Genomic DNA, 144,179 nt, shown 5'->3' with positions numbered 1-144,179 from the left:
AGGGGGTATCCCTGTCTTGTTCCAGTTTTAAAGGGAATATTTTCAGTTTTTCTCCATTAAGAATGATGTTGACCATGGGCTTAGCATAAATAGCCTGTTGAGGGAGGTTCCTACTATCCCTATTTTTTCTAGTCTTTTGGGCACGAAGGGATGTTGTATTTTGTTGAATGCTTTCTCTGCGTCAATTGAAATAATCATGATTCTTAACCTTAAGTCTATTGATGTGATGATTTACATTTATTGATTTCTGGATATTGAACCAATCTTGCATTCCCAGGATGAACTCCATGTGATCATGGTGCACTATCTTCTGAATATGTTTTTGTATGTGATTTACCAGGATTTTGTTAAGGATTTTTGTGTCTAGATTCATCAGAGATATCGGTCTAAAATAAAATACTTGGGAATCAATCTAACCAAAAGAGGTGAAAGATCTCTACAATGAAAACTACAGAACATTAAAGAAAGAAATTGAAGAAGACCTTAAAAGATGAAAAGATCTCCCATGTTCTTGGATAGACAGAATTAATATTATCAAAATGGCCATTCTTCCAAAAGTCCTATACAGATTTAACACAATTCCAATTAAAATCCTAATGATGTTTCTCATAGAAACAGAAAAAGCAATCATGAAATTCATCTGGAAGAACAAAAGACCCAGAATAGCCAAAGCAATCCTGGACAGGAAGAGTGATGCAGGAGGTATCACAATACCAGACCTTAAACTCTACTCTAGAGCAATAGTAACAAAAATGGCATGGTATTCACACTAAAATAAACAGGTAGACCAATGGTACAGGATAGAAGACATGGAGACATATCCACATAAGTACAGTTATCTCATACTAGACAAAGATGCCAAAAACAAACAATGGAGAAAAGATAGCCTCTTCAACAAATGGTGCTGGCAAAACTGGAAATTCATATGCAGTAAAATGAAATTAAACCCCTATCTATCATCCTGTGCAAAACTCAACTCAAAATGGATCAAGGGTCTAGGAATTAGGCCTGAGACTCTGCACCAACTAGAAGAAAAAGTAGGCCTGAATCTCCATCATGCTGGCTTAGGACCAGACTTCCTTAACAAGACCCCCATAGCACAATGAATAAATGCAAGAATCAAATAATGGGATAGACTCAAACTAAAAAGCTTTTTCTCACCAAAGGAAACAATCAATAATGTGATAAGAGAGCCTACAGAGTGGGAGAAAATCTTTTCCACACACACTTCAGACAGAGCACTAATCTCCAAAGTTTATAAAGAACTTAAAAAACTTTACATCCAAAATACAAAGAACCAATCAATAAATGGGCTAAGGAACTAGGCAGACATTTCACAGAAGAAGAGATACAGGTGATCAACAAATATATGAAAAGTGCTCATCATCCCTAGTAATTAGAGAAATGTAAATTAAAACCACCCTAAGATTTCATCTAACTCCAATTAGAATGATTATTATTGAGAACACAAGCAATAATAAGTGTTGGTGTGGATGTGGGGAAAAAGGCACATTCATACATTGCAGTAGAGTTGCAAATTGGTGCAGCTACTCTGGAAAGCAGTATGGAGATTCCTCAGAAAACTTGGAATGGACCCACCATTTGACCCAGCTATCCCACTCCTGGGTTTATACCCAAAGGACTTAAAATCAGCATACTACAGTGATGCAGCCACATCAATGTTTATAGCAGCTCAATTCACAATAGCTAGATTATGGAACCAACCTAGATGCCCTTCAATTGTTCAATGGATAAAGAAACTATAGTATATATACACAATGGAATATTAGCCATAAAAAAGAATATAATTATGGCATTTGTTGATAAATGGATGAAGTTGGAAAAGATCATGCTAAGTGAAATAGGTCAATCCCAAAAAACCAAAGGTCGAATATTTTCTCTGATAAGTGGATGATGATATAAAACATGGGAGTTGCAGGGGGAAGAGAAGAATGAAGGAAATTTGGATGGTGTAGAGGAAAATGGGGTGGGAGGGGTGGGAGATGGAAAGATTGTAGAATGAAACAGACAGTATTACCCTATGTATATTTATGATTACATGAAAGGTGTGAATCTACGTTGTGTAGAAATGAAAAGCTTGTATACAATGAACCAAAATGCAGTCTGTAAAAATAAAAAAAATTTTAATTAAAAAAAAACATACTTAAACATTACCTGTGGTTTATCTGAAATTCAAATTTAATGGGGTGCTCTCTGTATTTGATTTGGTCAACAGCTATTTACCAACTAGAAGAGAAGCATTTCAATATTTTAGCAGCACATACAACCATCCTGTGTGCACCACCGGAATGTCGCCCTGTCTCCATTCTGGTCTGCTTTGCCCAGAAGGATTGGCTATTTATAAGTTGAACAGGACCTTGTGTGTCTCTTTAATCTTAGTACCTCTAGTAACAAGTATTTTAAAGCTGGAAATTTGGAATTTTACTGACGCAAAGGACCACAGGGAAAGGCAAATGGACTGAGGGCATCAGTAAATTGGTCGCAGGATCAGAACCAGCCCCCTGGTGGTCATGGCTGGTTGTGCCTCCGCATTTGGACCTCTCTCTTAAGGTTGAAGATTCAAGAAATTGTCATTTCTCTAGAGTTGGAGGATGCACACGGAGAGAACTCGGGAAAACTGGCTCGAACACCCTGTTCTGTGAGACATTGCTTCAGCGACATGGACAGTGGTCTCTAAAGTCCTTCACCACCAGAATAGAGCGGCTAATGGGTCTTTCAGGGATGTTGAATGGGGCGATTGTAGAAACACAATTCGAACGTGGTACCACACTGCCTTCTATTGGCTAGAAAAAGAGCTGCAACCTCCTGGGCGCCCGCCATCCATTGGCTTCCCCAGGTCCAGGAAACGATGCATTTGTACCCAAAAAAGATGAATTTTACTATTTGTAATTCTACTTCATAAAACTCATCGTTGAAATAAAACGATAAAAAAGGGACATCAGAAAAAAAGAGAAACAAATATGTGTACATATATATGTCCAAGAACCAATAAGCACCCCCCCCCACATACACACACAAAAGAAATTCTTAATGAAAGATTAAGGAATCGTTTCCACTGAGGTGGTCAAAATTGTCAGTTAGGATATATGTTCACTGTAGTGCTCAGTGGGCTGCCCTGCGAGGAGTCGCAGTGTGGTAGATCCGCAGGTGCAGACACTCTGCCCACGTGAACCTGCCGGGTGTCGCCTGGCCGAGGCAGGCAGCAGGTAGGCCGCTGGGTTTGCCCTGCAACCTGGATCTCCGCTAGGGCTGCCTACGACTAATGCACCCTACGACCTCTTGGGGCTCTTTCCTGGGCGGTTGGGCGCAGAACACACCTGCCGGGGAAGGCAAGGAGGCATGACAGCACCCCCAGCTGTCAGTCTGCCATCCTATCCAGCCATTGGTCCACTTGTCAGCATGTGCTTGGCAGTCATTGGCTTAATCTGTTGCCCGCAAATTTTAGCTGCTCAGCAATTGGCCCGATCATCCTTAGCCCGGGAAATTCAACTACTTAAGCCAAGCTCCTCCACCATGCTCTCTCACACTGTTAGTCTGCCTAATAAAATCTCTTGTGTGAGTTTGCGTCTGGAGTGGTTTGTCTGGGTGCCTTTTCACTTTTCATTCACTGTCTATGCCCTTACCAAGTTGCCAGTTGGACTTCAAAAATTCTCTGCTTCCCTTCTCAGTAGGAGGTAGAATGGGATGGGAAGTCCTGTCACAGCTGGAGTTCTGTCAGCACAGACCAGATCACTGCACTCCCAGGGTGTGGCTGCTGCAGAGTTTTGTTTTGTTTTGTTTTGTTTTGTTTTGTTTTCCTCTAAGGAGCCAGGGATTCGAACCGTGTCCCTTGCACATACTAGGTGAGCACTCTCCAAAATGAGCTATTTCTTCAGCTCATTTTGCAGAGTTCTAAGAGTGGAGCTCCTGAAGGTGGGGCTTAGGTCTAATCAGGTCTCAGGGGTGGTGACTGCTCTGGAGAAACTGTATCAACACGTGGGGCTCAGCACTTACCCTATCTCTGCTGGGAGTCTGGATTCCAGGAGTCACCACTCAGTGGGACAGGGAAGCCAATCCTTCACATCCTCTGCTACCCATGGACACAGCCTTTCCAGGCTTCTTGGGTTTGGTCCTTGAGCTTAGACACCTACTTATTCAAATTCCTGACCTGGTTCTGCAAGCCATCAGACTCAAAGGGGAAAGTGAGTCAGGCTCCCCTTCACCTTTCCAGCTTGAATTCCCCTGGGTAAAATATCCTCTGTGCTCCAAAGCAAGGGGTGGGGGGCAGTTGTCTAATAGAAAAGCTAAAACAGACACACGGACAGAGAGGGCACCAACTGATAACAGTGAGGAGCTTGTAGACAGGGGAAGAGATAAGGAAAGGAGAAAATTCCAGAGACCATAAAAAGAACAGGCCAAAACTCCCCCAATGAATTCCCAGCTCTGGGGCCCCTTCTCTTCAGAAAAGTCTATCTCTGTTACCTTTAGCAATAAACCTGCTTTTTGTTTGCTACCTGTGTGTCCTGTTCTTCAATTCTGTGCTGAACAGAGACAACAGACCCAGCACCCCCGATAGTAACATAGCGGCATTTGCTCAGATCTCCCAGCTCCTGCAGCAGATGCTGCAGCGTGGCCACCTCAAGATGGCTCCCGCCTCAGCTCTTCAGCACCAGTTGGTAAATACCATGTAAGGTACAACCTCTGGATCAGCTGAGGGCAGGCTGCTTTTCTGATCTCAGAATTTTTCTTACTAAATCTGCTGTGCTTCTCTGCATTCTCCCTCCCTCTGTACCAGCACTCTGAACCAGCACTGCAAACTGCTTGGCTCCAATGTAGTTTTTTTTTAATTATTTATTTATTTTGTACAGACTGCATTTTGATTCCTTGCACACAAATGGGGTACATCATTTCGTTTCTATGGTTGTGCACAATGTAGATTCATACCATTCATGTAACCATACATGTACATAGGGTAATGATGTCTGTCCCATTCCACCATTTTTCATACCCCTCCTCCCTCTCATTTCCCTCTACATAATCTTGTATCCGAATTTCTGAGTCTCTAAGATACTTTGACAGTCCAATACTGTTTTAGTGAAATCACTCTTTCACCAACCTCTCAAAGCAGTATTTCTGCTGCTTGAATCCCAGTTCAGACTTCCCCTGACCCCCTCTTGAATTCCCCTTGAATTCCTCTGCACTGTTCATTTTTAAAGGCCTTTTTTGTTTGTTTCATTTTGAGTGGTTTGTATTGTTTTGCAATTGTTAGCACAAAAAGACTGGTGTGGACACAAACTTCACAGATCATCTCTTCATTCAGGAACAAAGTCTCCTGCAGGACTGGATGAAGGGTGGGAACGGGGTGACACTGCTGGACCCACTCTCCTGGTGGAAAATGGACTACTGAATAAAGGAGGAGACTGGGTTTATATAGGTTATACTGTGGGGTGACTTAAGTAATGAGCATGTCTGCTTGAGCACTCAGGAATTTGGGGTCCGTCTTACTGAGTGAAATGGGAGGGTGTCTGGGGTCAGCAGTTTGAGCACTTAGGAAACGGCTTTGTGAACATTTGAAAATTCATTTTTACTGGGCAGTATTCTTACTTGGAGAAGAACAGAGGGTCTGGGGTCAGTGTTCAGAGCTTATCTCTTTCCCTTTGGGGTCCCATTGTACAGTCACTGGGAAAGGATTTATCTGGGGAAGGACCAATGCTTTGGATTCCTTTCTATGGGATTGTTCTGTAATCGGGAAGGAATGCACTGGGAAAGGAACAATGCTATTAATGTAAGGCTTTCTTTTTCACTCCCTTTTCTCGGGCCTCACTATTTTGGGGTTTTTCATTTTCCATATCCAACAGCAATAACTAATGTTTATCTGAGTATTTTTCCTCTCATGATTTGTAGTTCTAATCTCTTGAAGCTCAAGTGGTATAAATATGTACATGTGTGGACATATAGTTAATCTTTCCAAATATGTAGAAAAATTATATCTTTCAATATTCATTGTCTGCTGTGTCTAATCTCTGTAAGTTTTGAGTCAATTTCAATTATTTTTTTCCTCATCACTTAAATTTCCTATTTTTTGAATGCTTCATAATTTTTTATTGGATCTCAGATATGGTAAATTTTATCTTGCTCGGCACTAGGTATTTTTGTTTTCTGTAAATATGTTTGAGCTTTGTTATGGGATGCAGATATGTTGAAGTAACTTGATCCCCATGACTTGGCATTTTAAGATTTAGATTTTGCTTTAGTTTTTTGTTCTATGACCACTGTGACAAATTACAGCAAATTCAGTGGCTTAAAATAACACAAATTATTGTACACTTCTTTGGTTCCTAACTCCAAAATGGGTCTCTCTGGGTTAAAATTAAAGCCTTTCTTTCCTGGAGGTTCTAGGAGAGAATCCATTTCCTTAATTTCTAGCTCCCAGGGGCTACCTACATGGCTTGGTTCATTATCCTCTTTTTTCAACTTCAAAGCCAGCAAATAGGTCAAGATCTTTTCAAATCGCATCACTCAGAGCTTCTTCCATTTATAGTTGGGTCCTACTGAATAATCCAAGGCAAACTCCCCATTTCAAGCTAACCTTAATTCCATCTGTAATCTTAGTTACACTTTGGCATATAAGCGAACATAATCATAGATTCTGGGAATGAACACAAAGATATCTTTGGAGGGTCATTTTTATGCCTACTATCAGCATTCAGTCTTGAGAGAAATGTTCCCTACTACTAATGGAAAATTCTTGTTGGGTACTCCATGTCCTCAACTTAGGTAGTTCACTAGGCTGTAAATTCATAACTTAGAAATTTCCAGTCATAACTCAGAAATATTCTCAGGGTAGTAAGCTGAGGCAATCAATTAAAGGGTCTACCTCATTTGTTTTCCATATTTCAGAGGTCATCCTTCTTCATTGCTTGGTATTTAGTATCTATGGTAGTTTGAATGTATCTCCCAAAAAAGTATGTCACAAAATTAAATTCCATTATTGTAAAATTAAGAGGTGATTAGGCCATGAAGATTCTGCCTCATTAATGGATTAATACTGTTACTGTGGGAGTGGATTTATTATCATAGGAGTGAATTCCTTATAAAAGATTGAGTTCCACCCTCCACATGGGATGACATAGCACAAAGGCCCTAGTCAGATACTAGCCCCTTGTTCTTGACTTCCTAGTCTCCAGAACTGTAATAAATAAATGTTTTACACGTGTATGTGTACATATATATATAGTGTGCATGTGTACCTGGAATTGAATCTAGAGGTACTTAACTAGAGCCATGTATGCAGCCCTTTTTAAAATTTTTGAAACAGTTCTCACTGAGCTGCTCAGGACCTCGCTCAGTTAGAGATTGCTGGCCTTGAATTTGTGTTCTTCCTGCCTCAGCCTCCAGTGTTGCTGGGTTTGCAGGTATGCATCACCATGCCTGGCTTCTTTGCAAATTTCTGAATCTTCAGTATTCTATTTTTGCTGCACAAATAGACTAAGACAATGTCTGAAAACTATTGGTTCATATAATGTGTCTGAAATGTTGTTTTTGGTGGCAGGGTAAATCTAGTTCATGTTATTCCATCTTGCCTAGAAGTCTTCCTAGTAATTTTTGATTGGCTGTCAATCATGGTAGCTCTTTACCATGTTGAGAGGTGGATATTTTTGATTCTGACAGGTATCCTTGAGTTTTGTTCTGGTATTCAGTTTGCTTCTTCAAAAACATTTTGGGAAACTCTTTAGTTATAATACTCTACCTTACTTCAGTACTTGCAAAATGTTTTGGAACCATGTGCTTCAGTTGAGTCTCCTTGCTTTAGTTAGTCTTTATGACCTTAGCATCATACATCTTTAAGATTTTACTCTGCTTCTTGTAAGCTTTTGTGATGTCTCTTTGCACTTCCCATATAGTAAATGTCCTTTGGGGGAAAACTGGCTGCACATCTGAAGTCCCTCAAGTTTCCAACTCAGCCCTCTATTATCTCATACTGCTAGTAGCTTTATTACCTTATCAGATATCCTCTGGCTAGGCAAAGGTCATACACAGTCCAGACCCATAATCAGCAAGTGGTTCTAGAGGATAAAATGACTATTGATCTCAGTTCACCTTGGACAGTTCTACCTTTTCTCCTGAACTTTTAGTTCATCTAGTTGTAGTTGCTACCACAGTTCTCTGCTGTATCTGAAAATAAGATCCTACCCCTCAGAATCCTCTGAGCCCCGACTAGCTCTTGATCTGGTGGATCTCTGGATTGTCAATTCCTTTTATTTCATCTATAGATACTCTTAACTGTAAATTACTCTCCCAATCTATAGAATGCAACTCTGCTAATTGGAAGGAAACACCACCTTCAGGTAATCACAAACATTTACAAACATTTGTGTATTTAAAATGGTCTTAGCCTGTCCAGATTCCCTTTCTCTTATTTTCTAAGGCCCTATTAAGGACAACACCCATAACACTATTCAGTTCTAACCCCCAACTTGTAATTGTGACCCAGAACTACAATTTTGTAATTGATAACAGAAATCCCTGAAAACAAGAAGATAGAGCTATAGGGTCACAGTTCTCAGTTATCAAGGGAATGGAAGTCACAATTTCCTCCCTTAAGATCCAGGTACACAAGTCTGCAATAATCTTGACTCCTTCAGGTACCCAAAATCTTTACTTGATCTTCTCATAAACTGTCACTATTAAGGACTTTGGAAGCAGTAGTGAAGGGAAATTAGATCCCAAGTAGTTGAGAAGTATGTGAAAACCTACTTGGAGTCTTAAAATACATAGCATATTACCTTATGCCTTCTGATTTCTGACAAAAGGAAACACTCAAGACTCTTTCAGAATATGAATGAGTGTATGAAAAGTGCTAACTGGACAGAAAACATGAAGTTCATCTTCAGTCAATTTAAGTGCCCTGGAGCCAGGGGATGTTAGGCAAAGGCAGGTGGCACTCCATAACTGCGTATGTGCTGCTGGATGATTACCACAGAGGCCAGAGGGAAAGGGGAAGAGAGATTCAGGATGTCCCTGAACCATCTCTGTCATTGGTCCTTGTCACTGCAGGAGAGCCAGGGTGGGTTTAGAAAGGAGAAAGCAAAAGGCCACAAGTCAAGTAGACCAGAAAAAGATGCTTTAGAAAGCACATGCCAATTCAAGTTTGGCCTTGATGGAATCATTGTTTCATTTTTTTCAGTGACTAAGCCACATGTTTAGAACATTCTTCCAGAGGCGGTGTCCATATCTCATCTACCACTAATCTGCAGGCATTGTCTGGCTTACTAGAGGTTTGTGGTTAACTATTTTGCTCCATTCCTATTATCACCATTTTTCTTACATGTTCTTCTGTTATATCTCCATTACCTCATTAACTCCCTTGTTAAACTGTGGTCACTCCCACATTGTCATCCGCTTCTCACCCTTAAGAAAGTTCAACTCAGTTGAATCTTTAGAGGACTAAATACAAGGGAGCATGGCTGTTTTAGGAAAAGAAGTCCAGAAGCCAGCTATATGAAAACCCTGTGAAATAAAGTGACAAAATCCAAGAATGAACACATTACACTCATGGCCCATGAACAAGACCATCTTAAGGACATCTGATCTGCTGTCAGAATGAAGTATATAATCTATTTTCATACAAAGAAGTATATAATTTGACAGAGAAGGCAAGCTAGGGAGAATCCAGGATAATGTTCTTTAACCCTAAATGTCTATTAGAATCACCTGAGGGAACTTAAAAAATATGTATGGACCACACATCAGAGATTTCCATTTAATTGGGGTGAAGGTAGTACACTGGGCATTAATGTTTACAGAATCTCCAGAGGTGATTTAAATGTGCAGCTGGGAATGACAACCATTGGTCTAAGATCTCAGCTAATCTCACAGCATAATAGCTAAATGTGCAAAGTTCAGAAAAAACACTGAAAATAAAGTCACTGACTTGGTTTACATACGCATAATTAACGATGGCATAGCCTAGAACAAAAAGAGGAGGAAATATGGCGGACAGAAGGACATCACTAGTGTACCTGCAGCCATGAATTCTTCCCTTTATCCAAATGTGTCTGTCTGGCAATTTACATTCTTCAGATTCTGAGATTATCAAGGCAGACAGATCTTGACACTACAGTCAGCAATCAATAAGTAACTCCAATATTATTGTTGTATAATACTTTTATTAAAGTTTTAATGAAAAAACCCCACATTTCTGTATGAGTTACATCATATAATTTTCAGGCATTTCAGAGTCCAGTGACAAATTACATGGAGAAAAGCTTTAAAATCCATACTTGTATTCCACTCCTTTGTGAAATATTGAAAAGCAGCCTCCGTATCTTAGCATTAAAGGTTACAAAAAAGCACCACTTAAAGAACCTCACATATTTTATTCCCTTCAAATCATAGTCTTTATCCCCCCTTTATGGCAGACACAGAGCTACACTCCTTCCAAATGCTTTAGTGTAATACCAATCAACATTCTCCAATTCATTAAAATTCAAACAAGTCTCATATATAAGACCCAGTGCAGGGCTTAGGACTAATCAACAATGAGCTTTGGCTGTCCTAAAACCACAAGGTGGGTAAGGTGCTCTGTAAAGGGGAATAGAAAACAAGTAAGATGATCAATGTCTAACAATACAGGTATCCCTTGACCATCTAACCTGAAACCTATAAAATCCAGAGTTTGGTATTTCACATCAATCTTACTGAAAAAGTACTGTGCTACATATAATTCAAGTAAATACCAACTAATGTAGAAGCCAATAAAAATTTATTTTTAAATGAAGTTTATTCACTCCAAAGCACAAGTAAGAAAAACAAATCACACAAGGCCCAAATGAGAATCCTGGAGGGATTCCATGGCTCATAATTGGATTATACAAGTAACAGACTTGAGGTTTTTTTTTTTTTTTTTCTTCCTTCCTTCTGTTATAATTTTTTAAAAGATTTGGCTTTTTACTCCAAAAATGTAGTTTCATTGCAGAAATCAGTCTTTCAATCTCCAGTTGTGATTGGCACTTAAGGAAAGACAAATGCCTATACCCATAAAGTTTTGAAAGACCCTTACTCCTACCAGGTCCTTCATCCCATGGGTAACTGGAGTCAGCAGCTCCTGGTAGAAGACAGTAAGAACTTGGCTTTAAGGATGAGTCAGAATAATATGTGAACAAATTACAGTTCTGCTTATAAGCCCATGCCCCAAATTGCTAGAATGTGAGGATATAGAAATCTCTGAGAATAGAATATATTTCAAACACACAAACATAGACTATTGCATATCATTTTAAATTGAGGTCAAAATTTTGAAAGCCCTATTTCCCCAATAAAAGCAGGGAATTCTATCATTAGTGTCTCTCCTTCGTTTACACCCCAAATTACTATAAACCCAGTCTTGAGATATTACTTCTTTCCAAACTCCTCTTCACTTTAGCAGCATGCATAGAACACTAACACTTTTCAAAAGTTTTATCTGAAATTCATTAGATTTACAAGGACTAAAAATAACTGGAAAAAATGTGTGGGCCTGGCTTGTCGGATCCTCTCAGAAACATCTCTTGGATGACTGTTTTAGTTAATCATACAAGCATGTGTTAAAAAAAAAAGTCAGCACTATTGAGGGTACGTATGCCCTGCAGGGGTGTTGCCTACTGTGGTTAAATCTCATTCAAGTCTGAGCTTAACGCAACCTACTAACTCTGGTGTGGAAGTTTTCCATACCATGAGATGACTAACCTATGTATTTTATGTAACATTTAACTTTAGACTCTGGTAGAGTCTGTCTGACAAAAGAAGTTAAAGCAACAAACAGGAACAAGAAACAAAGGGAAGATGTTCCACATAATAGTAAGTTTTGTACAATGAGATCCAAGGATGTATCACCAGGTTGTGTCTGATTTAAATTTTTTATAAAAATTATTTTCAGTTACTTAATTCTTTATTTTCCTGATCTTACTCCTCAACTCACTCTTCTTTCTTCTCCCCACAATCACAAAACCATATTGCTGTGGTTTAAGGGTCAGTCCACCTTTAAGGGCTATTTTCTTATCCTGCCTACTTTGACTCAGCAAAATTCCTAGAGGCCAAAAAAAAAAAAAAAAAAAAGTTAAAAATTTATTTTTGCCTTTACTCATTTTCAAGCTCTAACATTCTGTTCTAAAGAAAATAATCTATCCCTTTAACTAACCATTATAAAAGGGGAGTGAGTTGTACTTTAGGCTACCTTTCTTCCCTGTCCAGAACAGTTTCTTGGTGATAGACCAAAACAGGGTATCTCAGGGCCATTTATTAGCAGGATAGAAAAGGGACAGTGTTGAAGTAGTCATTACCCAATTCCCCCTACCCATTCCCTTCCATACCCACGGATAGGCACCCATTTCACATCTGGTTGAACGATAAGAATTTGGGAAATAAATCTGTACATTTCCAGATTTTAATCTGAAGATCACCAGCAACAAAACCTACTATCATTAGAGCCAGACCCAACTGACAAGAAGCCTCTGGCCTGAGACACATTGAAGAGATTTCTTTTTCTGTTCCACTTTACTGATACACCTATGTGGAGTAAAAAGTTTAATACATTAACACAGATAATTGCATTTTAATACTGTTGACAAGAAATGAATATGACAAATCCTCCATGTAACAACCAGGATTTGAATCCTTCTAGGTGGCCCAATTATTTAATGGGTGTAGAATAAAAACAAAATTCCAGCACAACTGAAGACTATATAGATCCTGAGAGTTGGTTAAAATAGGATTTGGCCTGGATTTTTAAAATGGCACACCACTGACAAAATGGTTTGGACCATAAAAGGTTCTCCACAAAAGCCTTTTGTTGCAGAAGGTGGCTTTGAAAGGCAAAAGCAGTACCTACTCTCAGCAATTAACTACCACAGCACTTAGTAGTTTGCATTCCCTCAAAAACAACAAGCCCACACCTTACTGCCTCATATCTGGGATCAAAGAGGTCTATATTCCCAAAGAGAACTGCATGGTCAACTTTGCATGGAAAAAACAGAGGTAGCTAAACTGACCTATAGGTGCCCTTTCAGTGTGGCTGGGCTCATCTGAGCAATCAAGGAGTCTCTCAACCATCAAGTATGGCCTCCTTCAAGGTTGAAAGTTTGACTTGCATTTATCTGTAAAATGGAAGAGCCAAGATACTTGGAAAAAAATGTTTTATCTCTGAACCCCAAGGGTGAATTGAATACTTTTCAGTCCATAAATGGAAATCAGTGACCCTACTTCATTACTGAACACATTTAAAAAGAAGAGGCAAAAATTTAAAAGAAAAAAATTATTACGACTTAGTACAAAGAGCCGTCCAGGAATACTTTCTTACTTCTTGGCCTTATACATCTTAAGAGTTAAGGGAATCTATTATGTGTATCAATGAGTCTGTATGAGCTTGTATCAAGAGCAGTACTTGGTGTAAAGTTGAACATGGGTCTGGCCATATTAATATAAGAGTGCAGTCTTCTCTGGACTAGAGAAGAAAATCTTAAGGACCATTTATTAAAAGTCTGAAGTTCTTCAATATAGTCTCTTTAAGACCAATGAAAGGGCATATTTTTAATTAAAGAAAAATGCAGGCACCTAAAAATCTTTCAAGGATGAAAGTCCTGGAAGTGTTCCCTGGTCCATGTCTATCTTGCAGAGCTGTCTGCTCTGAGAAAGCATAGCTGGAAGCAAGGTCAGGCCAAATGGGAAAACTTATGGAAATGCATCATACAGCCAAAGCTGTAGTAGCAAATTAAAAAATAGATCTTCTGCATTATGCCTTTTTTAGAAGGTTGAACCATATTTTCTTCAGTAGAAATTTAAAACAAGTGGTAACAAAATGGCTTAGACCTCTGATGGGCTAAAAAGGAGATCTTCTGACAGCCCTCATCAATAAGGTGGGTCAGGTCCCACACAACTTTTCAAAGGCGTCACTTACTGAGTGAATTTTATATTAAGAGGGGTCAGGTATGGGATCTGGAGGAGGCTAGTAAAGGAAGAATGTGAAATGAGAGAACAAAGCCTTCTTGTGAGGCATCTGTTACATAAAAAAAAAAAAAACACAGACTGTGCCACACACTGTGAAAATGCAGAGACCCCATGCAAGAGAAGCTGCCCCTGCAAGGCAGAAGCTGTAAGTAGGGCAGCAGTCTACCCCAAGTCCATTTCTTGGACACCCAAGGTAACAGTGATAGAATATTCACCCAACAAGGATCCTAAGTTTGCTCTTCTTACATTTTAGGAAAAAACCTCCCCGTATAGTTATTCCTGAAGCTTCCCCAAACATGTCTTGGCAAATACCCACAGACAGAAAGAATATATCTAGCTGGGGCTAGGAGGCTTCCAGTAACCTTCGTCTCACATATATACGTTTTCTTCTTAAAATAAATTCCATGAACTCATAAAGCTCTCATCTGCAATCAAATGCAAAAGCAGAGCATCCTATTCAGAGGCTCTGAAACACACATATTGGCCTCAAAGCAAATCAGCCTTCCAGTCTCAGGTAAGACTGTTTCAGTTCAAAAGCAAGGGAGAAGCTTCTCCTGAATCCATGGAGGCAAGACAGGATGCCTTCAGATGGGCTTGTATAGCAGCGTAGTGACATACTTCTTCTTGTAGCGATGGGTTGCGCTAAGGACCATCACACTGTCCTGCAAGGGAAAGAAACACATGAAGTTAATTTCTTAGTTCTGGTGGGAGGCAGCTGTTCCCAGCCAATAGTCCTACACAGCCATTCACTGTTAACAGAGATAATTTGATGTAAACCAACCAAAGAGGTTGGTTTTAGAGTCAGGTCAACTTCAGTTCCAAACTGGACTTCTATTGTTACTGTGGCCTTGGGTAATCAACTTAAGGCCTCTAAGTCTTTTTTTCCCTCATCATACAGAGAATAACACCCTCCCCTAATGTGGTTTAGATGATTACAGAATATCTGACACAGTACCTGACACATGAAAGGTGCTGAAGAAACTACTAACTTCCTATCTCACTTCCTTCCTCATTTCAAATTCTAATACTGAGCTTAAAACTAGCAAAAAAGGAAATATCCTGGCATTTGTTTCTGGAAGGAAATATTAAATGCAATGAGAAGGAAAATAATCCTTCTAAACTACCATTTCTAAGCTCTAAAGAAGATCTAATATCCAGTTAATGTCAGAGTTGAACTAAAAAAAAAATCCTGATATAGAGGAAACTAAGGAATCCTCCTCTCTCATTGAAAAGAAGTAGACAAAATCCTCCTTAGAAAGATATTCAAGAAGAGTAAGAAGTATCATTTCCCAGAATATGTTACAGAATGTGGATATACCATAGGATGAGATGGCAGGCTTGTGACTTCAATTGACAGTCAACAAGCAGTTACAGGAGACAAAATTCAATCAGAAGCCAAAGACCCCAAGTCAATCCAATTTAGAAACCTTTCCCCCCATACTGTATTATTCATAATGAATGCATCTCAGGTTAACAATTTGACCAGAGTATGTTGACACATAGCCTAAATATGACAGAAGGCAGGTAAAAATTCAACTTCAGTTGGGCATGGTGGTGTATGCCTGTAATACTAGTTACTCAGGAGGCTAAGGCAAGTTCGAGGTCAGCCTAGGCAACTTAGCAAGATCCTGTCTCAAAATTAAATAAAAATGCTGGGGTGGAGCTCAGGGGTAGAGTGCCTGCCTAGCATGCACAGGCCCTGGATTTGATCCCCAGTAAAACACACCAGCACACACAATCCCAGGAAAAATTTTGTAGAAATGAGAAGCAGGTCAAAAAAATCCCTATTTGGTAAACCTGGCATGATAATGCAGAGGATATAACATGGAATTAGAATAAGGAGACTGAACCTCAGTCCTGTCTGTTAATTACTGGCAATTTGGCCTTCTCTGAGCTTCAGTTTATCTATAAAACTGGGGTAAAAAATAATACCTAACAAGGTAATTATAAAAGTGAAATTCAACAATATATTTTTAAAATTTTCTATATTACCATATAATCTATTACAGTTGGCTCTACCACTGATTTCCCTAATCTAGCTACACACATCTAAGAAATAAAAGCAGTTTGCCAGGCATGCTGGTGCATGGCGATAATCACAGTGACTTGGGAGCCTGAGGCAGGAGGACCACAAGTTCAAAGACAGCCTCAGTAATTTAGTGAGACCCTGTCTCAAAATAAAAATAACACAAAAAGGGTTGGGGATGTGACTGGATCTCGATGCTCTTGTTTGAAATATTTGGAGTTGAAGCCACTGAATCTGTATGCTTGCAAACTTTCCCAGGTCATTCTGATGACAATCAGCTTAGTTTGACAGTCACAGAGCTATCTATATAACTTTATTCTAACAGCCTAACCCCAGACATGACAAGATAGAACAGAACAGAAATTTTCATCCCAGACTCTAAAATAGCAGAGAAAGCAAGGAGGACTCTAGAGCTAGAGGGGACAGGGCAAGTCTGGTCACATTTTTCCTTAACCTACTGCACAGGAGAGAAGCAAGCATTTGGGTATATACAATAGTGGTACCTAAAAGTAGCTCCACATTTGAAATGGGAGAAAGAAGTCTTACTATCACATTCAAGCATTCTTTGAACTAGAAGCTAAACCTGACTTTCTGTGAATGATGTCTTACTGCTATGAACTCAAATATAATATATATATTATATATAATATATAAAACTGGGGTAAAAAATAATACCTAACGAGGTAATTATAAAAGTGAAATTCAACAATATATATTAATATATATTAAATATATACTATATTTAAGTATTATTACTTACTTATATTTATATATTTATATATATTTATATATTATATATATAAATATATATATAATTATATAATTATATATTATATATATTATATATAATATATAATTATACATATTATATATAAAATATATGTACATATATTAAATATTATCATATTAATATATCAATATTTAATATATTAAATAATATTATATTGATATATTAATATATTTAATATTATATTAAAATATATGTACAATATATATTAAATATATAATATTTAAGTATTATTACTTACTTATATTTATATATTTATATATATAATATATATAATTATACATATTATATATATAAAATATATGTACATATATATATAAAATATATGTAAGTAGTTCTAGCCAGACAAAAAGAAACTGGGGAAAAAAACCAAAAAAGACCGTTCAATCACTGGACAAGTCAGCTAGCCAGAACACAGACACAGAGACTAAAATTAAAAACAAATGACCCACTGTCTAAAATGTAAGTTCTTCTTAACCATTACTGTCACCTTCAGCTAAAATGAAGTAGCTGAGCAAGTAAACACTGCACAACATGTTACCCCTAACCTTTCACACAGCTGAGATGTGAGGAACCAAGGACATCACTTACCTTAATAGATAATGCATAGAGATGGTTCAGCATAACATGGTTGGGCTCTGGAAGTAAGGCTGGATCACACTAAGAGACACAAAAAATAAATAAAAAGAATATCATTAGTTGTATGGACAAACCATCAGCTTACTCTTTCTCAGAGCTTTCTGGAACTGTTAAGAACACCTTATTGTTGTCTCCTTTCAATAGTGTATCCACTCCAGTATGTATCAATAATACATTCTTACTACAGAAAATTTGGAAAATTCTTGGTTCAGGGTAGAAACCCTAAGCATCAAGATCTGCTAATCTTAATAGAGCTACAACAAAAATCTTGCCTACAACAACTATGGAAGATTTGCATTAAATGGCAAAAATAATCTTAGTGAGAATCAATGAGAATGAATACAGAAATCAATTATATGCAAACAAAAATTGTAACTCTTTTGTATATCCCTAAATGATAAGTATTTCTTATCTCATGTTGGAATAGAAATCTCAGAAATTGGTTCTAGAATACACTGTGGCCCTGATTTTTTTCAGGAACAGAGACAACTATAAGTTTTGATTTTAGTTTCTGAAGAAGCTAACAACCCAGCCTTGGTAAAAGGAATCTATGGTGCTATTCCTATGTATATGATTTATAATCTCAATATATATTTATAGTAATCCCAACCTCTAGGATTACTGAATTTTGGCCCAATTAATCCTACAGTTCCCCAGATCCTCCAGCAATATTCTCAGGATACTTACAGAAATATTAGTGTCCTTGTTAAGAATAACTTGGAGTAGGTGAGGAGGAAGGATGGGTGGGGATTTGAATCTCTCTTCAGATCGAAATACATACATTTCTTGACCATAAGGCCCAGGGGGTGAGCTGGAAAGATCTAAAAGGTATTTCCACAAATATGAGGAAACGTACAAAAATTAGAACAATGCATAGAAAAATACATGGCCACTAATATTAAATATAGAAGTCATTGGGTCTACAAGTGTCAAGTAGCACAAGGAAAAAGTTGCCTAACATGGCAACAAGATTCCATGAAGAGGAGAGGGGTCATAGCCTTGAGCTCAGGAAGGAGCAACCCTATTTATCAGCTTTACAACCTTGGAAAATGCCTTTACCATAGTCAGTTTCCTCTTCCACAAAAATAAAAAGAATTCTTGCCCTATTTCCAATGTTACTGAGGAAACTAAAGAGATAATGGATGTGAAGAGGCCTTGTAAACTTTCAAACAATTTAAAAAAATCAGATTTCCTTTTTCCCCCCACCCAAGTAACAGATAACAAGGTTACAAATTCTAAGATTACTGATACTACAATGACTGCAGTAATAAGAACAAGAGGTATGTAACAGTCATTAGGGAAATGCAAATCAAAACCATAGTAAGATGCCATTTCATACTCACTAGGATGGCTATAATCAAAATGACAAACTATTGAGTACTGGCAAAGATGGAGAAGTTGGAACTTTCAAACAACAGTATTCCCATTGCCAGTGGGAATCTACAATAGCATAGTCACATTGGAAAACAGTTTGGTAGCTCTTCAAAGAGTTAAACAGAAAGTTACCACGTGACCCACCAATTACATTCCCAGGTATATATCCAAGATAAAATATGTGCCCACATGAAAACTTGTATGTTAATGAAACAGAAACAATATAAATGTCTATCAATATAAATGTGTATCAATAACAAATTAACAAAATGGTATGTCCATACCATGATATATTATTGCATCATAAATAGATACATGTTTCAATATGGATGAACCCTGAAAACATTAATCTAAGTGAAAGAGTCACACAAAAAACACCAAAAATAAGTAAATCCATAAAGACAAAAAGTAGACTTGTAGACTTGTAGTATGAGAGAGAAAGGAATGGAAAGTGACTGCAAATGGGTATAGGGTTTCTTCAGGGGATGATAAAAATGCTCTGGAATTAGTGGTAATGTAACACAACTCTGAATATACTAAAACTTATGAAACCGTACAATTTAAAAGAATGAATTTTATGGTATGTAAATTATACTTCAAAAAATTGAAAAAAATAATGCATCCCAGAAGGAAAAATTTTAAAATAAAGAAAACTGATTTTGTTTAAAGATTTTTTAAAAATGTTTTATAGTCTCCAGTGGAAGATTATAATAGTTCATTTAAAGAACTGATTTCAGTTAAACATATATGAAGCAAAAGCAAAATTAATAAATACAGTGATATTATACAATATCTTAAAAACTTTCCAAAGCGCATCCAGTTATTATGTCATGTGATCCACAAAACACTGCTGGGAAGTACACAGAATAGATTTTTAATTTCCTAATCAACATCATCATCATCCAAAAAAAAAAAAAATACAAATTGGTTAAGTAACTGGCTACACTAAACAGTGCAAATTAAAACCTAATAAAAATGTATTCTAAGGATTACCTCAATGGATTGGGAAATTAGGTGAAAGAGGGAAGTGAGAAATATCAAAAGTATGCTGGTCTTCTCTCTGTATACTTATGATTGACTATTATTTATTGGTTGCTTTGCCAGAATCACGTAAAGCAAAAATGTAGTTACCAGTGGCCTCATAATTTAATTTGGTATTTTTAAACCCTTTTAAATCACTGCCCACCAGTCAAGAAGAATGTCTAGTTTAACTTTGAGAGTTTATATAATGAAAACATTATTATCCAAAATTCCCTAAATAATTATTATACTATGCAGTTTTAGAAACTACATGTCACCCTATGCCCTGAGATTTTAATATGTTCTACTTCAGGACTTGTGATTGCTGAGAATCACTGAGTTAAGTTTTACAGTTAAGGAATACAGAACCAAAAGAATTGAGGGCCTTGTCCACAATGGTAAAACTACTTAGAAGCAGAGGCAGGCTTTGAACTCAAAGAGAGAATAATACTCAGTGTAAATACAGCACACAGTTCCTTAGATAAGCATAGCTCTTACTGTAAAGTAGCAAAAAAGTAATTATGAATGTGGTTTGGAGAATATTTGCATTACTGACATAGTAAATTAAGTAGAGATGAAGGTCTTAGAAAAAAATAATATTAAAGGAAACAAAAAGGGCTGGGAATATAGTTCAGCTGGTAGAGTGGCCTTGCAAGCACAAGGCCCTGGGTTCAATCCTCAGCACTGCAAGGAAAAAAGAAAAGAAAAGAAAAGAAAAAGAAACAAAAGTATATAGAGATCTTTTCCCCTACCAGGGATTTTTTTTAAATAAAAAATTTACAAAATTTTGATTATATGCAAAAGAATTGCATGCTATTGTGTGTGTGGTTTTTGTTTTTTAAGCTACTTTTCCCCAAGGACTACTATACTTGAAAGGTCTCATAAAACTACAGAACTGCCAACTGATTTATCAAACTGGCAGATTAAGCTGAGGCAGCTTAATAAGACAAACAAGGCACATCTAGTCTCTGCTGGGTGATGCCACCAAAAGTCAATGGAAAACTTGAAATATTACTAGAAAGAATTTTCAAACAATAGGCTATAGCCCACTAATGGGTTATAAAAAATACAATAGCAGCCATGTGCTGTGGCACAGGCCTGTAATCCCAGTGACCCAAAAGGCTGAGGCAGGAGGATCTCAAGTTCAAGGCCAGTCACAGCAATTTAGTGAGATCATGTTTCAAAATAAAAGGGGTTGTGATTGTGGCTCAATTGGTAGAGGGTCTCTGAGTTCAATTTTCAGTACCAAAATAAATAAATAAATAAATATTTTTTAAAAAACAGAAAAGAATACATCACAGGGAATAAAGGCAAACATTATACCACATATTACACTTCTGTATATCTGTGTATGTGTATTGGGTTGCAATGCAAAATAAATGCCTTACTGTAGATCCTGGGTTAAAAAGTTAAAGTACACTAGACTGAGATTATTTTGGTATAAAGAAGGGGCTCTAAATGTTTATATAAGAAATATGTGCACATAGATACATGTGCACATATATACAGAATTCAGAAGATTCTTGAGAAGAAACGGAAATAAAAAACAAAATTAAAAGATCACTTTCAAGAAGGAAAGTTAAAAAACACTTTTGCATTACAAGAAAGACAAGGCAAAAGAGAGCAAATATTATAAAATTACCTCGACAAGATGTCTCAGAGCTTTCCATAGAATCTAGTTTTAAAGCATCAAACACCTCAAAATCAGATTTCTTGACATGGATCAAATTGTTAATCGTGCCAAGCTGACTGGTAACCACAGGCTGAAACAATAAGCAGAAAAATATTCTTGAATTCCCTTTTCAAATCCCTCTCTTCCACCCAACCTCCTCTCTGCATCTACTAAAGGTTAAAAAGGATCACACTCAGCATCTCCATCTTTTATCGAGAGGAATCCTTTAGTGTAAGGGAACTGCTACCATCAATTCAGAGAGCAATGATAGTTAAAATAAGGCTGCTAAGGCATGGTGACCTTTGGAGATCAAAACCTTACCTCTGATGGATCATGAACCCACTGTCCATCTACAAAAAACTTGTATTGATGCTCTCCCTCAGGGAGATCCAAGATGGCAACAAAGTCATTATGGCTGTAGAAGAAAACAGAAGGTCAGGCAAGTTCCTTTAAGAAGACAGAATGTAGAAAACCAAGTGGTAATTACAGTATTATGCCAATGACTTCCCATATCCCTAAGCCACTATGTCCCTTATGTAAAAAATAATGTATAAATCCAATCTCTTTATCTATATCATTTTGGACATATATTTGCCAACCCTTCCAACAACTTTGGTTCTTAAACCAATGCCTAGAAAAAAATAGTCAATGATTTCCCAAAATGGTTCATCTTGGTATAACTATTTTGCTCTAGCAGAACAGATCCTTCACAAGTATAAGTACCTTAACAGATTTGGGATATAGGAGTCCTTACGGTACTTTCCATATTTTGGTGAGCCATTACTGGAAAAAATGACCAATCTGGTTATAAGGGTCATTCTAATAATCAGTTAATTCATTATTGCTCTGAAAGTACCACATAACACTACCACCTCGAACTTTACAGTGCATTTTGCTTTAGTGCAGAAGTCAGAGTAACAGATTCTGTCAGTTACAGGCTTCCCCCAAGCATAGAAAAGACCTGTGTAACACCACCCTAAAGAATACACCCACAAAGCTATTATAAATTCCCTTGAGGTAATGATATTCTAAGTAGTAAAGCATCTGACTCATGATGAGGTTAAAAAACAATGCCATAGATACTAAGTGGTCACAGAAAAGGACATATTCCAAAGAAAGCATCTAGTGGGTGGAGATGGGAAGTCTAGCCTGTTCACTCTTATTAGAAAGGATATCGGGTTGGTCACTATTCCTGGACCCCTCAGCTTCAACCAAGACACTTATCTTCACCTCTTAATCAGTGGAATCTTGGTGCTCCAGTTGTTGAAAGATCCAGAAATGAAGACCTCCTTGCCTCCTTCAGACCAGCGGATAACAGTAGGCCGGGCCTGCTGGGTGGGCTTTATGGAGTCGTCCAAATCCTGCTGCCATGATACAAACTCTTTGTCCCCAGGGAGCTGTAAGAAGGAGTACGTCATCCCTAGAATAAATTGTGACCCAAGAATTCTTAAAAAGATCATCCTCCTTCTTAGGGTAAAGAGGGGTGCTAGACTTCAGCTAAGGAAATAAGCCTTAAATTAGAATAAATCAGATTTTTAACAAGCCATAGAAAAAGAACTCACCTTGAACCAAAAATGGTCAAATGGCTTATGCTCAAGTACTACATAAATCATAGTCTAACTTTTGAGTTTGCATATATTACTTACCCTTTCAGAGCCTCAAGATTGCTCTAAAAAAAAAAAAAAAAAAAGAAAAGAAAAAGAAAACCCTATTCCCTACTGCCAGTTTAATTCATAAGCAGGCAATTATAACATACTTTTGAGTACCTTTTAAGAGAGAAAAAAATGAAAACAAAAGATGTCTATATTTTTAAAAATTAAGTCAGGTATATATTTTTCACAAGTAACTATAAACAGCTCTCAATTATCAGCTGTAAAGAAAGTTACAGATCCCAAACTTCATAAAAAATTTATAAACTCTATTTTAGCTAATAGGTTACACAAAAAAGGGACATTAAAAATTTAATACTGAAGGTCTGGGGAAGTAGCTCAGTGCCAGAGCACTTGCCTAGCCTATGCAAGGCCTGGGTTCAAGCCCCAGAACCACAGATTAATCAGTTAATTAATTAAAATAAAAAAAACAGATCATTGATTTTATAAAATGGAGAAATAGTGGGCTGAGAATGTAGTTTAGTGGCAGAGCACTTGGCCTAGCTAGTGAGAGGCAGTTTGTGTTCTAGTGAATAAAAAAGTGGTCACAAAATCTTACTTGCTCACCTATGCCAGGTTTATTCTATTTAAGGTATAGGAATGCAAACTTTGGCACCTCAAACAGCGAAAGACAAAAACACAGTTTCCTTTAACAAAAACAATTATATAATCAAATAAGGTTTGCAGGATTCTGAAAAATATTAACTCCTTAGTTTTTTGTTGTTGTTGTTTGTTTTTTTTCCTCGTTACCATCCCTTTAGACCAGTAGTTGGCAAACTGCAGCCAGTTTGTTTTTATAAAGTTTTTACTGAAAAATAGCTATACTCATTTGTATGCCTATTATCTACAGTTGTTTTCATGCCACTGTGGAAGCAGTTGTGAAAGACTGTATTATCAACATAGTCTAAAATATTTACCATGTGGTCCTTTACAGAAAATGTTTCCTAAGCCTTGCCTTAAACTGGCTTAAACTGGTAACAGGTAAAAAGGACTATACAGTGTTAAGTAAAGATATTACCAAACAAAATAATGTGCATTAAAAAAAAATGACTAGCTCATTTACTTGGAATTTTTTTGTGTGTGGTGGTGATAGGGAATGAAAAAGTCTACTTTCCATACTGTCTCTCACTATTCCTAAAAACTACAGTCTGAGAAAACAGGCACATAATCTAAAATAAAATCCAAGGTCTGGGGATGTAGCTCGGTGGGAGAGCACTTGCTTAGAATGCGTGAGGGCTTGGGTTCCAGCCCCAGAAGCGCAGATTAATTACTTAATTAACTAAAAGAAAGAAAAAAATCTGAAAAAAGAAAACTGAAGAGGCTTTTACAATATTACAAGGAATTAGCATAAGAGAAAACCTAGTAACCATATTCTAAAAGCAATGCATTCTGTCTGACTGGCTGCATTAGACAGGAATTTTTGCATATGCCTAAGAATAACCTAAGATTCTGATTCAGACATAGGATCTGGGAATCTATTTTTAAAATCATCCCAGATAAGACTGTGATTATGTTAAAATGGAGAAAAGAATCTCATCTTTTGAGGTACATCATAATTTGTTATAACATCTGGAATTTGCTTCAAAATAATTGGTGAAGGAATAGTAGATTAGGGTATGGATGATATGCATTTATTTATGCTTTGACCAATCTCTAAACTTGGTGAGAGGTACACAGAGTTCATTATACTGTTCTCCCTACTTTGTAAATGATTCAAATTTTCCATAAAGTATTTAAACAAATCTCAGGTGATTCCAATACATAAATAAGACTGAGAACCATTGAATTAGTCTGCTGAAAAAGGATGGCATCCAATGTAGGCCCCACTGCTACTGTTTCTATCAATTATTTTACAACTTAGGATTTTTCATTTAGAATCTGAAAGCCACAAACTACTAATGCTCCAACATTTGGAGCAAAGCCCTTTCACTTATGACATGACATTTCTGTGGTATGAATGAATGCAGCTGACTAGAAAAAAGGTTGATTACTTTAAGTAAAACAGCAGAACCACTGGTAAATGAGGCAAAACAACAATTAAAATTATTTTAGGAGGTTTTAGTAAAATACAGAGGGAAGAAAAGGGTAGGTCGAAAACCCTTAGATTTGAATGGGACCTTAAGAATTATATGAACCATTTTCTTGTTTTCCAAATGGCAAGATTGGAGTGAGGGAAAGAATGATCCAGAATAGGCCCCAATTCACACAGAACAATTTGGCTTTAATTCAGGACACCAACGACTTCAGTCACGGTTTGACAAATACAATGTACTTAAATCCTGAGTCACTGATGTAAGAAAAGGGTAAAAATATGAGGTCGATCACCTTGGGAAAGCTTTAAAGAAGTAAATACAGATGGCGGGGTAGACAGACCATATAAAGAGGAAGAAGTTCTGAAGTGGGAGAGAAAAGAAAGGAAAGGAATGGAGAAAAAGCCCCATGAAATGCCCCTTTCAACCACTCTTACTTCTCCCTCTATGATGATGTTCTTAATTGGGATCCAAAATAAATAAATAAATAAACCATAGCATCCAAATTTCATGTACTACTGCTGTGGCAAATAAAACTAATTTCTCTCTAAAGCCTCAAACATATCCCCCAATTGCCTCAATCCCTCCATTTTTCTATTTCACCCCTGAACAGCCTACCAGAAAGAATTAAATGTATTTATGCTGACACTTCTAAGTGATTAGAAACATTAGGATGGTAATCACATTGCTGTCAGCTCCATCTGTCTTTTCTGTTAGCGGGGAACACAATTGACCTCTTCCTGTAACTCCTTCAATTGAAAGCAAGGTTTTCAGGGAAGCAATGAATTGTTGCTTTTAGGCTAAGGAAACATTTTGAAGGACTACTGCGGAGTGGAGCTAACTGGGAATCACTGGCTCTCCCACTTGAGAAGCTAGCCTGAAAGCACAGCCTGTGTCACCACAACTACAAAGTATAGGACGAAAACTGAACAGTCAAGTTAATGATGCCCTTTATTGATCTCCAAGACTAGGCACAAGTATTCTAGTAAACAAGTGGTGGCTGCTCACAGCCATGCCAAAAGGGAAAAGGACCCAAAGTGCAGAGTTCCTAAAAGAGCAAAAAGGATCCAAACAAACAGAAAATTCCAGGAAAAAAATTCACTTAGCCATTTCAAGGAAAATGTAAGCAACTGAGCTAGGGCCAGCGGCTCAAACAACCTGCCCTCTCAGGTTTTCCACCAGAGCTTACAACCTATAAATTGTTAGAAGAACCAAGGATGGTGAAGGCGGGGAAGGTGTCTATGGTCCCTGCCCTAAAAATGTGGCTCAAGGCTTGGTCAAAACACCAAGAAAACAAGAACTCCACGTCTGCCCTATATCGAGGCGGCACCACAAGAAGAATTTACGATGGAACACCTCCCTCCCCGGAATATCCCTTTAATTAAAAAAAAAAAAAAAAATTCCCGTAACCCAGTTTAGTGTGATGAAAGGAGCCAAGGAAAGGAGGAGGAGCCCGGAAGCCAAGCAGCAGCTGCACCGCCACGGTTGGGGGCGAGCAGACGAGTACCTTGGAGTCGGGCAGGCTGAAGACGCCGGGGTCGTCGGTGCTGCCCACCATGATCTTGTGCTCCTTGCCCGGGGCATGGCCGCCGCCGCCCTCCGCGCGTGCAGCCTTGGCGCCGTGACGCTCCCCGGACACCCGGTCGCTGGTGGTGTTTCCCATGGCTGCAGCTCCAGTCGGGGGCCACCTGGCGCGGAGAGCTACACCCGGCGGGGAACACCCCCGCGGCCGCGTCAGGGGCACCCCGCCCCGCCTCTGCGCCTGGGGACCCAGGAAGGGAATCCCCGCCGCAGGAAACCGGGCCCGTGGTCCCCCCACCTCCCGGCCTACCGGGACTCCCGCAAGCCCCCGGGTCTCCCGCCGCCCCCACTCTGGAAACCCGCCCTCGGGACTCCCCCGCATACCGCGCCCACTCCCGCACCCCGATCACCTCCAGCGATGCGCTCCCTCTTCCCAGGACCACGGGCGGGTTGGCCGTCCTGCGGGCAAGGCCACCAATAAAGTTATTGAAATTGAAGCCGCACCCCGAGCCAGGGATCTGGGTTTCCTCCTAAAATGGCTACAAGGCCCGTGGCGCGGGGCCGCCCCTGCGCGTTCCTGCTGCCAGCTCCCGGCTCCCGGCCCGCCCGCCTGCCCGCCCGCCTGCCCGCCCGCCTCTCTAGCAGCCACCGCCGCCACCGCCTCGATGGTGGGCGCGCGCAGCCTCCAGCGCCACGCGGGGGCGTCGAGCAGGGACCGCCCTGCCGGGACACCACGCCCGAAGCGCCGGAGCAGCGGCCCCGCTCTGCGTGGAGAGGGGACAGCTCCGAGGACGCGCGGGGCTCGATGCCGCAGAACTGGTGCAGCTTTCTCTACAGCCGCCTCCTGCGGCCTCTGGTGTGCGGAGAAACATTTTATGAGCCGCGTCTCTCTGAGCTGTGACCGGGAGAGGTGGGTTCCTACAAGGAATAATAACATGGACTTTGTCTCCAGGCAGAGGGAAGTAGAAGTCAAGGTTAGAGGCTGAAACTGTGCAGAGCCACAGGAAGGACTAGTCAGCCCGAATTGGGGTCCTGGAGAATAATTCAAGATGGAGTGTCTAATAGTAGATAGACCCTGACAAATTAGTGGATTGTTAGAAGGAGAATGCTCTTATGAGCTAAGAAATAGCATTTTTGCAGTGATTAACCCAGAAGAAACAAACTCCAAGAGAAAGGGCAATAACAAAAACATTAGAAGGCACACAAAATGTATAAAAAGGTCACAGACAATTCTAGAGTTGGGAGGAGTCCAAGATTTTATAATAACGGGACTTATCGTTCCCTATGAGAAACCTGTATTACTCAATAGGTTATATATACAGACCAGCAGCATTCATGTATCACCTGGGAGCTTGTTAGAATCTAAACAGGATCCGAGGTCCCATCCTCATGTACAGAACCAGAATCTGCATTTTAACAAGAGTATTTTAAAGTGCGAGAATCACTGCTTTGACAACTGATAACAGCATAGATACAGATTTGATCCCTTTTCATATTCTCACACACCGTGTACAGAGTAAGCTTTCAGTAAACATTTGCTGAGTGAAGAGTACAGGAATACTGCTCACTACATTTCTAACAAGATATGCCACTTAGGCGTAGTGATGGGGAAGGCAGCCAAAGCTGGGGAACTCCAAGTCACACAGGCCATGGTTTCTGAGTGAGTGGCACTGTTTGTTGTAAAGTCCATTCTTGTATTAGGAAGTTGAAAAATCTACTTAACATACACTGTGCCCCCATTCTTTGTTTCTTTATGAACTCATCTACTTGCTATTGATCGAAAACAGTTTAAGGGAAGAGGTGCAATCTTACCACAACTGCTTGCTCACCCCTCCAAATTCTTCACTGCCTGAGTACCTCCTTTTGGTTATGCTTACTTTTTCCTTCTCACCTCCAATTCCTTTGTCTTTCCCCTGGGACTGACTGGAGATTGAACTCAGGGCTTATGTGCATGTGAGGTAAGCACTCTACCAACTGAGCTATATCCTGAGCCCTGCTTCTGGTCTCTTAGAGGAAGAAAAGCAGCAACGTGATTAGCTGAGGAGACAAGTATTTGAAGTTTGAACGGGTAGGAGGTGTGAAATAATCAACTAGAATAGTAGGATAGAGAATTGACTAGAAAACCTAAGTGTGAATGGCAGATTGTACTGAAGGTCTAGGTATGTGTGGTGGTTATGAATTTAAGACAAGCCAATCAACCATAGTGGTATTTTTGTCTCACCATATTTAGCTGTTTGGGTACAGGCATATACCAAAGGTAAAGTTTATCCAAGCAGGTATGGAGAAGGGCAACAAAGGAGTTGAGAGTGCATAGCAGGGTGGGATTATAATGCTGGGCGGTGGATTTTAAACCTGTTGGGCTGGGAAATGAAGAGCAGATTGATGGAGGGCCCAGGGGAGTCAAAGAACTGTTTGGCCGATGGCATTAAGTACCAGAGGGAATGAGCTTAGTAGGTAAGAGATGGTTTGGAAAGTAGGACTTTTGATACTGAGATTTCAGTGATGTTGCAGTTATTAGCACTGTCTTAAATATGACCACAGGTGTAGGTAGGTGAGGTGAGATGGATCATAAAATCATTGGAATAAAGTTACAGAACTGAAAAATGAGATGACAGAGAGCGTTAAAGACCCACTTCAACATTCATTTCCTCTTCCTTTTCAATAACCTTGGTATGTTGCCTTTCTATATAAAGACAAATTTCTTAGCTTCCCTGAAAGCTAGATATGTGATTACATTCTTCTAGTGAGATCTAAGTGGAAATTTTATATGGAACTTCTGTTAAATCTCCTTAAAAGAAAGGGTATGCCCTTACATTTCTCCTCCCTTCTATGTGGCTGTTCATAGAATGGCTGAAAATTCAGCAGTCACCTTGGACCATGAGATAGCTGAGAATAGTACAGCAGAAAAAGGAACTATGGAGCTGCTATATATCAGGTCTGTCTACCTCTGGACTTTTTTATATGAGAGGGAAATAAGCTTCAGTCTCGTTTACATCATTGCTTAGGGCTTTTCTATTATATATAGCCAAACCTAATCCTAACTAATATGTTGGATTGATAAAAGTTATTACCTAGATACTAAAGTCAACTGCAGAAGTAGTTATGTTTACAAAAAAAGGCATGAAGCTTGATACTAAAATATTTACAGAATGAAGGGGAGTAAATGGGTCTGAAAATAACTACAATGAGGAGAGATGGTTGCCAGTACTTCAAAGGAACAGGAGGATTTGAGAAAGTAAAGAGAAACAGCAATGAGGAACTCTAGGCAGCATAAGGAATGAAGAAGACATATACCCCACTTTGTTTTTTATGTTGATCCTGACTTTTTAAAAGAACTATTTGATTGAGTAAATAAGTTATAGACAGACACTGTGTTTCAAACCACAACAGAATATTACTGACTCAGATCAGTGATCTATTCCAGAATATCTTCTGAAAGAACATGTTTGCCCCACAGACATTTCAAAATGTTAAGCACCCCGATCTCCTTAATATTTTCACAAAGTGTTGTTCACTATTTAAGTCTTTAAAAACTCGATCATATTTTTATCTCCCATGTTACATGTATTCATTCAATTAATTAATCTATGGACACTTCACTACACTAGGCACCAAGAACACATAAATTGATTGAAAATTATCTGCCTCCCAAGAATTTACTAATTCAAAGAGGAATCATGTGAGAGAACTGTTACCAAGTAGTTTGATAAGGATATTCAACAGGTGTGGTAAAAGCAGAAAGGAGCCCAATATTGCTTATTGGGGTTCAGGGAAGAGAAAACAGATTAATTCAATCTTGAGGATGATGGAGGTATTATTTAGCTGGAGAATTTATTGAAAGTACAACAAAAGAATATACAGAAGCATGGAAAATCATGCACTTTGGGAACTTCCAAGTAGGCAGTCTAGAGAATATTTATTACTGCATTAATATTAGCCATAGTAACAAGGCACGCCAAGTATTAAGTAACATTACCTTAGTAATGTATATAGTTGCCCTTAATATAAATGTCATTTGTGGGGACTGCTGGCTTCATGTTCTCAGATACAAGAAAACTTACCTAAGTGAATTGAAGAAATTGTCTTTTGACTTTGTATCACCATTTCTCAGTCAATACAATTATAGTCAGCAAAGGATGCAAAATTTGCTGTGGTAAGTTAGATGATGTTTTATTAGATCAACTTAATTTGAAACTAATCAGGTAAACACATAGTAATATAAATGAATGGTATAGTTAATGTTCTTCCTCTAAGAAAATTCCACTAGACTGTAGCTCTGGGTCAAATACTGAATCAAATAAATACATTTCTTTTTTTAAAGTAATTTTTAATTTTGAAATAGTTTTTGATTTAAGAAAGGTTGCAAAAATATTTCAGAGTTCTTGGATATACCACACCTAGTTTTCCTTATTGTTGACACATTATTATGGTACATTTGTCACAGCTCATAAGCCAACATTGACACATTATTAATCAAAATGCCTACTTTATTTATATTCACCTAGTTTTTAAATGGATCCTCTCTTTATTCCATAATACCCATTACATTTAGATGACAGATCTCCTTAGGCTCCTCTATACTGTGACAATTGCTAAAAATTTCCTTGTTTTTGATGACCTTGAAAGTTGTTTTTTTTTATATTTTATTTTATTTTTTAAATTTATTTTTATTGTAAACAAATGGGATACATGTTGTTTCTGTTTGTACGTGGAGTAACAGCATACCATTTGCATAATCATACATTTACATAGGGTAATGATGTTTGATTCATTCTGTTATTTTTTCCTCCCCCCACCCTTCCTACCCCTCTTTTCCCTCTATACAGTCCTCCTTCCTCCATTCTTGCCCCCGTCCCACCCCCCATTATGTTTTATCATCCGCTTATCAGTGAGATCATTCATCTTTTGGATTTTTGAGATTGGCTTATCTCACTTAGCATGATATTCTCCAGTTTCATCCATTTGCCTGCAAATGCCATAATTTTATTATTCTTTATAGCTGAGTAATAGTTCATTGTATATGTATACCACAGTTTCTTTATCCATTCATCAATTGAAGGACACCTAGGTTGGTTCCACAGTCTGGCTATTGTGAATTGAGCAGCTGTGAACATTGATGTGGCTGTATCTCTGTAGTATGCTGATTTTTAAGTCCTTTGGGTATAGGCCGAGGAGTGGGATAGCTGGGTCAAATGGTAGGGATGACCTTGAAAGTTTTGAGGTGGTAAGGCAGTTTGAGAATATTCCTCAACTTGAGATTGTTGATACTTTTCTCATGGTTAAACCGGGTTATGGTTTAGGGGAGGAATACCACAAAAGTAAAGTGACCTTCTTGTCATATCATTTCAAGGGTACATATTATCAGTATGACTTATCACTGTTGATGTTAATCTTGATAACCTAGCTGAAGTGGTATTTGTCAAATTTTTCCACTGTAGTCACTTCTTCCCCCTTTCCATACTGTAATTTTTGGAAAGAAGTCAATCTATGCAGCCCATTTAAGAAGTAGAAAATTGTGCTCCATCTCCTTGAGAAGAAAGTATCTATATAAATTCAGAATTCTTTGTATGGAAGAGTTGTCTGTTCCATATCATTTATTAATTTATTCATTTATTTATTTAATCATTTATTTATATCACTATGGACTCATGTATTTTGATGTCTTATGTTTAATACTAGGTTATTTATTTTATTGTTTGTTTTATTGTTCAAATTTTCCACTATATGATGGCTCCTGTGTCCCTCTGACATATGCTTATTCAGTTTCTGTTTTGAGCACTTTCTTACTCTCTTGGCATTACAAGAATGCATTTTTCTTTGGTAACCAGATTTAATATAATGGGAAAAAATTTACATAAATATATATACATGTATATGATCTTAATATGTAAGGAGAATATTAGTACATATGCATCAATAACTAAGGCTTTGCATCTTGAGTTGTTTTGAGTGTAATATCCTGTTCACATCTTGCATTCAGCTTGGTTGAGAAATTGAGCAATGATTTCTTTTTTGGTAGCCTTGCATATTAGAAATCAAATCAATTTAAAAATAAACACTTTAAAGAGGAAACTGGGGTATTATTAGTAATATTTAGGAATTATTAGAGGATTATTAATTTAATACACTTACATTCTAAAAGAGAGGCAAGTTTATATTATAAAAGGAGAAAATTTAAGAAGAGACCTTCAATTTACTTTTGAACAAGAGTAATCTGCAGATCAAAAAATACTAGTTCTACTTTAATAGATGACAAATCCCCTGTATCATAAAGATTAGAGAAGGAAAAAGACCTAAGAAATAATACCAACTTTCAGTACTCTAGTTCTCGAAAAGGTGAAATGATAGGCAGCTGTCCAAATAATTATGTGATTAAGAAGTTTTAGCTCTCACATTTCTAATTCTCTTATGTGCATTTGTATTAGTTGGATGTCCTTTTACTTGTTCAAATTTATCCTGTAGTTAAGAAATTGGCAGCAATCCAAACTTACAAACATATTGCACAACAGCTATTAATGAACATACACTTGACTGGTACTTTCAGTACCTTTCCCTATGGAGTTCATTGTGCTTGACAGGTGACAATTTCTCATGAACAAGAACAGAGCAAAACTTCAACAGATGAGAAAAAAGAATCAGCAGTAGCACTGGATGTAAACCCAAGTTCCTGCTTTCAATTTATTTGCTCTGTTTTCGAGAACTACACTGTATGACATAAGAAAAAGAGGTATTGGAGAAATACTCCTACATTTTAGACATAACTTCTTTGAATTCTTATTACTTAGATTCTACTTGAAGGAATGGGAGAAAATTAGAACTACAAAACACATTTGTAGTTCACATTACAATAGTTGGAAGCTACTTATTTCCTAAAGTAAAAATCTGATTAGATTCAATCTGGGAACTAAGAGATCAAAAAAGAAAGAACAGTTACTTTAAAAAAATCCCAATTTTCTCAAACAAGTAGAACCCATGGGTTGATGCTAAATTATTAAAACAACCTATGAGCCTAGAAAGTTGAAAGTAATTTCTTTATTAAGAAAATAAAGACATGTTGCTTAGGGAGAGGAGCAAAAATGACTATCAGGTACATTAGTAAATAGTAAGTAAAACAAAATGTCTTATCATAGAAAACTGTTTTAAGATCATTATTTCTCTTATCTCTCAGAAAACATATTTAGTTATAATATTAAAAACAAACAAAAATTGAGCTTTTAATAGAAAATCAAATTCTATCAGAAGAATTACATGGAATCAGCCATTTTTTAGAGATGTTGATTTAGGGTCCCCACCATAATATTTGATAATCAACATGCCACATGTCTCCTAAGGATGTAATATAAAAATGACTAAAGGAGTCCCTGAACTCACAGTTTAGGACTTATTGGAAGGAAAAAGTGGCAGATTACAAGAGTAAGGGAGGATGAATCAACACAAATGAAAACCCAGGATTTCATTGTAGAAAAAAGCAGAAAAAGGATCAATGCTTCTGAAAGAGAAATAAATGTAATCTGGGAAATATGAAGCTGAGAGTTTTTCCATCTTGTTAGGTTTGGAAGCCATCTCTAGATTGAGCTTCCCAGTGAAAGCCAGGGCATTGACGATGGGACATCTAAAAATAAGCCATAAACACTGCAAAGAAAATAACAGCTAGCATAAACCTGCCTATTGTCTTTGTTGAAGCTATGGAATTACTCTTTTCAATTACTCTTGTCTTCATTGGCTTCCTGATACGATCATCTGTGGTTAAGATGGTTTTTCGAGCCCCATCCCACTTTCCAGGGCCCTGCAGACGAAACTGGACTGGAGTGCAGGGTCCCAAAAATAACTGTAATGCTAGCTTGGGGTCAGTGAAGGCCAGAGACAGTAGATTAGGCCTGACTCCCACCAAATCAGCAATCTCTTCCATGCTATCAATGTAGTCTCCCTGAATGGTATGGCGTTGGCTCTCCACATACCTAAAAGTAGAGAAGATAGAAGCCATGGCCCATCAACAAGGCAATCAATTAGATGATCAATCAATCAGTGATTTCTGAGTGCTGTATTGATTTTATATTGGACTATGAGCTGTAATAAATAGTGAAAAAAAGATATTTATCACCATCCTTAAAGATCTTACAAATCTACTAGTAAGAGATAAGATAGGCATACATGTAACAGGACACAGGGTTTTACTAAATATTGTGGGTTTGACTGCTAAATAGAAATGTAAAAAAAGGGCACTTAAAAGAGGGTTATAATAGGCCCTTGAAGGATTGAAAGAAATAGATAAGATGAGAACAAAGAAAAGTATTAAAAATCAGGAAACAGCAGCAAAGTGAAAGAATAAAGCAGGAATGGGGCAAAGAATATTTGTGGTCATTGCCTAAATTAGCAGAAAACAAGAATGAACAGCATTCCAGATTCAGAAGACTCTGATGAGAAAGAGGAAACTCACCACAAAAATGCTCAAACATGGGATCTCAATTATTTTATGAGGGCAGTGGTGGTAGGGTGGTGGGTGTCCACAGATCAGGGCTTCCCAGGGAAAATGTTAACTTGGAATCCTGAAAGGATGAGGGAGGGTGACTTATCCTACAAAATGAAGTGGCCCTCCAGGTGGAACCAGATGGAATGGTTATACCAAATGCAAATTTGGAGAGCTAAAAAAGACTTTTTAGTGGGAAAATGTGGTTAACAGTAAAATATGTGGAAGAAGTGTGAGACTTTCACTTGCTACTTTCTATAATGAAAAGAAAGAACAACAGAACACAAAGGAAATAAGAGGAAAGTCAAATTAAGCTGATTGAGGGATCCAAAAACGAGGACAGGAAAAAATTATTAGAAAATAAATTTTAGGTAGAATTCTTGAGATGGAATTCGAAGGAAGTGATAGATGGAAGTATTACTTTATCAAAATGATGCTGGAGTTTTGAAGAGATGAAATAGGAAAGAATTTGAGACTTTCCTTTCTGGAGATGATATTAACTCAGGTGTTTGTGTGTGCATTTATTTGTCGTATAGTTGTAGGTCAAGAGCTGGAGTTTTCATGAAAGTTTCACAAAAGGATTCACTAGTTCCAGCCTTGCAGGATTGTTAGGAGGATTAAATAAGCTCCATATACATGAAATGTTGAATGTAACTGTCAACCCTTAATAAAGTTCAAATTATATCCTTGGGGACTGCTTATAGTCAGAAGGTGGTAGGACAAGAATAAGTCAAAGGAAAGAGAGCAGAAAAGTCCAAATAAAAAAGTGTAGTGCCAGAAAAGAAGGTAAAGAAAGCACTCCAAGGGAAAACATTTAAAAATGCCAAGCTCAGTAGTGAAAGATTGGAACCTGGTCATGGATGACCTTCAAGGGAACAATGTCAGGAGTAAGGAGGCGAGTTTAAAATACAGGGACTTGGGGGAGCAAAGGGAGAGGCCTGAGAGCATAGGATGTAGAAACTTTAGATGTTTTGGCAATAAAAGAGGGGAAGAAAATAGGAGAGCACCTGGTAAGGATAAGAAGATTAAATAAAAAATAACTTTCTCTTCTTCTAAGATAGGGGAGTTATGCTAGTAGAGTCAGTTGCAGAAAACCACCGTTTGGGGGCCTTCACCAATTTCCACTTTGTCCGAATAAAAACAACCCTGGGATTGAGCTCAAGTTCAGACTTCTGAATCATTGTGTTCACCAAAGCACTAAGCAGCCAGCTGATGTTATTACCTTACCAAACCACATGGACTTTTCATGCTCCAAGCCACTGTAACCTGCATGTACTATTCACCTGATGATAGCCAGCAAAGCAGAAACTTCAGATTTGTAAATCTACTTAACAGATTTGAAATTATCATTTATTCAACATACTCTTCCTTCCTTTGGCAGCTCTATTACTACTTCAAGTAATTCCTCCCAAAATAACATACATAATTTTTTTCTCCATGAGTTTTTTTTCCTACCTAACTTTTCTTTTAAGTCCTAAACATAGTCTTTATACCCTTTTCTTGAGTTTTCTCTCCTTTCTCATCCACATTGAAACTATTTGGTACTATTCCCCATTCTGAAAGTATTTTGTACTATTTCCCCATTCTGTTATCACAAACTATTGTTCCGTTTTTAATCAGAATTCTCAAATTAACAAGAGAAATCTGAAATGTAGTAAAATATTGTTCATATTAAGAAATAAGTAGAAAAAGTTACCATACATCATCCTGGGAGAATTTCTTACCTTTTTGCCATTTCCTCTTGAGTTTTATTTATATCTGCCATCATTTCACTTTGTGAGGGCAATTTCTTTAACCCTAAAGAAAAACAATGATCCTATTAACAATTACTGTGTTATGGGGAATTCAAAGAAATATAGGATGATTTTCTGTACTCAAAGGGATTACAGTTTGCTTGAATACTTGATCCTGCCACCATCAAAATATAATAAGTGGAGTATACCTAATTGGAAAAACAGAAATCTGAAATGTTCCAAACCCCAATACTCTTTGAACACTGACAAGATGCTACAAGTAGAAAATTCAGCACATGACCTCATGTGATAGCTCACAGTCAAAAAACAGGCACACTAAAACTATTATATAAAATTACCTTATGGGTATGTTATGTAAGGTACATATGAAAAATAAATGAATTTCATTTTTAGACTTGGTTTCCATCTCCAAGATAGGCCATTATGTACATGCAAATATTTCAAACTCTGAAAATACATGAAGTTCAAAACACCTCTGGTCCTAAGCATTTTGGATAAAGAATATTCAACTGTATCAATATGTGTAGCTTACTCTTTTCTGCTTTGTCTTAACATGTTTACTGTACTCTGCCTTCCAACAAATATCTGCCTCCTCCCTAACATAGTCTTTGAATTGGTAAATGAAATATCGACACATGGAAATGACAAATGGTCTTAAAAGCACATGAAAAATGAGATACAAGGTCAAAAGGCAAGTTGGAATCCCAGCAACCTGCAATCCCAGCACTTGGGAGGCTGAAGTTGGAGGATAATTTGAGTCCAGGGGTTCAATCAACCTAAGCAATGTAATAAAACCCCATCTCAAAATAGGGAGGGGACTGGAGAAATGCACCTACACAGGTATCTTAATAACAAAGGTATTTTATTTATACAATGGAGAATAAAGGAAGTAAACATAAACTCTGAATCACATTTTATGCTAAACTCCTATGGAAGATAAGCCTCAACTTCTAATCTCTTTTATTAGATAAGAGTTTGTGTGTGGGGGGGGTAAGGCCAAGGGTAACTCATAATACCCAATCTTGACAAATAAATTGAAGCATTAGTGTACAAACAGTTCCTGTACTAGGATCTAACCCCAAGGACGTGGCTAGACAAAGGCAGAATCACATTTAAGCCCATATAAGTAACTCTAGCTCAAACAATTAGTCTAACTCTAGCTCAAACAATTAGTCTTTTGCCCAGATACACAGCCTTATGACCAGATATGTAGGCACTATGCCATGTAGAAAATTTAAGCCACAATCCTAAAGTGTTACTCTATAAAATTCTGGAATGTAGAATTTTAGAATGGGAATATGTCTTATCAGTCCGATCCTTCTTTCTACAATACAATATCAAGTGATCATCTCATTCCTCCTTAAAAGTCTCTGGTCTTGGAGATCTCACTACCTTCTAAGGAGATGATATAATTGACCACTGTAGTTGCTGGAACATTATTTTTTGTACTCACCCCCAAATCTACTTCTGTTCTACTTGCATCATTGGAACTAGCTCTTCCTTCTGGAGCCATAGAATTGAATTTTAACACCTGACATGTCTTAAAATATGTGAAAAACACCTGTCATAACTACTTTAAGTCTTCTCATTTATCAGGCTAACCAGCACAGGTTCCTTATGTAACAGGTTTCATGTTCTCTGCCATTCTAGTTGCCCTTCTCTGGGCACACTCCAGTAACTATCCTGATATGCTCCTCCTGAAACACAGAAGTCAGAAATTCAGTACTCAGAGTTTACTGTGTTTTTTGATGTGTTTTCTCATTTTAGCTACAGAAATTATTACTTATAAATTAATAAGGAAGCATGGGAATGTTTCCTTTGAAATTAATCACAGGTCTTTTAGGATGCTCAAGAAGTACATTTTAAGAGCTTATTTCCAATTACATCTTATAGGGTATTCATAGAGGTGATATCAAGAAAGTTCTTGGCTGCCATGCAAGAAGTTTGCATTGAATGTAGGTTATAGAGAACCACTGAAGGATTTTAACTGGGAGAGAACTCAAATCAGATTTGCAACTTAGAATACATGTTAGAGGGAGTAAATACATGCAAGTAAATCTTGCATTTATTAGCTTGAAACTTATGGAGGAGGAGGGGGTGGAGATCTATTTCTTGGTGGTGAAAGGCAGTCAGTTCATAAACAACAATAACAAAAATCTGTTAAGATTTGATGGACAAAGATATTTACAACATTCTGTGATGCAATTGTCTTTGAATTCATTAATTTTCAGTATTACCCTTGTTTAGACACATATTGTATCATATTTCTTATCTCCCTCCAAATCTTGCTCCCCCTTTTGTATTCTTAGTTTACATTAATGGCCACAGCACCTAGGCAGATTCTTTTCTCTCTTATCCCCAACATGTATTCTGCCACCAAATCCTTTTAAAGGTACCTATGAAGTTTCATTCAAGTTTGTCTCCTCCTATTCATTTAGATTGTCATTACCTTGGTTTAAAGGCTTTATGAGGTCTTACTTGGACTGACCTTCCCATTTTACTCCCTCTAACATGTATTCTAAATTGCAAATCTGATTTGAGTTCTCCTCTCCCAGTTAAAATCCTTCAGTGGTTCTCTATAGTGTACATTTAAAAAAAAACTTCTTGCATGGCAGCCACGAACTTTCTTGATATCATCTCTATGAATACCCCTGGCTTCATTTTCCTTAATTCCTATAACATTATTTCCCAACATTCTCAATTACTTATAATACCCAGAACTCATTTTACTGTCATTCTCCCCTAACTTTACATAAATATTGGTGATTTTCCCACTCATATGTCAATATTTCCTTTTTCTTTTAGTATATAGCCATGGGAGAATTGGGTACTTGTTGCCCATTGTTCCCACAATAGCTCCTCTACATTGTTACTAAACCATCTGCTTAGGATGGAATGAATGAACACATTAAATGTTTCTTTCTTGTCTGTCTTCCTTCCATGACTCTGAGTTCCATGAAAATAGGTATTTTCTGTTTTTCTGTTTTTTTAGCACCTAGGAGATCATACATACTAAGAGATCAGTAAATGTTTGCTGAACAATGTTGTTAAAGAACAGTGAGGAATTAAAGTTTATTTTCCCAAGGTCCCAGGATAATGTGGGAATGAGGAGAGCCTAAATTAAGCTCTATGGTAAAGAACCTTTCAAAGTCTACTCTCAGGAGTAAGGCATGTTGTATTTGTGTAATCCTGACTTTCTGAAATCCTGACTTGCCCTGCACATTTTGGTATAATGTTACAAGAGAAAAGAGACATGGCTGCCATACTGGCCTTCCAGACCAGTTCAGCCTTTTAACATGACGAGAAATTGGCCAAGGCACTTGATAAGCTGAAATCTTCTAAAGTTTCTACTACAGAATTCAGAACTTCATTTGCTTGAAGGCCATACTGTATTCATTTGAAGTGACATTTATTAGATATCTCCTATGTGCTAGGTATTGGTCTAGCCTTGGAATAGAAAGGTAAATAAACATGATTATTTAAAGAGCTTTCAATATACTATAAAGGAGGGAGGACATATGCATAGGTTTGTCCTGTATAAACAGAAAGTAAAGGGAGGGCATACTAAGAAGAGAACATCAGAAACAAAAGCTCTGGGTACAAGGATATCTGCTATATTGTTGCTTAGTGCATAAGTCATCCAGTGCTTCTAAAAAACTTGAGGTGTGGTAAAGACTAGTGAAAGACGAACCTGAAAAAGTAGGTTATACCAATCTGTGGTGGAACCTAAATGTCACCCTATGACATTACACCTTCTGGTAATACAAAGAATTGGTATAACTTGATATGGTTTTCAAGAAGGAAAGAAAGTTGCTAAATGAAAGAATGCTTGTGAGACCAGAAAACAGGCAAAGAACAAAGAAACTTGATTTCATTCATGGCAAGAATGTGGGATCAATGTTCTAGAAAAGAGTGGAATATTTTCCTTGACAAGAGGGCAATAATACCAAGGAATGAAGGAAGAAGGAAAATGGGACTTGGTAGAAGGAAGACAGACCAAAGAAGAGGACAGACTGAGCTGGGCAGGCTTGAAAGATTAGGAAAAACTAGGTCAAAGATGAACTAGTGAAGATAAAATTCAGGGATGAGAAAGAAGAGTTTGGTAGGTAGACAGGTAAGCCATGGCTAGAATAAAAAACTCAGGGTTCCTGTTGGAAGTTTGGTAAAGTCATAGGGATTCTTCTGAAGATTTCTTTTTTGCAAAAGCTGGAAGAATGTGTGCTAGGCTTCTGCTATCATAAGAAGCTGAAATTTTTGTACATTTCCCTTCAGATCACCTACTCTCATACCCATAATGCAGATTCTTCCAAATATTCATGTTTCCAATTCCTCTTAGCAAGTTACTTGGGCCTCGAATATAAGAGTCCCATTTGCTTCAAGCATACTAAGATGCTCTGGCCTATGTTAATGAAACCGTCTCCCTTACTTAATTGATCTAATTAAAATATCCATTTATTATGACTAGAATTAAGCCAACCATGGGTTACTTGCATTTGGTGGTCCAGTGCTCTTAAATAGAACATGACCGACTGCATAGACTGTAAGGAATTAAGAAATGGCAGACATTTGGAAAGATGTTTTTTACCTATTAACTATATACTACTATATTTTTCCCCCTGCCATCATGAAGATCTCACTAGTAAACAGTAAGCTATAATTTCAATGAAAATACTGAATAGTTTTAATTAAATACTAGTAATGATAGCAAATTTTATTATAATAATTATAGGATCAAAGAATTTCTTCTTTAGAAAGAAACTTCGAAGTCATCTGGCTTCTCTCTATTCTGAGGCTTAACTCTCCTCCATTCACCCTTGTTCAAATGGCTATCTAGCCATGTGACATTCTTTTGCTATTATGTTTGGATTTCTCACAATTTCAGAGGCAGTCCAAGAAAAGGTCTTGTTGACCTAGGCATTAAACCAAAAACCCTGCTCCTACTAGAAGAAAAAGTAGGCCCAACTCTATCATGTCAGCTCAGGAACCGACATTCTCCATAAGACTACTAAAGCAGAAGAAGTAAAATCAATCAATAAATGGGATGATATCAAAGTAAAAAGCTTCTTCACAGCAAAGGAAACAATCAAAAGAACTTTCAGAATGGTAGAAAATCTTTACCATCTACACCTCAGAGCATTAATCTCCGGGATATACAAAGAACTCAAAAAACTTAATACCAAAAATCCCAAATAATTCAATCAATGAATGGGCAAAGGAACCGAACAGGCACCTCACAGAAGAAAAGCAAATGGTGAAAAAAATATGAAAAATGCTCAACATCTCTAGTAATGAGAGAAATGCAAATTAAGACTATACTGAGAGTTCATCTCAGAAGTATATCAAGAATACAAGCAACAGTAAATGTTGGCAAGGATGTAGAGGAAAATGTATACTCATGCATTGCTGGTGGACTGCAAACTGGTGCAACCATTCTGGAAAGCAGTATGGAGATTCCTCAGAAAACTTGGAATGGAACCACCATTTGACCCAGTTAGCCCACTCTTAGGTTTATACACAAAGGACTTAAAATCAGCATACTACAGTGACACAGCCACATCAATGTTTATAGCACTCAATTCATGATAGCAAAGCTATGGAACCAACCTAGGTGCCCTTCAACAGATGAATAGATAAAGAAAATGTGGTATATATGCACAATGGAATATTGCTCAGCCATAAAGAAGAATGAAATTATGGCATTTGCCCGTAAATAGATGGAACTGGAGAATATCATGCTAAGTGAAATAAACCAGGACTAGGGTTGTGGCTCAGTGGTAGAGCGCTTGCCTAGCATGTGTGAGGTCCTGGGTTCAATCCTCAACACCACATTTTAAAAAATGAATAATATAATGGTATTATGTCCATCTACACCAAAACAAAATTTTTTTAAAGAAATTAGCCAGTCCCAAGAAATAAAAAGCCAAAGTACTCTCTGATATGTGGATGTTAACTCATAACAGGGGAGGGTAGGGAGGAAAAGTATGGAAGTTCACTGGATTAGACAAAGGGGAATGAAGGGAAAGGAGGAGGGATGAGAATGGGAAAGTCAGTAGAATGAATTAGACATAACATTCCTATGCTTATATATGAATACAAGACCAGTATAACTCTACATCATGTTCAACCACAGAGTGGGATCCAAATTGAAATGGGTTGCACTCCATGTATGTATAATATGTCAAAATACACCTTACTGTCCTGTATATCTAAAAATAACAAATTAAAAAAAACCTTTATATGGACAAAAAAAGAAAAGGTCTTGTCTTTTTTATTTTTTAATGTTAAGCTGATATTATGCAACCCTCAAGATTTTACTCCTTGGTTCTAGTTTGACTCTCTGCCCTAGTAAGTAGGTCTAATTCTTGTCCCATGGGTTATCCCTTCAAATATTTGGAGGGAACTCTCAGATCTCCCCCAGATCTTAACTTCTTTAGCTTAAACTTCTCCAGCAAATTCATCTGTATGTCAAATGATATGTTTTCACATTCCTTAAATCATTCTTATCTCTCCTTATTCAATGAATTCCAGTTTCACTTTTATAGTGTTTTCAGGTGATAGTCTGACCAGTTTAGAGAACAATTATGTGTTCTGGGACATAATAATTTTTTTGTTGATGCTAGATTCAATCATGCCTTTTAGAAGCCTTATCCTCTGCTGACTCATATTGAACCTCCCAAACCTCAAAGTTTTTTTCTAGTACTCCTAGTCAAAACTGAAAGAAGAGATGTAAAGGGGGTGTAAGGATTTGAAAGTTGAATATTCTACATTCTGGACTAGTCTCCTACCAGGTGTTAACTTGCTGTCTGAAATTAAGTCACACCATTTCTATATTTGACATTCTCTATAATGAAAAATGACATTCTTTTACTTCACAAATATATGCCAGTTGTCTAAAATTTAGATGAGTGGAATCATCTGGGGAACAATTTTGTCAAAAATCTTATGCCTGCCCCACCCAGATGTACTGAATAAGCATCACCAGGGATGAGATCAAAGCATCTCTTAAGTTAGGAAAATATCCCAGGTTATTCTAATATATGTTTATAGTTATAAATTACTACTTTAGAGTCACTTAAAAATAAATGTTCTAGTACTAACTTTATGCCCGATATTATGCAGCCCTCAAGATTTCAGTCATACATACTGCTATTTAAAAGCAAGTACATAAACACAATTAAACATCATCAAGTAATTAAGTAGTCAATTTGTATTGTCACTTACCTTTAAATACTTGAGTGGCCCAGCGTCCTTGGAGCTCTGCAATGGGCATAATGGCTCCTAAGGGTTGAATCAAACCTATGATAGCAAGAGTTGGCTTTTCTAGGTTAGGGGGGAAGACCTTTTTATATAGGGATATCTTGTTTTTGACCACTTGGACAGAATCTTCAAGAAAAGGAAAGGCAAAGCTATAGCCTGTGGCAAAGATAACGGCATCAATGTCATCCTCTCTGGAGCCATCCTCAAATATGGCAGCTGTCTCTGTGAATTCCTTCACATTTCCTTTCACCTTCACCAAGCCAGAAATTATGCGATTTGGCAGTTCATCATTTACTGTTGGATGCTGGCTCAGAGCTCTACGAGTGCCGATAAAGATGAAGAGGAGAAATGAGAGTGACCAAGAGAGAGGGAAAGAAGGGGAAAGAGAGAAATAAATCATGTAAGTAAAGTTTTGCTTTGATGGAAGTGGTTAAACAATATGTCAATGGTTTCCCCTCAGTCTACCCATGAAATTTGGAAAAGTTCTACTTTATACCAGTTTTACTTTACATCAGCTTTTCAGAGCAAAAGCTGAACCCTAGAAGTCACTGAAAAGGGAAGGTACTGGAGAAGTGAAGGAATAAGAGTTTTATTTGAGGAGTGCATATGTGGTTTCTTAAGTAATAGTAACACTCTGTGGTATCATAAGATATAGGCCAATAGTTTCTGTCCACATATCATAAAGTCTGGCAGAACTTGACTGTTACTATTCTGTTCAGTTCCATTTCTAATTCCAAAGGCCCAAGAGGTAGACTTAGACTTTCATTTTCCAAACTGTGTAATAAATTACATCCATATAGCAATTTAGAATTTAAATTACATTTCCATGCATTAACTTGACAGTCACACAAACTCTATGAAGGAGATAGGATAGGTGTCATTATCTAGGTTGTATAGATGTGGAAACCGAAGTCAAGAGAAGTGAAGTAACTTGACTAATGTTATACAGCCTGGTATTTTAAAATTTCTATTAAAATAGCTTTCTATAAACTCTGTTGGGATACTTCAGACCTGTTAAGTAGTGTTTTCTAGAGACAGCATGGAATAAGGATATCAAAATAAGTAGGTCAGGTTTCCAGTATCTTGGGTCTTTAAAAAAAAAGTCTTAATTCAGTTTTAAAACAGTCTTAATTTCTGAATTTTAAGTCAGTAGGCTCTGAGAGTCCTCATCCCATTATCTTCCTGGCCTAGCCTCAGGAATATTATGTTTCACAACTATACCTGATTTGTTGAATTTAATTTGCTTTGATTCTAACCTTTAGGAAGATTCTTTTCTGCATTCCAACCTCATGATTTCATCTTTCTCTCTAAACTTATTCCCTTTCACTAGCAGTACCTCCATTCACATAGTTGGCCAAGTCACAAAACTACCTCATATCTGCTCACCAAGTCTATACTTTTATCCCTTAAAAAGAAAGATTACCCAGAATAGTTTTATTTACTCCCTATTTCCCCGGAACTATTACAGTTGTCTTTAGGGCTCCCTTCCTATCTGCCTTCTATACTATTTGCCTTAGAATAAAAAGGCAAATAAACATGATTTTAGGATCCTCAATTTAGAAAAGAAAACAAAAAGCTAGAAAGAATATTATTGGGTCAGGTGCAGTGGTCATTCTAAAATACTTTTATTACAGATTTATTATTATGTCACTCACTTGCTTAAATTCTAGGCAAGTGCTCCGGCACTGAGCTAAATCCCCAACCCCCCAAACTTTGTATTTAGCAGAGCACACAAAAAGTTTCTTACCTGATAGACCTAGAGATATATTCAACTACTCTTCTACCTTTGCCATATAGTCTAGATATATCAGACTATGTGCAGGTCTCAGGGTATAATGTGCCTTTTGCTATTCTAAGATATTATAATTAGAATGCTACATGCTGACACTATTTGCCTACCTCTTATTATTCCATAATACCTCAATTTGTTTTGCAACTACAAAAGATATTCATGCTTAAATAACTAAATGAAAAAGTTGTTGGGAAACACAGCATCCAAGTATCATCTCACTAATTAATTTCAAATTGCTAAGGAAATTTAGCAAGGCCCTAAGCAACTTAGCGAGACCCTATCTCAAAAAATAAAAAGGGCTGGAGTTGTAACTCAGTGGTAAAGTGACTCTGGGTTCAATCCCTAGTACCCAAAGAAAAAACCGAAAAGAATATTATTGGGACATCTGTGGAAATTTGAATATGCCAACATTTTAGATAATGTATTTTATCAATGTTAAATTTTACCAAATGTGATAATTGTATTATGGCATATAGGGGAGTGCCCTTTTTCTTCAGTATATATTAATGATTTTGACTTACTTTAAAAAAAATGTACTTAAGTATGTACGTATGCTACATATTGTTTGGATCTACATAGCTTCTACAAGGGAAAAGAGAAAAAGCAAATATAGCCATATTTGATAGGTGAATCTAGATAAAAGATATGTGGATATTCAATGTATTTATTATTGAACTGCTTTTCTGTAGATCTGAACATTTTCAAAAATAAGAAGTCAGACAGAAAAAAATCATTTAAAGTCAGTATATAGAAATGCTTTCACAATGTTCCTCCTGGTTGTATGAGAACCTCATTCTTTATACTCTGCATCCTATGCATTTCTTTGTCATATCCTGTTGTCTGTCTTCTCATTTATACATTTAAGGTAAGATCCATTCTGAAATCTTCCATTTGTTACTCATGTTTTCCTTGGGCAAATTACTTAGTTTCTCTAAGTTTCAATCTTTTTAATCTGTAAAATGGACATAAAAAAGGTACAGACCCCCAAGGCCATTTGTGAGGGTTAAATGAGATAATACATATAACTCATCACTGTGCTTGCCTTTAAAAAGTCTTCAAAAAAGGCAAGATATTATTTGTATTATCATGTCTTTTCTCTCTGTATTTCATGCCCAATATAAAGTCTTGCTCACAACAGGTGCCCCATATTTGTTGACTGACTGAATGATGCACTGCCCTGTGCTACCTTTTTGTTGTTGTTGGGCACAATATAAAAAGAACTGATACCTGACAGAAGAAGAAAAATGGTTAATGCCAATGAGAATGAGTGACAGAAATCCGTTAGACCAGCAGATCTTGGTCTTCTGTGGTTGATAAGGTATAAACTAAATTTTAGATTCTCTGGTTTTCTTAATGTATGGGTAGAGATAGCTCTGTTAGCCTGTGTGAACAATCCTTGTTCTTTTATCTTAGCCATTACCAACTCCATTCCCATCCTGAGAACATACCTGTGTTTAGGCTTCAGGCCAAACATTTCATGATCAAATCTTTGATTCATATTTTTTTCCAAAAATGTATTTGTTAATGTTTGGCCACATATCTTTGATATAAGATGTTTAAGTCGAGAAAAGTGTACCACATCAAAAGGATATCCATGGTCCCCTACACGATTCAGGATCCAAGCCCCTCTTCTGGTGCTGAGGAATACCTGAGGCATGGGAAATATTGTTTACTTTTATCATACTGGCTCACAATCTGAAAGCACTCCCACTTCATTGAAGATTAAGTTCAAACTCACTAGTGTGGCATTTTAGTTCTGTACAATCTTTTTAAAAACTTTCCTGTCGTTTTCCTTTCCAAACACTGTCCAAGAATATGTCTCGCCATGATCCACCACTATGTTTCTGTTTAAAGCTAATGTGCTTGAAAAGTTCTCCTCTTTTAAATTCTCCTCAGCCCATTCATTTTTAAGATCCAGATCAAGTTGGCTTCCTCCATGAGAATACCACTGACCTTTCAGGCTGATAATTCTCTCTCCATCCTCTGAACTTCACTAGCACTTACCACCTGGACTCATTAAAAATCATGGAATAGGCCAGGCTCTGTGGTGCATGCCTATAATCCCAGCAGCTCCAGAGGCTTAGGCTGGAGGATCACAAGTTCAAAATCAGGCTCAGCAACTTAGCGAGGCCCTAAGCAACTCAGTGAGACCCTGTCACTAAATAAATATAAAAAGGGCTGGGGAAGTGGCTCAGTGGGTAAGTGCCCTGTGTTCAATCCCCAATAACCACCCCCCTAAAAAAAAATCATGGAATGGTAAAACTGAAAACTGGAGATATTTAATCCAAAACTCCCAGTCTTTTTGTCATTGACATTGCTTGCATTAATAAGAACTGTTATTTATCATTTATATTATATGAAACTTTGATGCTCTTAATCTGTCTCTCTAATTTTCTCCACAGTGGGAGGAATAGCCTGAACATCTTTTAGTCTCCCTAGCACATCATCATTACTTTTATTTACTGAGACTTGTGACCTGTAATTCTCTGTACTAAGTCCTTTGTATTCTTTTTTCTTTTTTGAGGTGCTGGGGATGAAACCCAGGGCTGAATGCGTACTTGGCAAAGGTATTACCCCTGAACTACATCCTTAGTCCCTTTTTATAATTTTTATTTTACTTTGATATAGGGTTTCTCTAAGTTGTTCAGGCTGGCTTCAAATTTGCAACCCGCCTGCCTTAGCCTCCTGAGTAGCTGAAATTACAGCTGCCTAACCGTTTTACATTGTTACACAACAATCCCTTAAGGAAGCCAGTATTATCCTCATTTTATGGATGAGGTGCATGGAGAAGATGAAAAATTTGCCTGAGATCATATAGCTATTAAGAGGCAAACTGAATTTTCAACCCATGTCTGACTGATGCTAAATCCTGAACTTAAGAAATGTTCTATTATTTTTCTAATTTTTTTAGATGTTGATAGACCTTTATTTTATTCATTTATTTATATGTGGTGCTGAGAATTGAACCCAGTGCCTCATACATGCTAGGCAAGCGTTCTACCACTGAGCCACAACCTCAGACCCCTGCATTAATTATTGAATGGGAAAAAATTAAGATTGCTAGTAGAACTACAGGAAATTGTTCAGTACTTCTTTGTTCTTTCTTGGCTGGAAGTACATGTTTGGAACTTATTAAGGTTGATATTCAATTACCTGGCAGAAGTATCAGGACATTTTCAACTTTACACAACCCTGTGGAGGAGGTGGTTTCTGGAGTGGTAAGGTAGATAAGTACATTGTTTCATAGTCTTTTGTCTAAGCTCTCATGTAAAAAGATGCCTGTCTACAAAGGTATAATTCTTTACTTTACACATATATCCTCACAGAGAATAACTTCTAAGCACTATCATATTTAAGTGCTTTTACATGTCACAGTTGAAAGACCCTGCATGGTCTTAGGATTCAAATGATTTAGGGTAAGGCTAATGCCTATAGCCTTAATTAAAAGGTTCCCTATTTATTAAATAGTTACAATAATACATATATCACAAGACTGTTGTGATAATTTTTATAAAAACTGTGGCATACAGTAAACACTGAATAAATGCTTAATGGCTGTCATACTTATTTCAGCTTTCCATCAACACCTTGTTTTAAGCCTCCTGAGTAGCTGAAATTACAGGTATGAGACATTGCCTAACCATTTTACATTGTTAACACAACAATCCCTTGAGAAAGCCACAATTATCCTCATTTTATGGATGAAGGGCATGGAGAAGGTGAAAAATTTATAAATTTTACCTTAAAAATTATACCTTATAAAGATGATATTTATAAATTTGGATTTATAAGAAAAACATAAGGAAAATTGTTAAATCAATATAATCTTGTATGAAATTAACCTGATGAGAAAGGGGTGCTTTCACAAAATCATTATACCAGAAGGATCATACCAAAACTTCCTTATGCACTGAAATTTACAAATCCACTTAAAATTTTTGATTTGCAAATAACTTCTCTTTAATACAATTTAATATGTAAAGCAAAAAGCTAGAACTCAGCACTTAAATTTCTTGAGCTTGCATTACTGTTGTGATGGCATTGCCCCGGCTATGCAGATGTAATTTTGCTATGTGTCTTCCCAGGGCTTTCTCATCAACAAGGCTGCCTTATCTCCACACTCTGAATATTTTGTTCCTGGGAAATTTTAATTTCACAGTGCAGGTAAGGTCCAGCTCCCTTAGAAATGACTACTCCACAAGCCAAGATATGAAAGAAGACTCCTGTATGGATTCCCACTACCTACACTGTACATCCTTCTACTATATCAACCTCATGTCTTTTTTATTCTTTATTGTTCATATAATAATTTCCTAATAAATGTTTGTGGAATTAATTCATGGAATAACATATGCTATCACTTATATATTGATAGATGAAAATAGTACTGAGAAGTTATTGGAACCTAATTGCTGGGTAAGGGACATTTAACAAAATTTCATCATTAAGCTTCTGTTTTAAAAAATAATATGAAGCATATTTATAGAGAAGTACAGCATAATTAAAATTACTGAAGAACAAGTAGGCATTTACCTATTTCTAATAAAGTTATAATTCAATGAAGACAACAAAATATAATAATGACATGCCTTTTTCTAGGAGTTTATAGTGAAGACACTTTCTTCAAAGCTCTATTATCTATGGTACAGAAACCAAACCAAAACAAACAAACCAAGGAGATAGAAGTTGCTTTGGAGTGAATGTCATTCTGTGCTAACTAACTGTATGCAAAGCCTGGCACAAGCTGTTCACATATGCTACTATGCTGACATCCATATTGTTTTTGGAAAGATTAGATTGCTTCTTTTTTTCTATTTGAGAGGCAAAAAGGAAATTCACCCACCATCCTGTTAATTAAAAGTTTTTAATAACCAAAATGTGCCTTCCTTTATATGAGAACATGGCATTTCTTCTGGCCAATGGACAATCCACACACTCTCAATATTGCATTTGCCCAACCTCTTCCAGCAAATACCTGGTCTTCAACAAAGCCAGGGAGAGGCTAACTAGGATTCTTTTAAAAAAATTTTTTTTTTGTAGTTGTAGATGGACAGTGTGACTTTGTTTTATTTGTTTATTTTTATGTGGTGCTAAGGATGGAACCCAGTGCCTCACACATGCCGGGCCAGCGCTTTGTCACCGAGCTTCACCCCCAGCCCTAACTGGGATTCTGAGTGCAGCCTGAAGCAGTGAACTTATTCCTTAGTATGAAGCCAACTGAATAATGCAACTCTAACCAGTAACCATGCCCCTCCATTAGCATCAATCATGATGCCAATCGAGGCAATGAAACCAAGCCCCATATTTGCCACTGGTACTGATGGGCAATGTGTAGCCATCCATACTCTGTTGGGTCTACCTCCTTGATAAGACTAAAGATAGAATGAAGCAAAGTAAATCATTGACTCAAACCTGCTTGGCTGTGTGGCTAATCTCTACAGCCAGATCTCCTCCAGAATTCCCAATGCCAATTATAATGACTCTTTTTCCAGCCAATGCCTCTGGGTTTTTATAGTCTCGACTATGGAAGTACTGTCCTTTGAACTTCTCAATTCCTGCAAGAGAACAGAAAATAATTTTTGGATGATAGTTTATATGATGTATATCATTTGTAAAATCATTCTTTTGTAGAATTTAAAGTTGAAGCACATATTCTCCACATGGTCTCCCTTTATTCAGCTATTCTTCTCTTTCTGAATACTTTTGCTTATTTTTTTCTTCCATAGCCTCAGAATAGTAACTTGTGATTCCTTTATTGTAAGTAGTTTGTATTTTGGATTTGTAGACTCACAAATCCAAACTGCCTCAGAAAACTGCCATTATCTTGTCTTTTCATTCCCTTAAATACATACTCCCATTTCAATTAGAGTATATATGTTTCTGTATACTCTAAGATATACATAAAGTGCATTTTTTAAAAAAAGAAAGTTCAGGCCCCAAACTGAAACTAAATTATTCAAGCTTTCACTTAACCTTAGAAACTCAATATTTGTTTGTTTCCTCAATTACTGAAAATTCCACATCTGAACCAATGCTGAGTAAGAGTTCCACAGTCTTCCTTTCTGATCCTTAAGAAGACCAAAGTCATTGTGAAACTAAATACAATCATGTGCCACTTGTCAGAAATACATACATTCTGAAAAATTTGCTGTAAGTTGGTTTCATTATTGTGAAAACATCACAGAAGTACTTACATAAGCATAGATTGTTTAGACCAGTCACTCAATGTGGCCTCCTGATGCATTCAAGACCCACAATAAACATTAGACATGTGAGGCTAGTTGGTGTAATATGCCAGACTGTTTTACAGTAAACGTTTCTATAAGTAGAAGGAGTATACTCTAAACTAAATGTAGTACAGTAACTACATAAACCAGTAACATTGTTGTTTATTATTATGTACCACATACATAATTGTGTGAGCTATAATTTTATACAACTGACAGCGCAGATGAGTTTGTACATCAGCATCACCATGATATTATAATGGCTATGATACTACTCAGCCAATAGGAATTTTTCAGTCCCCATTATAATCTTATGGGATCACCATTCTGTATGTATTCCAGCCTTGACTGAAATGGCATTATGTGGTGGCATGATTGTTCACAGATCTCTAAACTCTAAAATTACCATTGCCCAAATGGCGATAATACAAATTATCCCATTTTCAAGGGAACATGCACAATTAGGGTAAGACTTATTTCACCCCAAGGTAAAAATCACTCAGACCACAACCTTCTATTCCTCAGGGTCAAAGGCATGGCTTAAGGGTCAACCTCCTTCCTGGTAGGTCACTCACCTGGAAAGCTTTCCAGGGGTAAGTGAGCATTAGTGTGATGGCCAGTGCAAACCATGACTCCATCAAAGACATTAACCTCCTTTTTTCCTTCACACTCAGTGACCACCTCCCATTGGCCTGAAGTAGGGAAATCAGGCCTCTTCTTCACACTGCACACAGTGGTCTGAAAGAAAAGTGACATACACAGAGGATTGTAACCATAGCCAGTACAGTGTATTGTCTTCCCTGACATGACTTTTCCTGCAAAATGTTACACAAAAGGTTGATACCACAGGTACCATCACATCATTAGGGTCCTTGCAAGAATATTTGATTTTCATACTCCATAAAGCACAGTTTTGTTTGAGGCTGTGGTCCAAATGAGAAGACTTCTATAAGGCAGATAATGTAAAATGGAATTGATGGACTTATGTACTCTCCTGTGCTTCTAGACAAGTAGGATTTGCTAGGATTTTTAGTCTCTGCCTTAAGGCATTGTACCACCCGAATAAATCCTGGATTTCTCCTGTACTTCTGTGACATTCTGTGCACTAACCACCTATTCCTCCACTAACCCCAGACATCCCCAAACTCTCTGATGTCTTCTGACACCCAAGTCCTGTTCTCTTTGGCTAATCTCAAACATGTGACTATGAGTCTCCCTTTCATATTAGAGCAGGAAAATATCTCAGTGGTTCTTATTTTTGTAAAGGAATCTCTCTTTGCCTTCTACATATGCCCACTTTATAAGTAACTATAAAGAAAGAGGCTGTGAGATAAGGAAATCAGTGGTACAATTTTTAGTTTTTCAAAAATAAGCAATAAATATGGGTTACTCTGCCAGCCTAAGGGAACATCAGGAATGCATTCCAATGTGCTTCTAGGGCCTTGGCTATAATGTCTTGGTTGACTAATAGAGACACTGTCTAAGCTTTAACCATTTAAGTTAAGTACTATTTATAGTTCCTGTCATGTGTTTTTACACAAGCTGGTGCTTCTACTTGGATCATCCTTTTATTCCTTCTTCATTTGGTAAACTCCTTTCTACTCAAGACTCAGCTTGGACATTATCTTCTCTAAAAATCTTTCCTGGAACTTGATTCCGCTTCCCTGATGGATTAAACATCCCTCTTCTGAGCTGCAATGTATAGATCTCTATGGTACTTATCACTTGGTTTATTACTTATATGTATAATAATAATTTTCTTCATTTTTCTGTGTCTTTAAACACAGTTAAGTTACTTATGGTTTTTTTGTCTTTGCATCATCACTGCTTAGTACAGTAACAAACTCGTTCAAGAACTGTCACTTAAACAAGTCAGAGATGCACCACTGGTCTGTAAATGACTAGCTTTGGAAATTGTCACCAGGTATTACCATTTTATTATTGTTGCTAAACAGAAAAAGGTGGAAGGTTTGGGCTTTAAGCCAGGTGATATATCTGTTTATGTCCATGATTATAAATTATGGGAAAATCACAGCAGAATTTAGAGAAGGAAGGAACCAAAAGTCATACAGTACAATCATCTTCTTTTACAAAAAAAGAAAATTATGATAAATTCAAGTTGAGAAACTAACTTGTCTCAGGTTACAAGTTAATTAGTGGTAAGAACAAGGGCCAGAATTCAGGGTTTTGTTTCCTAATTCAATGTTCTACTCTCTCCACCAGATTTAAGTTCTTTGCTTCCTCAATAACTTCACAGTCACTAAGTACTTCACCAGGTTGTTTTGGTGATCACGTAAAATAATATATTGGAAAGTGCCTCAGAAAGTATAAAAGAATAAATAAATAGTGGAAAAGTTGTGGAACCAGAAAGTTTTAAAGCTTTAAAGTTCCCATACCTATTCATTCCCCTCAGCTCCTTTATTATAAGCAGAGAGTGTGAAATGAAGACAATGCAAATACTGGTGGCGGGTATCGTTCTGTATCTGCAGCCAAAATATATGAGAGACTTTCCCAGGGGTATTTTAGAGAGAGAACAAAGAGTGGAGTCTATGTATACGCTTGAGCATATCAAGCTAATATTTACACATAAGCTCTGGTTAATAAAGCCACATTATTCACTTACTTGATGAAGACCTTCAAACACAAAGACACCCACAAAACTGCCTACCTTGAACTGGATATACTTTAAAAGGTTGAAGTTTTTGGCATACATCCTGAAATACTCAAGGACCTGGGAATTGTGCATGAAGTTAGGATAATGATCTGGGATGGGGTAGTCACTGAAGCACATCATCTCCTTAGAAGTATTGATGATCACTGATTTGTAAATACTGGCTCTCCCGTCTTCAGGATTTTCCTGCAGTAAATTAGAAGCATTCATGGCAACTTGAGAATTTCATGATTTACAAATAGCCAGTGAACAGTTGAAAAATTTCCTGAAATACATGCCAATTCAAACAAATGACACACATACATGACCTCCACACATCTCCCAGTACTTGTGCCTCTGTGTAGTTCCTTTCCCTTGAATCTCAGTATCTTTATGACTTGCTTTTGACCAACAGTATATAGTTGAAATGGCACTGAATGACTTTCAGTACTAAGTCATAAGTAGTCTTGCAGCTTCCACCTGGGTGTCTTAGAAGGCTCACTTTGGTGGAAGCCAGCAGCCACGTAAGAAGTTAGCTTTTCAGTATGGAGATTCCTCAGAAAGCTTGGAATGGAACCACCATTTGACCCAGGTATCCCGCTCCTTGGCCTATACCCAAAGGACTTAAAATCAGCATACTACAGAGATACAGCCACATCAATGTTCATTGCTGCTCAATTCACCATAGCCAGATTGTGGAACCAACCTAGATGTCCTTCAACTGATGAATGGATAAAGAAACTGTGGTATATATATACAATGGAATATTACTCCACCATAAAGAATGATAAAATTATGGCATTTGCAGGCAAATGGATGAAATTGGAGAATATCATGTTAAGTGAGATAAGCCAATCTCAAAAAACTAAAGGACGAATGATCTCGCTGATAAGCGGATGAGGACATATAATGGGGGGTGGGAGGGGTTAGCGTTAGGTTAGGGTTAGGTTTAGGGTTAGGGTTAAGGAGGGTGGTAAGAATGGAGGAAGGAAGGACTGTATAGAGGGAAAAGAGGGGGGAGGGGTGGGGGGAAGGGAAAAAAATAACAGAATGAATCAAACAACATTACCCTATGTAGATTTATGATTACACAAATGGTATGCCTTGACTCCATGTACAAATACAGACAACATGTATCCCATTTGTTTACAATAAAATAAAATAAAATAAAATAAAAAGAAGTTAGCTTTTATAGCTGTGACCCAAATATCTGACAAGGAGAAAGAATTCTTTTGACTCATGGATTCAGAGGTTTCAGCTCCACTGCTTTTGGCTTCAGGCAAGGCAGAACATCATGGTGGAAGGGTATGGCAGAGGAAAGCTTCTCAGTTCATGGTAGCCAGAAGGCAGCAGTTGACGGAAGAGGCCCAGGACAAGATATAGTCCCCAAGGGTAACCCCCCCTGAACCCGTGATCTGCTTTTCCAACCATGTCCCACCTGCCTACAGTATCTACCACTGCTTAGTAATCCATTCAGCTGTCAATGAATTAATCCATTGATGATGTCAGAGCCCTAATGAACGAATCACTTTCCAAAAGACCCACCTCTGGACAATGCTGCATTGGATACCAAGACTTGAACATCTGGGCTTTTTGGGGATATTCTAAATCTTTACTATAAAAACTCCAACTACCTTGAGACCACAATACTGTTAGGAAGCCCAACTTAGGCACATGGAAGAAAATATCTAGGGTAGAGAAATATTCAAATAGCACCCAGAAATTCTAGCTGTCCCACCTAAAGTTCTAAACATATGAACATAGTAGTCACATCAAATTCAGTCTTAGCACTCATCAGATGGCAATCACAAGAAATTCCAAGTGAGAACTTCCCAGTTGAATGAATAAGTCTCAAGAATTTTCATATATATTGAGACATTGCTCTCAAGAAAATGTACTAAGTCTCTTTCCAGTATAAGTTGTTATTTACCCATTTTTACTATTGCTGGGTAACAGTCATTTAAATGAGTAAAAATGGGTTAGATCAAAACATACTAGGAAGAGTATAAGTTAGTACAATGTTTTCTGAGTAATGTTGCAATGTATATAAAAGTCCTTGAAATTTACATAGCCTTTTAAAGAAATATTCAGACTTGCAAACAAAAATTATTGTTAAAGGATGTTAGTGTCAGCATTATTCATAAAATAAAAAGGAAACAAGTTAAATGCTTAAGAAAAAATAACTGAAATTTGAGAACCACTGCTTTAGATCTTTGCTACCCAAAGTATGGTCTGTGGACCAGCACAAAGGGGACCACTTTGGACATTGTTAGAAATGCAGAATTTTAGGCCCCTCCCTAGACTTACTGAATCAGAACTAATATATTAACAAAATCCTCAACTGATTCAGATGCACATGAAAACTGAGAAGCACTGCTTCAGATGCATTAATCCCTAATTCAGTGTCTTCTTTTCTGCAACAAACTTTTTGCTTCCTCAAAAATTGCCAATTAATTACTTCATGGGGTTAAGGTGGTAATCCAATAAAATAATGCAATATTGTCACTGAAATGTCACAAACCACAGGTTTTCAAATCTATTATATTTAAATTTTTTTGATTATAGAAAATCACCTTAAACCAATTTGGACCCTCTCCTTCCTTTTTATTACAGAAATGAATAAATATTAGGAGAGTGGGTATTACAAAACATTAAATATCCACAAAACAGAGTGTTGGACTTGTCCACATTCAGGTTTATTTTCCTCCCAATTCTTATTAAAGAATTATCTAGTCTAGGAATCCAAAGTTGACCATACTTATTTGTCTGCCCCATAATCATTTCTTTTTGACTTCTAATAAGGTTTTCAGGAGTCTTCTTTCAAGTCTTTTCTTGTTTATCTTACCTATTTCAAACAAAGTATTCATTTAAGGTGTGGTTGTGACTATATTTCTGCCCTAATTAAAATTTTAGCGGTTCACATTTCCTATAATTACCTAGCAGAGAGCTTTACTGGGACTCCAGATCAACACAACCAGAATTTCATGAATAGGCTGACATTATTTTTTGTTAATGTTCCCCCAGAGATTAATTCTTCAATATGTAGCAAAAGTGGACAACTATACCCTTGTGTTTTTCAATCCATTTATTGTCTTATTCTCTTTTTTGTCATTTTTTTGAGAAAGGAGGAGTTATGAAATTTATGAGTTTTTAAAAAAACATATTTCATTAATGGGTGCTTATTAGTTAATTTTCTGATTAAACAGTAACAGTAATATTTTATATTATACTGTGCCCACATGGCATCTATTTGTCTATCTGTCTATACTTTAAAACTTTACTATGTATAGTAGTTATCTGATCATCAGCATAAATATCACTAAGGCTTGTCAGAAATGGAGAATTTTGGTATACCCCAAATTAATTCATGAGAATCTCTAGTAATTCATGTGTACATTAAAGTTTGAAAAGCACAGTTTAGCATGTTTTAATAATTTTTAGATATGCAGTTTGACTTAAAAAACCAAAGATTATTTTGTAGCATGGAGTACTTATCAAATCCTTAGCATTTTGAAAGAAATTTATTAACTTTTCAAGTAATTGCATTCATAAGGTAACATCAAAGTAAACTGATACATCAAAGTAAACTGTAATATATCATATTACAACCTACTTTCTACCATCAATCTTACTTAATGTTAATGAAGAGATCAAGAATTGATTGAAATTAATGTCTTGAGAGCTCATATGATTATTATTAGAAAGTTTTCAGCTGTACAAGGAGGAGACAATACTAGTTTGGTAGGTAGACATGATCGGAAAATAGAAATGGTAGTGTCTGAGAAAACAATTGTTTGGCAGATAGAAAAATGAAATAGGAATCAAGTTAGGAAAAGTACAAGTGGTACTACCTGAGAAGAAAATAAAAATATCCTGGATCCCAGGAACCTGTCACAAAAAGAGAAAACAGAAGCCCTGAATTCCCAGTGTTCTTATTGGACACTGAGCACTGGAGGTGGAATTTCAAAGTGCTTAGACCAATTCTACATATAAAACCTCTAACAAATTTAAAAAAAAGTTTTGGGAGATGAAAGGACAACTAGACTCCAAATAATGAGCACGAGACTGATAGAGAAGTATGTCTCAGGAAAAAGTTCTCAAGGTAACCACCAGCAGCATGCAAAATATGTTCAGTTCATTAAAGGATGTTTATAATACCTTAGTCTCCACAGCTATGTAACTGTGAGAAATGTGAAAAGGAGGGTCTATAGTGCCATAAACATTCTTAGCAGCCACTCAGGACAGTTTCCTTCTCAGGAATCCACTTATTAAACATAAATATATTGGGTAGGAAATATATGCCAGGCATCATTCTTGGTTCTAGAATATAATAGTCAACCATATAGGTATGTCTGTGATAAGAAAAGTCAGAGAAGTCAGAGTATTATGATGAAAATTTATTTTTTTCATGGAAGCAGTTCATAAGGTGTTGAAATTTTGCCCAAAGGATAATAAAAAGGAAATCCCCATGCTGTCTATTCAGCAGATTATAACTTCAAATCCCTTTAGAGTTTAAAAACCACAAAACTGATAATCAGGCAGGATAATGGTTACCCTCCCAACCTCATCCCTGCCTCAATCGATTTTGCTGCTGTTCAGTAATTGCCAAACCTGGCTAGGATGCTTAAGGAGACTCAAAATGTGGGGGTCCCACTCTAGGCCTGAATAATTACTGACATGTAGCCATATGTGGAGCTGGCACTTTTATAAGAGATTGATGTAATTATTCATTCACTTACTCCCTATGATCACTGTACAAAGGGGTATTACTATTATCCCTTCCTAAAGATTAAAAAAAAAGTGGGCAGAGAGGTTTAATGATTTGCCCAAGGCCATACTTCTTGTAAATGACAGTCTTTGAATCTAAAACAGTGCCCTTAACCTCTACACTAGGATGTGACTGGGTTTCAAGAATTTTCTATTACTGAAAACAAATTAACAGGGTTTTCAGCCCACATCTAAGACTGATTATGATAAAGGTATAGGGATTTGCTAAGGGGATTCATTTTAGATCTGAATAAGACTATAGTCAGAATTAGTTCCCAAAACAGAGCCAAGATACAATACATCTGTTCAACTAAGAAATGTCATAAGGCCACTTTTAAGTAGCTGGCCAATAGAGTGTTAGTTTTTATGATGTGCAATATACCTGTGGCACCTCAATTCCATTCACTGGTTCAGAAAATGAGTTTAAAAGTAAACCAATTTAGAGATCAATGAAGGTGACTGATACTTTTTGACACTAAATAAGCATATCATTTAAATTGATGATATTTTCAATGGTTATTAACAAGTTGCAGAGTTGGATGTGCATATTAAAACAATTTAACTTTAAAACTGAGTATATGTAAGGACAAGAAAACCCATTTGCAGGTACCCTCTGCCCTCTTCTGGAAGACAAAGGACTTTGAACTTCTCAAAGCAAGAAGTTTACAGCAAACAATACTATCGAGTTTTATACTTTATTCAAGGACTAGAATGTCAGAAAAATACCTGGACTTTTTTAATAGAAAAAGTAATGTTGAATATTGGGGGGGGGGTATTCCTGGAAGGAGTTGTTATCAGGTAATTCTAGCTCATTTACCTTTAAGACATATCAGAAGTAACCACTCTACATTTTCTAATCCCTGTGTGCTTTCTAAAGTTTGTTCTATTACTCAACCTCCCTGCCTTACCACATTGTTTCCCTCTTCTGAAAAACAGCAAAACTAACAAAATGGAAATGTTGTCTGTGGTTTTTATAGACAGTAGAAAAGGGAAAAAAAGGTATATCTACAATGCATTTTGCAGCCAACAAAGGGAAAGAGAAACCCTCATAAAATGTGGGGTGGGGGACGTTAAGAAGTCAACAGGCAGAATTCTATCGGGTTTAGTCATTTTCAAGCTCTCATTACCTAACACGAGATAAAATGTTGCGTGCACCCAGCTACAGGGAGGTCTTCAAGTATTAAGGGACAAGGAGATTTACCTGATACCTCCAAAGCCCCCCAATGTCATCAGTCCTTTCAAAGCAAACAGGTTCCAAGTCTTCATCCAGGCAGCACTTAACAGAAGAAAGCCCACAGACTCCACTCCCAATCACAGCAATTCTTTTCTTGGTCATCGTCTCCAGAGATCTTCACTTGGCTATGGCAATGTCACTTGTCCTAAAGAAAGAATGACAAGAGACAGAAAGCACAAATCTGTCAACAGTTTTTAAGGAAGACAGTTGCCATGACACTCAAATAAATGCTGTAACAAGAGGTAACCGAATCTGGTTCCCCTCTTCAGAAGGAATCTCCTGCAAAGGATAGGACAGCCCTGTTGCCTGCAAGACCCAGGGCTGAGAAGCTCCGTAGTGTTATCTTACTCTGTTTCCAGAAGCACCTGGCTGATCCTTCAGCTGCGATCTGGAAGTTACTCTGATTTTCTGCTGTAATAAAAGAAATATAAACTACGGAAGTAAAAACAGCAGCAACAGCCGATGGGAAGGCACTGTTCTGCCCCACCTCCTTTCAGCCAACACCCCGCTCACTCATTGGCAGCGATTCTCCCTCTCTGAACTGGAAGAAAACGTGGAGTGAATCTGCTTTGGGCAGAAAACAAAAACAAAAACAAAAAAATCATCTACAAAACAAAAAAAGCATCTGTAGTTTTCATCTGCTGTTATAGGCAGTGCCTTTTTACTCCCTCTGGAGACAGAATGGTCCTCTAATCTCTTTTGCTCCCCTACTGTGGGCATCCACTTTTAACTTCCTGCTTTTCCCTTAAAGTGACAAACTCCTACTAAAACAAAACTGTCAACAACTCCCAAGCAAGCTTGATAGAAATGCCAACATACAGAACATCCTCCTTGCAGGGGATCTGTTCAAACAGGTGATCCTACCCCCTTCTCTCCCTCCTCCCCACCTCATGGACTGGATCTTCAGATCTACACTACTGGTAGAATTTACTTTAAAATCCCCATGCATGTTTTAAACTACTTTTAGATGAACTATAGCTGGCTTCATCTCAACTACTTTTAAATATGGTTAAAAATAGATCTTTGGCTTGAAGAATTATTTTACTCCATCAGGAAGATGTTGTCTTAGACCAATATATGGTCTGAATTATATAAAATATAGGAAGCACACAATGGGGAACACATAGTCTCCACATCACCTAATGGGATAATGAAAGAAAAGAGGATCAAAGGTGGAGTTCTGTGTTTGTGTATAAATATGTATGATATATGTAATAAAAAGGAAGGTTTTCACTTTGGTTGGGATACAAGGGATTGAACCCAGGGCACTTAACTACTGAGCCACAACCCATTATTTTTCATTTTGAGACAGGGTCTCCTTAAGTTTCTTAGGGCCTCACTACTTTTCTGAAGCTGGCTTTGAACTTGTGATCCTCCTGCTTCAACATCCTGAGCCACTGGGGTTACAGGTGAGTGCCACAGCACTGGGCAGAATGTTTTTACTTTGTGATGTGGTTCTGTCAAAACATTTATTCATCAAAATATACTAATCTTTCAATGGACACATCAAGATGACCTAGTCAAGTAGTTTTATTTTAAAAGAGCTGCTATTTAATTTTGCTCTGAATTCTCTTCTCACTTTGCTCCTGCAACACTTCCACTAAAACCTTTATTTAACTAGTGTCTGTCCTCACAGATTACCACCAAAAAGAGTCAAAAAGAGTGCCTTTTGTCACCAAGGACCTGCTGTGACTGGTCTGCCTGATTGTCCTCCACGAGGAGGGCTGGGTGCGGGGGTGGGGGTGGGGGTGGGGGGGTGGGGGGGTGGGGGGGGTGGGGGAGGGGTGGGGGGTATCAGTCGGCCCTACCTTTCCTGGTCTGGCCTTGTTGGGGAGTGCTCCCTTCCTTGTCGCTGGTCGAGAAGAGCAAGGGGGCTAAAGACCCTGACAGTTACCTAAATGTATCTCTTTGAGATTTCAGAAGAATTAGTTTCCCATTCCATCCCTCCCAAGACCTATGGTAGTGAAAGGGCCAAGGGATACTTAAGAACAGGACATCCCATCTACAACCATCCAGTTTCTATTAAACTATGGTTTGTCAGGTGTTGGAGAACACAGATGGTATTCTTTCTGTTAATGAATCACTGGACCACAAGGAGCTACATCTGAATCTGAGAGAGACAACTGCATGTCACCCAGACATACAATTCAAATTGGGAGCAGTAGCCAGATGGGCTTGGGGTTGTCGTCCTTGGGGTAGGAATGAGCACATCAAGAGCAGAATTAACACTGAATTTTAGTGGCTAGACAAGAAGCAGACACTACTAGATACTCAGTAAAATGTTTTCTCCTCCTCTTACAATATCATATATCCCTTTGGAATGGGGCTGCCCAAAGAAGAATTGCATTTTCCTGGTTCTCCTTTAAGCTATGTGTAAATTTATGATCAAGTTATCACCAAGGAACATAAGAAGAGCAAATGTGAGTAACTTCTACCTAACCTGTGAGGATTGCACTATTTTGAAAATGTTAATATCACACAACAAACATATGAAAAAATGTTCAACATCTCTAGTGATTAGAGAAATACAAATTAAAGTGACATTGAGAGTTCATCTCACTCCTATCAGAATAATAATTATCAAGAATACAAGTAAGAATAAATGTTGGCAAGGATACGGTGAAAAATGTTCACTCATACATTGCTGGTGGGACTGTAAACTGGTACAACCACTCTGGAAAGCAATATGGAGATTCCTTGAAAAACTTGGAATGAAACCACCATTTGATCCAGTTATACCGCTCTTAGGTTTATACCCAAAGAACTTAAAATCAATGTACTATGGTGACACAGCCACATCAATGTTTATAGCAGCTCAATTCACAATAGCTAAACTATGGAACCAACCTAGATGTCCTTCAACAGATAAATGGATAAAGAAAATGTGGTATATATACACAACGGAATATTACTCAGCTGTAAAGAAGAATGAAATTATGGCATTTGCCAGTAAATGGACGAAAATGGAGACTATCATACTGGGTGAAATAAGCCAATCCCAAAAAACCAAAGGCTGAATATTCTCTCTGATATGCAGATGCTAACACACAATAAGGTGGGGGAAGGGAAGAATAGAAGTACTTTAGATAAAGGAGAATGAAGAGAAGGGAGGGGAATAAGAATAGGAAAGACAGTAAAATGAACTGAACATAAATTTCCTGTGTACACATATGAATTCATAACCAGTGTAACTCCACATCATGAACAACCACAAGGATGGGAAGTTATACTCCATGTATGTATAATATGCCAAAATACATTCTAGTGTCATGTATAACTAAAAGGAACAAATAAAAAAATAAATTAAGAAAAGAAAGAAAACATTAATAGCAGATAATTTCCCAGGTGATAAGTGCAACTGTAGGTAGTGAGGGCCAAACACATGTGCAGAATAGCCATTGAATTAACCAACAGTTACCTTTACCTTATTAGCATAGTAAAATGCTATATACCTCAGCAGAAGACCTAAGGTGGAGATTTAACATGGAAAGGAGATATGGGACTCATGAAGAGGCATGATGAAGAAGAACGTAGGCACGACTCAAGTTCCATCTCTACAGGTGATGACATTAAGACACACATACATAATCTATACACATACACTTATGGAAATGATATGAATTAATACTTACATGAAAGTTTAGGAAAAATTTTAATCACCATGAAACTTATTTGATTTGTATAGCTTACATGGCAGGCAGTAGGAAAAATCTAAGCAGGCACATTTAAAGCTTCAACTCATACATCATATTCATTCACATTCCAAAACAAAGCACATGGGCTCTGTTCATTGAGAGACACAGAAAGTCACATTACTAAGGGACTGGATGCACAATAATCCTTAGGGGAGAAGGCGGATAGTTGGGAATAGGAATACAATCTACCAAAGTTGGCTATGCATGACCTGTAATTGAGTAGATAAAGCACACTCTTTACTTTCAGAGCCCACATCTATGGGTCATGATAATGGGGAAAACCTTACACCTGTGGATTTCACAAGCCAATGAGATTACCATGGAACCTCAACCGTGAAGGACAACTCCTGATCTCTTGAGTCTTTACTGGTGAGATGCAGTCAGTTGGGTAATCTCCAGATTTATTTCCAGCTAAAGTATTTTGGTCCTTTACAATATCCTCGAAATTCAAATTTGTGTTTTGTTTCTTATTTAAAAAAAAAAGGTGGGGCTGGGGTTGCAGCTCTGTGGTAGAGCACTTGCCTAGCATGTGTGAAGCACTGGGTTAATTTCTCAGCACTGCATATAAATAAATGAATACAATAAAGGTCTATCAACATCTAAAAAGTATTTTTTTAAAGAGTGGTCTATTTAGTGTTCTCAACAGTGTTATAGGACAACTACTATTATCCTCACTATGAATTACTACGCATCATGAGCCTTTCAAAAGTACTCTCAGATTATTTAAGTCCTCTGAGGTTGAAGATTATTTTACATGCCATTTTTGAGCATTTTGGAGTATCAAAATGGGGAACTTCCTTGGCTGAATGTTACAACTGTACCTCAGGAATACAGATATATGTGCAGCAAGTATGTTCATTTATCAAAACTAAGACCCAGGCTTTGTGAAGTTAGGGTATAAGATGGCTTTGGGTTCTAATCAACCCAGAGGAAGAGGAAGGTCACAGAGTGTTCTTAGGATTTCAGTGTAGGCTGAATCAGGAGGAACATTTGGCTTTATGCAATTTTACTGCTGAGATAATCTACTCCTTACATGAAAATCTGTCAGAAAAGTTAAACTCCAGTAGGAGTTTAAGGCTTCAGGGACTAGCTAGGTGGATTGCATAAAAGCTTTCCTGCTGGACCAAAAAGAGTGAAATTGCTTGTAACCAATTTGAAAAAAAGTATTCAATTAGAAAGAAAAAAAAAAAAAAAAAGCTGGGCACAATGGCACATGCTTGTCATCATAGCTACTCAGGAGGCTAATGCAGGAGGATCACGGTTTGAGGCCAGCCTTGGCAACTTAGCCAGACTACCCCTACCCCTAAATAAAATAAAATAAAAAGGAATGGAGATGTAGCTCAGGAGGAGAGTGCTTGCCCAACACACATGAAACCTTGGGCTCAATTCCAGTACTTCAAACAAATGAAACAAGAAAACAAGAACTGCTCTGTCAAACAAAAGACACACAGGCAAGTTTCAGTACAAAGCTACCTACAATCTCTGACCTGTGTCCTCAATGATTTTTTGATAATTTTCAGTGTGTGCCCTTATCTTTGGTATTTAAAGGGAGTGACAATTCTCAGAGGTGACTGGGCAAGAGTTCTGTAAAGCACTTCCTGCTATACTTAAATGCACAGTCTCCTTGGTATATCTTCTCAGGCTCTTGGGCTCTCTGGGTTTTACATTTATTATGTAAATCTGATGCCTAAGATATATAATTACATCAAAGTCAAGTGTAGTTTTTCCTTGCTTGGGAGAAAGAAAACCCAAATTGCTTTCAACTCAGTGTAGGGCGCTGACCTAATCCTAACCTTAGCCCAAAGGTCCAAGTTCATGTATGCAAGAAGGGGTCTGAAACATTTTCCCCTATGGTCACATCTTTTACTGAAGCTCCATATCTGACTCACAAGATGCTGCCAACTAGTACCCTATTGTAACCCAGTAGACCAAGGACACAGTGGACAGTAAATATAACCTGTTCACTAACCTGCGCTTCAATCACGCTTGTTTTGGTTGGGGTTGAAAATGCTAAGATCTATCCAAGGCATGATTTAGTTACTGTTAATGTTACTGGGTTGCTGTTGTCAGAGGGAATTCCCTTTTGTGGAGGAATAAAATAGAATTTATACAAGCATTATGACTATATAACCTGAGCAATGAATGAAAAAGGAATTGAGCTAGACTTCGTTCTGGCAGTTAATACTGACTCACTAGAAAATATTGAACAAGTTTCCTAAACTTTCTGTGCCTTAGTTTGCCCATTTATTAAATGTTCTCTCTTTTCCTCAAGGTTATAACAATCATAGGTCCTATATTTTCGAACTGCTCCAAAGGCCCCTCACTCATGCATTTAATAATACTTTCTCAGCGCTACCAATGGGCCAAACACTGTTCTAGGTACAAATCCAATACATCCTAAAGGTGAATTTATTATCTTCCCTCCCTCTAACCAGCTTTTATTTCTTATAATCCCTCAGCGGTGGCACAAACATCCAGATCACAGGGTACACACCTGTGGCAGTCCCCCGGGATGTTTCTCTCACCTTTAGCCATGTGCTTATCAATGACCAAATCCCTTCAAGTTCATCTTCACTAATTCTTTTTCTTTCAGCAGTAGAGATTGAACCCAGGGCCCCACACATGCTATGTAATTGTTCACCCATTGAGCTACATAGCTTTTTATTTTACATACCTTTTATTTCATTTTACAGTCATTTTTATTTTGAGACAGTATCACTAAATTCCCCAGGGTTACCCTGAACTTGCCATCCTCCTATCTCAGCCTCCCAAGTAGCTGGGATTACAGGTGTGCTCCATTGCACCCAGCTCTGTCACCAATTTTTAAATATATTTATTATCCCTTACAAATCTTGTCTCAATGGCTTTGCCTTTGTGATCCCTCTGACCTAAACTTTCTTCCTCTGATTTTACAAAGCTGGCTTCCCATCATTCAGACCTTAATATGAATGTCATCTTTTTAGTGATATCCTCTTCAACCCACTCTACTCAGCTGCTACCCAGCCCTATTCTCAATATCATTACCTTCTTAGCACTATTCTACCTGATAACTTATTTGTACTTTCTTTTCTTTTTATATTTCTTCATCACTAAAACCTGAGCTTCACAAGTGCAGGGACCTTATCTATCGTGTTCACCTCTATTCTAGACAGTGGGGATATGACCAACTTTATTATCACGCTCCATTGTATTCATCTGGCAAATATCCAACCCTGGTAAAACTCAATTCTCTAACTCTTCCCCACCTGCAGCCAACACACACAATGCTGCCTGGTCTCCTGACCATCAACTTCAAGTGGCCCTCACTGTTGCTTGGCAATGGTACCATATTCCTCTCGTCCATTCACTTCCACTTCCCTAGACAACTATTTCACATCTTTCTGTCCTCAAACCCCCAACACCCTTCCCACACAAGCTCACCAGATGCCATTGTTTCTTATTTCATTTAGACAATAGAGTCAGGAGAGATCAGGTGCTGTCACCACCAAATCTATGCCTTCTACTGTCTAGGCCAACCCCTCTACTTGTGCATTAGATCCCACCTCCTCTCACTCAAGAACATTACCCTGGTATCATTAGATTTTATCTCCACTGGATCATTCCCATCAGCATTCAGTATGCTCTAACATTACATCTTAAAACAAACTAAACTGCCCTTGACCTGGTAGTTACTGTTGCCAATTTTCTGCTTCCTTTTATATCAACACTCTTTAAAAAGGGGTGAGATGGTCTGTCTCCACCTTCTTTCCTCTCATTCTCTTGATTTAGTCACTCCAGTCAGGCACTGAACTCCTTGCCAAGACCATTGAAAACCATAATGTTGTCCAATTTAGTGCTTATTTTCTATCTTTACTCCACATTTTAACTGCATTTTGATGCAGACCATCACTCTTGAAACCCTTATTCATTTGGCCTTAGGGATACTCTATTCTTAGTTCTCATACTATTTTACTGGCTACTCTTAGTCTCTTCTGCTGCCTCCTCTTCTTGATTTCTAAATATTAGTTGACAGGATTAGTCTTTTTTTTTTTTTTTTTTATAATTCCAGTCATGGTCTTGGGGATATTAGAACTTAAGCTCCATCCTAAAATTATACCTTCCTTATCTGTGCTCAGTTCTAACCCTTTCCTCTGAACTCTAGTATAGTCTATTCAGTTAACTACTCAAAACCTGTACTTGGATCTGTATTACTGTCTCATTATACTCTGTCCAAAATTGAATTGTTTTTTCTCAACATGAATTACTTTTGAAAAAAGCTTTTGATACATGTATTTTACAAATTTTAATGGACATAATAATTGTACATATTTATGGGATACAGTGACATTTCGTTATGTGTATACAATGTGAAATAATCAGATCAGGGTAATTGATTTATGGATCACCTCAAAAATTTATCATTACATTGTGTTAGAAACATTCACTATCCTCTATACTATTTTGAAATATTCACTTAATTACCATCAACCTTAAGAACCACATTGTGTTAAAGAGCATTAGAAGTTATTCCTCTTATCCAGTTACACCTCTGTGCCCATTAACCATCCTTTCTCCATTCCCCTCTTCTTCTCACTCTTCCTAGACTCTGGTAATCATTATTCTACTCTCCACTTCTATGACATCAACTTTTTCAGTTTCCACATTTAAGTGAAAATATGCAATTTTTTTTTTGTGCATGACTTATTTCACTTAATGTTCCACAGCCTCATCCATGTTGCGTTAAATGATAGAATTTCATCCTTTTTTGGATGAAAAACATTCTATTGTATATATATGCCACATTTTCTTTATTCTTTCATCCACATAGGGGCACCTAGGTTGATTCCATATCTTGGCTATTATGAATAGTGCTGTAATAAACATGGAAGTGATATCTCTTTGACATACTGATTTCATTTCCTTTAGATATACACTCAGTAATGGAGTTGCTGGATCATATGGTAGCTCTATTTTTTTTTTAGGAGCCCCATAGTGTTTTCCATAATGGTTGTACTAATTTACATTCCCACCAGCAATGTATGAGAGTTCTCCTATTTCTGCATACTTTCCAGCACAAAAATGAACTCTCGATGTTCTCCAAACTCTTCATTCTGTCTTCCTCCTTCCATATAGCAATTCCATTCTACCACATGCTAATGCCAAATCCTTGAAATCATCTTTTATTCTCCCATTTCTCCCAATTCTCAATTTGTGAGTCTTCTAGGCATTACCTGTTCAATATATCTACTCACCACACCACTGTTACCATGCTGGCCCCCAAATTATCATCTTTTGCCCACACTATTGCAATAGTCTCCTAACTGAAGTCTCTGCTTCTCCCCTATAGGCTCATTTCATACAGCATTCAGAGTAAAACTTCTAAATGTTTTACATGACTTGCACACTTGGAGTCTCTTGGTTAGCCTTTCTCAACTATATTTTAAATGCCAGACTCAATATATCAATGGTCTACTTAGCTTATAGCTAGGACCCCATCTCTGAAATGTTAAAGTTAAAAATAATCAGCATCCTTTTGTTTAAGTGGCAGGTGGTTGATATAATTGTTTTAGCAGATAAATTTAGTGCATGAGAATCTGGATGGGAGGAAATAAGTCAAACAGAGAACAGGATGCAAAAAACACTCAGTAGCAGTTTCATAGAACAGAGGATCTTCCAGAGAAGCCGCCAAAGGATATAAATCATAAGGTTTTGAGAAAACACCCAAAAGAGCGGAGTAAAACAGGCTGCCTTTGCTAAATAGCCCTGTCTCTTCTCTTGGACTTGCTGATGCCCAATGGGTAACTAAAAGCAGGATAAAGTTTGGCATCTCTGCCTTCATTTAGTACTTCTCTTTAATTACCTTATTAAACTTTGGGTTGGATTCCTGCTCAACTCTGGATCATATGATAGTTATATTTCTAGTTGTTGTTGTTGTTGTTTTGTGGAGTCCCATAACATTTTCATAATGTCTATACTAGTTTATATAAGCATAAGCATATTAATCATTTAAGGAGTATTCATCTAAAGTTGATAATGTGCTTCCTTCAAGGCTGAAGACATCAAGGTCAGAAAAACTAAGGTATTTTCCACAAACTGCCTGCTTTTACTGTGTCCTGTTCCAGGGCCCTGGAGTGGTGCCTAGAAGTCTTTAGTCATTACCCTACATTTTCCACAGTGAGTCTTGCAGGCAGATCAACCGTGAAGAGATTGCCCTCCCTCAGCAGGAGCAGTATAGTCCCCTGGGAACTGAATTGTTCCCCCATTCCAGTGTTACGCCACCTGCAATTCCCCTCAGTGCTTGACAAGGATTCCGCTGAGTAATAAAGATGTTTGCAAAGTCTCATCTCATTGGGAATTTGGGTTGTGGGCTTTCCTTCCTTGCTTGCTTAATATGTATAGGTTTACTATTAATGTTTTATGTGTTTTCCCTGAAAATAGGGGTCTTAACAGAACCAGGGTTAGAACATAAAAATCAGACTTCTTATGGAACAGTGATTTCAGATTTACTCATTTGCTATGAAACTCTGAGTAACCAAGACTACTATGAGAAAATACAAAAACAGATTCTAGCTGCCGATCCCCTGTTGACTACTCTCAGATGACCTGAAACATGTAGGCAAATAATTCCAACCCCATCAGGAAGGAATAACAGGAACAGAAGAAATAAAGGGTTCCTCAATGTTAATTTCACACAGTATAAGATGATATCATAAAATGTCTAGCATTTATTAACTACAGCAGTAGTCACATGACTGACGTTTATTCAACCCTACTGAACTTGCTTTAACCTTTATGATCAGTTAAATGTTAATGTCTTATTGTTTAGTTATAGGTTATCACAAGTAAACAATTACTAGAATAATTAGAATACTTCATTGTCTAGTCTAGTAATGATCATACAAAATATTTTTGTTTTTCTCCTTGTGACTTTTTCCTGTTCTGAAAAAACATGTGTAACTGCCTACCTTTTAATGTATAAAAAGCTGACTGGGAAAAATAAAATTTAGAACTTAGCATCCATTCCTTGAGTTTGTGTTGCTTTGTTCTCCACCTCGCCAATGCCTACTCCATCACCTGTGACCACTACGACCCCTGCTAGGGCTGGACCCCGGCATTCCAGGATCATAGATCTAATAGATAAATAATCTATGAAGCAAGAGGAAATTGTCCCTGGAACCACTGTAACTTCCTCAACACCAGTAAGACTTGGTGTGATCAGAACTCAAGAAAATGATAAACCACTCCACAGTTTGACCAAGACTGCTTATTTACACCTACCTCTTGTCTCCTGCCCCAGTTCTTTCTCTATTCAAGTCAAAGCTCACATCAAACCTGAAAGACAGGACTGAGACACTTGACATCACTTGTCTTTCCAATACAGCTACATTGATTAAAGTTCCTTTCTTTCTTTTCCCCATTATTTTTTCCATTTGGTTTTTGGGATTTGTTAGGACGCCCAGAGTTAGGCCTCTGGCATAGGACTTGGGTAACAGGAAAGGTGCTGCACAAACTCAATGTTGCCCTATGCTGTGACACTGTTTTTCTGTCTCAGCATTGATCTTCGCATTGATTACTACTGGATTTTTATTTATTGTCTGTCTTTTCTTTTTCAAATATAAGCTCCATGAGATTAGTAGCCTCTATCTCTAGTATCATAAGGAGTGCTTGGCACTTTAGGTGGCTCGATCTGTATTCATGAAGACTCAAGACACAAAATTAGTCTCATAAAACTGTACTTTGTTGGAGTTTCTATGAAAAAACAACCTAAGTTGAACTCTTTTGTAGTTAACAATGAATTTACTGAAGTTGGTGCACTTCTAAAATGGAAGCACCAGGATTAACTTACTTGGAAATAATATTCTGATGACATTACTTAGAAAATATTAGTTTCTATTCTCGGTTTGCCAATCACCATTCAAAGTCACAGTAAAGAGGACCTACTTATAGGTTGTTGTGTTAAATAAGAAAATATGTGAAAACCTCCTTAGGGTAGCACCTAGAACTACATAAATAAATACAGCTATTTTGTTATTAACATAATATTTGTATTAGTGGTATACTCCATCATAAAATCACTCAAAACCGATGTTGAGTCACCCTTAAGTTAACACATTGGTTAATCTACACCCAATGGTTTCCTTGAAACATCCTTGGCGGCAAGACATCTTGGTGCTTTCAATTCACTACATTCACAGGCTTTCACCTGGCCTCCAGCTAACAGGGAACAGGTCAGGGGATTTCAGAGTCTAAACCAATTTATCACTAGAGCCAACAGAATTGAGCACGCTCCTGAGAACCGCATAGCCATTCCAGCACTCTACCCAAGAACTCCCGGACTAACCTTGAGGCTGACTCGCAGCTCCAGCTCCGAGACGTCCTCAGCGGGCGCCCCCTGGCGGCTGCGCGGCGCCCGCCGGTCCCCCGGCGCACCGGAAAGGCCAAGGACGCAGGGCCGGAGGGCGGAGCCTCTCGCGGCCAGATGGAGGGCGAAGTGCCCGGCTTCCTACTAGCCCTACAGGCGAAGGGCAGACCCGAGGCGGTGCGGACGCGGGTGGAGGAGCAGGACTTACGCCAGTGCGGCCTAACGGGTAAGTGGGCTCCGGGCGGACGACCGCTCAGACGTGCCACTGGCACTGGCCTTTTGCCGACCGGGTCGTGAGGGCTGCTTTCCCGCGGGCGCCGGGACCTTCGGTCCGCCGGCCGTGGGTGGGCGCGGAAGGTGCCAAGCCAGAGCCGCGGGCATGGGGGACGGAGTTGTGCCTGGGCCCTATCCCGGTGGCCAGGCCGGTGGGAGGAGAAACTTGCAAAGGTGCGCGCGAAGCGCAGGTCTCTGAACAGAGACTGCGTCCTGGCGCCCCAGGCTGTGCCATTGCTCTTCAGGTTCCGGTGGTTTGGAGGCCTGGCCTGCGCGGTGCTTTGGTAAAACTCTGAAAACTCATGTCCCACTTTTGATTTCTTCTCCGTTGACTGTGCAGGCGCAGTTGATGATTTGCCACTGGTTAATCACCCCAAAGCTGTATTTTGACAAATGCAAACAAGCTAAAGTTTGTAGGCTCCTTACCCCACGTGTTGCCGATTTCAGATCCACCTGCCCTCCTCTTGGTCTTCTAAGCCTGGAGAGTGCGGGCAGCGACCCGCAGCGCCCACCCTCCATCCAGCCTCTCCCAGCCTCCTTGTCCTTATTTATCAGCCCCAGAACGTGGTGGTGCCTTAGCGGAGTGACAGAATCGCGCTCAATAGTAACATAGCCATTTACTCATCATTTTATTGAAATGCTAGTGAGAGCATGCTATTGGGTGTTGGGTGCGGGAGACAACAAAACCAAGATGGGCCCTGTCCACCGAATTTCTAGATTAGTGAACCAGTGCTTTTCAAAGTATGAAAGCAAGCGTTCATTCAGCTCATACTTATGCATTAAATACCACGGGAGTGTGAGGTTTTGTTCTCCGAAGGAAACCAAAGGTGCAGTTCTGTGTTCTGCTTAGAAGAATGATGGATCTGGATGGATGGAGAGGGTGCATGTCTGAAGAGTAGAAGTCTGGCAGAATGTATATCCAGTCTTAAGTACGAATTTTTGTACTGGCCTTTGTGTGTTCAGCATATCTCGACTAAAGTGTAAATGGCTAAGTGCTTGCCTATCAACAGTGTGTGCACCGTTGATATCCAGGGCCAGAGAAACCTACGTGTGTATATGAGTTAGTGAAAATGAGTAGACAAGAGGTTTGAAGTTGAAGAGGATGAGATAGAATGACTAAAAGCAGAAGTATATAGGAAAATTAGTGGGCGTGTTTATCAACTGGTGTTTATAACTGATAGTGTAGAGAAAGAAACAGAAATAGAAGTAGCCCAAGGCATAATTATTGAGTATTGTAACTTGTAATTCCTATTTGCCAAAATAATTAACATTTTGGGAAACTATTCTTTGTGACTTAAATTTTATTATTTTCCTAATTCCAGAAGTAGTTCGTGTTTTTTGTAAAACATTTGGGGAAATAGCCTATGCTTTTGGTTGTGGCGGTGCTTTCTGTATTCCTGGTCATGGAGATTGATGCTACCTTAATGAGCCAGTTCTATGGTAGTTATTCAGTAGTTGTACCAGGAAGCTAAACCTTGGAGGCTACTCTTCTAGCCCTTCCAACAATTTTATGGTGACCTCATTCCCTATATTAAATTCTTTTCTGCCTAACTTTCTTGAATTTTTTTTTTTTTTTTGCAGTTCTCAAGTATTAAATACTGTTATCTTTGTGGACATAGTTTCATAATTTAATTTAATGTGTTTTATGATAATTACAGATTCACATTCTGTTTAAAAAATATAATAGAGATCCCATGTAACCTTACTCAGTTTCTCCAATGGTAATGTCTCGCAAAGCTATTTAGAATGTTATAGCCCAGAGTTTACTTGATATAGTCAAGAGCCAGAACATTTCTGTTACTAGAGGCCTAACTCTGGGCCTCTTTTGGAGATCCAACAGATCAGGTGCAGCTACTCTTCCAAAAAACTAAGCAAAAAAGGTAATTATGAAAAACATGCCAGGGCCTCTGTCCTTCTTTTTTAGATTCTGCAACATGCATATGTTGGATCCTTTTGTTGATGTAGGATAGAAGAGACTGGACACATGAGGAGTTTTCAGGAAGCAGGTTCATTGACTGCAGGGTCCAGGGTGGCTCTTGCCTAAGAATTCTTCCTCTGAACAAAGATTTTGGAAATTTTTTGAACTTTATATCCAGTGGGAGGAAGGACTTGGAGGTTTTATGTGACTATTGCTTTCTGATTCATCCCCTAGACCAGGTTTCATAAGTTTTTATCAAGAAAGCAGAGATAATATCTTTTTGTACAATAAGCTTGCAGACTGTGTCACACCTTATGTGTGCAAACCTGGCATTTACAAGAAAGAGGAAACTTCAAACCCCAAGACATCCTGCTGATTGACAAGAGGAGAAGCTTAATTATGGCAAGGGTCTTTTGTGTGGCAATACCTAGTCTGCTTCACTATAGTCACCTCCTAATCACAACTGGTAAAGGTTCCCCTTTCCTAAAGATGTATGTGATTAGATTGGGTAGTCCACGATAATTCAGTACAATCTTCCCATCTTAAGACCCTGAACCTTAATTGTATCTGTGGAGTCTTTTTTGCCAAATAAAGTAACCTACTCACTGATTTTGGGGTCTACACATGAACTCTTTGAAGTCCACTCTTTATCTACCACTCCAACCTTTTACTTTTGAACTATTGATAGATAGATAGATGCTCATACATTTCCATTCTTATCTCTGCTTCTCAGTTGAAGCATACAGTCCTATTTTCATTTTTTCCTTGAGCATGTGTCACTCCACAGCCCATTTGTGCTAGGTTGTGGAAAGGCCAGAGAAGGTGCTTGAAGACAGCATGGGAGACATGATTCATTTGGGAAAGCTTATAGCAGATCAGTAGCAGCTCCAGGAAGAGTTCCGTGGCAACAGACTGAACCAGAGCATCTGTGTCTCTTAAGGTGCTTCTCCAAGCGGTACCTCTCTTTCTCATGGTGTTTTGCCTAGTGGCACTGGCCAAATGAGTGACATGTATCCTTTCCCCAGTGTCCTCAGTTCTTTGCTCATCCCCATTCAGAGGGGCTTATGTGTTAGACTGAAGAAGCAGTGACATCAGCATTAGTTTGCTTATATGACCAGCATTCCAAGGAGCAACTGACCCAGTGTACATGCAAGAAAGTAGCTTTTTACGTATAACACTAACTTGCCCTAGTTCCCAGTGTACATGAGAGAAATCCAGTGTCCTTTAAGATGATATGTATCTGGACTTTCCAGGTCAGGCTTGCTCTCATTGTTCCTTTAATTTTGTTAGGTTTTTGGGAACAGAAAGGGAGCATTCAGGGTCATGGTGTTTTAGTTCCCCTTTTCCTTAGTAACAACACAGCACAAATGGCAAATTCAGATGGGTGCCATTAAGCAAGCACGTGAACAATCCATGCGTTGTTTGTTAAGTTGCATCATTACCAGGAGCGCTTCATTTCCAGGAAAGGACAATGACATGAGCTGGGTATTAGAGAACAAATCCCAAGCTGAGTTTCTCATCTGTCAAGTGGATTATATAATAGTGACAGGCTATTTTAGGGCTTTGATTGGTGATCCAAGTCTGCCCATAAAGTAATTTGGAAATCAGCTAATGTTTTTATACATAGAATTTCCCAGTAAAAGATATGGGCAGTAAACTTTGACATTAAGAGAATGTAAGCCATGTTCCTCATTCAAAGTCTTAGAGCTTAGCCCACATATATGTCTACTCTCTGGTTTTGTTGTATTTTTTATTTCTAGGAATTCATCTACGCCCTTATCAACTGGAGGGAGTCAACTGGCTGGCCCAACGCTTCCACTGTCAGAATGGCTGCATCCTGGGAGATGAGATGGGCCTCGGTAAGACCTGCCAGGTATGTTAGAGTGAAACAAGCACTGTTCACCTCCACCTAAATACCTCCTCACATTTCATTACTGTCTTAGCTGTTAGCTACAAGATCTATTTTTATACTAGGACGTGAAATGCCTCACTTTTATTAAGAGATCACAACCTTGGAATGGATTTTTCCAGTTGTGGGGGTGGTTAAGAATCGTGTCATTACCCTTATTTTATCTGAGCTTTGACATGTATCTATGAGAAGAGTTAATTAGTCGAGTTAGAAGTGCAGTTAATGGGCCCAGGCTTAGGGCCCATTTCTCTGTGTTAAGCATGTTTACTTGCCCAAGGACCAAATTGACTCTGACCTCCTTAGTAACACTTTATGGAGTTAACTGTATTGTTTCTAATTTTAATCTCCCTTCCTCAGTGGGGGTGGGTTGGAGTAGGACTGCTTCCTATTTTTATACTGTGATACAGAAATGAACAGGAAGTACACTATGTTTTCCAAAATACAACTTAGCCACCTAATGGCCTTAAAAGGGGGTGAGGTATGGGACTGGGTTTTAAGTTCAGTGTTAGAGCACTTGCCTAGCATGTGTGAGGCACCTTGTTCATTTTTCAGCACCACATATAAATAAATAAAATAAAGACCCATTGACAACTAAAAAAAATTCTTTCTAAAAAAGGGGTGCAGGTAAGGTAGAGCCTCAAAACCTGGAGAATCAGATGTGGCCCCCCTGGGCATCAATCAGTAGTTGGTGTGTTGAAATTGATGCTTCTATCAGGCTAATCAGCAATACTGCCCTGGGTTGACATATGTGGGCTTGTATTAATGGAAAGTTGAGTCACAATACCCCTTCGGTTAATCACACAAGGATTACTTATCCGAAGGATTCCAAAAATATCCTGGTGTAATTATGATATATGTCACAGGCAGCTTGATCAGAAATTAGGAGTATAAAAACTTCCTAATCCCAAGAAAGTTTCACCAGTGGTCACTGGTGAGAATGAGCAAGTTCAACTTCCCCTCCAAGGCTCACCTTACATATATAAAGTTTGAGCTGGAGCAGTGCTGCATGTAGGCTAGTCTGACCATATGTTGAAGGCTACTTTACTTAGGCCAGGTGTACCTCATCAGTCTTGGCATTATTCAGAACACAATATGACCCCTCAGAGAGTAGGGTCCCCTGAGATTCATCACTTATCCCTCTTAGCTTTCTTGGGCAAAGAAAATGTTCGTGGTTTATTCTTGCACTGAGAACTATGAAACTAGAATAAAACTCAGATTCCTGGAGGTGTCTCCCTATAATCTCTTTTATCTCAGTCATTGAAATTGTCCCACTGACTTCCTTGAGAGCCAGAAAATTCCACTTGTCCTTTGCCTTCCAGCTCTAGTTTAAATTCTTTAAATATATACCAACTCCCAATCTATTTTGGTAAAAGTGTGTTTAGAATTTTTGCATCTACATTATGAAGGATATTGGTTAGCAATTTTCCTTTCTTATAATAATTTTGTCTAGTTTTGGTATTTTGGTAAATCTGGCCTCATAGAAAAAGTTGAAAAGTGTTCCTCTTCAATTTTCAGGAAGAGTTTATGTAGAATTGTTATTGTTTCTTTTTTAGATGTTTGATAGACTTCACTAATGACTCCAAATTTGTTTTGTAGACACATCTGATTTTTGATAATAAAAGATAAACTTTTTTCTAAGTCGTATTCTCGGGAAATGCTAAACAGAATGATTTTAATCCAGTTAAGTTACTTAACTGGATTAGAGGGTTGCTCTGGGCACAGTTTGGACTGGGATAGTTAAATAAGAAAATAATTTCCTTTATAAAATTAATATGATCATGTCAAAAAAAAAGTGAACTGCTACTCTATCATCACAGCACTCTAACCACCTGCAAGCAGCAAAGTATGTTCTCCATCAATGAAATTATAGTGCACATATAGCTCATATGGTTTCTATTTGTTAATGTACCACTGCCACTGTAATGTTGCATTTTATTATATTCATAGTCATTTTCAACTGACTGTATAATATGCCACCAGGAGAATTTACAATTCACTTAAATGTCCTATTGATGAGGAATCATGAGTTCCCCCTTTGTTGGATTACTTAAGTTAATTTTGATGTGAACATCTTTGAGCGTATAGTTTTCACAGGATTTTGAATATGATCCTTAGGGCATATTTTTTCCTCAGAAATAGCACAGTATTTGGGGATGCAAGCTCTTCACATGTTTTCATTTGTCAAGAGCATTCTTTTTCCTTGTATATCACAGTAACTTTAGAGTCATAAGTGCCTTCAGGCATCTCCTGAAGTATGCCCATTTGGCTTTACAAAGTTTCATTTTATATCCATACATCTTATAAGAATGCTGTATTGTCTATTTTCCCCATTTGAATGTGTGTTCTAGATATGAGCATGTACAAATATGTCATAACAAATCCCACTATTCAGTATAATCATAACGTACCAACTAAAAAAGACCGAGGGCTTTTATCTGTTTTGTTCACGTAGAACTTGAGCCAATAGAAGGCACTCTATAAGTTTATACAGAAGGAAGGAAAACACAGAAGGCGGGAGACAGTTGGGAAGGAAGGAAAGCACTCATCAGGGCAGCTGGGCCAGCGACAGAGGCCACAATGTATGGATCCTGTTTATAGTCAGGTCTTAGCACTTCTGCTTGATGTTTTCAAGTATGCCTGCTTTTTTCCATCAGTTGGGTTGGTTTCATTGATTTTTGTTTTTTCCTGACTTTTTTTGTTTGTGTTAGAGGTTCAGTAACATAAATATTGAGCCTTATTGCTTGTTAACTCCTGAAGTAATGGAACACCATCAATTCCGTCAACAAGCTCACTGAGGCTTTCCTGATTTCGCTCTAGGAACGTACTAGTGTCCTAATGTGTGAAAGATTGTACATAATTTCTTTATGAAGCACGTCATATATAAGAGTTTGTGTTTTCAACCTACAGCTGTGGGAACTTTGTCGTTTCTTATGAGAAAATGTGATCAAAACTGCCTTCTTGCTTTGTTCCAGACTATTGCTCTCATCATTTACTTGACAGGAAGGTTAAATGATGAAGGACCATTTCTGATTCTCTGTCCCCTGTCTGTTTTGAACAACTGGAAAGAAGAGATGGAAAGGTACAGAGTAGATGTAGCTGGACTTGTATTATTTATGTTGATATTTTTCTAGATGATGTATAAGATCATAAATCAAAATCTCATCATATTCAATGATTTTATTCCAGAAAGCTTGAACCGAAACAGTGTAGGTTAAGATACAGGATCTGATAGGGGAGGATCCAATGGGTGTTACTGTTACCATTCTGCAATTTCAAGGCTACTACTCTTTTTTTTCTTTTTTTTTTTGGTTCCTGTGTTTATTCATTACCGCCTGATTTTGAGGTAAATAGATATCCTGTAGCATACCAATTGATGTCTTTGTTTCCTTTCTTTTATGTATTTTTGAAATATTTTCTTAATGGTTGCCCTAGTGATTATAATAAACATCTTCACTTAAAATAATTTTGTACAGATTGATGCCAACAATTTCAGTAGTATACAAAGCTTTGCTTCAATATAGTTTTCTCTCTCCCTTCTTAGTGCTCTTATTGTCATATAAATTGCATCTTTATGTATCATAAATAAATTTTATTTATCAAAAGGAGAAACTATCCTTCCCATAGAAACATAGGAAGTAACGAAAATGAGAAGCATCATTGCATTTTCAGTTAGCACAAGAGACCCTCTTGGACCTGATCCTTCTCCCTGCTTACCACAGACCTTCCCCTGAGGTTTAACCATTATTCTGGATAACAGTTTGGCCTCCTGGTATTCTTTCTGGGATCAGCACCTAATGAATGGTGTCTGCACATTGCAGTCCTTTCATGACATGCACACACCATCTCATGGCTCTAGCATTTGGGTTCATCTGCCTCTTTTCTTGGATTTAGATTTGCTCCAGGTCTTTCCTGTGTAACATATGCAGGGGACAAGGAGGAAAGAATACATCTTCAGCAAGACCTGAAGCAGGAGTCACATTTTCATGTGCTACTGACTACCTATGAGGTATGTATTTGTTTCTCTAAAGCAAGAATTCCTAACCTGGGTCCTTAGAAGTTATAAAATCCACTGAAATTATATTTTAATTTTTTTGATAGCACACATTTTTCTAGGGGGACAGTCTACCTTCATCACATTCTAAAAGAGGGACCAAACAAAGCGAAGGATCATTGTGCTTCAAGTTAGCTAGATATATTTCCCTCTTTTTCCTGGTGGAACAAGGGGGAAAGCTTCCCAGGAAAGTGGCACTTTAGCTTCCTCTGCTGATGACTAGCAGGAGGCTGGCAGGCAGGTGAGAGGGTTTTGTGTACAGAGGCATCATGTCTGATAATGGGATTATAGGAATGGAGGATGCTTAATTCCTGTCTCATTTTATATCCTTGTTTAAACTAAGACTGGGTAACTGTAAACCTTCCACTTAACCATACCTCCCTTCTGTTCATATGATAGTGCTAGTTTAGAAATTGGGCTTACATGTTTTTTTACAGAGTTAACAAGTTAAAAGACTTAGATCCTGTGGTTTAAGAGAGTTAACAAGAAATAAGAAACTAACTTATTAATATCAGAATTTATCAATTGCAGAGTTTTTATTTTTTTAATTTCTTATTTTTTTAGTACCAGGGATTGAGCCCAAGGGTGCTTAACCACTGAGGCACATCTCCAGCCCTTTTTTTTTCATTTAGGACCAGGCCTCACCAAGTTTGTTAGGGCCTCATTTAAGTTGCTGAGGCTTGCTTTGCACTGGTCACTCTCTTGCCTCAGTCTCCTAGAGTCACTGGGATTGCAGGTATGTGTCACCACTCCCAATAACACCAGTCTTTTTAATGTGTCTTCCTTAATTTTTCAGATTTGCTTAAAAGATGCACCATTTCTAAAATCGTGAGTATTTTGTACTCTGTCAGAAACTGTGCTGTGTGTGTGGAAGTTTTGTCTCTTCTTACATTGTTTGGGACTTTGCCACTTTCCTGATATGTCTGGTCTGTCTTCTTTGGGTCCTGTTTATTCATAGGCAGGCATAGTGGGAGTCTTGCATTCTAATCTCTACTCATTAGCTCTGTGTCCTTGAGTTCGTTATTTAATTTCCTTGAACTTCAGTGTCCTCAACGATAAAGAGGGGATAACGGTCTTTCTTTGGATGATTGTTGTGAGAACTGAGATTACATCTACATGGTTGGTGTTTAGTAGATTTCTAGTTGTTTTTTTTTTGTTTTGTTTTGGTACTGGGGATTGAACCCAGGAGTTCTCAATCACTGAGCTACATCTCTAGTCCTATTTCTTTTATTTTAGCATGTTGAGACAGGTTATCTGTGAGTTGCCAAGGATGGCCTTGAATTTGTAATCCTCCTGCCTCAGCTCCCAGAATCTCCAGGATTACAGGTGGGTGCTACTGCATCCTGCCTAGACACTAGATTTGTTACTTTGTAACTTGCATAGACATCTTTCAGGACTGCTGTTTGGCAATTTTACTGTAATATAGGAGACTTTTCCTGGAAATAACAAAGTTCTGTGGTATATATACATGATGGAATATTATTCAGCCATAAAGAAAAGTAAAATTATGGCATTTGCAGGTAAATGAATGGAATTGGAGAATATTATGCTAAGTAAAATGAGCCAATCGTAAAACACCAAAGGTCGAATGTTTTCCCTGATAAGTGGATGATAATACAGAATAGGGGTGGGGGGAGTAATAGAAGAATGGAGGAACTTTAGATTGTGTACATGTATGATTACACTAATGGTGTGAATCTACATCATGTACAACCATGTAAACAAAAAGTTGTACCCCATTTGTTTGTGTACAATGAATTAAAATGCAGTCTATAAAAATTTTTAAAAAACCTTAAAAAAAAAAAAAAGAAATAACAAAGTAGCAATCAGTGCTGTAGAAATTAACGTTTTAGAAAGGAAGTTTGAAGTATACTTCTAATTCATCCTTTTAAGTTTTGGTAGCAGGGATTGAACCCAGGGGCACTTTACCACTGGGGTGCATGCCCTGCCCTTTGCATTGTTTAGTTTGAGACAGTCTCACTAAGTTGTTGAGGCGGCCTCAAATTTGCCATCCTCCAGCTTCCCAAGTAGTTGTCGTTATAGATGTGCACCATCCTGCCCTGTGTGCTGCTTTGCCATTCAGCAGGTTTTGTTTTCAGAATGCCTTATTGCTCATTCAGTTTGTTGTGCATGGGTTTTTGTTGTATTCTTATTTTGAAGTACTAAAGTAAAGACTAGGTCATAAATTTTATGATTTCATCCAGTATTTTGTTCTATTTAATTCACTTTTAAATGAGCACATTATCTTACTTTTCTTAAGAAGAGTATATGCTTTCCCTCTTTTTCATTCTTTTTACTTTGTTTCATTTTATGTCATGTCATGTTAATTTCATGTCATTTCATTTTATGGTGCTGGGTATTAAACCTCAGGCACCCCACATGGTAGACAACAGCTCTACCACTAGTTATTCCCCCAGATCTTCTTTACACTCTTAATATCCGGTTTAACTCTTTTCAAGTCTCTCCATGGAAAGAATCTTTTGTGAAAGTTACTGGTAATAACCAGGAAAGTAAATCATTGAGCTACCCCGTGAGCCAGTAGAGGGATAAGAAGTATAAAGATATCCATGATACAAGGTAATATGTGGCAAGTCTCAAAAGATAATAAAATCGGTACATAAATGTTGTTGGGTACTTTATATAAATTGTCCCATTTAGGTTTCATGAAAATCCTAGTAGGCAGGTATTATCATTCACTTTAGAGATGAGGATCAGTTATCCTAGTAAGGCAGAGCAGGCATTTGAGCAGACATTCAAACCCAGCACTTGGTGCCATGGCCCTTCTTTCTAAGAGTGCTTCTCTAAGTATCTAAAAGCACTGGAGTGTCACCTTATTCAGCAGAAATACGTTTTTATATCTCAGTCTATTCTGAATGCATTTCTGAGTGGAGTAAAGAACCTTAGTAACAAAGGGATATTTATAATGTTGACTCACAGTAATAATCCCAACAACATAGGTATATTCTTTCAGTATGTTTGTTAAGGTTATATTTCTCATTACTATATTGGGCATTCTGAAAATAATTTCCTTTGATGAGTGATTCAGCCCACTTTCATTCATTGAACCAAATCCACCTCACTTGGCCTTCTGCATTGAATAAGCATTTTTAGATGTTCATGTGTATACAAACCTGTGTCTAGTCCTTCCAAAGGAATAGGATCTAATCTATTTTGAATGATACTATAGTATGGACACTCAGCACCTATGTCATAACCACCATCCAACCTCACTGGAACTCTATCTCCTTTTAATCCTTAAATGCATCCCTTGCTTCTGCTGCCCAGTTCTCTCCTTGGACTTCCTGCCCTCTCTTTGGATCCCCAGATCACTCATCACCTGCACCACTCTCATTAGGTGAATGGCAGTAGGCACCTCTGTTCCTCTGAATTTTCTCTGTAGCCTCAGAGGAAGAAGCCTTCCTTTTTGTAGGCCAGTCTCTACACAGATCTTTCTTTTGATTTTTCAGGAATTGTCCTTTATCCACTGTTTTGCTTGACCCACTTAGTTTTACAAGTACAAAAACAATGCAGTGAGATTCCATAATGTTACTTACAAAATTAAAAGTCAAAAATTGTATAATTTATACTTTATTGTTTTTGCATGGTTTTCACATTTTAAATAGGATATTCAATATTTATCTTTTTAGTTATTATACAAGTATTTTTGCAGCATAGTATTATTTTATCACCTATTATTGGATATTTAGTTTATTTTTCAGTTTTTTGCTATATTATAAGTATTGCATCTTAGAATATCATCCAATCCTTTTCCATATTTTAGATTTTTTTAACACCTTTTCATCAGTAGCATCTGTTTAAAATATGATTTTATGACTGAACTTCTTGAGAAATTGCTGTCATAACCTACTATACTACAAAACATACTCTGGCAGCAGCCAGGAATGACCTGCATGTTAACAAGTCCAGTGGCAGCATCTTCCTGGACATCTCTGTGATCCTGTTCACCACTCCCCCATTTTAAAGTCTCTTGATTTTCCTTATGGGTTTGAATCTTAGCTCTACCTTTATGATCTCAACCTATTTACCTAATCTTTCTGATTTTTAGTCTCCTTGTTGGCACAATTATGGTTGCTTATCTTATTCTTTTGGATTAAATAACACATAAAGCCACAAGCGCAATGTCTGGTACCCAGTACAAGATTATAAATGTATCCTTTTCTTTTCTGTCTTTGGCCTCTTACTTCCTACATAGATCTTTCTCATCTTGGCAAAAGAAAAAAAAAAAAAAGAAAGAAAACAAAAAAGCACTTGGTAACCTCTGAGATAGGAAGGTCATGATTCCAGGTATATTTCTAACAGAGTGGGCTTACTTACTGTTAGTCTCTCTAACAAGTCACAATTTTGTAATAAGATGTGGTTATGAGATATGTGTTTGAGCTACCTGAAAATGAAAGTTTGGATTTTCTCTCACAGCTTCACATGGAGTATTCTTGTTGTGGATGAAGCTCACAGATTGAAAAACCAAAGCTCTCTGCTGCATAAGACACTTTCAGAGGTAAACCCAAAGGATAGTCTTAGTTTTTATATAACCTGCCTTCATTTTTTAATTGACTTTATTTTTTAGAGCAAGTCAGGTTTCCAACAAAATTGAGTAGAAGGTATAGAGTTTCCATATGTCCCTTGCCCCTTTACAAACACGCTCCCCGCATTCTCAGCATCTCCCTGAAGAGAGATGTTAAAACTAATGAATCTGCATTGACACATCAGAATAACCCAGAGTCCATAATTTATGGATTCACTCTTGCTATTGCACATTCTTTGAGTTTGGACAAACAGGTAATGACACATATCCACCATTATAGTATCACACAGAATGGTTTCACAGGCTTAAAAATCCTATATCCCATCTATTTATTGTTCCTTCTCCCCTCTAACTCCCCTTTGAAAATGCGTAGTTTAGGTCTGTACATAGTCAACTAAATTGATACGTTTTTAGACAGATTTCTGCAGGGCTAAATGAACCTTTTTTGGGGGGTTAGGAGTAGTGACAAAATTAGTATTGAATATGGCTAATTACTTTTCCTTTCTCTTTTATATAGGAGATAATATTTACTAAAACCCAGTTATCAAATGATCAAGACCCTACTCCAAAAAAATATATTGTATTTTTGGAGATGTTTCAACTCTCTTTTGAGTGTCTTTAATTTCCTGGCAAAAATGATCTTATAGTTCTGCCTGCAGTTGCAGATGTATTGGACATACCTTACTGACCCTCGCCATTAACCTAGTCAAAAATTTTGTCCATTCACATGGACTCATGAAAAGACCAATTTCTTATAGAACATTGCCTCCAATCTCTTATCTGTTATATTTTTTGTTATGATACCCTTGATTTCATTCCCTTCTCTCAATCTCTTGTATCATTCTGGCAAAGTAGGTGAGAAACATCATTGTAACCTAATGTTGCCCTTTTTTTCTGAGAAGCCAGTGGAACGTGAACTACCTTCTCCTTATTAACTTGGTGAAAGTTTGCTCACTCATGAGACCACACTTGGTAATTTCTAAGATGATAATTGAAATTTGGTCCTCATCCTTTAATAAATCACTTTGAGTTCATTTAGCAGAAAATCTTAGATCTGAATTGTATATTTAATGGCCTAGAAGTTGCAGTTTTTAGAGTTTTATTGAAGATGTAATCAGTTTTTATTAGTTTCAAATATTTTTATCCCCTGCCTGGTAGGGCATCCTCTCTCTTTGGTGTCCTCTTTGCCTTCTTTGTAGGGACCCTCGATTGTGTCTCTTTGCCATAAGTTTGTACTTTAATATTTAAAATAGTATACATAAATAGGATATGACTTTTCCACTTTGTTGTATTATTTAATTCTCCTGGTATAAGCTCTTGTGTCAGTTCAGAGGTTGACCTTACTTGACCTAATATTGTTGTTGTTTTTCTTCCTTCATTAGTCTCTCCTATTATTGGTGTTCTTATCTGTTTCTCAGTGATTTTCCTTTTTTTTTTTTTTTTTGTTTTTTTTTTTGGTGATGCTGGTGATTGATCCAGAGCTTCATGCATGCTAGGCAAGTGATCTGCCAGTGAGCCACATTCCCTGCCCTGTTTTTTAGGAATTTAAAGAATCCTTTCTGTATTGGACTTCTATGGCAGAATGTCCAGAAACATCCAGAAATCTTGATGTCTTGTATCTGATGTACTGCAAAGTTTTATAAACAGATATTTTATTAGTGTACATCTTGTTTCTTGCTTATAGCAGAGAGGTCTGATGCTATGGATCTGACTTTTCAAACTCCTCGAGTGTATGTGTTTACTCAGATGCCCCAGTTAACTCCCCCTTGTGGGTCATAACATAGTTTGAATCCTCACATAGATTGAATAATAATAACCATAGTGGATACTTGTGTAATACTCAGAGTTCACAAAGTGATGTTACTTACATTCCTACAACAGTGTCTTCTTTACAGATTATTATCCCCTTCTTTTAGTTGAAACTGAAGAGATATTATCTCGTACATTAAACAGAGTGTACCACTTAAACTTGAGCCTCCTGATTTCATGTGCCTTAACTCATTCCATTAAATCATGCCACTCTGCGTTTCAATAAATGTTGTCATGAGTAACTCAGTTTTGCTCCCCAAAGTTAGAGATTTTTAATTGTGTTTATTTATATTCTAGTTCTCAGTGGTCTTCAGTCTCCTGTTGACTGGAACTCCTATCCAAAACAGCCTCCAAGAACTCTACTCTCTCCTCAGTTTTGTGGAACCTGAACTTTTTTCCAAGGAACAGATGGAAGATTTTGTTCACCGTTACCAGGATATTGAAAAAGAGTCCAAATCAGGTTAATTCCCATTCAACTAATCATCCCCAAGAGATCTTGACACACAAACTTCCCTAATGCATAACAGTTACAGATAGAAAAGAAAGAGAATGGATAACCAGAGGATACCTGCAGTTCTTCTGACAAAGAACCACAAACACAAGGCAGATGTTGGGTCCCTTGTGTTGTGTCCAGTTGTCTGCTATTCATGACTCTTTATTTGTTTCTACAATGGGGCTTATTTGGTTCATTTTTGGAAGAAGGTAGAAAGTACCAACCGATCTGTGTACTTTTTATAAAAAACCAGCTTGTCATTTTCTTTTTAATTTTTTTCTTTTTGTGGTATTGGAGATTGAACCCAAGGGTTCTTTACCACTGAGATACATTCCCAGTGCTTTTGTAAAAATTTGGAGACAGCATCTTGCTAAGTTTCTTAGGCTGGCCTTCAACTTGCAATCCTCCTTCCTCAAGTATATGTTACCATGCCTGGCTTCAACTTGTAAATTTTTATAAAGACTTTTACTTTCCATGCCATTTCCCAGTGCAGAAAAGTAAGTGCATGCTGTAGTCCCAAACTGCTCTTAAGAATTCTGCAGCACTGGTATTTCTCTTTAACACTTTGCAGAAACCGGAAGTCTGAGATGAGTGGGGAGTGGAAGTGAAAAGGGAAGCCTTCATTCATATAACCAGTAACTTTCTCTTATACCTTTGCCCCTCTGCCTTGTGGAATTATCTTAATAGTTCTGTAATATCTGAATATCCTAGGCTGATTATCCAAAACAAATGGCAGGAGGCCAACTAGTGATTATGTATGTACTGGTTAAATATGAGTTGCAGTACCACAGGATAAAGATTACCTTGCGAACCTGCTGATTGATTCCTCCCATGTGTAGAGTTGCCAGATAAAATATAGGACATCCAATTACATGTGACATGGGACAAACTTGTATTGAAAAACTATTAATTGTTTATCTGAATTTCAGATTTAGCTGGTTGCTTGTATTTTTATTTTCTGTTTCTGATAATCCTATGTGAAGTATAATTCTAATTTAGCATAGTTTTTGAAGTTCAGGACTCCTGGTCAAGGAACAAGGGATTAGAAGTCAAAAACTCAAGTTTGAATGCTGGCAATATTCCCATTCACCTGTGTGTCCTTAGATAAGTTGCTTAATTCCTCTGAGCCTCACTTAACTGTTGTAAAAATGGTGACAGTATTACTTGCCGTACATTTCTAGGCTGTTAGGATGCTCAGTGAGATTAAATGCAAGAATACCCTGGAAAACAGTTTCTTGCAAATGAGATTATTAGTAAGAAGACTCAAACTCTTTGAGTGTTTATATTTTTGGGGTTAAAAGCCAGGAACAGGTCCAGAAGGAATAGAGAAGAACCCAGTGAAGGCAGAAATCAGATGGTCCTCTAATTATGTGTGTTCACAGCTTACAATTTTTTGACTTTACCATTTTTCAAAAGCATTACACATTCAATAGAAACAGTATTTTGAATTTTGAATTTTTATTGACGTACATATTTGTGCCTATTTTTGAGGTATGTAGTATTGATGTTTTGATTCATGTATACATTGGGTAGTGATCAATTTAGATAATTAGCATATCATATACTCAAACTTCTTTATGTTGAGTATATTCAAAATTGTGTCTGAATTCTGACTGGTTTGAGATATATAATGCATTATTGTTAGTTATATTAAAATGTTCAATGCCATTAATCATCAGGGAAATGCAAATTAAGACCACAATGAGAAACTACCTCACCCCAGTGAGAATGGTTATTACAGAAAGACAAAAAAACTAACAAATGCTAGCAAGGATGTGGTGAAAGGGGGACTCTTATATACTACTGGCAGGAATGTAAATTGGTCCAACCATAATGGAAAACAGGGTGGAGTTTCCTCAGAAAACTAAAACCAGAACTGCTGTACAATTCAGCAATCCCATCAAAGGAATGGAAATCAACATGTCACAGAGATATCCCTACTCCTGTGTTTATTGCAGCACTATTCACAGTACCCAGAATTTGGAACTAACCTAAATGTTTATTAGCAGATGAAAAAAAGAAAACGTGGTATATATATACACAATGGGATTGTATTCAGCCATAAGAGAGCATGAGCATCAACATGAGTTTCAGTCTTTTCTGGGCTAAAGATAGGTTGTAAGATACTGTCCTGTAAGGGTGGGTGGCAGCTGCAAGTCACAACTCCCCAGTCCCCCTGGCGATCATGAGGGTAAATACCTGATACTATACAGTGTTCTGTGTTGTCATTGTTGTTTAGACACAGGTATTCAGTAAATATATTCAACAGTTTTTCATAAAATATTATTATGTTAGATTATTTTGCCTGACCTGACTATTGTAAGCATTGTGAGCACATTTAAGGTAGTGTGGGCTAAGCTGTGATGTTTGGTATGTTACGTCTTTTAAATATATTTTTTACTTACATGATATTTTCAATTTGTGATGGGCTTATAAGAATGCAATCGCTTTGTAAGTCCAGGAGCATCTGTACTATGAAAATTGCTATACTAACCTAGAATGCAGAATTAGCTTGAACATGAGGAAAGTAAATTGCTATATGTTCTCTAGTAGTTCAGTGCCTTTGTTGTATTTTTGAACCACTCTTTTGTATTTTTTTTCCTCACATAGCAAGTGAACTACACAACCTCTTGCAGCCATTTCTGCTAAGGAGAGTAAAAGCTGAGGTAGCTACAGAGCTTCCCAAGAAGACAGAAGTAGTGATATACCACGGCATGTCAGCATTGCAGAAAAAATACTACAAGGCTATTTTGATGAAAGACCTAGGTAATCAGAGGGCACTTGATCCATTTAGAAACTAAATGAGGATGTAATTTTTGGGCAGGGAAATATTTTATAATTACACTCACTCTGTATAGCAAGAATATAGGGTAGCATTTTGTATTCTGATTGATACTCAGGTCAGCTGCAGTGAGACAGTGGCAGTGTTAAGTGTATCAGACTTAGTGGTTGCATGATGAAATTTCCCTTTTTCCTTTTGCCTAGTTTTTCTTATTCCCTACATTGAAGCAAACACTTTTAAATGTCCATTCATGCCTTTTGTCCTCCATTTGCTTTTTTTCCCCCTCTTAAATCCACAATGGCAGTTAAAGAAGGAAATTTTAGAAATTTCCAGTCATTATAACAAACCACCCCCAAGTTCAATTTATAGACTTCCTTCTCAAAACAGTGATGTATAAGAAAGTTCCATGTGGATATGCTGTTAATTCTCAGTGCAGATGAGCCATTGGGAATTAGTATAAATTTGAGGAATGTCCTATGAAATGAGTAAGGTTATTTATAAAGAGTTGGGTTTGTTTTTTGTTTTTGTTTTTGATTTGTTAGTCCATTTTTCTTTCTGTCTTCAAAATTACAGATGCTTTTGAAAATGAGATGGCAAAGAAAGTTAAACTTCAGAATATCTTATCCCAGCTTCGAAAGTGTGTGGATCACCCATATTTGTTTGATGGTGAGGCTTTTTCCCTACATTAGTTTTCTTTAGTAGTTCTGTTTCCAAAATCATAGCAGAATTCTTCAAAAAAAAAAAAAAAGAAAGAAAGAAAAAAAAAACTACCTGTATTTACTGTGTGTATTTTGCTTATTCTCATTTTCTCAATATTAATATTATCTAATGTTATTCAGATTTCTTCAGATGTTCCTGTAATATCCCTTATGGCTATGTTTTTCTGTTTCTCTCTTAATCCAAGATCCATAGATTCTTTATTGCATTTGCCATGTCTCTATTTTTCTGCAATCTAGAAATGTTTTTAAGCTTTTTTGGGATGGCGGGGAGGAGACTTTTTTGTCTTTCATGATGTTGACAGTTATGGAGAATAAAACTGGTAGTTTTATAGAATGTGTCATAATCTGTATTCATTTGACCATTTCTTCGTGATTAGATTTTCTCTAGTCTTGAACCTACTTGGCCACTATGCCAAGTTTACCTGTGATCTCTATGATGCCCAGTGATCGTCAGTTCACATTAAGTTAACCTCTCAGAAACCCTGGACACAGGAGATCACTTTTTCCTTGAAATACTCTTCACTCAGCTTCTGGAGTAGCACTATCTCTTGCTTTTCCTCCTGCCCACATGCTCCTTAGTATCCTTTGCTGCTTCCCCTTCATCTTACTGACTTCTGTACATTTCTCTCTAAGCACTGCTTTAGTGCCTGCCCACAAAATTGATGTGTAGTGTTTTCATTTTCATTCAAATAATGTTTTTTTGACACACTCTGATAGGCAATTCTCTGGCCATGGAGGCTCCAGTATAGAAAGAATGCAAAAGGTTTGCTGTACTTGTTTTGAAGACTTTTTGCCAAGTAGCTCTGTGAACTATTTAAAAGTTTAACAGGATCTTAATCAGATGCACATTAGAATTTTTTTTTTAAGGAAGAAGAGGCATTAGGAATGTAGATTTCAAAGGAAACCTTCAAGAATATTCTTTTTTCAAGTTTTTAAAATTTGTTCTAATTAGTTGTATGTGACAGTAGAATACATTCATACATTTTGATAGATCATACATAAATGAAGTATAATTTTTCATTTTTCTGATTATACATGTAGGATCACATCAGTCTGTAGTCATATATGTACATGAGGTAAAAATTGTCTGTTTCACTCAACTATCCTTCCTACCCCCATACCCCTTCCCTTCCATTCACTCCCTCTACCTAATATAAAGTAACTCTATTCTTCCTCTACCCCACCTTATTGTGAATAAACATCTGCATATCAGAGAAAACATTTAGCCTTTAATTTGGGGCATTTGGCTTATTTCACTTAGCATTACATTCTCTAACTCCATGCATTTACCAGCAAATGGCATAATTTCATTCTTTTTTAAAGCTGAGTAGTATTCCATCAAATATACATACCACATTTTCTTTATCCATTCATCTGTTGAAGGACATCTAGGTTAGTTCCATAGTTTAGCTATTATGAGTTGAGCTGCTATAAACATTGATGTGACTGCGTCACTGTAGTATGCTGATTTTAAGCCCTTTAGGTATAAACCAATGAGTAGGATAGCTGGGTCAAATGGCAGTTCCATTCCAAGTTTTCTGAGGAATCTCCATACTGCTTTCCATAATGGTTGCGCTAATTTGCATTCCCAGCACCAATGTATGAGTGTGTCTTTTTCCCCATATCCTTGTCAACATTTATTGTTGCTTGTATTCTTGATAATTGCCATTCTGATTGGAGTGAGAAGAAATCTTAGGGTAGTTTTGATTTGCATTTCTCTTAATTGCTAGCGATGTTGAACATTTTTTCATGTATTTGCTGATCGATTGTATAACTTCTGTGAAGTATCTGTTAGCCCATTTATTGATTGGGTTATTTGTTTTTGGTGTTAAGTTTTTTGAGTTCTTTATATATCCTAGAGATTAATGCTTTATCTGAGGTGCATGTGGTAAAGATTTTCTCCCACTCTGTATTCTGGATCTCTGAATTTTCCAAATGAATTTCATGATTGCTTTTTCTAGTTCTATGAAGAATGTTATTGGGATTTTAATAGGAATTGCATTAAATTTATATAACACTTTTGGTAGTATGGCCATTTTGATAATATTAATTCTGCCTATCCAGGAGCATGGACATCCTCTAATGTCATCTTCAGTTTCTTTCTTTAGTGTTCTGTAGTTTTCATTGTAGAGATCTTTCACCTGTTTTGTTAGATTGGTACCTATTTTTTTTTGTTTTTTTTTTTTGAGGCTACTGTGAATGGGATAGTTTACTCTCTTTTTTGGAGGGAGGGGGATAATTTTCTTTATTTCTCTTAGTGGATTCATTACTGATGTATAGGAATGTGTTTGATTTATGGGTATTGATTTTATATCCTGCTACTTTACTGAATTCATTTATTAGTTCTAGAAACCTTCTGGTGGAATTTTTTGGATCTTCCAAATAAAGAATCATGTTATCGGCAAATAGTGATAGTTTGAATTCTTCTTTACCTATTTGTATACCTTTAATTTCTTTTGTCTAATTGCGCTGGCTAGAGTTTCAAGGACATTGTTGAATAAAAGTGATGAAAGGGCATCCTTGTCTTGTTCCAGTTTGTAGAGGGAATGCTTTCCAATTTTTCTCCATTTAGAATTATGTTGGCCTTGGGTTTAGCATTTGTGGCTTACGATGTTGAGGTATGTTCCTACTATCCCTAAGTTTTTCTAGTTTTTTAAACATGAAGGGGTCCTGTATTTTGTCAAATGCTTTTTCTGCATCTATTGAGATAATGATTCTTGTTATTGTTTTTTTTTTAATTGGAAGCAAATGGGATTCTTGTTTTTAAGTCTATTGATATGATGAATTACATTTATTGTTTTCCTTATGTTGAACCAATCCTGCATCCCTGGGATGAACCCCACTTGATCATGGTGCACTATCTTTTTAATATTTTTGGTAGCAATTTTCCAGGATTTTATTGAGAATTTTTGTATCTGTGTTTATCAGGGATATTGATCTGAAGTTTTCTCTCCTTAATGTGTCTTTGTCTGATTTTGGCATCAGAGTGATATTAGCCTCATAAAATGAGTTGGGAAAGGTTCCCTCCTTCTATTTCATGGAGTAATTTGAGGAGTATTGGTGTTAATTCTTCTTTGAAGGTCTTGTAGAACTCAGCTGAGAATCCATCTGGTTCTGGGCTTTTCTTAATTGGTAGGCTTTTGATGGTGCTTCCTATTTCATTACTTGAAATTATTCTGTTTAGATCATGTATGATCTCCTGATTCAGATTAGATAGGTCATATGTCTCTAGAAATTTGTTGATATCTGCAGTATTTTCTTTTATTGGAATACATATTTTCAAAATAGTTTCTAATTATTCTGTATTTCAGTTGGGTCTGTTGTGATGTTTCCTTTCTCATCTTGTATTTTAGTAATCCTGGTGTTCTCTCTTTTTCTCTTTGTTAGTGTGGCTAGGGATTTATCAATTTTATTTGATTTTTTTCAAAGAACCAACTTTTTGTTTTGTTAATTTTTCAGTTGTTTCTTTTGTTTCAATTTTATTGATTTCAGTTCTGATTTTAATTATTTCCTATCTTCTACTGTTTTTGGTGTTGAATTGTTCTTTTTCTAGGGCTTTGAGATATGTTTATTTGTTGACTTTTTATTCTTTTAATAAATGAGCTCAATGCAGTGAACTTTCCTCTTAGTACTGCCTTCTTAGTGTCCCATAGATTTAGGTTTGTTGTATCCATATTCTCGTTTACTCTAAGTATTTTTTTCATTTCATCCTTGATTTCTTCTACTATCCATTTTTCATTCAATAGTGTATTATTTATTCTCTATGTGTTAGAGTAGCTTCTATTTTTTATCTTATCATTGATTTCTAATTTCAGTCCATATGATCTGATAGACTGTAGGGTATTATCTCCATTTTTTTGTATTTACTAAGAGTGTAAATAAGATGTGATTTGTTATAGAGAAGGATCATGTGCTGCTGAGAAAAAAAGTATATTCGCTCGTTTATTGATGAAATATTATATATATGTCAGTTAAGTCTAAGTTATTTATTGTATTATAGAGTTCTATAGTTTCTTTATTTAGATAGTGTTTAGATCTGTCCAGTAGTGAGAGAGATGTCTTAAAGTCAGCCAGTATTATTTTGCTGTGGTCTATTTGATTCTTGAAATTGTGAAGGGTTTGTTTGACGTACATAGATGCTCCATTGTTTGGGGCATAAGTATTTACAATTGTATGTCTTGCTGATGTACATTCAGTGGAATGAAATGACCTTCTTTGTCCCTTCTGATTAACTTTGGCTTGAAGTCCACCTTATCTGATATGAGAATGGAAACCCCTGCTTGTTTCCACAGTTCATATGAGTGATGTTTTTTCCCATCCTTTCACCTTCAGTCTGTGGATGTCTTTGCCTATGAAGTGAGTCTCTTTGAGACAGCATGTTGTTGGATTTTGTTTTTTAATCAAATCTGCAAGTCTATATCTTTTGCTTGACGAGTTTGGACCATTAACATTCAAGGTTATTACTGAGATATGATTCATATTCGTGGTCATTTGGTTTATTTCTGGCTTTTAATTTGATGCAGTTTCTTCTTTGACTATTCCTTTAGTGTAGTTCCTCCCTTTTCTGGTTTTCACTTTTTTTCCTCTTCATCCTCATGGAATATTTTGTTGAGAATATTCTGTAGTGCAGGCTTTCTAATTGTGAATTCTTTTAACTTTTGTTTATCATGGAAGGTTTTTATTTCATCTTCAAATCTGAAACTTAATTTTGCTGGATATAAAATTCTTGGTTGGCATCCATTTTCTTTCCAAGCTTGAAATATGTTGTTCCATGACCTCCTAGCTTTTGTGGGTCTGGGTTGAGAGAACAGTTGAGATCTGAATTGGTTTTCTCCTATACATAATTTGCTTATTTTTATTTTTTATTTTTTCCTCACAGCCTTTAAGAAGTTACCCTTTTTTTGTATTTTAGTCATTCTCATTTTAATGTGTCTTGGTGCAGATCTGCTGTAATTTTGTACATTTGGAGTCCTGTAAGCCTCCTGTATTTGGCTTCCCATTTTATTCTCTTGGTTTGGGAAATTTTCTGATATTATATCATTGAAAAGATTGTGCATTCCTTTGGTTTGTATCTCTGCTCCTCCTTCTATCCTAATAACTCTTAAATTTGGTCTTTTCATGTTTTCCCATAACATATTGTTGGATCTTTCTTTTTTATCCAATCTGCCAGTCTATGTCTTTTGATTGATGAATTCAGGCCATTAATATTCAGGGTTATTATTGAGATATGATTTGTATTCTCGGTCATTTGACTCATTTTATTCATTTATTTGTTTATTTTTGACACGACTTGGTTCCTCTTTATTTGAGAGTTCCTTTAGGATATCTCCTCCCTTTGCTGATTTGCTTCTTTGTTTTTTATCTCTTCCTCATGAAATATTTTGCTGAGAATGTTCTGTAATGCTGGGTTTCTTTTTGTATATTCTTTTAGCTTTTGTTTATCATGTAAGGATTTTATTTCGTTGTCAAATCTGAAGGTAAGTTTTGCTGGGTATAAGATTCTTGGTTGGCATCTATTTTCTTTTAGGGCTTGAAAAATATTATTCCAGGCCCTTCTAGCTTTTAAGGTCTGGATTCAAAAATCTGCTGATATCCGTATTGGTTTCCCCCTGAATGTAATTTGGTTCTTTTCTCTCACAGCCTTTAAGATTCTGTCTTTATTTTGTATGTTAGGTATTTTCATTGTAATGTGCCTTGGTGTGGGTCTGTTGTAATTTTGTGTATTTGGAGTCCTATAAGCCTCTTGAACTTGATTTTCCATTTCATCCTTCAGATTTGGGAAATTTTCTGATATTATTTCATTGAATGGATTGTTCATTCCTTTGGTTTGTTTCTCTAAGCCTTCCTCAATCCCAATAATTCTCAAATTTGGCCTTTTCATGATATCCCATAGTTCTTGGAGATTCTGTTCATGATTTCCTATCATCTTCTCTGTTTGTTCGGCTATGTTTTCGAGGTTAAATATTTTGTCTTCAATATCTGAGGTTCTGTCTTCCAGGTGTTCTATCCTATTGGTTGTGCTTTCTATGGAGTTCTTAATTTGGTTTATTGTTTTCTTCATTTCAAGGATTTCTGTTTGGTTTTTTTTCAATATCTCTAACTCTTTATTTAAATGGTCTTTTGCTTCCTGTATTTGCTCTTTTAACTGTTGATTGGTGCGTTCATTCAATGCCTGCATTTGCTCTTTCATTTCATCGTTTGCTTCCCTTATCATGTTAATTATGTACATTCTGAACTCCCTTTCTGACATTTCTTCTGCCATGCTGTCATTGGATTTTATTGATGTAACATCCAGATTTGTTTGAGGCATTTTCTTCTCTTGTTTTCTCATGTCGTTCAGGTATCAGTGGACTGCTGAGATGTTGCAGATTTCCTCTATTGACTTATAATGTCCCTGAAGATTGCTAGTGTATCCCCTCTTATCCTTCAGTAGCCTGAAGTCTTAGAGGAAGTTGATACTGCGGTGTTCCCCAAGGAAGCTGCCTCTCTAGGGGTGGTGGTCTTCCGGTGGGGTATATTCCCTGCTAGTGGGCAGAGGTGCCTCTACTTGTTGACCAATGGTCATCCAAAGGGGAACTAGGTTGCGGGCTGAGGCAAGACCTGTTTGGACCTGTGTCTCTGGTTTTACCGTCCTTGTGGGAAAATCTCACCTGGCGGGGAAGACTCACTAGATGGGGAGGTCTTGCTGGTCAGTTCCCCTCCTAGAGGTTCCCCTCAGTCCACAACTACCGCCTGGGCAGGGCAGCCTTCCCAGGCAACGTTCCCAGGGGCCCGGACCTACCTCCTGGGCCTGGGAGCCTCACCCTTCGCAGACGAGTCTCCTTAGGTAGCCCCTCCTTAGAGAAGCTGCCCGCAGTCCTGGAACCTTCGCTCCACCCCTCAGCTTGTCTCTGTGTAGCTCTTTTAACAAAAGGTGCCTAGGTCCCCGGACTGGACCGTGCTTTGCACCTGATCGCCTGGCTATGCGACCCGTCCTCTGAGCAGTCACTTGGAGCCTCGTACATATGCTCCAAGCCCCAGTGACCCGCTGCTCGTCTCTTCCTCCAGGCAGCCACTTGGTGTTCTGTGTGGGCGCTTGGAGACCAAGCAACTCACTGCGCACCTCCACCTCAGGACAGCACCCCCCCATTGTTTAGGCGGTTGCTGAGTCCAAATAGCTCGCCACCCAATTCTTCCTCTGGCAGCCACCAGAGCCCAGGTAGATTGCTCCAAAACCAAGCGCTGTGCTGCATGGCCTCCTCTGCAAAGTTCCCTGCTGTCCGTGTTCACTGCTCCAGCAGGGGGAGGGGCGTCTCGCTGAGCCACTCTACTTCACAAAGTTCCCTGCGTTCCGGGGCTACCGCCCCATCCGGGACGCCTCCCCAATGGGAGAAACTCACCCGGCGGCTTTGAGTTGGTCCAAAGTCACTCACTATCTCCTCTTTTGAATCTTGAGTCCTGGAGCAACATGAAATGCAGCCACCCTTTAGTCCGCCATCTTGAAATCCCCTACTGATTCTCTTATTGGAGCATCTTGATTTGTTTGGGGCACTTTGTTCCCTTGTGTTTTCATGTTGCTTGTGTGTTTTCCCATCTAGTTGTATGAATCTGAGGTACTACAGATTCTACCCTGTAGAACAATATTGTCCCTGAAGTTTTCCAGTACCCCACCTTTAAGAGGGAGACCAACATCAACAGAACCCAGTACAAACAATACACAGCCTCAAATCTAATAGCTTCCACCAAGGTGTCCACTGCCCTCTAGCTATAAACAGCAATGATGAGTTCAATCACAGTGCACAACATAAACAGAAAATTTGCCAAAAGGATTTACAGTCTCAAATAGTGGACAATGAGAGATCAGAAATAGTGCAGGACATGATGTTCGTGAAGGAGAAAGAGAGAAACCAGAAGCAAAAATCCACAGGAAGAGTGGAAGAGGAACCAACAGAGATTGACTATTAGGGGGAGAAAAGTTAGAAAGAGAATCCAGAAAAACAGATAAGGAAGAGGAAGAATATATATAAAGAGAAAAAAATTTTAAAATATAAGAATGTACGGCAGAACTGCAAAACACCATGCATATATCTCCATACTCAACAAACTGGTGCATGAAAAACACCGTGCTCCAAATATGGTGGAGAGAGATGCCAGAAGACAAAATAAAATAAAATAAATCTCAGTGGAAAATTGAACCACTGTCTCTCCCAGCATCCAAAAGCTTCTCAGCCCTGCCTCTGACTTCCCACAAGACTGCCTGGCCCAGACAGGCCCTGGCAGACCAGTCACTATCCCACCAATCTGGGCTTCAGATGTCTTAGGTTTGACCATGTTGCAGTTCCATGATCTCAATGATACTGGAATTTGGAACGAGACCACCAGGGATAAGCAATCCTGAGAGACAATAACTAGATGGCAGCAACCAGCACCCCCGAGAGGAAGACCCCAGGTGCAGCCAAATCCACAGGCACCTAACACTGAACCTCCAGGTCCTGGTGGGTGTCCCCAGATAGGGTCACCTAGTCTCCCCAAGATGACAGTAGCAGCAAACCCACCAGTATCTCATACCTCAGGTTCTGGCTGGTATCTCAAAATGAATGCAATCATGTGCAACCAAACCTGGAGTTTCCCTGGCAATGAACCTCTGGGCAGAGGTAGAAGTTGTAGTGGCAGGGGGTTGGTGGCAGTAGGCAGGTGCTCAGCAGCAGCTCGGTCTTTGGTGGTGTTGGCAGCAGTGGGGGACCAGCAGCTGCAGTGGTGGCAGCTGTGGCTGCAGCTGCAGTGGCACCCAGAGAGAAGACCTCCAGGTGACCTCTAGGGAGCAGCAGCAGCTTTGGCAGCAGGGATGTCAGGGGCAGTAGCGTACACAGCAGGCATGCCCAGAGAAAAGACCTCTGGTAGGTGGCAGCAGCGTGGGCAGCAGTAGCACCTGGAGAAAACACCTCCAGGCATCTGGAGCAGCGGCCTCAGGGGCAGGTGTGGCCCACCTAAGAAAAGACCTCCAGGTGATGACCCCTTCCATAGTATTCTGACTGCTGCCCCACACCTAAGCCTGTTTCTTGATTCCTTTTCTAGAGTGAGAGCCTTAGCATTTCATTTTTAGATCTTCTCGACCTTTGGCATCTCCCTTTGCCTCAGTTTCCTAACGAGTGGGTTTGATTCCTAGGCAAGTATTTATTGGACTTTTTGGATGTGCCAGGCTCTGCAATTGGTGTTAAGCTGCACTGAGGTAGTTGTGCAAGCAAATAGTTATGAAATGCCTCAAATAGATGTGACTAAGGGACATAATGAATTACAAGGAGCTTGGGTTCTCTTGCTATTGCCTTCCTATTGACTTTTCTATTCAAGAAGTTTGCCCTGAGCTTCAGGGCATGTGATTGGGAACAGGCCCTTTCTTTTCCAGGTGTAGAGCCAGAGCCTTTTGAAGTTGGAGACCACCTGATTGAGGCTAGTGGGAAACTTCACCTGCTGGATAAGCTGCTGGACTTCCTGCATTCCAGGTATAGGTTCCCATGTACTGCTCTGAGCTGGTGACTGGTTAAAACCTAATTAATGAGGAACTTACTTATTTTGTGAGACTGATTCTAGTTTTCCTCCTTTACAAGACTAATTCAGGGTCTACTTTCTCTATACCCACCCCATTCCATCTCATCCCATCCCACTCTTCCCCACCATTATCCTTTCTTTCCTGAATTCCTATAGCATTTAGGATCCCACTCCAGCACTTGGCAAGCGCTACCTTAATCTGTTGCCTGGTTGATCAGTGTACGTTCACCTCATCAGTCCAGCTATATTGTTTAGAGCCACAAGGTCAGAGTCAGCATTGAGCATTTCTTTTATAATTGTCTGCTGGTACCTTGTGTTGAATTGACACATATTAAAGGCTCAGTAAGCATTCATTCTTGTTAACCTGTGGGGTTTGATTTAAACTCAAGGGGTACTTGGAATAGTCTTTCCCAGAAATGTGAGCTGGGTATCAGAAGACCAGAATTTCAAAATCGTCCCTTTAGGATGACTGTTCCAGGTGTGGCCTGAACTAACCTAAAACTTCAGATTTGGCAAAATTTCCCAACCTTTTGCAAGTTAAATAATTGCATGTATTACTGTGTTTTATTTTCTTTGACATATCTACTATAGGTGTGTTAGAGATGGAGAACAGCCCATAAAAACCTTCCATCCAAGTTTTCTATGTCACAGACCCAGAAAGGTCTTGTTTAAAGTCATATAGCTAGCCAGTGTCAGAGGTGAGATAAGAATTGAGGTACTCACTTTCAAGCTCAATGCTTTCCCAACAATTCAGGCTAGAATCTGGCAGGAGTTCTCCCTAACTCTTGATCTTACCTTTGTGGTAAGCTTAAATTAAGTTCATTTTCTTAAAAAGAATATTGTTTTGTCAGCACTGTACTTTGTTCAGGCAAATTTTAAAACAATGTCTGAGAGCAAGGTGCTCTCAGCTCGACTTTCTTCTTAATGCATTATTTTGAATTCTTTCCTCTCTTCACTCTCTATGTGTAAGTTTCCTCATGTATCATGGGGGATTGCTTCTTTAAAGTGATGCTTCTCAGACTTTTCTAGATGATAATGACTTACACCCCCAAGTGGGGAATAGCAATAAATAGCTGACCACAGCTCTTTAGGATCTTGGGGAATGGGTACACATATATGCGAATCTTGCCCTTTACTCTTCACGTGTGTATTTATTTTGCTGTTAAAGTGAAAGTTTATATTTCTTTTCATTGAGTGAAGTGACATTCCAGAAAGAGGCTCCTTGGTTGCTCTAGGGCTTCCATAGTCCCTGGTGAATTGACACGTGCCCTGGGAATATCTCCGCTGTAGCTTTAAAACTGCTCTGAAGGCTACAGCTACATGTGGAGGCACTGTGTATTCTTATGTAAACTATGTAGAGTTTCTGAGAAAGTTATGTGACATTTATATTTCTACTTTAGCATTTCACTTACATATAAAATTGTATTGTTTGGTAAATTTTGTATGAGGGTTACTCACCCTAAATACTACTAGAGTTTCTCCTTTTTCTTTCCAGGGGCCATCGGGTTTTACTTTTCTCCCAAATGACCCAGATGTTGGATATTCTCCAAGACTATATGGATTACAGAGGTGACTCCCCTGGGCCACTACATTACTGAAGACTTTTTAGATTTAATGATCAAATAGGTCCATGAAGAATAATAAGGGGTGTGGGAATGTTACAGAGGAAAAAGGTGCAAAAACATTATTCAGAACCAAAAAATATGAAAAATTTGAGGAGAGGGGACAGCACTTTGTGAAGCAGATGTGAAAATTTTGAGTGTCTTAAAAAACGTATGATAAGTCAAGTTTCAGTGACAAACTTTCAGTGTCTTGCAACATTCAGCTCAACAATTGTGTACTTATTCAGGATTAGTAAGAAAATGAATATTGATAGTATAGAGATCCCACAAATCAAGCAGGGGGAAGGTAAGACCAATTATTTCTATGGACAATAAGGAATGTAGGCAATTACCCAAGAACTCTGTTTTATATGTAATAAAATTGATATGGGATAATGGGAAAAAGCTTAAACAGTGGATTGTTTTTGAGCCGTTGGTAGAGTATCAATCAGCTGCAGAACTAAGAGTTTTAAAATTTAGTTCAGAGTGGTCTTTCAGATCCACTTGATGCCCCCCAAGTACTGCAGTAACCTGGATACTTGCAGAAATGCCATTGGCACATTGAGGAATCTCCACTGTCAAAACATGATGAGTTTATAGTTCCCCTTCCTGACCTGATGCATGGTGGTAAGTGGACAGCCCTAAAGCTCCACTGAAAAGCAGATGCTGGGTCATCGGGCAGGCTCCCAAGTCTTGTCTTACTGCTTGCCTAAGTAAGGATTGTGTCTCAGCAAATACAAACTGCCGTAGAGGGTGGATATTTAGGGTTGCCTGGGAATAGTCAAAACTGAATGTTAAGTCTGTTTTAAGTGCCAAACTTTGACTGCTTGTGTTTTAAAAACCCAGGCTGGAGTGTTGTGGTGATTTTTTTGTAAAGTGATGTATTGTCCCCCTAAATTTAGATCTTTCCCATGGGACTTATTTAAAGTAGGGGCATGCCTGGATATGGAAAGGACAACATAGGCATTTGGTTTAGGAATGACTTGATTTTTTTCATTTCCTGAAGAGTCCTTGAAAAGACTTAAGATCTGTTTGTTTGTTGTTGTTCTTCTCTATGTAAAGGCTACAGCTATGAGCGTGTGGATGGTTCTGTGAGAGGAGAAGAGAGACATCTGGCTATAAAGAACTTTGGACAGCAGCCCATTTTTATTTTTCTCCTGAGTACCAGGGCAGGTAAGTCACATAGGTATTGATGAAAGCAGACAAAGGAGTGGTGTAGTACTTTTACATCCCAACCATTGGTACATTTTTCCATAATTCTCTGAAAGGTGAGGTTATTACCAAGGAGTATAACAAAAGGAGAATCAAGGCAGTTGACATAGAATAGTACTGGACTTCTACTTTGGAGCTTTTTTCTGTCCAACCTATCCAAGCTGTGATGTCACAAAGAAGCGAGGCTGGAAACCCAAGCTTATTGGAAAGTAATTCTAAACTGCTTTGAGCTTAATCTGCTCTGACCTGGGAATGTCCTGAAAATTTTTTTCTTTTTGTAATTTTGAGGAAGTTTTATTTATGTTCAGTGGAGGCAGCTCTCCTTCCTGAATTTGGAAAATAAAATAATCTCTTTGCTAGTTGCCCCTCCTCCAGGAGTACCCCTGAAATAGTGTTGTAAAGTTTAACAAACACTCTGTTGTTTAAAATGTGATTATAGTGAAACTGCCAGCTATTTGTAATTGTTATGGCATTGTCCATCTGACTTAAATCATAAATATCATATGACATCTGTGATGCTTTGTCAGTTACAGAGTGCTCTCATATACTATTAAATAATTGGAAATCAGTTTTGGGAGATGGAATTTTCCTTACATCCTGAATCAAAAAGACCTTAAATTAATTTTTCATTCATAATCTGAGTTGCATTATCTTATTTTTTATAGAACTTAATTCGTATGGAATAGATAATAGGAATACAAAAAGGATGTGTGTCCTTGATGAAAGAGAGATTAATATCTTTATGAAAAGAAAGTTCAGACTTATTTAGAAAACATCTAGTAAGTGCTTTGTACTATATGGGTATATAAAAGAAGTGTTAGATATAATCCTTGAGTATAAGCAGATCATTTCTCCAGCGTATGTTTTATCTGTCTAATAAACTCAAAAATAAGATATAATCAGACTCCTTTGGCCTCAGTCTCTTCCAAGGTCACATGCCACACCCTGCATCAGAGCCATTCATTCAGTTGTCTCATGGTTAGTCTTAGGGGAAACTGGAAGGATCTGGTCAAATGCATCGTCAGGTTGGGAGAGGAATTCCATTTGTGTTTTAAAGATTTAATTATTCATATTTAGAGAGCAGATGTTTGAATCATCTAAAATTAGGAAGAAAGAAACCTCTGCTTTTCCGTTAATCTCCCAGGAGCCCTCAGTATATTATCTAGGACCTGAAGCGGTCCTGGACATTAACCTTTTCCAAACACTGATTGTCAAATTTGATATCACGTTTTTGCTATAGTTCTGCAGCATTTTCATTTAATGGTTTCCTTCCAACTTTCAAGAGGTGAGGTTATTACCACATATTGCCAGCAGGTGGCAGTGATAGCTTATGACTGTGTCCCAAACAACTAAATACAGCTTAAAATATCCCCCTTAGTGAAGAAGGGCTGCACTAACCAACTTCAACCCAAGAGGAAGATAATTTTTATGGAACACATTTTTAAATGAAATGTAACTGCCTAGATAGTAGTAGGATATAGTGGATAAAAAGGTTTTGGAGCCAGGTGCAGTAGTGCATGACTACAGTCCCAGTTTCTCAGGAGGCTGAGGCAGAGGGATGGTGTGAGCCCAGGAGTTCAAGGCCAGTGAGAGCAACACAGCAGGACCCTGTCTTAAACCCAGGAGTAATAACCACAGATTCTGGAATATGGGATGGAGTCCTGACTCTTTCATCTTCTAGTGGTGCAACTTCAAATAAGTCCCTTAATCTAACTGTGTTTCCATTTCAGCATCTGCAAAATGAGAATTATACCAGCAAGGATGCAGGGTTGTGAGGGTTAAGAGTTAATTTATGTAAACCTTTTTGAACAGTGCTTGGTGAATAGTAAAGTAGAAGTGTAACTGTCATTATTTGATATAATTTAGCATTCTCAGTAATCAGTCATTATTATTTCTTTATTCCAACTTTAATTTTATATGAAGGCTTTAATGAGAATGTTCCTGCCTGACTTGTCTTGAGATCCAGCTGGGAGTCAGTAGTCCTTGTGAAAAGGAACCCTTCATTCAACTCTTGGAACAAGTCCTTTTAGGCTTGTTTCAGCAATGAGCTGTAACAACCTGGCAAGAATGAGTCCGTTCTGTACTAGTTTTCACATTAATCAAAGAGAAGGCTGTAATTTGCCTTCATAGTAGTCTAAATTCCTGTAACCCAAGGTACTTCCTTGGCCCTTTTCCTGCACCACTGAATAAAGACCAGAAAGTTGTTGCATTGAGTGTTCTTGTCTTGAATTGATTTTATGACATTGTCTTTGATTAATGTGGAAACCAATTCAGGAAGACACATTCAAGTTTTCTTTAGTCAGAGGCATGCATCATCCCCTCTTCTCATTAACTCATGTCAGGGTCTTCCTACCTTGTAGCTTGCAAGTGTGTTTAAGTGTTTTTCTTAATGCACATTGCAGACCTCTCCTTTTTTTAAATACATATTTTAGTTGTAGGTGGACGCTATTTTATTCAGCTTTTTTGCCACTGTGCCTAAAAGACTGACCCAAACAACTGTAGAGGAGAAAAGTTTATTTGAGGACTCATGGTTTCAGAGGTCTTAGTCCATAGAAGGCTGGCTTCATTCCTTGGGGCTCAAGGTGAGGCTGAATATCATGATGGGAGAGTGTGGCAGAGGGAAGAGCTAACATCATGATCAGAAAGCAGAGAGAGACTCCACTCTCCATATATAGACTATATACCCCATAGTTATGCCCCCACTGAACCAGTTCCTTCAGCCACACCATACCTGCCTCTAATTACTATTCAGTTAATCCCATTAGGGATTTATTCACTTTTTTAGGCCAAAGCTATAATCCAGTCATTTCTCCTCCAAATCTTCTTGCGTTGTCTCACATGTGAGCTTTTGGGGGACATCACATCTAAATCATAACAGACAATATCTTTATTTTGTTTATTTTCATGTGGTGCTGAGGATGGATCCCAGTGCCTCACACATGCTAGGTGAGCACTCTGTCACTGAGCCACAATGGCAGCCCCCAGACCTCTCATAGAGCTGTTTTCTAAAAGAGCATGTGTCCTTATTCACAGACTTTTCTAAGCAAAATCCAATCAAGGTTTTCAAACATGGCTTCACAGCATTAAATTAAGCATCCTTTTCTGCCCCTTTCCTCTCATTCTCTTATATTTGATAATTAAATTTTCCCAGGTCAAGCAACATAAGGTGAGGTGGCACTTTTGACCACTCCAGGGCTCTGGAGTTGGGGGCAGAGATGTCCTAAAGGAGGAAACCATTCAGATGAACTGATTTCAGGTGTTCAGTGTGACCCAGTCTAGCCCTCTGTCTGTTTTCCAGTTCCTTATTTGTGCCTTGCTGATTATGCTCCTTTTTTGCATGGTTTTCAGGTGGAATTGGCATGAACTTAACAGCAGCAGATACTGTTATTTTTGTTGACAGTGATTTTAATCCTCAAAATGACTTACAAGCAGCTGCCAGAGCTCACCGAATTGGCCAGAACAAGTGAGTGAGTTAGACATCTGCATTTTCCTGCTCTATTGGCTTGTAGTTCTGGATTGGAGAGAATGTAGTCCTGACAACAGTGTCACACTGGGAGTTGAGAACCACTGGGTTTTAACCCCATTTAGCTGCTGACTTGCAGAGTCATGTTCAGCGGGACACATGATCAATTCAGTCTCACTTTGTTAAAAAGAATAGTTAGATTGCAAAATGATTAGAAGACACTTTTAGGCTTTAGTTAGAACCTAACTCAGTTTAAAAATAGAATTAAAGCTGGTATGGTGGCACATACCTGTAAAATAGCAACTTGGGAGACTGAGGCAGGAGGATCGCAAGTTAGAGGGCAACCTTGGCAACTTACCAAAACCCTGTCTCAAAATATTTTGGGACTGGGGTTGTGGCTCAGTGGTAGAGCACTTGCCTAGCACATGTGAGGCACTGGGTTCAATTCTTAGCACCGCATATAAATAAATGAATAAAATAAAGGTCCATCATCATCTACAAAAAAAAATTAAATAAATAAATAAAAATAAAACATTTTTTTAAAAGGGCTAGGGATATAACTCATTGGTAAAGCTCTCTTGGATTTGTTTCCACAAAAAGGAAAAAAAATGGGTTAAGAGGCTGTGGAACTACCCTGTGACCTCAGGACAACATGCCTGCCAGGGGTTGTCCTTAGCTATAGATGAAATCCCAGTTGTGGTCACCTCATCATCCTTTCTCTGACTTTCTTGGGAAAGGTTCAGAGAGAAGTTGAGGCCAGATCTCTCTAACAAATGCTCAGGTCCAAATGAGCAATATCCTTTGAATTTTTCCCTGAATATGGTCTTTGGTTCTGCTTCCTCTTTGGTGTATTTTCCTGGCATGCTTTTCCCCCCAGCTTCACAGACTCATAGCACACTGCTCTCATTTGACTTATGTACAGGGCTGTGAAAGTTATTCGGCTGATTGGCCGAGATACTGTGGAAGAAATAGTTTATAGGAAAGCAGCCTCCAAACTGCAGCTCACCAACATGATCATAGAAGGAGGCCATTTTACTCTTGGAGCCCAGAAACCTTTGACTGATGCTGACCTCCAGGTAAAATATGTTTTCCTTTTCTTTAAAGTCCTATGATTTATAATCCATACTCTGTGGATGTGAATGCAAATAAAAAGGACCAGCATTAACCACCCTTTGTCCCCAGTTACACATTTGTTCCTTAGCCTAATTCCTACCTACTCAGTACCTACTACATGCAAGGTGCCGTCGAAGCTAAATGAATGTGGCACTTAAAGGCAGAGAAAATAGAATAAAGAGAATGGGATTTAAACTATCCAACTTGGATTCAGATTTATACCTTATCACTTACTGGATGTATGACTTTGAGCAGGTAACTTAACATCATGGATATAATCTCTTTGGGATTTCTAAAAATGAGTATGCCACCGGTTACCTCACAGAGAATTATTTGTTTGTTTGGGTTTTGTTTGGTTTTTGTTGTTGGTGGTTTTTAAAGAAGAGCTTGACTTTATCAGTGATGATTAATTCCATATCTCCTCCTTAATCTCAGACCCTTTGTGCAGTGACTTACAGTACTCATTGCATACCCGGAGGAGGATGAACAAGACTGGGAATTCACAATTATGCCATAGGACATATGGATGAAGGAACTAGAGTTAATTTGCTTGAGGAAACAAAAATTAGATAGGAGTCAAATGCTGACTTGGAAGATTCTAGAGAGAGCTCTCTTTTGGAGGAAGGCTTAGAATTATGCCATAGCAGCAGCCTTTGAGTTAAAATTAGAACCCATATTATAAAATACCCCAGGTCCTTTTGTGGGATTAGATACAGAGAGATCAACCACTAGGATTCTGGAATGATTCAGGTATGAAGTGTGTAATAAATGGCTGACAAGGGCAGTAGCTATGGGAAAGTCTGCAGTAGGAAACATTGCAGAGAAAAAATGACAGGAGTTGACTGTTGTTTTGAGGCAGGGAGTAAGAGAGATAGTAAATTCAAAGATGACTTTAAGGCTTTAAACCTGAATGATGAGAATAGAAATTAGGAAGATAGGCGGTGAATTGTTAGGAAGATAAAAATAATGTAGGCTTTAGTCAACAGGGTTTGTAGTAAAACTCAATGTAAATTATTGTTAGAGGGAGACTCAGAAAAGGAAGGGATTTCATTTAGAAAAGTTCACAAGAAAAACCAGACTTTAAAAGGACCAGCTATCAAACAAAAAATTCAAGAGGTATGCAGAAGGGGAAAAATTACACAGTATTACAAGCAGAATTATCAAGTTTACAGTTAGCCCAAGTGTGGGTTAAAAAATAGCAATTCCCTCTCACACACACCTGTATCTTTAATATCAGCATTGTAGACAGGGATCGGTGCTATTTTTGTTAGGGAGTCATTGACTTGCAGGAAAGGTTCACAGTTTTTTGGGTACTAGAACCTGAAAGAAGAACCCTAGGTTTTGTTTGCTTGGTTTTTGTTTACCTTAGGGAGTAAATGTGGAGTCTGACTTTTTCTATATTTTTAGTCTTCAGCATACTCATCTGTCATGGTGGCAGGATAGGCTGTGCATTTTATTTTCACTATTGAAGAGGCAATTATAAAATGTAAGGTGAAAGCTTGAGAGAGAGGTAGTTATATCTGTAGATGTCTAAATACATTTCTTCACAGGACCTTGAGATGAGCTCATTGTGGGCCGTAGTGAAGGCGCACATATTGGGAGTTAGAAGAGATGAGGTCTCAGATACTCAAATTCTTCCCCAGTGGAGGGAGCTCCAGGCATTCAGTTAGGGGTTTCCATGTGATGTGGTCTACCAGCACATCATTGTGTAATGCGCAGGCATAACTCCCTGCTGTGGGCCAATATAGACTACTGGCCGTTGGAGAGGACCTTGGTGGGACTTCCTGCCCAGGCCAGGGGCAAAAAATCTCATTCTGGTTCTGTGTGATTTCTTTCCTCCCCATCCAGACTATGAGTTATTTATGGTTGCCAAGAATAAGGATAATAACTCACTGCCTTGTCTCAAAAGAAAGCAAGCATTTTCTAAATTATTAAAAGAATCTAATAGTAAAAGATGTGGTTCTGGTTTGATAAATCTAAGCAATGTAGAGTTGTGAAGTCCTGAAAAAGGAAAGCAGGTCCCTTATCCTGCAAGGAGAACACAACAGAAACAGAAAGGGACAGATGTAGATGTAGTGAACATTTATTGAATGCTTACTGTGTGCTAAGCATTGTCTGCGGTGTACTTTTTTCAGTTGTTTCATGAAGAAGAGTAACAGAAGAATGAAGTAGACACTGTCTTTATCCCCATTTTAAGAAGTTTTCCAAACATCATTCAGATTGATGACTCTAATGCAAGCACTCTGTAACTTCCAACTACATGCTCTTAATTACTGTAATATACTGTTTTTCATTTTTAAAAAGGTTGTTCCTTAAAAACACATTGTGAGTGCTCAACAGCGAGGGAAACCAGGAGACTTAAATCCAACAGAGTGGAAGGGAGGATCCCAGTATGAAATGAGCTTCATCATAAATACTTGGCTTTCTTCTGTTTTGGTTACTAAATGCCAAAGCCATTTGCCTTGGTTTATATATATGTATTTATATATTTATATATATATATAGGTTTATGTAAATATATATGTATGTATATATTAATGTAAGTAATCTATATACATGTTTATGTATATGTCTGTGTATGTGCATACACACACACACACACACACACACACACACCTACCAAGGCTAAATATAAATATATCCAGGTGTGTTTTGCTTAGTTTTTATCTCAGGTGTTTTCAAGCTACAGGATACCTTTAAGTTTGCAAGTTACAAAATAGGCAATCTAGAGATAACTAACCAAAACTAAAAGGGCAAATGCAAACAAGGGCCGTCTTTTGGATCCTAGTTGGTTCAGAATTCTTAAGAGAGAGTGCTCAGGGAGGTATAAAGTTGGAAGTAGCAAATGAAAGCCAGGTAATACTATCTAAGCTTTCTGGGTGGTTCCTGTAGCCTTAGGAAGTAGGTGGAGTATCCCCTAGGGAGGAATGAGAGGAAAGGGCAGGATAGGGAGTGCACAGGGCTATCCAGGGAGATTGAAATTAAGAAAGGGCCTTTGGGCCTTGGTAATCAGGATTGCTATGGTTTTTCCAAGGTAGGTTCCATAAAGTACTGTGGTAGGAAGGCAACTCGGCAAAGGAAAGGAGTCAGCTTATTGTGAGGTGAGGTACTGAGTGGCATCTTCTCTTTCTAAGAAGTTTGGCAGTGGGAGAGGTAGGAAGGTAGCTAACTGGGTCTCTGACTTCTCTCAGGACTGCTGGAAGAACCTGTAAACAATGCTGGTGAGAGGTGCTATAGAAGATGCTGGAAATCATTTTATTCTTACCCCCCCACACACAAAAAAAAAGAAATTGGAGGCTAATAATTTTTTTTAATTATCAAAATCAATAGCTCTGGTCATCATTTATCACCTTTCTACTTATTCCTCACCTAACCCCACAATAGCCTGGTTGAAGTCATCTGCGATTGGAGAAAAGAAAGTCCACAAGGGAAGGAATGTGCTTGGTGTCACTTAGACACTCAGCGGATCACCACATCCTGATCTTTGTTTTCATGAGAACTAACTGGATTTTTTGTTTTCTCCATTCAAGTTGAGTGAAATACTCAAATTTGGCTTGGATAAACTGCTGTCTTCTGAGGGGAGCACCATGGATGAGATAGACCTGGAGTCCATCCTGGGAGAGACAAAAAATGGCCAGTGGGTCTCTGATGCCTTGCCTGCAGCCGGAGGAGGGAGCAGAGAACTGGAGGAGGGAAGTGAGTTGGGGGTTAGGGAGAGCAAATGGCACAGTCACCTCAAGTTACGTCATGAGTGATATGCGTCCCCATGGGAAGTCCTATATCCTACTCCCTGGGACCTCTTTTTCCTCCCCAGCCCTATTGTCATCTTGAGCACACTCTTTAGGCTTCTTGGTCCAAGAAATTGACATTATATCTGGCTGCTCCCTTGTGGCTGAACTTTGAATCCAAGTCGTGATATTAATGTTTATGGTCCTGTCATCAAGGATTAAATTTGTACCTTTTCTATTGATGCAGACATCTTATCTGGATTTACTGGAGAAGCATGCTATCTTTATGATGATGCTCTGCACAGTGATTCCTCTTCTAAATAGTAGAATTTTTTTTAATTGTAGCTGATATTTATGGGCATTTATTGTGAGTTTATCAACAGTGCCGCCAACTATGTCATGTGCTTTATATCTTTTTCCATTTAACCTTCATAAGACCCATGAGGTGTAGGAGATCATTTTGTCTTCCTTTTTCTTTTTTCTCTGAATTTGGTTAAAATATTTATCTTTTGTAAAAAAAAATATTTTTTGTAGTTGTAGATGGACAGCATGCCTTTATTTTGTTCATTTACTTTTTTAATGCTGTGCTAAGGATCAAACCCAGTGCCTCACACATGCTTTGCAAATGCTCTGCCACTGAACTACAGCCCTAGCCCCAATATTTATCTTTTCATCCTTTTCTATTCTGAAATTTTTGATTTGGATTTTTGGTTTTGTTTTTATCTTTTCTTTTCACGTAGTGGCTTTGTATCATGCTCCCTAATATCACATGATAGATCATTTTTAAAATGACTGTTTTCCTGTATCAGCACCAATAGGGAGTCAATATGGGCTGGAGTGAGAGGTTTCTTACTGAGCTTCTTAATTCAAGAGTTCCTTCTAGCTGGGTGCTGTGGCACATGTCTGTAATTCCAGTGGCTCAGAAGACAGAGGAAGGAGGATCCTGAGTTCAAAGCCAGCCTCAGCAAAAGAGAGGCGCTAAGCAACTCAGTGAGACCCTGTCTCTAAGTAAAATACAAAATAGGGCTGGGGATGTGGCTCAGAGGCTGAGTGCCCCTGAGTTCAATCCCAGGACCCTCACCCCCCAAAAAAGAGTTCCTTCTCCCACCATTAGAGAAGCACCATGGCTTCAGTAGGTGGTGCTTCCTTTACTGGTAGGGAGTGGGCTGGGCAAGGCTTTTGGTTTTGTCATTCTCAGCTTTTACTACTTGCTTTCTTTCTTTCTCTTTGCCATGAAATTGTCAAAGGATGCCTCCCTTTCTAAATTTACCTCTTTCTCACCTAAAAGCAATTCTTCCCCAAATTTTTGACTGCATCTACTTTCCGGCCCTTCCCTTTTGATTCCTTACTAGCCACTGCTGTGATCTACCAGGTCTTGGACCCATCCTCATTGTTTTCCCATTTGGAGTGTGATTCTTATTTTGGAGAATAAATTTCCTCCATCTGGCACTACTAGACCTCCACTGTTCTCTCTCCTGTGCAGTCTCTGCCTACCCAGACTAGTGAGCGTTTCAGAGCTGGCTCAGCTGGTTTGGGATGTTCATTTATCTACTTACCTGCAAATGGAAGCTTAGAGTAGTTTCTGACTCCTAATTTTGTAGCAGGCTTAGATTAGGGGTGGTTTCATTATCCTTGTTGATTGGTGTGGTTTTTATAGAATATATGAAGAATTCAAAATTCAGGCAACTGGCATTATTTTACAGAACACTGTTTTTGACTTTTCTTGTGTTTTATCTTTAAAATTTGTTACAGTAGTATCACATTTATATTCAAGAATTCTTTCTTGTTCTCGGCTTGTTGTTTGTATCCTGTTCTCATTTCAAGGATACAATATCCTCACTGAGGACATTTATTATAGCTTTTTAAAATGTATCCCAGGAAGGATATTTATTATATCTTTTCAAAAAATGTTGCCCTGCCCACTGTCCACTGTATTGTCTCTTTTTCTCCATTTGCTTCTCATTCTTCTTCCATTTGCTTCTCCTTCTTCCTCTTCTTTTTAAAAAAAGAATCTCTTGTTTCTTTTTTTTTTGGGGGGGAGCGGGTACTGCGGATTGAACCCAGGGCCTTGTGCTTGCGAGGCAAGCACTCTGCCAACTGAGCTGTCTCCCCAGCCCCATCTCTTGTTCTTATTAGCAGTTTTCCTGAAACATCTGATGTCCTGCGACTGTCTGATCAGGGTGCTGGTGAAATGCCCCAAAGCTGACAGGCAGCTCTGTTGTGAGCAGGTGGACAGCCTATGGGCCTCATGCCAGCAGCACTGGTTGGCAAGCCAGCTTTTGCACTGAGGGAGCCTTTCCAGACACCCAGATTTGAAGACATCACTGGACAACTTGTTTTATCCTTAGACAAGTCCTCTTTTATCATCCTTGGAAGATACACCATTACAGTAAAATTGTTTAAATTGAAAAGACAGGGATCCAAGGGCTCATGGTGCTCCCATTACTTGCTGTGTGGATCCTTTCAGTTCCCCCACATAGTGGTGCCCTGTGGGACCGTGAGTCCTAAGCTTTTGGAGTATTGAGAGGGTTTCTATTCCTGTAGTCAGTCCCAGCTGGATACCTGTGTTTTGGATCCATAGCTCTTCTTAATCTGTTTTCATTTTCCAAAGAGTTTGTGAACGTTTTAGAATAGGTTGTGTTTGCTTGTACTTTCCACAATCCCACAGTGCCGGGGACTCTGTGAGCGTTTTAATGTACCATTGCCTCATATAGCTTTTTAGAAATCCATTTATTGTCATTTAACTGTTTCAGGTGAGAGAAAAAATAAATGTGTGTGGTCATATTTTTAAGTTATATTGGATTACCTTAGTATCATGATTACACCCTTTTCTGTACTCATCTATATTAATTTAATTTTATTTGCTAGAACAAAATAAAACTGCAGTGTTTTTAGAAAGATGATTGTATATTTTCACCTGCCTAGAAACAGGTATTTTTGCAGACAATCTAACTGCCAGAAAAAATTCTCCAGTTTGATTAAAATCTGGAATGTTGTCTTCAATGACCATGTCTTGGTTCCCTTTTTGGTAAATGGTTCCTCTGGCAGGACACAGATGAGGGTCTAGACCTGTGGGCTCCAACTGCCTATTAGAAACAGACTAAAGACATGGAGCATCATTAAAAATAATATAAATAAACATTAAAGAATAGTAATTAGAGCAGCCCAATCAAATTTAAGTAAAAAGTAAGGTTGCTTTATCTTTAATGCCAAAGTTTTTTTAAAAAGCACATTTATCTGGTAAGTTGAGAATTTCATGCAGTATGATGCTACATATGTTGATCATATTTGACACTTCTCAGCTCTTTATTTTTTTCCACTTGTTGATAGAGTACCTCATTGAAAGCCCCCTGCTGATTTAATTAGCAATGCCAATTAGAATTACAGCTGGTTAGATTTGGGTACAAGTGTGAAGCAATTGATCTCTTGAGAATGAAAATGTTTTGCTTTCATACTCTCTAGGGAAAACATACTTATAGCTGATTTCATAATGCTGTGAAAATACATTATTTAGTAACATGTGCTATTAAATACACTTCACTTTTGAATCCTTATCTTACCTGTCTGTGGTTACTAGTCTTGGCTGTTCATCATGATCTTGGCAGATCACCCAGCCTCATTGGGCCTTTGTGTCTTCATCTGTAAAATGGTGCTATTAATGTCTCTTTTACTCTTTTACACAGCTGCAAAAATCAAACGTGGTAATAGATGTGAAATTGCTCTGATAGCATAAAGTGCTACTTAAGAGTACTCTTATCAGCCGGGGGTGTTGCTCAGTGGTAGAGCTCTTTCCTAGCATTTGTGAGTCCCTGGGTTTGATCCCCAGCACTGTAAAAATTAAGGAAAAAAAAAAAAAATCATACTATTGTCCTTGTTGTTTTTGCCATAATTATTTGCAAGCCTGTTTTCTCTCTACTTTTCTGTATACACTAATCTACCGAAAAGAGCATACTGATCTTAGAATCAGAAAAACCTACCTTGTTCATTTTGTAGCAGAGAGAATTGAGGAACCCTTTAATCCCTGTGAGTTTCAGTTTCCCCCTTCACAAGTGGGGTTAATTATACCAGGATTGAGGTAAGAAACATGAAGATGCTTTGTGAGATCTACAAAGAATATTATAAATCTAAGGGATTATTTTTTGTGATTTTTTTTTCATTTTCTCATAGATTTGCCCCTTGTTCCTTTTAATATTATAGAAAAGGGGAAAAGGATTTGAGTATTAAAAGTATGTTTGGACTAAAAAAGTTGAGATTTTATTAGGGGATCTTAAAAGTCAGTGAGATTTGCACTGGGAAGAGTTGTGGAATGTATGAATGATTTGAGACTTAGCAGTGTAGAGGGATCCAGCAGAGATTCCCACATCACGTAGGGAGGGCCAAAAGGGTTTAAGTCAATGCTCTGTCCTTTGAAAAGTGAACACATATAGAACCCAAACTCATCAGTACTGGTGCAACAGGAAATGAAATTTCATTACAAGCTGGTCTTCACCCATTTAGAGTATGGGCTTTTCTCTTATTCACCTAGTTATTGCTTTGAATAGTATTGACCTATTTTTCAATGTCTTAACATTTCTCACTTTGTTTTATATTCTTAGAGAACCATATGTACTTATTTGAAGGTAAAGATTATTCTAAAGAGCCCAGTAAGGAAGACAGAAAATCCTTTGAACAACTGGTGAATCTTCAGAAAATCCTTTTGGAAAAAAAAAGTCAAGAGGGCCGGTTACTCCGAAATAAAGGCAGTGTAAGAGCTGTTAATTTGTGTGAGATCATAAATTCTTCCAAACTGTCTTCCTATAAAAGAACCAAAAGTGATCTCAGTATCATTTTTTGTTCTCTTAGGATGATTTATTAAGAAATAAGTGTCTCTTGAAATGTAACAAATTAACTGAACCCTAGTATAAAAGCTATGTAAAAATCTAGCATAAAAAACATTAATAAGGTGAGTATATTGTTCAATTTAGTGCAGGTAAAAGCAACCCTGTCCCTCTTCTAAGCCACCCCTAAGTGGATCACCATATTAAATCAAAATATCATATCCTGTTGTTGATAAACATGACTGTTACATTAAGAGATGAATGATATGTGTAATGTTCAGTGTTTGATGCTTAAAATGTACTTTCTAAGTGTTATCTATCTTTAAGATAATCATGCTAAAATACTCTGTATTAAAAGGAATTATACATTTATAGAAAGATTTGTGTTAAAATTGTTTAAACTTTAAATGGTATCCTACATTGTATGCTTTCAATCAAGGAAAAAAAGTTTCTATTCTGAATTACCTTATTGCTCATGAAATGAATCAAAATGACTGTACTATCCACGTCAGTACTTTGGCTGAATTTAGAACACAGTGGCCACCATGCCAATGAGATTCATAATATGAACAGTAAATTGAAGTATCTTGCTGCCAGTGCCCACCACACAGGGATGCAGTGTTTTGTGAAAGCCTAAGCATGTTGCCTCTGTAGAAAGACTACTTTGGAGATGAATGAAACTCATGGAGGAACAGGAAATTCCTGACCTTCCTGGCTTTCGATCTTATCCTTCCTACAGGTTCTTATCCCAGGCCTCTTGGAGGGGTCTACCAAAAGGAAAAGGATTCTGAGTCCAGAAGAACTGGAGGAAAGACAGAAAAAAAGACAAGCAGCAGCAGCCAAGAGAAAGAGACTAATAGAGGAAAAGAAGAGGGAAAAGGAAGAAGCTGAGCATAAGAAAAAGTATGTCTAGGGAGTACTGTTATTTCTAGTGACATAGATATTTTGGTCTCCTCCACTAGAATCACTTAAAAATTCAAAAAACTATCAATCTGATAGTTTCTGTTGGTAACAGAATACTTTTTTTTTTTTTTTTTTTTTTGGACTAGTGATTGAACCCAGGGGCACTCTACTACTGATCTATTTCCCCAGTCCTTTTTATTTTTTATTTAGAACCAGGGTCTCACTAAGTTGTTTAGCTGGCCTCCAACTTGTGATCCTCCTGCCTCAGCTTCCTGAGTAGCTAGGATCACAAGTTTGCACCACCATACCCAGCTCCACAGAACACTTTAAAAGATTCAACTTTAACATTTCATCTACTTTAGTGAGAAGTCTTGAGTGCCTAAAGCAGAGAAGATGCATTCTATTGAAATGAGAAATTTTTAAGGTTTTATTGTAGCCAGTGAGGAATCATTTATTTGAACGGGTCCCTTTTAGTCATGTTCTTAAAAACAGGGACATTTGGTGGATGCTCATTATTGAAGTGTAGTCAGGAGACAAACTAATCAGTAAAACTTGTTTAATTACAAATGAGCAAAAAACTTCAGTCAGGGTAAGTTTCTAATTACATTTTACTTGGTAGTTATTGTTTGTGAGTAGCAGTGCAAAATGTGCTCCAAGGAGAGGTTAATTTTCTTTTCTCTCTGTCGGGTCAAAGGATGGCTTGGTGGGAGTCCCACAATTACCAGTCCTTCTGCTTGTCCTCTGAGGAGAGTGAGTCCGAGGACCTTGAGGACGGGGAAGATGAGAGTGCTCCTGAATTGGGTTACGATGACCCAGACCCAAACTCCATCAAGTATGTTAGTGGTGATGTCACGCACCCTCAGGCTGGGACAGAGGATGCTCTCATCGTGCACTGTGTAGGTACGAGAAGTGGTGTGGGACAGGGAGTGTGCCTCAGTCTTTATGGTGCCAAGAAATGGAGAAGATGAGTCTAAATCATGATTTAAGGGTGCTGGTCCCAGTGCAATTTCATGTGATCAAAAAAGCATGACAAATTCATGTGAATTTGACTCTTGACTCTTTGGTTCACCTGGTTGAGTTACCCACTCTCCCTGAGCGTGAGCTTCCTAATCCATATTAATGGGATATCTGTCTCATCCTTGGCACAAGTTTTTTAAGAGGGTGAAATGAGGCTACATTTTAGAAGAAAAATGCATTCTCTGAGAAACTCCCTGTGTGTTCCCCTCACAACCTCTGCATGTTCTGCCTGGAACCTTATTTTCTGTAGTCACATCAAGCATAGTTTAAATGTCTACCTGTCAGAAAGGTCTTCCCTGATCACCTCATATAGAATAGTTTACATGCCCCTTCTGTTACTCTTTGTCCTCTTTCTACCCAACTTACCTTTATCACCTCCTCACATATTAACATATATGTTTGATTATCTCATTACATTAGAAAATAAGCTTAATAGAAGAGGATTGTGTATGTGTATATGTGTCCACCACAGTAGCTCCAGTACCTAGAATGATGTTTGACAGGTAATACATATAAACAAATATTTGTGGTATGAATGAATATAAATACAAGGTACTAACCTATTATGTTAATGCAAGCTTGAATGAGTCATTTAACTTTTCTTCTTCCTGACCTGTAAAATGGGAGTTGTATGCTATGATATTAACAGCACTTGCTCACTGTTATGTCCCCCCCCCAGTCTCCACCCTTCCTTATTCACCTCCTCCAGAGTTATAGACCTACCAGAGATTTTTTACTCATTCATAACACTCACTTTTGAGATGCCTTTCTGTTATGATGGCCAGGGATATCTTTCAGAAAACCTGTGCATATTTGGGAATCCAACTATGATACTCCTAGGAGATCAGATATAGCTTTCCTTCCCTTTGAAAAAATCATTCTTCTACAAGCCTAATTTGTGTGCTTTTGTTTCTCTAAATTGTGGGCTTGACTTTGCCTCTTATAGATGAAAATTTTCTTTCTTCTGTCAGATGACTCTGGCCGCTGGGGCAGAGGTGGCTTATTCACCGCTCTGGAAGCACGGTCAGCTGAGCCAAGAAAAGTATATGAGCTGGCAGGGAAAATGAAAGGTAAGGTGAAAAATAGAACAATGGAATAAGACAGGAGTGGACACTTAAGATGGTATCATGTGGGTTAACTGACCTTGGAGAAGGACTCAGAAGAGCCGATTGTGATGTGAATTCTATCATCAGCTGGTTTTATGTGACTGTGACCCCTTTCTCTCTGCCTGTTTTCTCATTTAATTTATAATATTTTGCTCCACCTACCCCAAGGGACTATAGTGAGGATAATGAATGTGTAGGTCTTTTGAAAAATGTCAATTGCTGCATACATCTTCAAGTATTAGAATAAAGATTATTTCATCATTTACCCAACTCCCTCATCTTCATAAGGGAATATCTCATGAAAATGTCAGAGATCTATAGGAGGGAAATGGGACACACTATTAAAATGCTAACATAGCTCAGGTTTGGTGCTAGGGGGAAGGAAGGTAGATTATGAGGTCAGCACAGCTCAGGTACAACACTCCCTGGAGACAGAAGTAAAGTTGTTTGGGACCAGGAGGACTTGGAAGACTGAAAAGTATTGTCTCTTGACACACAGAAGGGAAAAGGGCACCTCCTTTTACACGCAGAAGTTGCAAAATGGAAGGAAGAGTAAAAGTATCATTGTGATTATTTTCTGGGGGAGATGAGCAGTCAAAGGACCTTGTCCAACAGAGATGGGCCCTCCAGATATCTTAGAGATTGGTTTTTCCTAATTCTTTTGCCCAGTTCTCTAAAGTAGAGAGGAATATAAGGACGTAAAACACATTGCTTTTTCTGGTAAAACACATTTTTGAAAGAAGGGTTTGGTGTGTGTTGAAATGGCCAACCCAGATCTGGCAGGATTCAAAACAAAAACAAAAAGGTGCAGAGAATCCCAGAGAGGTAAGAGCCAGTGGTGAGCAGACTGAGGCATCCCTCTTTGAAACCACGTGGGAGAAATGAGAAGGCAGAGAACAGAACATAGAAAACTTTTGGAACTGAGATAAGAGGAGAGACAGTAAGAATTTTCAGGAAAATAAGAGAATCTTGAGAATGTAGTATTTTGAAGGTTTAGTAGCCTTTATTCAAATTGTTTAGGACCAGAAGTATTTCAAAATATTTTTAAACAGTGGATATTTGTGTATACCTTAGTGAGATATCTTGGGGATGAGATCCAGATCTAAACACAAAATATATTTATGTTTCATATGAACCTTATAAACCTTATAGCCTGAATGTAATTTTATACAGTATTTTTTAGCACAGCCTGTCACATGAGGTCTGATGTGTAATTTTCCACTTGTTGGCATCATGTCACTGTTTAAAAATTTGGGATTTGGGAGCATTTTGGATTTGGGATTTCTGGATTAGGGATGCTCAACCTGTGTAAGGGAAGAGAGGATGTTAAGAAGGCAAAGTGGTCTGCAGTTTCACTCTGAAGTAAGAGGAAGAATTGGGAAAAGACCACTGGATTCAACCTGTGGTTGATCATGTGACCTTAGAGCACTTTGAGGAATGTAAGGACTATCACCTAGTTGCACAGATTTAAGGTAAAAGTGGTCATTAAAGAAATGGAGATAGTAGTGTACACTCTTTCCTGAAGAAGGATTTAAATTGGCTATAGCAGAGTAGGTGGAACTGGGCTAAGGCTGCTGGGGAAGGCTTCATGGAGTGGTGAGAGTTATCTGAGGTCTGGAAAGATGGATTGGATTTGAATAGGCAGATAGAATGGCAAGAGGATTCCTAACAGTCACATTCTTTTTGGTATCCCCATGGTAACTACTGTTCCCAGGTAGTTGCACAGTCCATATGCAGGCCAGGTTTAGACCAAGGAACAGAGGAGAGTTCAGTTTTAAAGGGAGGTTTGGCCATATCATAGAAGACCATACATGGTTTATCTAGGGGATACCATTCTAAGTAGGACCATATCCAGTGGATAATGGCTAGTCATACAGGAAATCTGATCAGAAGAATGGCATAGCAGAGCTAGTATTTTAGAAAGACTTAAAAGATTGGGGTGTGCAAGATATTTGTCATTTTTAGTTTGAACAAAAAGTTTAAACTGAGTTATGTGAAGTCCCAAATTAAATTAGCATATCTGTCTAAGTGTCAGTTTGATTTGATTTTATAGGGTTAGAAAATAGGAATAGCAAACAGGAATAGGTATAGTATAATGCAGTATTTGAATGATGTAAGATAAACAGTAGACTTCCAAAGGAATTTCAAGCTCATAGAATTACTCCCCACGCATGGATACCTCTAGCATTTGTATTCATTCTCCATTGCCTATAGGGCACTTGGTTGGTAAAGTTTGGGGAATATTGAATTAGGAGAACATGAAAACTTCAGAAGAGAAGCAGGTGAGAACCTAGCTAAGGAGAGCAAGAGAGTAAGAAAAGGCTATGCAAGACTGGTGGAGGTGGGGTTCCAAACCTAACTGGATTTGGAAGAAGACACAGGAGAATCTGGAGTAATTCTCCTTCAGTGGTTCATGTGAGCTGAATGTTCCTTCTGTTGTTCTTTTTTCTTTTTTTTTTTTTTTTAATCTCAGACTTAAGTTTGGGAAGTGTCCTTTTGTTTCCTATTGATGATAAAGAGTCAAGAAACACAGGGCAAGATCTGGTAAGTAAAAACCAAACAAACAAAAAAACCACATCTTTTAATCAGAACTAAAATTTGCCTCCCATCAGTTTCTCTTAAAACCCTTCCTGCCCCCACTGGGGCCCAGATCTCTAGTATTAGAGTGGTTTGCAACAGCTGCCATAACAGTACCTAAGACTGGGTAGCTTAAACCGTAGATATGTATGTTCTCAAAGTTCTGGATGCTGCAAGTCCAAGATCAGAGTATCAGTAGTTTGGTTTCTCCTGAGGCCTTTCTCCTTGACTTGTAGATGACCACCTTCTCACTGTGTCCTTCAGGGTCTTTCCTCTCTATGTAGACATCCCTGGCATCTTTCTGCATGTCCAAAGTTCTTCAGAGAAGACAAGTCAGTTTGGATTAGGGTCCACCCTAATAACCTCATTTTAACTTAATCTCTCTTTTTTTTAAAAATTTTATGCTACACAAGAGTAGAATGTATTTTGACATATCATACATACATGGAGTATAACTTCACATGTTTGTGGTTATATGTGATATGAGTTACACTGGTAGTGTCTTCATTTATGAACATAGGAAAGTTATGTCTGATTCATTCTACTGTCTTTATTTAATAATCTCTTTAAGGCCCTTGTCCAAGTGCAATCACATTTGGGGGTACTGGGAGTTTGGGCTTCAGAATATGAATTTGGGGGAACAGGGTCCATCCCATAACAAGCATATTGGCCCACACACTCCACTTCCCCTGTCCCCCAGGCTTCTATCACAGTCCATGGAGCACTGTCCTCTACTTCTTTATGCGTGCACTGGAGTATACTACAGGCCCCGTCAGGTATAGGGACTTTTTTATCCTTCATATCCCACATAGTATTGGCTCATTGGAAATGCTCCATGAACATTTACTCAACAAGTATGAAATCATGTCTCAAAACTCTGAGGGTTTTATCATTTATTACATGAAAGTTTCTATAAAGGATTATATTTTCTGGACAGTCACAGGCAGAGGAGAGGAACCAGTACATTCTTCTCTGCTTACATCAGAATCCTCCTTTTGCATCTTAAGTATCTCTCGATGGTCTGTCATTTGGAATACCTGTAGTGAATTTACTTCCCATACCTATAGTTTTTTCCAAGGTCTGAATTCATATCCAAATTTTAAACCAAATCTTAATTCATTTAAGAAAATAAATTTAGAAACAAGGCTGAAAGAGGTTCATTCTCTTCATATTGGTGTGGCAACAAAGTGGTTTCTATTCTAGTCATTCATTCAGAATTTCTAAAATGAAAAAGAAAAAAACAACAACAACAAAAAACAAAATAATGCCCATGCATGAGAATTTCAGTGTACAGTTACTCAAGAAAGCTGTTTACAGTGTGGAACATTGTGTCTGGGATGGGACTGTAGTGACTGACATTGGTCCCAGAAGCTTCCTTAACTCTCCAGCTCTACCCCATTTAGGAGGAGGTGGAGATAGTTGGCACTTGGTTTTCATAGCTTGTTTAGACAGAGATGGACTGACTGCTTGTCCTGGGAGACTAACTCTAATATCAGTCAAGAGGGCTGGATTATAAGAACCTCTAAAATCCTATCTATTCCGAAGAGTCTTAAAATTTTTCTTTACCTATGAGAACATTTAGAAAGTATAAATTTTAGACTCTGGTTTTTAACATGTCATAAAAAGTGGAAGAAATCCCTGTATAAAGTTGCCACAAAAATAAGAGATCAATTATGATAAGGTGGATCATCACACATTGCTGTTCAGGCAGAGCAAACAAAAGAGATGGAGCCACTGGGCACAGTGACACATGCCTGTAATCCCAGTAGCTCAGGATGCTGATGCAAGAGAATCACAAGTTCAAAGCCAGCATCAGCAATTTAGAGGCCATAAGCAACTTAGCAAGACCCTGTCTCAAAGTGAAAAATTAAAAAGGACTGGGGATGTGACTGAGTGGTTAAGCACCTCTGAGTTCAATCCCAGGTACCAGAAATAAAGGATGGAACCAAAGCCTGAGTGGTCCTTAAAAGGTTATGTCCTCTCCATGGGCAGGTCACTGAGTTGACAGTGGAGCTATCTCATGTCATGTCATCCATCTAATGGTTCTTTTTAGTTGGCCTTGGTAGTGGCTCAGCACCGTGATCGCTCCAATGCCCTGTCTGGCATTAAGATGGCAGCTCTAGAAGAGGGCCTCAAGAAGATATTTTTAGCAGCAAAGAGAAAGAAAGGTAAGCTCTTCCAACAGAGATCAGGAGGAGATGAATTTCTTTTCCTAGACATGCAGTGTGATTTTTGAAGGGAGATGAATGTCAAGACCGTACTCAGTTTGCATAGCAAAGGTAGAGCACAGAGTAAGGACCCCTTCATTCTGTCTTTGTGTAACCCAGTTCCTTTCCAGGTTGGTTTCATATTCGTTATTTCTGTGGACCATGTCCATCCACTGGTATTTTTCTCATGATTTTACAATGGGGAAGCAGATATTAGAGATGAAGGAATTTGGTTGGGTGTAGTTGGGAAAAGCCGTTTAATTATACTTCCTCTTAGAGAGTCACAATCTGCCATGACTCTCTGCCAAAGAAATGTAATTTTGTTTCCAAACCTAGTATGTCTTGGTATTTGTTGAATTTCATGGCTAATTGGAGAATCTTTGTTTTAACTTTGATTTCACCATCAATCATATTCTACTTCCATTGTGCCTGCTTATTTCAAGAGCCTATGGATCTTCATGTTCAACAGAATAACTGAATTTTTTCCTATTATGATCACCCCCTGCCAGAATATTTTTCACACTATACTTGTATATTTTGGGCAAAAGGTCAAAAATTATTCTTCTATGTATATGTTATACCCATCAATCAATGTTTGATGAGTGAAGACATCAAAAATCAAAAAATAAACATGCCTTTTTTTTTTTTTTTTAATAGCAAGTGTTCATCTTCCACGCATCGGTCATGCCACCAAGGGTTTTAACTGGTATGGTACTGAGCGACTTATTCGGAAACATTTGGCTGCAAGAGGCATCCCAACTTACATGTATCCTTTTGTCGTCTTAATAGTATGTTTTCCCAACTCAAGAGGGAAATACGTTGTATTTTTTGGTATCACTGTTTAATCCAAAGCCGAGTCCTTTCCTGCCATGTTCTTCAATTCTGCCCTCCTCAGTGGAACAAAACTAAGAAGCATTTTCTGACTTGTATGTACATCCAGAGTATATACCCAAGGAGATGGACACACTAACACTTTTGGATGCCAAGAGAGAGATGAAAAGAATATATGAAGGGGAGAATTAAATGAGCAATTGCCTTTTGGTAACATACTAAAATTTTTTCTCACTACTTTTCTGGATATCTTTCAGGTCTGTGGACCAAGGCCTAAGAACTTCATCCTGTTCTCTAAACTAAACAGTTAACAAATAAGTGAACTATTTTATTTGGGGAACTTTTTGTTGTATTCTTAAGAGACAATATGAAATTCATTCTATTAAGTCATAATCTGCTTTAACTAGACTAATATATTTTTCTCAAGACCTCCTTGGTATGTAAATTAGTATTCTTTGAACTATTATATTGTACCCAAAGTGAGAAGCTGCCAAATTGACCCCCCAATTACTATAATTATACAGAAACTCCATATTTGTACTTAGATTCTTACTGAATTAGTTCAGTCACAACTCATTACAAAACCTTAATAGAGAAGGCATGTTTTATGTGCTTGCACAATTCAAGCAGTAGCATAAGAGTTTTAGTGCAACAGATTAATAGTAGCAATAATTAGTCCTAACAATATTGGAAGTATTTATAATATAGAGAAAAGGAATTAGGACATACTACTTCTAGAATGGTTATTTCAGTAATTATTAAACGAGAGAACTAGTAGTTTTGGCAAAGTTGAATGTAAAGTAATGAAATACGTCTTCCTTGACATCCTTATCAGATATTACTTCCCTAGAAGCAAGGCTGCTGTCCTTCATTCACAGTCCCCACTTTCCTCCTCAGCACAGGTGGTGCCTTAACAATTGGCCCAACACCAAATCCAGTATTTAGCAACCAGCTATCAAGATACTTATCCAGAGTGACTGCTATGAATATTTTAGAAAGGAATCAGGCCAGATGTGGTGGCGCATACCTGTAATTCCAGTGACTCGGGAGGCTAAAGTAGGAGGATCACAAGTTCAGACCAGCCTCAGCAACTAGCAAGACACTGTCTCAAAATAAAAATAAGAAGGACTGAGGATGTGGTTAAGCATCCCTGGGTTCAATCCCTGGTACAAAAAAAAAAAGAATTGGATTTGGGAACCTCTTGGATAGTGTGTTTTCTGAATTCAAAATTTGTTCTCCTGGATGTTACTCTGATATGGTACCTGTAATACAGGATGCACAACTTATTTTGGAAAGCCCTTTGATCTCAGTTTGCATAACTATTTGCATAATAATAAGTTTTCTGCTCTTTCATTGCCATTTTATTACTTCCCCCATATCTAGGTTTCTTCTCCTTCACCAGAAGTCTTTACAGAAGGAAAGATTGTCTGGATTAAGGAGATATGAAAGGAAATAGAACAGGGTATCTCTGGGAGAAGGAAGCACCTTCAGGCAATTCATGCCTTTAGGAGACATCTTGGGAATAGAGGCTGAGAAGCAGGATTTTTGATCCAGACAAGTGAAGCTTCGGTCCTTCTCTTTGCACTGTCTGTGTCTGTCAGATGAAAAAGCACTTTGGCTTAGAGGCCTGTCAAGTGCAACTTCAGAAAAGCCAGTGAATCTCCTTTCCCCTACCCACCAAATCCAGTTCAGCTTCATTTTTGTGAAAGTGGCACAAAACAGTCATAGATTGACTAGTGGTGCTGGAGAAGGTCAGTGCCCGAGAACCAATGGGAAAGGAGTCATGGGGAGAGTCCTTATAAGTTTTACTTTTCAGTTTTGTATGTGGAGTCTTAGTCTTGGGCACCTATCCTCAACCAGCCTAATTCTTATCTCTTTGAGGCCTTCAACACCCTGAATGCTGCAGGGTCCTCTTCCAAACTTGTTGCAATGCTTTTAACTGCCTCCTGTCCACTTTTCTCCCCACCAGTAGTAAACACATAGGTTATTTTTTTAGTTGACATATATTATTTGTACTTATTTATGGAGTACAGTATTCTGATTTGACATATGCATCATATAATTGGTCATGATGTATAATAACCAGGTTGAAGTAATTAGCATTTCCATCTCCTCAAATATTATTATTTCGGTGTGCTAGGAACCTTCAAACTCTTCTCCTGTAGTTATTTTGAGTTGTATAATTTTTATAGGCTATTTTTACTAAGCTATAGAACATTGGAACTACTTCTGCCTCCCACCAATGGCATTTTGGTACCATTATCACCCTCTCCAAACCTCCCATTTTCCTCCCCTTTCTAGCCTCAAGTGACCTCTATTAGTCCACCAACTTCTATATAGTCAGAATTTTTAGCTTCTACAAATGAGTGAAAACCTTTGATATTTATATTTCTATACCTGGTGTATTTAACTTGACGCAGTATCCTGCAGTTTTATCCATTAGCATTACCTGGATAGTTTCTGAACATCTGAGAGAAGTATCATAACAGGGAATTTACTACCTAAGAAAGCATAGGTGACCTTTCCATGGGCACAGTTTTTTTTTTGTTTGTTTGTTTGGTGGCAGGGGGCTTGTCATCCTATACTATGTACCATGCTCCAGCCATGGGGGATTTTACTAGGCATAGAGCCTGTATTAGTAAGGGTTCTCCAGGAAAACAACCAATAGAATATATGTTTATGTAAAAGGAGGTTTATTAGATTGGCTAACATGACACAGGGGCTAAAAAGTTCCACAGTGGCCATCTGTAAGCTCTGGAGAGCCATGGAAGTCAGCAGCAGCTCAATGCAAGAAGCTAGAAGCCTTAGAATGAGATATTAATGGTGCAATCCCCCCGCAGCCTAGGCCGAAGGCCCAAAACATCCCCAGTCTGACTCCTTGAGGGTTGTTGGTACAAGTTTGTGTCCCAAAACAGGAAAACCTGCAGTAAGTTGTCTAAGGGAAGCAGCAGAAGAAAATGAACCTTGCTTGGAAAGTAACAGGGAGAAAACAATTTTCTCTCTTCTACTTCTTGTTTCATCCAGGCCCCTAAACTATTGGATGGTGCTGTCCACCTTTAGGGTGGGTCTTCCCCATTCACTTTGCTCATTCATATGCCATTCCTCTCTGTAAACACTCTCACAGACACACCCAGAAGTATGTTTTACCAATTCTCCAGGCATCCTTCAATCTAGTCAAGTTAACACCCAAAATTAACCATTGTAGAATCCCCAGACCGTCTCCTGGTTAATTGGGTCAAGTAACACATGGATATAACCTCAGAAAACTATCAGTAGGGATGCTGGCAATCCTAGCCTGGAAAGTTTTACAGTCTTCAGGGGCATGTAGTCACTTAAATAAGTACCATAAAATAGCCTTGCTTTGGAAAAAGGATGTCATGTATCTCCCAGCAATTGACCATGATGCTGTAGCAGAAGTGAGCTACTGTCTGAATTTGAACAGCTATAGGGGTCAGGAAACCCAGCATATTCCCATCTCTAACTCCACAGACATTTCACCATACACCATGGCCTAATTAACAGATGAAGAAAATGATCAAAATAACAGGAATAAGCCCTTCCTATCAATAATGAGCTTGAATGTAAACAGGCTAAATTCTCCAATTAAAAAATAGGCTGAATAGATCAAAAAGCCAGATCTAACAATATGCTTCCTAAAAAAGTTCAATTCACAAGTAAAAACATACAGACTGAAAGTGAAAGAATGGAAAATGATGTTCCAAGCAAGTGGAAGCCTAAAGCTAGCAGAAGTAGCTACATTTACATCTGACATAGTAGACTTTAAGATAAAATCTATAAGGACAAAGAAAGTCACTATATAATAATAATTCAACAAGAAGATATAATGATGATAAATCTATGTGTAACTGATGTCAGAGTAACCAGTTTTATAAAATAGACAGTATTAGACCTAAAGGGAGAAAGTCCAAAACTATAATATTGGGGAATTTCAACACCCCACTTTCATCAATGGACAAATCATTTAGACCCTCCCCTGAAAATCAACAAACATTAGAGTTAAAAGTCAACAAATATCTTGACAATAGACACAGAACATTCCATTTAACAGCTGCAAAGTACACATTCTTTTCATCAACTCATGGAGTTTTCTCTAGAAGAGACCATATATTAGGCCCCAAAACAATTCTAAATAATTCTTTTTAAAATGAAATTATATCCTGTATCCTTTCTGCTCACCATGGGAAAAAAACAAAGTCAGCAACAAAATAAATTAGAGAAATTATACAATTGCATGACCACTGAACAACATACATTTGAATGAACAGTGGTTTGTCAAGGAAGTCAGAAGAGAAATATTAAAATTTGTGGAAACAAATGAAAATGAAAACAGCATACCATAACTTATGGTATACAACAAAACCAATATTAAGAGGGAATTTTATAGCAATAGTGCCTACTTTAAAAAACAAAAAAATTCAAATAACCTTACAGTGCATCTCAATAATCTAGAAAAGGTAGTACAAATCACATTCCAAATTAGAAGAAAAAAAAATAACAAAGATCAGAAGAGAAATAAATGTAAAAGAGACAAAAAAGGCAATACAAAAGATCAATGAAATCAAGAGTTGGTATTTTAAAAAGGTGAATAAAATCAGCAAACCTTTAGCTAGACTAACCAAGAGAAAAACAAGACCCAAATAAAATTAGAAATGAAAAAGGAGACATTACAACCAATAGCACAGGAATACAAAGGATCATTAGACATTATGAAAAACTACATGCTAACATTTAAAAATCTAGAAGAAATGAACAGATTTCTAGACACGTAACCTATCAAAACTGAAGATTTAAAAAACCTGAATAGGCCACTAACAATGAGATTGAATCAAGTACTAAGAAGTTTCCCAACAAAGAAAAGTCCAGGACTGGATAGCTTTATGACTGAATTTTGCCAAACTTTTTTAAAAAAATGAAATCAAGTTTCAACTTAGTTCATAGGATTGAAAGGGAAGAAACCTTTCCAAATTCCTTCTAGGAGGCCAGCATTATCCTGTTTTCAAAAAAAGATAAGGACATGACAAGAAGAAATAAAGCTGTATAGACCAATATCCCTGATGAGCAAAGATGCAAACAACCTCAACAGAATAATAGCAAACAGAATTGAACTGCACATCAAAAAGATCGTTTATCATGCAACACTTTTAGAAAGCCATCTGACACTATTAGTTAAATTAAAGGGCATGTACCTTTATACCACTTTCCAATCCTGAGTATATAACAAACATATAAAAGGACATGCTTACAAATATGAATTCACAACTGATTTTCATTACTGAATATGACTGACCATACTATTTGTTTATAGCTGGCATGTGTTCTAATTAAGCTAGTGAAATTATTGGTTGGTTAGGATCATGCCATGCTAATGGCTATTATTTTTAATATCACTCCAGTATGTAAGGGATGCATGTATGCTTGCATATGTGTATGTTTTGAAGTGGCAAAAAAAAACCCTTCTAGACAAGTTAAATATCCAGTATGTAAGGGATGCATGTATGCTTGCATATGTGTATGTTTTGAAGTGGCAAAAAAAAAACCCTTCTAGACAAGTTAAATATCCATTAGCAAAGGAGAAATGGTCAAACAAATGATACAACCATGTTGTAAAACATTTTGTAGCCATTTAAAAGTTGTTTTCTCAATAATAATAATAATAAAAAAGCTAAAAGTTGTAGCAGAACTGGTGTTTGCCAGTGTGGTATTCATTCTTCCCTTTCATCGTGTAACAAAATGGTGGTTTTTATTGGTGTAGGGTATGTGAAATGTATCCAGTTAGACACTGACACAATGTGAACTGTAGCTGTGTTTACAGTTAGAAGTGACCATGTCACTCTATAATCCCAGGTACTCAGGAGGCTGAAGCAGGAGGATCACAAGTTCGAGGTTAGCCTCAGCAACTTAGCAAGGCCCTAAGCAACTTAGCAAGACTGTGTCTCAAAACAAAAAATAAAAATGGCTGGGGATGTGACTTAATGGTTAAGCCCTCCTGGATTCAATCCCCAGTATCCAAAAAAAAAAAAAGGTGAAGAAGTGACCAAGTCACTAGTTAATGACTATCGATAGTGTAAATGAAAGTTGCTAGATAGATTTTATGAGAAATCGCTTCAAACTTAGGGAGGTTTCTCATGTTTCGGGCCATAAGGAGTATTTCAGTCCAGGATTTTGCTCTTATTTTAGACAATTAGAAAAAGACAACATTTAGAAAAATTTTCAGATATGGGATAATAGAAAGCTCCAGGTCATGGTCCCTAAAAGAAAAGAAAGTGAGCCTTTACCACACTCAGGCTTTCTTCTTGTAGACAATTTCTGGACTACTATACAGGGAGGACCCCCCACACACATAAACACACACACAAAAAAAGTTGCAAATTACCAAGTTAAGGAAAGGAAACCAAAGTTCAAGGAAACGAATTTTGGCATAGAATTCCAAGAGGAAGGAGATAAACAGAGTAACACTTACAGATATATGTATAGTGATCTCTGTAAATTAATAACTGAATGGGATTCTGAACGGCAGGGTACATTTCCATGAGGCTACACAAGATCAGCCTCCAGGGAAAGAAGAGTTTCCAGGAGGAAGACAATTTCTAGAGATCACAGTAGGCTAAAAATCATTATGGTTCCCATCAGCCAGAGTGGAAACATGGGGAAAGCACCTTGAATACTCAGAGATGGATAGGAGAGACCCCAAAGATGCCATGCCTTGGAAGTGGAGCCAAGTTAGCCCTGGAGTAGAGACCACTAAACACTCTGAAAGAACTCAAAACACAAGCCTCAAAAGAAGTAAACTGAACAAATAACTGCTAGTGAGAACATAGTCCAACAATACCTTTTAAAAATACTAAAAATTCAGCAACCAACAATGTATAATTCACAACATCCAGTTCTGATAAAACATTACACATAGGGGAGGAAACTGACCCATAACCAGGAAAAATATCTTACAATAGAAACAGACCCAGAAATGAAGATAAGATGGAATTGGCAGACAAGGATATTAAAACAAGCAATGTAAGTTATGCTCATGTGTTCAAAGATGTAAAGAAACATGAATATAATGGATGAACAATGGAATATGTATGTGGACAAAAGAACTTGTAAAGATAATAAAATACTCGAAATATTTTATTGGTATGATTTATAGAAGTTCAGAGACTGCAGAAGAAATATTATACTTAAGGCATAACAGAATTTACCTAAACTGCATTAAGAGAAAGAGCAAAAAAAAAAAGTCTTTGTGACTTGTACGAATATTAAACTAGCATAGTATATGCATAATGGATGTTTCACAAATGGATGAGAGAGATTAGGGCAGAAAAATATTTGACAAATAATGTTTCAACGTTTAATATTTAAATGCTCTAAACAGAGAATACAGAATCTTAATGAACCTTGAGCAAGATACACACACACACACACACACACACACAAATCAAACCACCCCAGAATTGTTACTCAAAACTAGAAAACTGACCAACTTGAAAAAGATATCATACATAGAGAAAAAAAAGACATTATACAGATACAAGAGGAAAGATAAAAAGTTTTACAGATTTCATGTAAGTCTAAAGACAATATAGCAACTTTCAATTATGGAAAGGAAAAGGGAAATAAAGCCTGTCTACCTTGAATTTTCAATCCTGTGAAATTAGCCTTTAAAAGGGAAGAATAAATTTTAAAAAAACCTTTTTTCTGGATAAACAAAAGCTGATATAATGATGCAGAATCAAGTCTGCACTGTGTAAACTGTTAACATGAAGTTCTTAAGGCAAAAGGAGAATGTTGTCACTTGTAAATGTGTATCTACACAAGGCAATGAAGAATGCTAGGAGACGAATATAAATAGCATATAATGGGCATGTAAAAAAGACTTTCCCCTAATTTTAAGGTCTTTAATGGAAAATTGACTTTTAGGATCAACATTTAGTGTGTGCTTTATAATATGTAGCACTGAAAACGTGTGATAATAATAGCACAAAGGACAGGAAGAGGAAATAGAAATACTACTTTCAAGGTATATGCGGAGTGTTATGCCATTATTTAAAGGCAGATTGTAATAAGTCAAAGATGCATAATTTAAACCGTAGAGCAGTGCCAGCAAATGGAAAAATGTGAGCCATATAGGTAATTTGAAATTTTCTAATACCTACATTAAAAACCTAAAAGGAACATACAATTAATTTTACTTTTTTAAAACTTAACATACTATATTCAAAACATCATTTCAATATATGATCAATAACAAAAAAGAAATCAATGGAACATCTTTATTTTTCCTACTGACTTTGAATTCTAGTGTACATCTCAATTTAAATTTTCATTAGAAATACATAATCTATATATATAGTTGAAAATTTAGATTCCCATACTCAAATTATTTTCAATGTACTTGAAATTTTCTAATAGCTGAGTCAAATATCAATTTTTTTACTTTATTTAAATTAATTAAAATTAAATACATTGGACTTGCAGTTTTAGCTCTGATACTTAAAGAGCTTGGAAATTGTTACTGTCATTCTTATAAGAAGATAAAACCTTAAGTCTGAAAAATCAATTATTTCTCTTGGAATCATCAGAGAATTGAGGTTGTAGGGTAAAGTGCAACAGTGAAATCTGGTGAGAAGCTAATACAGAGAATCACAGACAAGATTCATTTACATAGAACAGAAGCTTCTACAGCCATAAACTGATAGAAACCATTAAATAGCAATGTTGATGAGCTGCTGGAGACTGAGTACAATCTAATGTGAGTGAAAAACTACTGAGGTCAGAGTCTTACAGAGGCCTCTGTGGGTCCTAGCTCCAGAAACCATATTGGGCCTTCAGGGTAAAAAGCTGAGAAAAAAAATTTCCTCTTGTCTCTGGCAGGTGAGAGGGAAAGTAACCGTTTTGGAATATTCCAAAGCTTTCTCCATAATGAAGTCCAACTCTCCAAGGGCACAGACATTACCAGAACCTTATCCCACCTAGAGAAAAGGATTTCAGTCACCTCTAACCTTCCTGCCTTACTTAAGAGGAGGCTACATGGTGTTCACAGCCTAGAGAGATTAAGATTTAATCACAAGATTATAGATATTTCTCCCTCATATTTTATCACCACATCAATAGGGCTTAAGTATAATAACAGCAGATTATAGCTGGAAGAGCCTCAGGGCACAGCCAAAATTTAAGGACTAAAGACAAGGACTTGGAGGAATTTGAAACCTCTGGCACTTACAACAAACACCAAATGGCCCAAATCCTAGCCAGATTAAAAAAAAAAAAAAAAAAAAAAAAGTAAAACTACAGACTTTTTACCCTATTTTCTATTACCCAAAATACCACATCTGGCTTTCAGCGAAATTACAAGATACACTAAAAGACACACACCCAAATTTTTTTTTTAATAATCTAAAGAGATAAAGCATACATATAACCAGACTCAGGTATGACAAATTTTGGAATTATCAAAGTTAATTTAAAATAATTATAATGGGGGGAGGGGTTAGCATTAGGTTTAGGGTTAGGTTTAGAGTTAGGCTAAGGAGAGCGGTAAGAATGAAGGAAAGAAGGACTGTATAAAGGGAAAAGGGTGGGAGGGGTGGGGGGGAAGGGAAAAAAAAATAAACATCATTACCCTAAAAAAAAAATAATAATAATTATGACAATAGGTTAAAGATTCTAGTGGAAAAAATATAAAACATGCAACAACAGATGGGGTATGTAAGCAGGGAGATAGAAACTCCAAGAAAGAATCAAGAGGAAATGCTAAAGATCAAAAACACTATAAATGAAATGAAGAATGTCTCTTATGGGCTCATCAGAAAACTGGACACAGCTAAGCAAAAAACAGTAAGTTGGAAAGTAAATCAGTGTTCTACCTATAAATGTCTGATATTGGAAAAGTTATGGTATGCACTCAGTATAAATATAAGAATTTCTTGGGGATAATCATATCTCTAGGGTCTTGATTTATAAGCGTATTTTATAATTTTAAAGTAAATAATAGAAGAAACTAGAAAAAAATGTTTACTGCAACTTGTTTATTTTGTTCCTTTCATATCCATTATTAGTAAGTTCTTTGTTCAAAAAATGGAATGGAGGGATTTCACATATCTTGCCTATTTAAGTGGTCCACAACACAAATATTTTGAATCGTATTGATATAAAGGAAATAAGGAAATAGTTTGTTCTAGATCAGGATTCTAGGAATCTCATTTCTAGAAATTTCTCATCTGTCATTGCCCACTGCATCACCACTTTGGGCCCTCAATTTTTTTTTTTCTTTTGTACAAACCAGCTACAAAGAAATGGTAAAGGATTAAACAAAAAACAACATATGTTATTTGCCTCAGTTTCTATTACCCAGTGTTTTATATCTGGCTTATAACAACAACATTACGAGTCATTTAAAAGCAAGAACAAAATGATCTGAAACTACAATGTAAGCATTAAAAACCAGACTCATGGCACAATATTTGTTTTTATTAAACTGGGAATTTAAAATAACTATAATTGATATACTAAGGACTCTTATGGAAAAATGGACAACATGTAAGATTAGATAATGGAAACCAAGACAGTATCAAAAGAAGCAAAAAAACATAAATGAAGACTACCTCTATTGAGTTTATCAGAGAATGGATCAGAAGATAAATTTCAAATAAAAGTATCAAGAATTTTCCAAGATAAGGACAGACACTAAACCTCAGATGCAATAAGCTCAGAGAACACCAACAAGGATACATATCTGCTTGGTAAAATTATACTTAGATATATCATATTCAAACTTAAGAAAACCAATGACAAATAGAAATCCTTTTTTAAAACCCAGGAGGAAAAACAACTTATCTATAGAGAAATAAGAAAAGTATTACAGATGACTTCCTCTCAGAATGTATGCCAGCAAGAAGAGGATGATTTGAAATATTTAAGCTGTTGAAAGAAATGAACCTACAAACTTTGTAGAATTCTTTATTTAATGAAATTATCCTTCCAAGATGAAGGAGAACTAAAGACTTTGTTTCTTGCAAATAAAAATGAGAGAAATCAATAGTAGCAGACCTTCCCTGCAAGAAATACCAAGGAAATTCTTCATGGAGTAGGAAAATGATATAGATCTGAAATTTGGATTTACTACAGAGAAGTATCAAGGAAGGAATAAATGAAAGTGAAATAAAATGTTTTATTTTTTCTAAATTGATTGAAGTTAATTGTTGAAAGTAATAACAATAATAATGCATAGGGTGATTAAATCATGTAAATTAAATAAATGAGAGTAGTGCCATAAAAGAAGAGAGGGAAGAACTTAGAGTAGTCTGTTATATGGTACCAGCACCACACATGAAGAGGTAGACATATTAATTGTAAGTGTTTATTGTAAACTATACAGCAACTACTAAAAGAAATTGAAAAAGGAAGTGTAACATATCCTAATGGGAGATAAAATAGAATCATATAAAAGCAGAAAATGAAGGGGAAAAGGGAAGAATTTTTTTAAAAGCACAAGAGCAATGAATAAAAAACATAATAGATATTAGTCCAGCAATATCAATAATCACTTTAAATGTGAATGATCCAAATGCACTAATTAAAAAACATATTGTTGGGATGAATAAAAAAATTAAAAAAAAAAACTTAGCTGGTGTATTTGAATAGAAATGTTATCCCCAAACTACTTTGAGGCAAGTTTTCCCTGCTCTTTGTTATCTGGTTTCCTGTCATTTAAAAAAAAAAAGAGATGAATATGAATCTAATCTAACATTCCTATGTACATAAATGAATATACCACAGTGACACTCACCATCATGTACATCCACAAGACACTAGTTAAAAAACAATAACAACCTATAAGTAAATAGCAGATCAGTAGAGGGAAGAGAATGGGGGTGGGATGAAGGGAGAAGAAGGGGAAATATGAGAGCTGAATTAGAACAAATTATATCCCATGCTTTTATAATTATGGCATAGTATATTCTATTGTCATGTACAGTTAAAAAGAACCAATGAAAACAGAAAAAGAAACAAGCCGATTAACTTCCCTACTAACCAATATATCCAGATAGTATAAGCTTAAAGTGTCACTGGGAAAAGGGTCTAAGTTTACCAGGAGGGGACCTCAACTTAGGTCCTTGACATTTCACCATGAAAAGAATTTCAGGATGTGTCCGTAGGAGGCACAGGCTGATTTATTAAGCAAAGGCAAACCAGTATACACTCAGAGGGAAGGGATAAAGTGCAGACATGCATAGGAAAGAGATGTGCTGTGTATGGTCTGGGGATTAGAGAATATATAGGATCTTTTGTGTATTTTAAAATGAAAGACCTATCCTAGCTGGGCTTACTGGCACGGGCCTGCAATCCCAGCAACTCAGGAGGCTGAGACAGGAGGATGGCAAGTTCATAATCCAGCCTTAGCAATTTAGCGAGTCCCTAAGCAACTTAGTGCCCTGGGTTCAATTCCTAGTACCAAAATAAATAAGTAAGTAAAATAGAGGACCTAAGATATTTGTCTAAAGTTAGACCTTGAATCATTTTGCCATCCACTAGTAAGCTTATTTTATTTATTACCTTGTAATGAATGTTCCTCTCTCCTGGGGTCAGATCTTTTCCCTTTTTAAGCTAAGCAAAAACAATGGACTAAGTTTATTTGTGTGTGTGTGTGTGTGTGTGTGTGTGTGTGTGTGTGTTTGCACGCGCGCACGCATGTGCTTATATTGTGTAACCTGTGTGATTTAGAGTGAGAATTTAAGAACTGTGCTGGGATATAGTTCACTGTGTGCTCCAGAAGTCTGGTAACTGTTTAATAGTTTTGTTTGTGCACTGGTCCCTTTGAAGGTGGGGGTCTTTGAAGTGAAGCACAGCCTTAAGAATTTTGTATGCCTTATAGTTTGTGGCCTGATCTGTCTCCTTATCCCTATCTCAAAATGACAGAGACTTTTATGCTGGCAGATAGTGTAAGGGAGTACTCTTGGGGAACCAGCTCATACATGAAACTGTAGTAAAGTAACCCCACTTTCTAAATCCAAGTGCCCTTTAAGGATTCACTATTCTTTGGTCATCCTCAGGAAGAAGGGATTAGTTATTACTTCCATTTAACATTTTGTGAAAACTTAAAATAAGTGCCTTCAGTACTCTAGACAGGAAAGCCAGTTCTCTTGCATCATCCAACACTCACTCCATGGTACACCCTGTGCTGTGCCCCTGTATTTGTTAATATCCACTCCCTTGTCCATGGCCAGTCCACTGTGGTTCTGTAGTAAAATGGGGCCCATTCTCTAGAGCTGTGAACTTTGCATCTTTCTTTGGATTTAAACTACCAGGCATGTAGATAAGTATCCAGTAAGCCACTGAAAGGAAATGAAACTTACAGGGCATCGCCAGCAACTGTCTTTTCCTCTTTCTTTCTTGGTCCTGCTCAGAGTTGTCTTGTTGGCAGGCAGCCGCCTGTGAAATGTGCACATTTCAAAGCAAATGGCTCCAGGAGCTCATAATTGCTGCCAAACGTGTGTGGATTTTAATAGCCCATTTTCATTAGCCTTGTGTGAAATCACCTGTCTCTGTGTTGTTACCCAACTTAATTGTCAATTATGGTGATTAAGCTTGGCTTTCACTACCATCACTGGTAATCATTAGTATTATCTCTGAGGCTGAACTAAGGGAAAAAACATCACTCTGTAGGTGAAGGTGAATGTTTTGGTGTCGATGAATGAAGTGGCATTTTTCTTTGTTTGGATGGAGCCAAATCTGAGTCTAGCTGTCATTTCCAATCTGCCTTTTAGATGTCTTAGGATGAATTACTTCTCTTTTGTCACTTGGTTTTTTATCATCAAAGGGGTTCCCTGAAACCCACCCCCTTCCAGTTCTCCAGAGATGTGTACCATAGCTAATTAAGATAGTAGGTCAGATAGTTAATACCTTTAAAGTGCTTTCAGCAATGTTGATGATGCTACATATAATCGGTACAGTACTAGAAACATTTGGGGGGTAGTGCAGAAAGTGCTGCCAAAGGGAAACTTGAGATTTTGATTGCTGATTTTTTTTTCTGCCTTCATCAATCTTGTTAATTTTAAGCACCTTCCCTTGGCTTCTCCTATATAGACTCATTTAATTGTGCATCTTGACTAATGTTTTACTTCTCCTGGAATTTGGAATGAACAATAATGAAAATCTAGGAAATCATCATCCCTTTTCCTCTTTCCTTACAAATTTTAATTTGGTAAAATTCCCAAACCCATTTCTGTTATGCTTTTGTGGGATTTCAGGACATGGCAAAATAATGAAAGACTTTTTAAAAAATGATATCATTAGACAGCATCTCAAGTATCTGAGTGCCATGTGTGTCCCCAAGGTTTATGACACTCTTAAGACTTGATGGTTTCCTTTATCTTTCAAAAAACCCTTTGAGGAAACTAATAAGAGATTTTTTTTTATTCTAATTTAATGGGAAAAAAGAAATTAAGTCATGCAAGCTTAAGGGATATGGAGAGTGAATCAGTGACTGTTCACTGCCTCCTGGGGTAGAAGAGGAATAAAGCTCTATCTCAGACAGTCTTTAATAAAAACACCTAAATCCATAACCTTTCAAAGATCCTCTGGCAAGTCTAGACTGAGGCAGGCAAGAGTTATAGAGGAATTACCTTCCTGGATGGTTTCCTTTTCTCCCAAATTTCCCATTCCTGTTTAGTATTGCTTTTAATATTTTGTTTCTGTTTTTGTTTTAAAGGCCTGATTGATTATAACAAAGACTTATCTTCATCACGTCTTGTAAGCACTCTGCACTTAAAATTGCTGGTAGCAGATTCATGGTCACCCACCCACGCACAGTGAAGGACTGGAATCTGAACCATTGGGGTGATTTTCTAACTTCTGCAAATAGATGTTTCTCTTATGTAGAAAAACTATGTTATTTTTAATTCCCAAAAAAGTTACTTTGATTTAAAATATCACCTAGGAATAAAAGAGGAGGACATATTACAGTTCAAATATTTTCTCTTCTATGAAGCTTTTGCCATCCCTTTCTTTCTCAAGTCCCTGTGACCAAATAAATTGCTTTCTTTTCTACGCTCCCATTGTTCTTTGTTCTTATGTGGGTTACAGAGCAACCACATTTTACTAGTTATTTGTTGTGTAATTCCAAATCACTGTCCTCCAATTTAGTCAAGAAAGAGCTTCTTTTTCGGTTGCTGCGCAAGTAAGGAGAGAGTGATGAGGGAAAGAGAAAATTCAAAGTCCCAAAAGTTATGAAGTGTAAGTCCCTAATAGGGAAGATTTCTGACTAATAGTGAACTGATTCAAAATAGAATGAGCTACTTTAGTGACCTGGATATACTCTATAGGCTGAGTGGTTTCTCTACTGGACAGCATTTCCCCAATTTATGAAGTTGCCATGTAGACTTTGTAAATGCTCATAGTTTGTGATAGGAGGGCCTCTGGCAGGTGAAGATATAACTTAGTGGTAGAGCACCTGCCTAGCATGTATGAGGTCCTAGGTTCAATCCCCAGCACCAAAAAAACAGAGAAAAGCCTCTCAAAGAGCTGAGCTTGCTCTAATTTGAAACTCTTTTATATTCCACAAGTGTATAGGTATCTCCTATTAGGACAAATTCTAAATTATGTTCCTTCTTGCCCATAATCTAGGACAGTGTCTTGCACAAAGAAAAGCAATAAATATTTACTAAATAGGCTTTAACTATCATACTCCACCCTTATAACTCCATAAATCAGTTTTGAAATTATAGTTAAGGGAGGAACAATGTTAGATATTCATTTTCTTTCTTTAAAGTTCACCCCCTTGGGCTGGAGTTGTAGCTCAGTGGTAGAGTAGTTGCCTAGCACATGTGAGACTGGGTTCAATCTTCAGTGCTGCACATAATTAAATAAATAAAGGTACTGTATCCATCTACAACTACAAAATAAATTTCACACCCTTGGGGGTTGGCAAGATGACAGAGTGAAACTAAGCAGCAAATCTGGAATCCAAGCAGTGAGAGAACAGCTGATCAGAGAGGTGTATGACAGCAAGAGTGCCCTCAGACACCATATTGGACAGTCAGTGACCTGGAGGGAATTGGAAATTCTGGTTACTGGAACAGAAAACAGGAATTTGTCAACACTGAACTCTTACCAGGGATGGTGGGGGGCACATGGAATAACAAAGGGAGCACAAAGGAAAGGCAAAAGTGACAAACTTACTTTATAAATGGGTAGAAAAGTCAGAGCAAGTGAGGTCAGGGTAGGAGCTACAGAGACACTTGGTGAGAGGTACACAGCTTATCTCAAATTTCTGGTGGAAAACTGGCAGGCAGCCATCTGTAGAGACCATGCCTAAGCCTTCAATCTAAATAGCTTCATCCCACCTGGAGATAATAGCAAATATGATCATAGGAAATGCCTTTGAAATGGGCTGTCCTTATAACCTGTGTAGCAGGATTGCCACTAGCTGTTGGTTGCCAAACCCCTCTACCACTGACAAGTGGGACAGAGCAGGGCAAAAGGCAAGTCACTCTCAGACAGTGCAACAACTGGGGAACAGCAAGGGCCCCAGCCACAGCTGCGTGAACCACACGTGCCCTGTGTGAACCTCAACTGCCTTCTGCAGCCTCATGTACCCCATTTTGGCAGGCCCAAAATGGCTATAGTTAGGCTCCCCTACTGAGGCTTCCAAAAGGCTACATTATGTTTTTAGTGTGTAACCAAAGCTGTGAATCAGTTATACTGTGGTCAGTGTGTAGTCAAGGTGAGAACACTGATTCAGTGTCACAAACATTTGCTTGTGAGCATGCGTCCACTTATGTAACCTGTTGGCAGTGTGCCTCTTTGACTTGCATAAGAAAAAAGGCCTAATGGAAAGGACTCTTGGGCTAAATGGAACTGACTGGGGCTAAATGGAAATGGCTGGGAACTTGAGCTGGAACTGAAGAAGGGAGACTGGCTAGGGGCTACTGCTGCCTCTGAATAAAAGATGACTATTACCTCAACTGTGACTGGCATCTTCTTCCACCTGCCAGGATTCTGAACCTTGCTTCCAGGACCTGAGTCTTATCCCAGCTGACATCCCAGTATCTGACAGAAGCTGCCCTTGCCCCAGCAGTGCAGTGAGTACCTCAAAGGCACTCTGCAGTTATTCAAGCCCTAGAAGTCAGCCACCACGGAGCACACCCCAGCAGTGGTTTGCTGACATGCACAACCTGGATGCCAGCCACCACCAAGTTGTCCCTAACAATGGTCCATCATTGAGGGCACCCCAACAGCAGCCTGCTAGAACACGCGCCCTCATCACAGGCCTCCAAGACACACACTCCAACCAAGGGCTGCCACCCAATGGCACTGCCACCCCACCAGGCTGCTGTGCCACTGCTGTGCCACACCTATGTACCCTAAAGTCTACATGGGCAAGTTCACACTTATTTTGACAGCTCCAGGAAGATGAAGCATTCTTATAGGTGGACATATAAGACTGCAATCCCAACCAGGGAGAGACCTGGTTTCTAGGCCACAGACAATTAGGGAATATTGATTCTGATCCAACAGAAAGCTCTTAGGTGCCCAGACACACCAAAAAATGGAGGGAGCCCCCTAGATTTATGTCAAAAGTGAGCAGAATGAGCCAGGCACAGTAGTGCACACCTGTAATCCCAGTGGTTCAGGAGGCTGAGGCAGGAGGATTGTGAGTTCAAAGCCAGCCTCAACAATGGTGAGGCACTAAGCAACTCAGTGAGACCCTGTCTCTAAAAAAATACAAAATAGGGCTGGGGATGTGACTCAGTGGCTGAGTGCCTCTGAGTTCAATCTCTGGCACCCCAAAAATAAATAAATAATTAAATGTGTGTGTGTGTGTGTGTGTGTGTGTGTGTGTGTTTGTGTGTGTGTGTTTACAGTGAGTGGAATGAGGTCTGTAGAGACAGATTCTATAACCTAAGTCTATATAGTTTTGGAAGCAAAAACCTGAATTAGATGGGGGCCAGGGAGACTTACTACATAGCTCCATAATCCAGCAGAGAGACAGCTGGTGTGGTTGCTAACTCTAAACCTAGAGAAGCTTAGAAACTTAGAGTTCCAGCCAAGAAGGTATGGGCATTTACCAAGATTCCCACAACCTGATCGAGTCCAAGCCTGAAAGGCCCCATAAGAAATCTCTCTCTCTCTCAAATAGCTCAGCAAAGAATAATTTAAGACTCTCTAATGTCAGTTTTGTATTCCACCAATATTATTTTCTGTATTTATTTGATAGGTTCCCTTCATTATTTGATATTTCTTCCTTAATCCAACTTTATGTGTTTCTTTTAATGTTTTAATGTACTGATTGGATTTATAGTTTCTACATTTTTTGTTGCCATTTTTATACTTTCCCAAGACTCTTTTGTTTCTCTTTCTCTTCTCTCGCATTACCTACTTCCAACTACTGTTCACCCAACCATTTTTCATCTTTTTTGTATTTTCCTTTTCATAACCTATATATTTTAATAGTAATTTTACTTTTTTTGATACCTAATCTCAGACTGTTTTAAAGCATTATTCCTCTTTTCTACTTTTTGATTAGTGGAGATGTAGAGAACATTTCAATAAGTTTTTAAAGGTTTTTTAGTATATGGTTTTGCTCTGAAGTGGTCACAGTTAATAGTGATTATTACCTTAAAGAGGTGCTAGAAACTGAAAATAGCATTGATTATGTTGAGTGGGAGTTTTGACAATTAGA

The 144,179-nt window shown here is 37.8% G+C and overlaps 3 protein-coding genes across 12 annotated transcripts; 1 reads left to right on the top strand and 2 right to left on the bottom strand.

Moving 5' to 3' along the window:
- Window positions 1-10,204: 10,204 nt before the first annotated feature.
- Window positions 10,205-27,300, bottom strand: Prkab2 (protein kinase AMP-activated non-catalytic subunit beta 2). 3 transcript variants are annotated; one of them, XM_047519714.1, is made up of 8 exons: window positions 27,086-27,300; window positions 26,688-26,881; window positions 22,732-22,898; window positions 21,823-21,916; window positions 21,472-21,592; window positions 18,123-18,256; window positions 17,388-17,456; window positions 10,205-14,645 (listed from the first exon to the last, which is right to left on the bottom strand). In XM_047519714.1, exons 2-8 carry the CDS (start codon window positions 26,841-26,843, stop codon window positions 14,568-14,570), a joined length of 819 nt encoding a protein of 272 aa, XP_047375670.1. In that variant the 5' UTR covers window positions 26,844-26,881; window positions 27,086-27,300; the 3' UTR covers window positions 10,205-14,567. The 3 variants fall into 3 exon arrangements, with proteins under 3 accessions (XP_047375670.1, XP_047375655.1, XP_047375661.1); XM_047519699.1 differs by having other exon boundaries at window positions 27,112-27,300; XM_047519705.1 differs by lacking the exon at window positions 27,086-27,300 and having other exon boundaries at window positions 26,688-27,008.
- Window positions 27,301-33,713: 6,413 nt separating this feature from the next.
- On the bottom strand, window positions 33,714-73,007 carry Fmo5 (flavin containing dimethylaniline monoxygenase 5). 2 transcript variants are annotated; one of them, XM_047555066.1, is made up of 9 exons: window positions 72,865-73,007; window positions 60,817-60,994; window positions 54,867-55,055; window positions 52,774-52,936; window positions 51,384-51,526; window positions 47,420-47,619; window positions 44,144-44,496; window positions 36,893-36,965; window positions 33,714-34,659 (listed from the first exon to the last, which is right to left on the bottom strand). In XM_047555066.1, exons 2-9 carry the CDS (start codon window positions 60,949-60,951, stop codon window positions 34,314-34,316), a joined length of 1,602 nt encoding a protein of 533 aa, XP_047411022.1. In that variant the 5' UTR covers window positions 60,952-60,994; window positions 72,865-73,007; the 3' UTR covers window positions 33,714-34,313. The 2 variants fall into 2 exon arrangements, with proteins under 2 accessions (XP_047411022.1, XP_047411012.1); XM_047555056.1 differs by lacking the exon at window positions 72,865-73,007 and adding an exon at window positions 61,198-61,520.
- Chd1l (chromodomain helicase DNA binding protein 1 like) lies at window positions 72,977-134,779 on the top strand. 7 transcript variants are annotated; one of them, XM_047555006.1, is made up of 23 exons: window positions 72,977-73,111; window positions 76,837-76,935; window positions 79,958-80,064; window positions 80,877-80,991; window positions 81,833-81,864; window positions 85,471-85,552; window positions 87,686-87,848; window positions 90,492-90,647; window positions 91,237-91,329; window positions 100,765-100,861; window positions 102,403-102,476; window positions 103,571-103,681; window positions 107,069-107,183; window positions 108,106-108,259; window positions 111,827-111,992; window positions 116,620-116,768; window positions 117,581-117,744; window positions 118,439-118,644; window positions 119,733-119,831; window positions 122,341-122,411; window positions 124,498-124,612; window positions 125,309-125,417; window positions 126,318-134,779. In XM_047555006.1, exons 2-23 carry the CDS (start codon window positions 76,903-76,905, stop codon window positions 126,394-126,396), a joined length of 2,490 nt encoding a protein of 829 aa, XP_047410962.1. In that variant the 5' UTR covers window positions 72,977-73,111; window positions 76,837-76,902; the 3' UTR covers window positions 126,397-134,779. The 7 variants fall into 7 exon arrangements, with proteins under 7 accessions (XP_047410962.1, XP_047410984.1, XP_047410953.1 ...); XM_047554997.1 differs by having other exon boundaries at window positions 72,983-73,111; window positions 76,837-76,949; XM_047555009.1 differs by lacking the exon at window positions 72,977-73,111 and adding an exon at window positions 76,729-76,751 and having other exon boundaries at window positions 76,837-76,949.
- The last annotated feature ends 9,400 nt before the right edge of the window (window positions 134,780-144,179 follow it).

The sequence above is a fragment of the Sciurus carolinensis genome, chromosome 1 (assembly GCF_902686445.1).
Source record: "Sciurus carolinensis chromosome 1, mSciCar1.2, whole genome shotgun sequence".
Classification (NCBI taxonomy): domain Eukaryota; kingdom Metazoa; phylum Chordata; class Mammalia; order Rodentia; family Sciuridae; genus Sciurus; species Sciurus carolinensis.
This window is presented reverse-complemented; position numbering and strand designations above follow the sequence as displayed.

Bases quoted from the DNA above. Each gene is read 5' to 3' on its own strand.
- Prkab2 (XM_047519714.1), bottom strand. From the start codon at position 26,843: ATGGGAAACACCACCAGCGACCGGGTGTCCGGGGAGCGTCACGGCGCC. The intron at 21,917-22,731 runs GTGAAGATAAGT...TTTCTTCTACAG, and splicing joins AAGATTCCACTGATTAAGAG to CCATAATGACTTTGTTGCCA. The intron at 18,257-21,471 runs GTAATTTTATAA...AATACCTTTTAG, and splicing joins CTCTGAGACATCTTGTCGAG to ATCTTTCCAGCTCACCCCCT.
- Fmo5 (XM_047555066.1), bottom strand. From the start codon at position 60,951: ATGACCAAGAAAAGAATTGCTGTGATTGGGAGTGGAGTCTGTGGGCTT. The intron at 47,620-51,383 runs GTTTGAGTCAAT...CCCATGCCTCAG, and splicing joins TTAGCCACACAGCCAAGCAG to GTATTCCTCAGCACCAGAAG. The intron at 34,660-36,892 runs GTAAGAAATTCT...CTCTACTTTTAG, and splicing joins CAAGAGGAAATGGCAAAAAG to GTATGTGGAGAGCCAACGCC.
- Chd1l (XM_047554997.1), top strand. From the start codon at position 73,003: ATGGAGGGCGAAGTGCCCGGCTTCCTACTAGCCCTACAGGCGAAGGGC. The intron at 73,112-76,836 runs GTAAGTGGGCTC...TTTTATTTCTAG, and splicing joins ACGCCAGTGCGGCCTAACGG to GAATTCATCTACGCCCTTAT. The intron at 118,645-119,732 runs GTACGAGAAGTG...TTCTTCTGTCAG, and splicing joins TCTCATCGTGCACTGTGTAG to ATGACTCTGGCCGCTGGGGC.